At 38.4% G+C, this 144,179-nt stretch overlaps 1 protein-coding gene across 2 annotated transcripts; it reads right to left on the reverse strand.

The window, feature by feature from the left end:
• Nucleotides 1-42,345: 42,345 nt before the first annotated feature.
• Nucleotides 42,346-108,686, reverse strand: LOC136762826 (SH2 domain-containing protein 4A). 2 transcript variants are annotated; one of them, XM_066716372.1, is made up of 8 exons: nucleotides 108,317-108,686; nucleotides 107,150-107,485; nucleotides 80,957-81,095; nucleotides 77,853-77,967; nucleotides 69,274-69,321; nucleotides 66,673-66,711; nucleotides 55,991-56,138; nucleotides 42,346-44,743 (listed from the first exon to the last, which is right to left on the reverse strand). In XM_066716372.1, exons 2-8 carry the CDS (start codon nucleotides 107,334-107,336, stop codon nucleotides 44,511-44,513), a joined length of 909 nt encoding a protein of 302 aa, XP_066572469.1. In that variant the 5' UTR covers nucleotides 107,337-107,485; nucleotides 108,317-108,686; the 3' UTR covers nucleotides 42,346-44,510. The 2 variants fall into 2 exon arrangements, with proteins under 2 accessions (XP_066572469.1, XP_066572471.1); XM_066716374.1 differs by having other exon boundaries at nucleotides 108,641-108,656.
• Nucleotides 108,687-144,179: the final 35,493 nt, after the last annotated feature.

Below are 144,179 nucleotides of genomic sequence, written 5' to 3' on the forward strand. Positions count from 1 at the left end.
GGATGGTGAAAGCTAAGTGCTGTCAAGATGTAGGGTTACAGGCTAGGGCTACGGGAAAGGGAGCAAGGAGGAAAACAATCAAGAACGCGAAGAGCGTAATACGCTGAAGTGCTATCTAGCAGGGGTAGAGGACTAATATTACAAGTGCTGTCGGAAGAGATGCGTCTTGATTAAGCGCCGGAATGAGGTCAAGGACTCTGCTGTTTTGACTTCAGTGGGCAGGTCGTTCCACCACTTAGGGGCCAGGGATGAGAAGGAGCGGGCTCTGAAGGAGGGAGAGTGGAGAGGAGGCAGAGTTAGCCTTCTGGCACTGGAGGAGCGCAGTGGTCTGGAGGGGATGTATGGAGAGATGAGTGACTGAAGGTAGCTTGGTGCAGTGTGGTCAAGGCAGAGGTAGGTGAGGGTCAAAGTCTTGAACTGAATGTGTGCTGCTATCGGGAGCCAGTGGAGGGAGCAGAGCAGTGGAGTAGCGTGTGTGAATCGTGGCAGAGATACCAGACGAGCCGCAGAGTTCTGGATGAGTTGGAGTGGATGGGTAGTGGATGCGGTCGCTGAGGTAGGAGGAGAACCAGGTGAGAGCAGTCCCAGAGATTCCAAGGTCAGCGAGGCAGGAGAGGAGGATGGAGTGTTTGACAGTGTCAAATGCTGCAGAGAGGTCAAGGAGGATGAGGACTGAGGAGAGGGAGGCTGCCCGAGTGCGGCTGAGGGAGTCAGTGACAGCCAGGAGAGCCGTTTCAGTGGAGTGAGCTGTGCGGAAGCCGGATTGCAGAGGATCAAGGAGTGAGTGTTGGGACAGAAAGTCCGAGAGCTGACGATGGACAACCCGCTCGAGAGTCTTGGAGAGGAAGGGGAGTAAGGAGACGGGGCGGTAGTTCTGAGGAGAGGTGGCATCAAGGGTTGGTTTCTTGAGCAGTAGGATGACAGCAGCTTGTTTAAATGCAGAGGGGAAACAGCCAGAGAGGAGTGAGGAGTTGAGGATGGAGGAGATGAAGGGGAGAAGATCAGGAGTGGTTGCTTGGAAGAGACAAGAAGGGAGAGGGTCCAGGTCGCATGTTGTGGGTTTGTGACGTAGGAGGAGAGCAGAAACTTCAGCATCTGAGAGAGGTGAGAATGAAGAAAAGGAGGTTAGGTTGGTGGGAGGTTTCAGTGTGATGGGAGATGAGGGTGGAGTATTGAAGAGCCTGTGGATGTCTGCAATCTTGGAGGAGAAGAAGGAGGCGAAATCATCAGCAGTGAGAGATGTTTCTTGTAGTTGGCCACCAGGTTTGCACACATCTCAGGAGGGATTTTGTCCCACTCCTCTTTGCAGATCTCGATGACGGTCCTGTGTATGTGGTTCGCTCTATTCTCAGCTCCCGAAGACGCCACGGTCATATCCAGTATTTCGGGTTTCGGCCTCAGACATCCTGGATCTCAATCTCATCGCTGAGTTCCATCGGGACCATCCGACTGCACCTGCTCCTCGGCCCCATGGACGTCCTTGTTGCCAGATTCGGTAGTGCGGAGCCGCCCGTGGAGAGGGGGATACTGTAACACCTGCGTCCTGACTGTTCCCCACTGTCACCACTAGAGGCCACCCTAGCCACACTTTCCTCAAGCTCTGCATCCAGGTATTGTGGACGGTTAAATATCTGCTGCCAGACGTGGTTGTAAGCGTCCATCACCCACTGAGGAAATACTGATGTATGTGAGCTTGACTTGCAGACAGACAGGGAGATCAACTACATTATGTCGGAAGATGTGCAGTGAAGGAAGGATAATAATCGGATCGGTAGCAGCCGATTTTATTAATAATTTATGAACAACTGGACGGTGTTTCGGTCGTTTTGTGAATGGTGTGCAGGTCTGTTGTATAACAGCCCCGCAGAGACAATCAGTATGAACACGATTTAGTTATCGTGTGCCCATTTAAAAGTTAAATTAATGAATAAATAAATACAGCAGATCTGTGTTTCCCTCTAAAACATTAAGGACTGGTTTAATGCGTCCATAAATGCCATGACTGAGACGTGCACACTTTAGTTAAATTATAACCTGCTATATTGTATCTGGATGATTCATCGTGAAACGTGTTTAACTTGCCCTGGTTAAGGACATCTGCTAAGTAAATTATAAATAATACGGAAAAAAGTGTTGTTTGCAGTTACAAATCTGTAGTTAGAATAATAAGTTAAGGGAGTCCCGTTTAAAATACCTACTAGCACATATCTTGATGATTACAATAATAAATAGCAAATATTTATTTTTATTGTTGCACATAAGTTAAGTTTCTTACGGTAACTTAATGCTTGTCTAAATATAAAGTTGTCTATACACGTTTAGCTCTTCCTAATATCATAAACATAAACGTGTATTTATTACGCTGTCTTCAATTATGTAAAGCATAAAGAATAAAATAGACACAAAAGTCCTTTTTACATCAGGCTCTAACGCTCGTAGTGTTTTCTGTTTGTTATTAAAACGAAACAAACCGAACCCACAATCTCTCTACTCCACAACAGGGGACGGACTTGATACAATGGCCTGGTTTTACAAAAAGCTCTGGGACATGTCCGGCATGGCAGTGGAACCGAGGCACTAGTTTCCTTCTCCATGCAGCTATATTGAGGCTGGGGTGCCTACTGCTGCCAACCTGGGGAGAGAAAGGTGATAACGCATGGTGAGGAAGGGATATGCAAAACGTTCCAGCATGTGAATCAGAAAATAAATAATCAGCAAGTCATAACAGCATTCTCTCAGTCAAGGTTGTTTGCTTCATACGCTCCTGGTTTGCACTGGACACAGGATTCCTGGGTGTACCATCTGCCTAAGACAAGAGGTCAAGTGAAGATCTCACTTGAGGAAACACCCTCCCTTTCTCCATCAAAAAGTGACTTACCTAATTTTACAGGAGAGAGAGGGATCAGAAGTCATACAGAGAGTGTATCGTGGACTGCCAAGAATAAAAAACATCATAAGCATTATATTTGTAATGCAGAAATGTATTTTGGAAAGTTAATATGTTCTCCTCTTCACCTCTCTGCATCTCTCCTACAGGTTGATTAGTCATGCCTTTTCTCATGTGTCCAACTGCCCAGGATTCTTTCTCTATTCTGTAGACTAATCTGATTTTAAGTTATACCTTAATTGTATTCACTGTAGCGTGGATTTATTAAAAAAAACTATGGTACATGTATGGAATATGGAACATGATGCCAAATTATTTACCATAGGACACCACCTAGTATACTATGTTAAGATTTCAAATGGGTTGCCCTGGATAAGTACATTCATAAAATAAATTAATGCTATTGCCAAAATATTGTTTAAATCTTTTAATATGAATCTATACTGGATTTTCTAGCAGTATTTTAAAACCCACAACTATATGATATCTTCTAAGGCTGTTAAAAAATACTATACCAAGTAAGCACAACATGCTTGTGTCTGCTATTGGATACAGGGATCCCAAAAGATTATACATATAAATTGCAGTACATTGTGATAAACTTTGAATAGTAAAAATGCAGGCTGTAACTTACTGTTTATCTTTCTTAAAGATAAGGATTGATTAATTGTTGTAAAATATAACACCCTAGAAATGGAGCATTGCTCATTTGCTGTAATGTTCTATAGCTTACTTTTTAGTTGTTACAGTATATTTCTTTCCCTAAATTAACAATATAAACTGAAGTAGTGTGTCTAACGACTGCTTTAGGATTATCTCACAAGTTCTGGGGGCTTGAGCATGGTACAGAGTTGCTAACCCACCTTCCTTGCACATCTGAAAACTACTGTGAAATCATAATCCCCTGAGCAGGGTGAAACAGAGGCCTAGCTACCATGACCTCTCTGGTTACCATGGATACAGTGCACTATAAATAAAACAGCTTTTTTTTTAAACTAGTTTGGCACTGTTAAAGGGGTTGGTGGTGCTGGGGTTTTCTTCACATGCAGGCTTTTCTTTTACACTTACGCTCTCATTTTTTTAGAGCAAAACAAACCCCATACTTACATTAGCTGATGCTCTTAAAAAAGCAATTCTTTCATAAGTTGACCCTACACAGAGCAGCATTTTGTTATTGATTGTATTGATTATTTTTCTGTTAAAAAATGAGTATTTAAGTCAACCAAATATAAACAGACTGATGGTCTTAATGGATAGAGGAAAATAGCTAGTTGCTTCAAAGAAGCGAGCACAAATGTGTTGAGAGGAAGGAACAGTGCAGCTGTGTGTTTTTGTAATGAATCAGGGTTGTGTTGCAGATTTTGTCTGGCAAGCTGAATCTCAGGAGGCTAGAAAATAATTTGGTCACGGCAGTGGGAGGTTGCTGGAGGTGCAGGTTGTTTGGGAGGGGGGGTGGATTTCCAACGGCTTGCTGTGGTGAGAACACACTTGACACTTCATTCCTTTCCAGTTAATACAGAACGGACGGAAAAAGATTAACCCTGTATGGTCTGAATGCATTTAATTGCCATTTGCAAACTACATACAAAAATATGAATGTATGGTTTATGGGTTTATCATTATCATTATGACAAATCCAATCAACATCACTCACCTTTTGCATTTTAACTATATATATATATAACTATATATATATATATATATATATATATATATATATATATATATATATATATATATATTATTATTATTATTATTATTATTAAATTGTGCCTATGACTGTAAAATATGTGAGAAAAGTAAGGAAGTATATACAGCACCTCAACCAAAAGCAACTGTTATCTAATTAATGAACCAATAACAACTAATGAATGAAAAGCTGTACTAGAAAGGAATTATGCAAAGACATGCACATTCTAAACAGGTCAGGAAGACAGCATGCTGAGACACTTCTTGGTGTTTACAATCACATGCAACAGAGCAAAAGGACGTCTGTCCATTTATTGCATGGTGTCATTTATGGCAAGCCAGGTTATCATTTAGAGATTGCAAATATTTACAGATATCTTTAAATATTTTAAAATATTTGTAAATGTATTTAAGATATCTTTAAGTATTTAGAGATATACTGAAATGAATTAGAGATATCTCTAAATTAATTTCAGATATCTTTAAAATAAGATATCTGCAATTAATTTTGAGGTATCTTCAAATCATTTCAAAATATCTGGAATTAATTTAAAGATATCTGAAATACATTCATAGATATCTGTAAATCATGTGAATATATCTGTAAATGACTTCTTGTTCTTTTAGAGATATGTTTAAATTATATAAAGTTATCTGTAAATTACTCCCTGTTTATTTAGAGATATCTCTACATCATTTTGAGATATCTCCAAATTACTTGGTGTCCAGTTACAGATATCTGCAAATCATTTAGAGATATCTGCAAATGGCTTCCTGTTTATTTAAATATATCTGTAAATATTTTGGAGACATCTGCAAATGACAGCTATCATCCAGGATATTGCTTACTATTTCACATGTTAATGATAACTTCTATATGCACCTAGCCCAGATTGCTATTTTGCTCGGTGTTGGGACTTCCGGTTATCGTGCAAATGAAGCAGTTGTAAACAAGAACAGGTCTGGCAGAAACTATTTTCAAGCAACTAGAACATTTCTGAACAATAGTTTAACAAAGCAGTAAGAATTACCTGTGTTGGTATTCTGTAGTGATGTCTAAATCCATAAACAAGCACACAATGTTGCTGATTCGGCTCCTTTGATTTCTGCCCAGCATCCATGTGTAGAAGCTGTTTCTACTAGAAGCAAACTATGCCTTTAAGAATGTCAATGCCAATTGAGAACACTGGTACTATGCTAATTGTCTTATCTTTAAGGAAAAAATTGTCAATCCGCAGAGCAGAGGCTTTTGGGTGAACAGAAGCCTTTTTGTGAACAGAGTGTGGAGTCAATGGGTGCTACTGGATTATTTGTCTGTTTCTCTCTTATGAGTGCTTTAAAACCAGCTTCGGTTTAAACTGCAGACTTTTTCTGCTTATTGCCGGCTATACTATTGGGTAACTTTGGGAGGCCTGAACTTAAGATCTAAGTATAGATAAGTACTAGATTCAGTACAGGTTTCGGTAGTCTTACTCTCCATGCTCCGTGTTTAGGGTAATGTGAATGTTATTGGAATACTGGAACTTCTATATTTGAAGTAATTTTATAACTTTATCTTGTGAATTTATTGATATTAATCATCTGGTAGTATTGTAGCCCGACAAGTGTAAAGTACCAGGTGCTTGGTGATAGTTAATTATTTTGGGTACTTATTTTTGGATTATGTTCTGTGTGGTTATTTGAATATTTTTTTATGCAGTTATTTAACTTTCCACTTGATTGTTTTAATATATCCAATACTTGATTTGCGTTTGATTTGCTGTCACTTTTTACTCGCTGATAGTAATACTGTTATATTGAAAATGCTGATTTTAATAGTACTGCTGCTATACTGAAACTATTGTTGCTACAACATCTTGGGAATGCCATAGCAGCTCCAAACACATATATATTTTTGTATATAGTAATAGGGTGAAATACCTGTTACACATGCATTTCAGAATTTGCAAGGCTCGGTTCAGAACTGTGTGCTGAGCTTAATTCCTCCTTAACTGCAGTGTGAAATGAGGTGGCTGCATATGGCCAGAAGCTGTGAGGACATGGAGCAATCGCTCCTAGATATCGGCAACCAGATTACTGCCTTAGAGGCCTGATGTGAGTTGCTGAAGACAGAGAAGAAGTCCCTGAAAGATAAAGGCGATAATTTGGAGAAAAGAATCCAATGGCGGAATCTCAGGATTACTGCTTTTCTGGAGGAACTGGAAGGCATGCATACCACTGAGTTTGTAGGTAGCTAAACCTCCAAGGCCCATCATTGTGAGACTTCATCATTTTACACCTTTCCAGGGAGAAAGTGCAGCTATAGCTACATGACAACACAGACTTCATATACACAACCTTAGTGCTGACCTGCCAAGATGCTGGGCAACATTCAAAGATGTGAAATCCAAATTTAGGGAGTCATGGATAAAATAAATGGTGTACAGTGTACCTTCAACTCTCCTCAAGAAGCTACAGAATTCTCTCGAGACCAAGCTTTAAATGTTGCAGATGGGAAAAAGAACATTTCTAAATCACTTGAATGATACCAACTGCCTGCAAAATGTGTGTTATTTCTATCATAGCTTTACTGAAGACGAGTTACTAATATTCTACAACAAACTGTGTATACTTTGGTATTATTTAGAAACTGTCACCCTGTTTTAAATCTTGAATGTTGAGCAAAATATGCAATTTAAATTTGGTTTCTGGTACCGCATTGGCACTATTTTCTACCTCATTCATTCATTCAGTTCATAATAATATCTTATAATATGATTAATAGATAATATGATTAATCTTAACCTTGTATTATTATAGTATTATAAGCACCTCTTTTACTGTCATTACTTAATTATGTGTGTGTGTATTTGTGTGGATAAGAGTATCCTTTGGTATTATTATTATTATTATTATTATTATTATTATTATTATTATTATTATACTTACTCCAGTAAACTGAGTGAGCTTTATGAAGAGGGCACGGAAGAGATTCATTTGATGTTTTAATCCAACATTTTATTTTCCATAAATTATGAAGGTATTTTATTTTTATGGTTCCTCAATTTTATCTTGAAGAAAACCACGTCCAACAAAAATAAATGTTATTTTTGGCACATATCTGGAAATTACTTTAATTTGTATTGAATATTAACAAAGGGTAACATTGGGGGATTTATATATAGCCTATTTTGAGTTTTCTTAGCAAACTCTCTGTTCACACACACATGCACACACACACACACACACACACACACACAACTTAAAGAGTTGCATAATAAAATACAAAACAAAATGTAGTGATCACGTGTTATAATGTAATGCATTGCACTGTGGTGCAGGAGAATGGGTTTGAATCTCAAAACTAAACAGGATGTTACTAAATATATATATACACACTCACCTAAAGGATTATTAGGAACACCATACTAATACTTTGTTTGACCCCCTTTCGCCTTCAGAACTGCCTTAATTCTATGTGGCATTGATTCAACAAGGTGCTGAAAGCATTCTTTAGAAATGTTGGCCCATATTGATAGGATAGCATCTTGCTGTTGATGGAGATTTGTGGGATGCACATCCAGGGCACGAAGCTCCCATTCCACCACATCCCAAAGATGCTCTATTGGGTTGAGATCTGGTGACTGTGGGGGCCAGTTTAGTACAGTGAACTCATTGTCATGTTCAAGAAACCAATTTGAAATGATTCGACCTTTGTGACATGGTGCATTATCCTGCTGGAAGTAGCCATCAGAGAATGGGTACATGGTGGTTATAAAGGGATGGACATGGTCAGAAACAATGCTCAGGTAGGCCGTGGCATTTAAACAATGCCCAATTGGCACTAAGGGGCCTAAAGTGTGTCAAGAAAACATCATTACACCACCACCACCAGCCTGCACAGTGGTAACAAGGCATGATGGATCCATGTTCTCATTCTGTTTACGCCAAATTCTGACTCTACCATCTGAATGTCTCAACAGAAATCGAGACTCATCAGACCAGGCAACATTTTTCCAGTCTTCAACTGTCCAATTTTGGTGAGCTTGTGCAAATTGTAGCCTCTTTTTCCTATTTGTAGTGGAGATGAGTGGTACCCGGTGGGGTCTTCTGCTGTTGTAGCCCATCCGCCTCAAGGTTGTACGTGTTGTGGCTTCACAAATGCTTTGCTGCATACCTCGGTTGTAATGAGTGGTTATTTCAGTCAAAGTTGCTCTTCTATCAGCTTGAATCAGTCGGCCCATTCTCCTCTGACCTCTAGCATCAACAAGGCATTTTCGCCCACAGGACTGCCGCATACTGGATGTTTTTCCCTTTTCACACCATTCTTTGTAAACCCTAGAAATGGTTGTGCGTGAAAATCCCAGTAACTGAGCAGATTGTGAAATACTCAGACCGGCCCGTCTTGCACCAACAACCATGCCACGCTCAAAATTGCTTAAATCACCTTTCTTTCCCATTCAGACATTAAGTTTGGAGTTCAGGAGATTGTCTTGACCAGGACCACACCCCTAAATGCATTGAAGCAACTGCCATGTGATTGGTTGGTTAGATAATTGCATTAATGAGAAATTGAACAGGTGTTCCTAATAATCCTTTAGGTGAGTGTATATCAATCAGCCATAACATTATGACCACTGACAGGTGAAGTGAATAACATTGATAATCTCGTTATCATGGCACCTGTCAGTGGGTGGGATATATTAGGCAGCAAGTGAACATTTTGTCCTCAAAAGTTGATGTGTTAGAAGCAGGAAAAATGGGCAAGTGTAAGGATCTGAGCGACTTTGACAAGGGCCAAATTGTGATGGCTAGGTCAGAGCATCTCCAAAACTGCGGCTCTTGTGGGGTGTTCCCAGTCTGCAGTGGTCAGTACCTATCAAAAGTGGTCCAAGGAAGGAAAAGCAGTGAACCGGCGACAGGGTCATGGGTGGCCAAGGCTCATTGATGCACGTGGGGAGCGAAGGCTGGCCCATGTGTTCCGATCCAACAGATGAGCTACTGTAGCTCAAATTGCTGAAAAAGTTAATGCTGGTTCTGATAGAAAGGTGTTGCAGTTTGTTGCGTATGGAGCTGCGTAGCCGCAGACCAGTCAGGGTGCCCGAAAGCGCCTACAATGGGCACGTGAGCATCAGAACTGGACCACGGAGCAATGGAGGAAGGTGGCTTAGTCTGATGAATCACGAGTTCAAAGTGTTGACTCTCAATCCAATCGAGCATCTGTGGGATGTGCTGGACAAACAAGTGCTGGACAAACAAAACATGGAGGCCCCACCTCGCAATTTACAGGACTTACAGGATCTGCTGCTAACATTTTGGTGCCAGACACCACAGCACACCTTCAGAGGTCTAGTAGAGTCCAATGCCTTGATGGGTCAGGGCTGTTTTGGTGGCAAAAGGGGGACCTACACGATATTAGGCCGGTGGTCATAATGTTATGGCTGATCAGTGTATATATATATACAATTTTTATATACAATATATATATATATATACAATTTTTTGAAATGCGTTTTTCTGGATGTTTTTGTTGTTATTCTGTCTCTCACTGTTAAAATACACCTACCATTAAAATTATAGACTGATCATTTCTTTGTCAGTGGGCAAACAAACAAAATCAGCAGGGGATCAAATACTTTTTTCCCTCACTGTGTATATATATATATATATATATAATATAACTTTAAAGCATCCGTGCACTGCAGCGTCTTCACTCCCATGAGGCCCAAATAAGGCAAAAATATATAATTCAAAATTGATTTTGTAGCCACACTCTCACTTATTAGGTATTTAGACAGGACTTTTGCATTACAAAAGATTCATTTTATTGAATAAAAATGCCTTTCGACACTACTGTGTCTTCATCAGCGCTATAAGTACCTAATAAGTGAGAGTGTGGCTACAAAATAATGTTTTCATATATATAATTATAAAATGTGATGTTGTACTTATGCATGCCATCTTAAAAACTGTTGTTTTATATAAAGTGTAAACATCACCATGGACATGATTTTGGGACCTTTTCTCACATACAATTGTACTCTTTATATCATAAAGTGAATAATAAAGTTATTATGTAAAATAAAAATCACATTTAATTATGCATATTATTTATTAATACTGTATCTTTTATGGACAGCTGTCATTAAAGTAAAGCTGCTGTGATGTTCACCCACACATTGTCTTTTTAATGGATGTGTTTGTCTTTTAATGTACAATGATACAGTAATGGATATTGCTGTAGCTCATTAATTACCTTCTTGTTATCCACGCTGTTTGTTATACTGTGCATGTTTCCATGTGGGTTTACATCACTTCTGATTGGTCAGATTCTTTCCAGTCGCGCCGAAAAAATCTTGAAAGCAGACTGTTCAAATTTTAGCGATGCAAATTTTCCTTAATCCATTGTGGAGCTCCTATTGAAATACAGTAGTGTACTGTAGTATACTACTTTGAAAGCAAACCTAAATGGTCATATTGACCCCGCCTTTCTACTGTGTGAAGGCCAGTCAAAATACGTTTTATTTCCCAAATGGTAAAATGTGTGTGACTGACGTATGAATGGTGCTATGGAATTGTAGAATGAAGCATATATCATATTAATATTAATATTAATGACCTACCAGAAGTGAGTAACACTAACGGAGTCCTCTGTGGGAAATGTACAAATCTACAAATTTAAGTCACCCTGGATAAAGGTGTCTGCTAAATGACTATAATGTAAATGTAGTGGAGTAAAAAGTACATTATTTTGTTCATAAATGTAGTGGAGTAAAAGTAAAAGTAGCCACCAATAAGAAATTCTTAAGTAAAGTACAAATAATTGAAAAACGTACTTAAGTACAGGAACAAAGTATCTGTACTTTGTTACTTTACATCCCTGTTATTATTTATGTGTTATGTATATAGGGTGGCTTACAGTTTGCAAAGACATGTATTAAAGCATTACAAACATGCAGTAATACAATAAGTATACATCCTAGTACAAAGAGCTAATTGCAGACATAATACAGTTAAGTTCTAGGAGTGTGTTAAAAGGATTCTTGAATTTTATTAATATACAATATAAATATATAATATAATATAAAATAAACTGTAAAGCCAATTTACTGACATCAATGTTGGATTCATTTTAAGTTACATGCATTCTATTTTTGTCTCTATTTTTATGTTCATCCTATTTTCTTTTTGTTTCATTCGCTCATTATAACTCAACCAGTATAATTTGTTCTGTGCCTCTGTATCATTAATGGTATCACCATTAAGATTGATATTTTGTCTACTTGATCGATTTTCTGTTTTATCAAATTCTTATCTTTAGCATTTATAATTAAGGTTTTGTATGTAAATTATTCTAAGATTCGATTTTTTGCTCAATCTAAAGGTGCATACACACTGGACACAGTTGGGCAATGATGTGAGCAACGTCACAGAATGCCATTCTACACTGGATGCAACCAGATGAATAACCACACCCATGCATTTCTATTGGACATCAGCTGTTTGTCAGAGCACAGACCTGCTCTGTTTAAAAAAATATATATATTTTAGCTGTTTTTCTCTTTCATCGGAACCGTGACTGATTGATGCATGGGTGAGTTTGTGCTGCCCGCATTCTCCACCAGTGTGACAGATTGGGGCCCTGTCGCAAAAAGGGCTCATTTGTAGGCAGGGAGGCTGGCAGAGGGTACAAGACAGGTTTGCTTTTGGTTTATTGATACACTCAATGGTGGGGGCAGTGTGAATAACATACAGTACTGTGCAAAAGTATTAGGCAGATGTGAAAAAATGCTGTAAAGTAAGAATGCTTTCAAAAATATACTAATTCATAGATTATATTTATCAATTAACAAAATACGAAGTGAGTGAACAGTAGAAAAATCTACATTAAATCAATATTTGGTGTGACCACACATTGCATCAATTCTTCTAGGTGCACTTGCACACAGTTTTTGAAGGAACATATTGAATTGATGATCATTAGCACCTGTTTTGTGTAATTGTTTAATCATACACCTGACTATATGCCTACACAATCCCTGACTTTGTGCAAAATGTTTGGGCCAACCTACCTGCCAAGTTCCTTCAAAAACTGTAAGCAAGTGTACCTAGAAGAATTGATGCTGTTTTGAAGCCAAAGGGTGGTCACACCAAATATGGAATTGATTGACATTTGTCTTCTGTTCACTCACTTTGCATTTTGTTAATTGATAAATATAATCTATTAACGTCTATTTTTGAAAGCATTCTTACTTTGCAGCATTTTTTCACACCTGTCTTAAACTTTTAATGTTAAGAGGGCTTAACACTGTACTGCGCTGGATTCGCTGTGGTGTGGAGCACTTGGAGGGGCGCCAGTTTTGTGTGGTTCGAATCACGGGCGGCGAGCTCCGACCTCAGATGGCTACATTGGCAGAGCCAAACACCGGGCAGGCAAAAGTACATGGCAACAACGGCAGGTTCGTAATCAATGTCCAAAGTCCCTTGACCCCAGAAAGATCAAGGAGGATTAGGACAGAAGAGAAGGAGGCCACATGGAAGTGTTAAGCAAGTCACTAACAGATAGCAGAGCAGTTTCAGTGGAGTGAGCAGCACCAAAGCTGGATTGCAGAGGGTCAAGGAGTGAGTGGTGTGATTGAAATTAAGAGAGCTGATGCTGCCCGCTCAAGGGTTTTAGAGAGGAAGGGGAGAAGGGAGAGAGTAATTTTGAAGAATAGTTAGGAGTAGCAGAGGGGAAATAGCCAGAGAGGCATGAGGTGTTGAGGAGGGAGGAGATGAAGGGGAGTAGAGCAAGAGCAGTTGCCTGGAGGAGGCAAGTGGGGGGGGGGGTCAAGGGCTTACATGATGCATTTGTGGCATTGAAGCACAGAGGAAAGCTCATAATCAGAGAGAGGTGAGAAAGAAGAGAAAGAAGGTAGGTCAGTAGAAGACAGGGAGATGTGAAGGAGAAGGGGGTTTTGAAGAGTTTGTAGATTTCTGAGATTTTAGCACAGAAAAAGAAAAGGAGTAATGGGGAGGTATTGGCGTATTGGAGTATTCAAAAATTGATTGAAATAAATACTTATTGCCCGAAATGAGTGAGAAGGAGAATGTAGACAAAAGAAAGAGGTAGAGGTAGAGGGCTGACTAGAGTTGGGACATCTTCCATTTCTTTTCAGCAAGATGCAGATTCAACCAAAATACAGTAAGAGTGAAAATGGGATGGAAGAAACAGCACGCTGTTGAAAGGAAATCTACCAGTTTGCATAAGAGAAAATTATTTTATCAATGCATGCTACCAGTACTCAATTACGGCTGTATAACTTGATCACCAAAAGCAAAAATTTTACAGAAAATGAGAATAACACAACAAAGCACGTGAAAAACAATGCTTGGAATAACAAGAAGAGATAGATAAAGATATTAATCAATCTGAGAACAAAGTTATGTGAAATATTTGAAAGAGTGAATATGTTAACATGGGCCAGACACATTGCAAGAAGAGTAGTTCAAAGATGGACAAAGGAAGCTACTGAATGGATCTGAAGGGTTGAAAAAGACCTAGAAGAAGACCATATAAAATATAGGTGAGATAATAAAATTTGCATGCATGACATGGAAAATGAAGCTATAGATGCTAGTGGAAAACATCTTGGAGGGGCCTTCATTCAGTAGTGGATCGAGGCACAGTCACCTAAGGCTGGAGTATTCTGTTTTTCCCGCAGCCATGGACATAGTAACACTTCCTGTTGTCTATAGAAACTATAATTACTATCAAGGAATAACACTCGGGTTGACTTGATAATGATTGCCATGGGGAATTCAAATCTATTGATTCTGTAATTTGTTCCATTATCCAGTTATGACATAACACAGAACAATTTGAGAGTGCATACATGCTGGAGTTTGACACCTGCCATTATTTGGTAAGTCTTAAATTATACATTTTTAAAATGTTGCTTATATATTTAAACACTATACCAACACATAAAGATGAATAAAACCATAATTTTTTATTAGCGTCCATGTTTCACTTTAATAATACAAAAATGCTTTTATAGGTTGTTATTCAACTATTAGTATTATATAGATTTCTTATCAAGTGCTGATATGCTATTTTGATATTAATGTAATCCTGATAGTCACGTATATTGTGATCCAACACAGCATTGGAATGCATTGTCAAAGCTATCAAAGCCAAAGGAAAAACAACAGAATACTCCATACCAGAAAATGAATACATTTGAATGTGACGTATTTAAAAATGTATGTTTCTATTTTTATATACTTTTTATACTGTATATGCAATACTGGAAGTCATATGTTTCATTTTTAGTTGTGTTTTATAAAGAGAATGCATACATTTTGAGACAATGTTACATCAGGGTTAAGCAAGGATTAGAATCTAAGATGGAAGGCCAAGAGAATGCCTGTTAAAAGCTAATAAAAATAGAATTTCCCCAATAGCTTTATAGAAGGATGGAAGATATTCCCTGCAATACACCATGAAGTAAATGCTACATGCTTTTCCCATGAAGTCTGAGAAGCATTTCAGAAAGCATTCTCTGTAGTCACAGGACAGGGAGGTCTCGCTTAACATAGTAGATGTATTGCTGAAAATGACTGAGCTATCTGAAACCATGTAAAACTAAACCCATTTCTCCATAGGAATACATGTTATAAAAGAAAATGCATTCCAATGGAAGCCAGCAATGAGAAAAACAATGGTAAATGAGTGTAGGAAATGAAAACAAATATCTTATTAGCTTATATATAATGTATGTAATAAATTAATAAATAATAAATTATCAATAATGCTAAATTAGGCACTTACAAACAAGTATGCTGATCCATCCATTCATTTTCGAAACCGCTTATCCATGTGGGTCGTGGTGGACACCGGAGCCAATCCCAGCAAGCATAGGGCGCAAGGCAGGAATACACCCAGGATGGGATGCCAGTCCAGTATGCTGATATACACTCACCTAAAGGATTATTAGGAACACCTGTTCAATTTCTCATTAATGCAATTATCTAACCAACCAATCACATGGCAGTTGCTTCAATGCATTTAGGGGTGTGGTCCTGGTCAAGACAATCTCCTGAACTCCAAACTGAATGTCAGAATGGGAAAGAAAGGTGATTTAAGCAATTTTGAGCGTGGCATGGTTGTTGGTGCAAGACGGGCCGGTCTGAGTATTTCACAATCTGCTCAGTTACTGGGATTTTCACGCACAACCATTTCTAGGGTTTACAAAGAATGGTGTGAAAAGGGAAAAACATCCAGTATGCGGCAGTCCTGTGGGCGAAAATGCCTTGTTGATGCTAGAGGTCAGAGGAGAATGGGCCAACTGATTCAAGCTGATAGAAGAGCAACTTTGACTGAAATAACCACTCGTTACAACCGAGGTATGCAGCAAAGCATTTGTGAAGCCACAACACGTACAACCTTGAGGCGGATGGGCTACAACAGCAGAAGACCCCACCGGGTACCACTCATCTCCACTACAAATAGGAAAAAGAGGCTACAATTTGCACAAGCTCACCAAAATTGGACAGTTGAAGACTGGAAAAATGTTGCCTGGTCTGATGAGTCTCGATTTCTGTTGAGACATTCAGATGGTAGAGTCAGAATTTTGGCGTAAACAGAATGAGAACATGGATCCATCATGCCTTGTTACCACTGTGCAGGCTGGTGGTGGTGGTGTAATGGTGTGGGGGATGTTTTCTTGGCACACTTTAGGCCCCTTAGTGCCAATTGGGCATCGTTTAAATGCCACGGCCTACCTGAGCATTGTTTCTGACCATGTCCATCCCTTTATGACCACCATGTACCCATCCTCTGATGGCTACTTCCAGCAGGATAATGCACCATGTCACAAAGGTCGAATCATTTCAAATTGGTTTCTTGAACATGACAATGAGTTCACTGTACTAAACTGGCCCCCACAGTCACCAGATCTCAACCCAATAGAGCATCTTTGGGATGTGGTGGAACGGGAGCTTCGTGCCCTGGATGTGCATCCCACAAATCTCCATCAACTGCAAGATGCTATCCTATCAATATGGGCCAACATTTCTAAAGAATGCTTTCAGCACCTTGTTGAATCAATGCCACGTAGAATTAAGGCAGTTCTGAAGGCGAAAGGGGGTCAAACACAGTATTAGTATGGTGTTCCTAATAATCCTTTAGGTGAGTGTATAAACTTTATTTCTTAATTTGCTGAAATGCTACATAACAGTGTAAAGTAATGTGCTAGCTCTTTTTAATTTTACAAAACGTTTATCAGTTATGTCACAGTATCGAATACTGGCCCTGTAGACCCATACTCCATAGTTTTATAGATATTTTTAATCAGTTGCTAATTGCCACATTCATCTTATTACTTACGTATAAAGCCATTAACTGGTTCAAATATATAACTGGAAGCTCAGTTGCAATGAAAACCAGAGCCCTGTAGTTTTTCCAGAGACCTGAATTATAGGGTAATTGTCCTTGATAATTATTTGGTTGCTTAAATAATGACACGTAAAGGTCTTGGCTTTATTTTTAAACAACATTTAGAAGTGGTATGTCTGAATAACTGACTAACTTTAATCTCGCAAATTCTCAAAAACTAATTAAAGATGTATTTACCATACTAAACATATAAATAAATACATACATACAAGTGCTGATAGGGTTGACTTAAAAGAACAGGGATATTAAGCTGTGCTGCATATGTCTGCATACGTGCATATGTTTTCTCTCATACTCTTTCTTCTGGGAAATGACTGTACTTTATCATCCTAATATGTAGTGTAAAGTGTTATACAAGCACAAAACTGCATTAACATCTCTGAGGGGGGAAAGGTGTTATAACAAGAACATTCTTGCAGCTCCTTCATATGAAGAAAGACCATGGAAGCTAATGTTGTGTTCTTGAGGAAGGTATGATTTGCGTTTTCCAATGTATCTGAAAAGAAGATACAGACTAATTTATTTTTCCACCAAGACAATCCAAGACAAAAAGAAAAGGAATAAGAATGACCACAACCTGCTAAAAAAACAAATTATATGATGGGGGATTAGTGGCTTATTCAGTAAAAACTCACACTCAGAATTCAGGATTTGCCTTTTACTAGATAGCTGAATGGGGTCAGGAGCTCCACGGAAGTTGTATAATTGGTCAAGCACTGCTGGAGTTGGGTGAGGTAGAATCAGATGAAGGAAGTGCATATTAGTGCAACCCATTGGTTATCTGTTTATTGTGAGTCTGTACATTGTTAGTAATGGATCTTTAATTCCTCTGACAATTTTTTGTACTTCGGGCACAAATAGAAGCAGTTGGCTTGATGGTGCATGCTTTGGATACAGTACATATATGTTTATAATCATCTATCCTAGGCTGATGGAGTAAATTATGAGGTGAAATATTACTTGGCTTTTTGAAATTGGCCAATATACATAAAGAAACAAGGACAAAGATTATATAAACTTTAATTTTAATTGTGATCTTCATACTTAAATAAATAAATACATAAATAAATATATAAATGCTGCATCTTCCGGCCATGTCACTGACAGAAATGCTTCACAAGTATTGTTGAGGAACAAAAATGTTCAGTGTGGATATGACATCTACCTTTTTTTGCCTATCTTTACAAAGTGGGAAGATAACAGACATTCATGCATGACATTAATGTATGTAATAATGCAATCTTTATTTTGCCCATATTTGACATATCTGCTTTAGGATTGTAATTCTTCTTATGCAACTAGATTTTACCCAACCCTATGGTGTTATAAAAGGAGTAACCACAATGCCCTGAATGTCACAACAGATACACTGTATATTGAACCCCCTGTGCAGAGGTCATTTTTCATTCAGTAAACATCTTAGATCAACTTCATTGTCAGAAAATGAGAAACTCCTTTTTCCCTTTTAAACAACGTCAAGATAATGAAAACCAAAATGCAGTTGCCAATGGAAAAAACAAATCACATTGTTAAAAGTCTGTTTCAACTTTGCTTCAAAGTAGAGAGACTAAAACGGCTTATTTTTGCTTTTTATAAACTTTTTTGACTACTTGATCTTGTGTCACCTTTCCACTGGTTCACTGGTGCATGAAAGTGCTAGTAAATGCTTTGATGTTTCATCCCCCCTTTGTCCAGTTCTGTCTCATGCACTCCCTCAGTGTGGAAAGTGTTAATAGTCTCCTTGCCTGCCGCAGTCTTCTCGCCTGCAGCCTTGTGCCCTGAGTCAAATTAATCATGTACTGAGACACACAGCAGGCATGTACTAGCCCTAGGCATTGTGTATCACGTACTTACTGGAATCTGTCACATGGTACGCTTTATGTTCTGGGCTCAATTGATCTTTTCTTGCTTTAGTACTGTGTTTAATTGTTGGATTGTCTGGCTTCTTTGCCTCAGTCAGATTGGAGTGCTGCCCCTTGCCAGACCAGTTTTTCAGACATCCGCAAGAGCAGAAACACTAACGTCTCTCACTCACCACACAACAGGCTCTTTTTTCTTTCACATCAGTCTAGAAGAGACGCCTGTCCCTAACATTCAGAAGTGGCATACAGTGTTGCTGAGAACTGCGCAAGTGGTATTTAACTCAAAATGCTTATAATATAAATGGTACAGCAGAAGAATAAAAACTTAATGCCAAAACAAATAATCTTTGGAAAATCCAAGGTTCTATTTTTGGCCCTATCATTAGAAATATTATCTGAATCATAAGCTTTAAGTAATAGAGGTTTTTAAAATCATTATTGAAATATAAATGTATTTTTCAATCCAAAACCCCCCTCCCCAAAGAAATCAATTTCATTTAAATTATTTAGTGTGAGGTTACATTCTCAAAAACACTGTCACCATGTATACTTTGTCCTGGAATTCTTGATGTTAAGGGCAAATGTCTAATTTCTTGAAATAGGTGTGAAATTGTATAATGTTTATTCATTTGCCTCTTTCCCTCTATTTACATTGGTTACAGCTTGCTTGATTTTTTTTTAATGTGTTATGTTTTACTTTAAATGACAAGCAGAGGGCAGCCAAGAGGAATGGAAAAACATCAGTTACAATATGTTTTTCTGGCAGATATAGCTGATTTCCAAAGCATTGTATATTTAATTTGTTAACATGTATTATGTATTCTTAAATGTAATATGTAAGTTCATCATTCATATCTTACATACTTTTTAAACCTTAAAATATACATTTTAGGTTTATTGTGAAAAGAAAAGGAAACTTCTTTATAATCAAGGTAGTTACTGCTTTCTGTGTTATTATGAAGTGTCAGTCAATTTGACAGGATTATTCAAAATCTTTAATTAAATGTAGTCTTAAAAGGACAAGAAGTAAAGTCCAGATATTGTTACATTAATTGGAGATATCTAAAAAAAAATACTATAAATAAATCTAGGATATATAAACATATTTTAACCTCTTAAGCTGACAGATGGTGCTGGTACCCTTAAAAGGGCACCAAATCGTGTGTTTCTGTTTAATATCAAGTGTACTCTTCACCGTTGTGTTGTTTGATGAGTAGCTGGTATCCCATGAAAACTTAGAATCTCAGCTCTCTAATGGTGTCAATCATTCTCTAATGAAAACAAAAAAAGATTGCCCCCCCACACTCCCCCCTCTGGATAGTCTACTGATCAAAACGAAACCAAAACCGTTTCAGCAGAAGCAACACATGTCAGTACAGAGCTCAAAATGTGCCGAAGTAAACACTCTCTGTACAGTGTACTAATACACAACTATTTTATATCATTGGATCTGAACTTCTATGTGTTTGATAGAACCTAAAATATGATATACTCGATTCATATTTAGGGTGTTCTGAACAAAACAATCCCATTTGGAAAGAAATCAGATCGAATCTGAGGGATCTGTGAGCGTATGTGTGGGTCCACCCCTTCGAAATCTGTCTGTGCCATTCACCCCCCATGGTCACCATGGTGACATATGACACAAACACCCTGTCGGTGGGGACTGTGAGATTGACACGGGCGTGCAGCCAATAAACTCAGCTTTATATCGATATGCGGTTTTGGCGGATATCCAATAATATCTCTGCACAAGAGGATTGTGTAATCAAGCCATACTGTATCATTACCTGCCGGTACAGTCACAGACCACCTGGTGATGCTTTGGGAGACCAAAACTGAGCACAGCATCGTAATATAACTCGCTATTAAATCAATCATACATGAGCAAACATCAATATACCCAATGTATGTGTGTGAAAATTAAATTATTTAAGACCTCATTTCAAACATTATCTTGTTCTCCTTGGGTTTTTCCCCTCCTACTAGTACCTTGGAAACGCACCAGAAATTTTAGTCGCTCCCCTTCTTTGAGAGGCTGGGGACAGGCACTAGTACTACAATTTGACATACAAACTGCCACTCAATTTAAAGTAGACAGATTCATCAATATGGCATCTTTGGTGTTAGTAAATCCATCTTGAAAAAGGTAGAAAAAACACTTGAATTACATTTCCTGTCTTTTTTGAAAGCTAAATAAAAGGTAGATTGCTGTATGTCTCTCTATTTCATATCTGTATTGCTTTTAAGCCAATTCACATAGACATTTATGTAATATGCATAGAAATACTAGGGTCGCCTGCATATTTTCAGATTTTTGTAACATTGCGTTCAATGGCGGACGAGACCCTTAACTCTTTAAAGGTACCACCTTCTCTTTAAAGCTTTGGGACAGGCAGTATGTGTATGATTTGACTTTAAACAAGGTAATCAATACAAAGTAGACATTTTCACCTATACAGGGCTGTCGGTGTTAGTAAATCCATGCAGTGGTTTAAGAGTTACAGGCATGGGAATGAGAGACTCATCTGGATACTTTCTTCACTTTTGTTTACAATTTTTCCAGCGGGAGAGACACAGTGCGCCTCCATGCTGCAGCTGTTCAATGCTTTTCACACTGGATTATTTTGTCCCAGTTATAAACATTTTACAATTAAAAATGAGATGGTTCAGATTGCAATATTGCATAAAAATAAAAAAACTAAATGTACATTTGTAAAGTTAACCAAAATATCCATCCACATGCTTTAATGTTGCATATCGTAATTTTGTATGCAATTTATCCGAAGAGCCCAAGACTCAGCACTTTTTTTCTGCAACACCATCCCATTTTTTTGTAAACCCGCCTTGTGCTTCTTCATCTGCCAATAGTACAATGCACAGCCATCCACCATTGCAGCAGCACAATACAGACAGGTTCCTGTTCCCTGATCTGCACAAATCACAAGGCTGGAACCCATCCCCCACACAGCACGGATGCTGGCTGGGCATAAGTTTAATTAAATGCACTCTGAATTTAAACTAGTTGAGAGATTAATAAACTATGGTTTTATTTAAAGAACATACACAACTATGTTCAATACAATAATCGCAAGCAAATTAATAACAATATGAAAAAAAAAAAAAAAATCTTGGGATTTTAAGTCAAAATGTCAATTCCACCACATAAAATGTTATAATTGTACTTAAAGCATGTGTTGCATTTATAATCAAAACATACAAAGCTAAAGAAGCTGAGAAATATTTGCATATAGTTTTATTTTAATATATATATATATATATATATATATATATATATATATAGATAGATATAGATATAGATAAAGATATCACCCATTCTTGGGAATTGGGACAGATCATGTCCTACCAAAAAAACATACAATTATTATTTATCAACCCACTAATTCCATTTTTTGTTTGGTGATTCTTTTTTAAAGGATCTGTATATATTAAATAAATATGATTTATTAAATGTTTGGGTGAGATTTCATTTTTTTCAAACTTGCCCTGTGCCAGAAAACACCCAGACAATAATTCACAACTTCAAACAATAAAAAGTGTTAAAAGCCTTCAAAATCTAAAACTAACAATACCTACTGATAACATAGGTGTACAAATGCACTATTATAATCATCTTTATTTTAAAATATATTTTTTATGAAAATGTTGGCCCTTTAAAGTTGTGTCCCAGATTTTTGTCAACAGCATTAAACCAGGCATAAAATGGGTTAGCTATATCCTAAGCACCCCTGTCTCACTTCCTAGTTTCAAAAAAGGCATGAATGCTGCTCAAGCACAGGTAAGCTTTCTATTTTTTGATAAATTCATTAAATAATATTGTTATCAGGTGTGTCTCAAGCATAACGCATAAGTCAACTCCGTTGCCCTTCTAAACCAAAACTAACTCTCAGTTCTCTTTAATAACTGAATAATGTGTTTGAAATTAGTACTTTATTTTCAGTTATTTAAATACCATTACTACATTAATCAAGTGTTTTAATGGATGCATATCAATGACTAAGAAGGCTATTTACTTCAAAATGTATCAGGTACAAATGGATAAACACAAACTACAGGGCTAGAAACAGAGAGTATCAGAGAAAGAGAAGGGAGAGGATAAATAATCAGCCAGACAGAAAGGCAGAAGAACTAGAAAGGGAGAGAGAATGATGTACAAAAGGGGTTGTAGAGGGGAAAATAAAACAAGCAGGAGACATGCAAGCAAGGAGATTAAAGAGGAGGACATGGAGAAGTTCTCAGAGGAGGTCAAGAAAGCGCAAGGAAGCCATTCACACTCTGCAGATAGAAGACACACCACCAGGTAGTCCATTAGATGAGGGCCTTGATGAGCCAGGTGTTAGCAGACAGTCCCTTGCAGGAGAGCAGACCAGGAAAAGACATAAGAAAAGGTGCTTAAGAGAAATCAAGTCTTTAAAAAACAAGCTGCTGAGATTGAAGAGAGAGAGGGACATTCTTAAAAAAAGTTAAACAAGCAAAGCATGCATCCAAATGTGTAATGAACTCTCCACAAACCATGACTGAGAAAATTATTAGCGGAAGTGACTTGAGAAATCCCTCAATTAAGAGGACCCTTCTTCACCATTCTTTGGTAACTGAGCTCTCCGCAAACAAACACAAAACTCTACCCAAGAAACGAGCATTGACTTTATCGGGAAAAATTCAGAAAAAATATTGCATTCTCCACAAGATCCAACAGTTTGGAACATCTTATAAATCTCTAAACAAAAAACAAACCAAGGCAAAAAAGCAATATACCTCCAGGTTATCACCAAAGACATTCAAGACTTCTTCCACAACTCTGCCCGGATTACAACAGATAAACAAGACACCATAACAAGGAACAAAGGTAAGCGTCAGATGATGTTAATGGACACCATGATAAACTTACACAAATAATTCACCACAAGCAAGCCTATAGTAAGATGCAGTTACTCATCCTTTTGTGCTTTAAGGCCCTTTCATATTACTGCACCAAAATGATGTCAACTTCATGAGAATGCATCTTTAATGTTGGAGGTACTGAAATCATCAGGGGTTGTGGATTCAACAAAACTGGAGGATAGTTTTAAATGGATGTGTTGTACAACAGCAACTGAGTCCTGCCTCCTTTGAAAATGTACACGCTGTGTAAACAAGCAGAAATTGCTGCTCCCAGAACATGAGGCAACTAATGTCCACTGGAGGCAATGGGAAAGAGTGGGACAATCAACAGCAGATTAAATATACACCTAAAAAATAATGGTATCTCATGAAGGCAAGCTCTCAGAGCTTATACGATTATATGAGGAAAAACTCAAAAGCGAAACCACAATACATGTGTGTCTTGTCCGGAAAGAGTCACAAGAATACCGCAACCTGATTCAAGCATGCAAAGAGAATGAGGTCATCTTAAACATATATTGTTCAGAGGCATGGAAATGCAAGTAGTATGCTGAAGTTCAGGCATGCCATTACAGACAGAACTTACCTTCGTTAAATTTAAAGTCAGGATCTCTGAATCTAAATGCCAAAATGCTGCATCCATTTGGGCCTACATGGATCCCGTACTGAGAGAGATACAAAGGGCACATCCATCAGTTGACACAATACATTTCTGGTCAGATGGTCCAAGCAAGCAATACAAGAATAAAAATAAATTCTTCCTCCTCATTGACATTCCTCTGAAATTGGGGTTTAAAAGGGCAACATGGAACTTTTTTCCAACTTCACATGGAAAGGGCACTCCAGATGGAATTGCAGGGGCTGTGAAGAGGGACAGTCTAGTTTTAAGAGGACATGACATTGTCAATGCCAAGCAGTTCCATGACAAGGTTTTCAACAGCCTTAATAATGTGCTGCTCTACCTCAACGATGGACAAGAAATTGAGAGGTTAGACAAAGTCCTTCCTCCTACCCTGTAACCTTTGCCTGCAACAAGAAGGATTCACCAGATCATCCCAGATCAAAAGAGTCTCTGGTACAGAGAATTTATATGTTTCTGCACTGAACCAAAAATGTGTCACTGTTTCAGTCCAATTTTTTTTTGCTCTAGGCACTGAGCAAGGCAGCATGGATAACCAGAGATATTCTGCAGCCCCCAAAATAAATGTGTTAAGACCTTTAGCACAACATCTGATGGAAATGGAAGAAGAGGCACCATCAGGCCCCAAGGGCACATCCAGGGCAGGAAAGATGAATGCTTTTGCCCTGTTAAAGATGTTCTGGTTAAACTGGTGTGAAATGCAGCTCCTATGCGTCTCAGTCTAACAAGGGAAATATATCACATTTCTCCAGATGTAATGGACTTCATAGAAGGTGAACACATTAGCCATCTGCTTCCCAGTGACTAAACAGCAACAGTTTGATAACAAAGGTCAATGTCCAATCAAATTTAATCACTAGAATGTTGGCCCATTACAAGGTTTAATAGCCAAGACTTTGATCTTTTAAAATATATTTTCCCAGCATAATGAACAGTAAAAAATAAACAAAATAAGGTTTTGTCCCAATTCTAAAGAATGGGTGATATACACTCACCTAAAGGATTATTAGGAACACCATACTAATACTGTGTTTGACCCCCTTTCGCCTTCAGAACTGCCTTAATTCTACGTGGCATTGATTCAACAAGGTGCTGAAAGCATTCTTTAGAAATGTTGGCCCATATTGATAGGATAGCATCTTGCAGTTGATGGAGATTTGTGGGATGCACATCCAGGGCACGAAGCTCCCGTTCCACCACATCCCAAAGATGCTCTATTGGGTTGAGATCTGGTGACTGTGGGGGCCAGTTTAGTACAGTGAACTCATTGTCATGTTCAAGAAACCAATTTGAAATGATTCGACCTTTGTGACATGGTGCATTATCCTGCTGGAAGTAGCCATCAGAGGATGGGTACATGGTGGTCATAAAGGGATGGACATGGTCAGAAACAATGCTCAGGTAGGCCGTGGCATTTAAACGATGCCCAATTGGCACTAAGGGGCATAAAATGTGCCAAGAAAACATCCCCCACACCATTACACCACCACCACCAGCCTGCACAGTGGTAACAAGGCATGATGGATCCATGTTCTCATTCTGTTTACGCCAAAATTCTGACTCTACCATCTGAATGTCTCAACAGAAATCGAGACTCATCAGACCAGGCAACATTTTTCCAGTCTTCAACTGTCCAATTTTGGTGAGCTTGTGCAAATTGTAGCCTCTTTTTCCTATTTGTAGTGGAGATGAGTGGTACCCGGTGGGGTCTTCTGCTGTTGTAGCCCATCCGCCTCAAGGTTGTACGTGTTGTGGCTTCACAAATGCTTTGCTGCATACCTCGGTTGTAACGAGTGGTTATTTCAGTCAAAGTTGCTCTTCTATCAGCTTGAATCAGTCGGCCCATTCTCCTCTGACCTCTAGCATCAACAAGACATTTTCACCCACAGGACTGCCGCATACTGGATGTTTTTCCCTTTTCACACCATTCTTTGTAAACCCTAGAAATGGTTGTGCGTGAAAATCCCAGTAACTGAGCAGATTGTGAAATACTCAGACCGGCCCGTCTTGCACCAACAACCATGCCACGCTCAAAATTGCTTAAATCACCTTTCTTTCCCATTCTGACATTCAGTTTGGAGTTCAGGAGATTGTCTTGACCAGGACCACACCCCTAAATGCATTGAAGCAACTGCCATGTGATTGGTTGATTAGATAATTGCATTAATGAGAAATTGAACAGGTGTTCCTAATAATCCTTTAGGTGAGTGTATATATATATATATATATATGGGTGTGATGTGCTGGGTGTAGGAGAGTGCAGGATCGAGGATGACTCCTAGATTTTTAGCGGAAGAAGAAGGAGAGAGTGTGGTGGATTCCAAGGGGATCGAGATAGGGAGGTCAGCAGAAGGTGAGGAAGAGTGGGGGAAAAACAGGAGATCTGATTTGGAGAGGTTGAGCTTGAGGTGGTTTGAGTGCATCCAGGCAGAAATGGCAGACAAGCAGGAAGAGATGCGAGAAGGGATGAGAGGGTCGGAAGAGGGAAAAGACAGGAAGATCATCATCAGCGTAGAAGTGGTAGGAGAAACCATGGGATGTGATGAGGGGGCCCAGGAAGTGAGTGTAGAGAGAGAACAGGAGGGGGCCCAGGACAGAGCCTTGGGGAACGCCTGTGAGGAGAGGTTGGGGGGTGGATGAGGAGCCTCACCATGTCACTTGGTAGGACTGGTCACTGAGGTAGGAGAAGAACCAGGTGAGAGCAGTCCCAGAGATTCCAAGGTCAGAGAGGCAGGAGAGGAGGATGGAGTGATCAACGGTGTCAAATGCTGCGGAGAGGTCAAGGAGGATGAGGACTGAGGAAAGGGAGGTTGCCCGAGCACAGCTGAGGTAGTCAGTGACTGCCAGGAGAGCCGTCTCAGTGGAGTGAGCTGTGCGGAAGCCGGATTGCAGAGGATCAAGGAGTAAGTGTTGGACTGCCCGCTCGAGAGTCTTTGAGAGGAAGGGGAGTAAGGAGACAGGGCAGTAGTTCTGAGGAGAGGTGGCGTCCATGGTTGGTTTCTTGAGCAGTGGGATGACAGCAGCTTGTTTAAATGCAGAGGGGGAACAGCCAGAGAGGAGTGAGGAGTTGAGGAGGGAGGAGATGAAGGGGAGAAGATCAAGAGTGGTTGCTTGGAAGAGGCGAGAAGGGAAAGGATCCAGGGCACACGTTGTAGGTTTGTGACGTAGGAGGAGAGTAGAAACTTCAGAGTCTGAGAGAGGTGAGAATGAAGAAAAGGAAGCTTGATCGGAGGGAGGTTTGGGTGTGATGGGAGAGGGGGGTGGAGTATTGAAGAGCCTGTGGATGTCTGCAATCTTGGAGGAGAAGAAGGAGGCGAAATCATCAGCAGTGAGAGATGAGGGAGGAGGAGGGGGAGCGGGGGCAAGGAGGGAGGAGAAGAAGAGTTTGGGGGGGGTTGTTGACAGTGGATTCGAAGAGTGATTGGAAGTAAGACTTCTTGGCTGAGGTGAGTGAGGAGGAGAATGTAGACAGTAGAGAGCGGTAGACTTCCAGGGCAGCTGGGAGTTTGGTCCTTTTCCACTTCTGTTCGGCGGCACGCAGACTAGTTCGGGTTGAGCGGAGAACAGCAGAGAGCCAATTCTGAGGAGGGGAGGGAGAGGCAGGGTGAGACGTGAGAGGACAGAGAGAGTCAAGGGAGAAGGTGAGGGAGGAGAACAAAGAGGAGGTAGCACAGTTGACAGATAGATGGGAAAAACAGTCAATGGAAGGTAAGAGATTGAGGGCAGTGGAGGCAAGGGTGGAGGGGGAGACAGAGCGGAGATTACGGCGGAAGGTGACGGACGGAGTGGGTGGAGTGGGGAGGGAGGGGAGGGAAAGGGAGAAGGAAATTAAGTGGTGGTCCAAGATGTCCATGGGTGTCACGGAGAGTGTTGAAGGGGAGCAGCTGAGGTCAGCAAGATGAGGTCAAGCTGGTGGACTGCTCTGTGAGTGGGGGGAGACGGTTGGCCCAAGTCAAGTTCATCCAGGAAGGAGGTGAGTGGACCAGGTGGACGGTAGAGAACTAGAAGGAAGAGGTGAGAGGGAGATGTGATTTCCACTGCATGGAATTCAAAGCTGTGGGTCAAGATAGAGAAGCCCTGTTCCTCCTCCCTGCCCGGTAAGACGAGGGGAGTGAGATAGGACAAACAGAGAGGATAATGCAGCAGGGGTGGTAGAGTTGTCTGGGGAGATCCATGTCTTGGTGAGAGTGAGGAAATCCAGAGACTGGTGGGAGGCGAAGGCGGAGATGAAGTCGGCCTTGTTGGAAGCTGAGTGGCAGTTCCACAGGCCTCCAGAGAGTGGAGTGGAGGGGAGAGGCAGAGAGATGAGGTTGGAGGGATTAGGGAAACAATGGCACGCAGGTGTACGCCGAAAAGATGGAGAGAGCAGGACAGGAATCAGAGAGATCGTCATGGTTGCTGTGCAGCGTCTCCTCGCAGTCTTCTCCTCACTGGAGTCCCTGCAGCTCGAGTCCCTGTCCTTTGGAGATGGGGCCCTTCGTAAGGGGGGCACTAAAGGCTGCTGGCACTGACTGCTGGCGCAGAGGTGTGGAGGGCGGTTAAATACGACACCTGTAACTAATTAGGACAGTGCACACCTGTGTTGTGTTGAATGACACAAGGCTGGTCAGAATGGCCCTCCCTCCCACGCAGGACTGCTAATAGCACAATTAATGGCTGCTTAATATCTGAATACAGACAAAGACAGTGCCAGACACACGCAGTTACACTGAACAATAGCTCGTTAATGTTAAACAAATGCTAAATAATCACAGCCTACAGTGTAACGCTTCTGATTGCAGACAGGGCATGTCGAGTGCGCTTGCTAACTTGCTAAATTCACTAATAAAACTTACTACAAAACAGGTGCAAGATATACAATTCATAGCTAAACAACAAACCACATAAACAATCAATGTAACTTAACTAAACCAGGAAACGCGAGAGAAAAAGCGATACTTAGCTGCGGCGACTTGAGCGACTTCTCAGCTGGCTTGCCTGAGAGTCCAGTGGCAATGACAGAAACACACCGGCTAATTCTTTAGGTGATGTGAAACATGGCTTTGCATATTGAAACCATAAAAAAGTATAGAGTTATCTTGTGTTATGTCTATTGTGTTACTCCATGTTCTGAACATATATGAAGGAAATTCAGGTGATTTCCTTAAAAATTATACCATCCATATGCATGTGATGCAAATATTTACAGAGTTGAAATTGGGCCAGCCCTTTAGGAGGAAATTCCCATTTTTCACTGTCAGCGTAGGAGGTTAATCAGGAACATTTCTGGAAGTCCATTTCTGTATGTCTAGGTAACATTATTAAATAAATGCTTCTACATGATTCTTAAGACTTTACCAAGCCAAATAATTGACCAAATGCAACTTTAAAACACAATAGATGAAATGATGAAACCGAGAGACTGAGGGAACTGTACCTTTTCACCCTGGAACAGAGGAGACTACGTGGGGACTTGATTCAAGTCTTCAAAATCAAGAAAGGCATCGACCACATCAAACCAGAGGAGCTTTTCCAGATCAACAGTGATGCAAATGGAAATTGGGCTTCAAGGCGTTCAAGATGGAAAATTGGAGACACTTCTTCACACAGAGAGTCCTCACAATCTGGAACATACTACCCAGCAATGTGGTTGAATCTGAAAATTTGGGAACATTCAAAAATAGACTGGATAGGATCCTTGGATCACTTAGTTATTAATGGACACCAAACAAGCATGATGGGTCAAATGGCCTCCTCTAATTTGTAAACTTTCTTATGTTCTTATGTTCTAATACTTGATTGGGGGTTTTCATTTGGTAGAAGAAATAAATATCTGTCAAATAAAAAGCTGATATTGAATTTATTATTCAAAGGTGGATCAAAATTGTATCCAGGCCTCAGGGTTTTATCCAGTTAATTAAATAAAGAGGTACTATCTACAATTGATTTTTAGTTTGTCTCTGCTATTTACATTTATCAGTGCGCTTCTACATTTCGTAGTGTCTCTTGTATTTCTTTTTTTTTCCGATGTGACAAAACATTGAACTCTGTCAATCAGAGCTGGTGGGCGGTACCAGTGCGCTTATTGTCCTATCCAGTGCTCATAATCATCTTCATGTTCATGTTCATAATCCTCTTCATGTTCGTCTTCATAATCATCTTCATAATCATGTTAATAATCATCTTCATGTTCGTGTTCATAATAATGTTCATCTTCATGTTCATAATCATGTTAATAATCATCTTCATGTTCATCTTCATGTTCATAATCATCTTCATGTTCATAATCACGTTCATCTTAATTTTGGCACTGATCACCCTCCATATGTATTGCAGGTGGATTTACTTTTGCTTAGTAGGAGAACCCTCTTTGTGTATCGACCTTTACTATGTGACCCAGAATATAAACAGTGTTAACCCAAAATAAAGAAACAGGCAGTTGCACTGTTCATGATGAAACATCTAGTATTGATGCATGTCCATTCTTATTGAAGTGTATAAGGAAATTTCTGAAAGGAAATAAAAAGTGCAAAGAACAAGGTTGCTTTCTATAAATACTTGATGATGTAGAGATAATTCCTATACTACCACTATTAATAATAATAACAATAAAAGTCACAACAGGCACATAAAGAAAATTGTGATTATTTAAAAATGCTAACAATGCCTTTAAATACTTGAGCTGATGCCCAGATGTGGGTGTGTGCGTGTGTTTATTTCAGTTAACAAGAATCTATTTTCCAGAGAAGGAAAACCAAAATGTTTCTTTGCCATCATCTATCATTATTTAGAAGAACCTTGGACATTTATTAGTAATGCCTTGTTTCAGCCTGACACTGAGATTAAATAGAAAGTGATCTTAAACTGGCTGCTTTGAGGTACAGTTGTGTGATATGAAGCTGAATTAGTATTTTTGCCAATGGACAATTAGGACTACAGAATGAGATATTACAGCTCAGTAAGTCATGCAGAGACTAAAAAATGTAAAAAATGTAAACAATGTTTAAAAATTATTTCTAGAAATAATGTGTGAGGGGTTAAAAGTGACAGGCTAGATGGCAAACTGTCAATTTGTCAGGTGAAACATACACAATACTGGTCATGTGGAAACACAAATACAATGACTCTTTTAATGACTCAAAAAGTGTTCATGACTTTGAATATAAAACCCTTTTATTGTATTTGCAAGGACACTTCCTGTTTCAGAAAAAAAACAAAATAAAAATCCAGAGGCCTGTAATCTGAGACCTAGAAATGTACGGCCTAGTATATATACAAAATGATCAGATTGCTTTGATAATTTTTTTTTTCTGAAGGTTGTATAACTTTTTATAAACTTCCAGAGTACAATTTCAACATATTTAATTAATTTAAATTTAAATACCTGACTCTTCAGTCCACTCACAATATGGAACCATCTAGTCAACTACTTTTTAGTCTATTGGAGATTGCCTATACAAGTTACTCACACACTGAACTCAGATTACAGCTAAGACCTTTTCAGTTGAAATGTTTCAAGGTTAATGAATTGCTCTAATTTGCCAATGACGTTGAGGCTACTATGTTGAATCAGTAGTATTTTTTCTGTCGATTTGCCTTGGAAAGCAAGAAATGTATTTATTTTACTCTGCACTTTAAGCTTTAAACAGTTTTATTAGGTTCTCTTGATCTCAAACTGAGGATAATCCTCTGACTCCACAGAGACCCCTGCTGATGACAGTTGGTTTAAATAACCTAGAGTATTCCTAAACAAAGAACAGGTCCTGCTTCATGGTGGTCAGTCATTATTGATCCCTCAAAAAGCGTATGTTCCTCTGGGGAGCTGACCTCTGCCATGAGCATTAGACGCTTCAAGCAGCAGATATCCTAATAAGGAGATGGCATGAAACAAGAATAAGGGGATAATTATTCCAAACACCATTTTCATCCAATACATCCTGGAATTATATACACATTTTTTAATAATATGAATAAAGAGATAACATGGCACGGTGTCCTGCACTATACCCGGCCCACTGCATAACTGAGATATTTGGATTGATTTGGAGATATGAAATAGTATCTTTTAGATTCCTAATATTTCCTCTGCCTATCCTTGGCCTTGTAACATTTTATCCTTGAAAGACTTGCTTTTCTGAACTATTTGTTTATTGCCACCATAAAGTGAATGCTTTCTGTTTCTTCTCATAAGATGTATTGTCAACCATATTAAACATACAGTATGTGTGCTTTCTATTATGATTTGGATTTGTATCTAGATTGAACTATTGAAGAGGTGTGTGTATGTATGTATGCATGTACATACATACATACATATATATATATATATATACACAGTGTTTTGTAATTCAGAAAAAAATATATATATATGAAACATAATCTGTCCGACAACAATAAGTACACAATAAATCTAAATGGCGGTATCAGCATCAAGTAATGATGTGGAGGAAGAAAGTTTAGCTCTGTGATAATGAAGAAGTCCACACTATTGTTCTGTTTTTAATGCTATAATTGTACTTCATTTGCATTCAAGTCATAATTTGTGTTCCGGGAACATGTTTTCTATTTATTCTCTTTAGTGCCAAAGTGAGCACATGATGACATGTTAATTCCCAATAAAATAAATCAAAGTCAGCTGTGGGCAATTCAGGATTCTCCCCACTAATCCTTTATTTTGGGGTGGCAGAGTTTTGGCAAGCAGCAGACATTTAGCACAAGATGCATTTTATGTAGCCTTTAGTTGGATTATTTTCAGATTTAGTTCAATATTGTCCATAAAAACAATTGGTTAACTTTATTTCTACCTTTGTTTTAAAAGGACATAGCTACATTGGTTATACAAAATTACAGTGAAACAAGGAGTGCAAAGACATCTTATTGTATGGATATTTTCAGAAGTTTGCTTCTGTACACCATCTGGGTGTACATTTTTACTATTAAAAGAATACTGAATATGTTAACAATATTAAAACCCTTCATAATAATCAAAATAGCAAATAAGCACAAAAATATCCAAACAAGTTTGTGACAACATTCAAACAAGACAAGTGAAACAAATCACTAAGTATAAATGGTGTGCATATTAGATTTTAGTTTTTCATATTAAAATGATTATACATTAAATGTATAAATGTACACATTGTTTTACTTATTGAACTCAATATTTGTTGTTGCAAGTTTTGTTTTTCCCTGCACAAAAATAATCTAAACATTATCTGATTAAATACTAATTTGGAATATTCTATTGTCACATAATGTTACAGAATATTTTATAAACAAAGTAATATGTAAAATGTATATAGGTCTAGTATAGAATGAAAACCATAGACATAAAACTAAATATATTTATAATCAAATATATATTGTGAAACCGCCATGCAAAAACATGGCCTTCCAGATCTCTTCTTTTTATGAATAAAATATCTACTTATAATGAATTAGAGATACTTAATTTAAGTGCCACTCAACATGCAGAACTTCCAGTTATATCCCTTGGACATACAGTATGAACTAACACAAATGGATCCTACTTAGTAGCAATGTTTGGGCAACATTGGAAGAATTGAAAACCATAGACTGGAAGAATTGAATATTGAATCATTCATGAAGCCTTATCATATGTCAAAGTACTTTCAACTACAGCGGATTGCTTAACTAATCCCCCACTGACTTTTTCACATTTTGTTATGTTACAATCTAGAATTAAAATTGATTATTTCCCTTTGATTAAAACAATATACACAACACCTTGAAGGTATATATATATATATATACACTCACCTAAAGGATTATTAGGAACACCTGTTCAATTTCTCATTAATGCAATTATCTAACCAACCAATCACATGGCAGTTGCTTCAATGCATTTAGGGGTGTGGTCCTGGTCAAGACAATCTCCTGAACTCCAAACTGAATGTCTGAATGGGAAAGAAAGGTGATTTAAGCAATTTTGAGCGTGGCATGGTTGTTGGTGCCAGACGGGACGGTCTAAGTATTTCACAATCTGCTCAGTTACTGGGATTTTCACGCACAACCATTTCTAGGGTTTACAAAGAATGGTGTGAAAAGGGAAAAACATCCAGTATGCGGCAGTCCTGTGGGCGAAAATGCCTTGTTGATGCTAGAGGTCAGAGGAGAATGGGCCGACTGATTCAAGCTGATAGAAGAGCAACTTTGACTGAAATAACCACTCGTTACAACCGAGGTATGCAGCAAAGCATTTGTGAAGCCACAACACGTACAACCTTGAGGCGGATGGGCTACAACAGCAGAAGACCCCACCGGGTACCACTCATCTCCACTACAAATAGGAAAAAGAGGCTACAATTTGCACAAGCTCACCAAAATTGGACAGTTGAAGACTGGAAAAATGTTGCCTGGTCTGATGAGTCTCGATTTCTGTTGAGACATTCAGATGGTAGAGTCAGAGTTTGGCGTAAACAGAATGAGGACATGGATCCATCATGCCTTGTTACCACTGTGCAGGCTGGTGGTGGTGGTGTAATGGTGTGGGGGATGTTTTCTTGGCACACTTTAGGCCCCTTAGTGCCAATTGGGCATCGTTTAAATGCCACGGCCTACCTGAGCATTGTTTCTGACCATGTCCATCCCTTTATGGCCACCATGTACCCATCCTCTGATGGCTACTTCCAGCAGGATAATGCACCATGTCACAAAGGTCGAATCATTTCAAATTGGTTTCTTGAACATGACAATGAGTTCACTGTACTAAACTGGCCCCCACACTCACCAGATCTCAACCCAATAGAGCATCTTTGGGATGTGGTGGAACGGGAGCTTCGTGCCCTGGATGTGCATCCCACAAATCTCCATCAACTGCAAGATGCTATCCTATCAATATGGGCCAACATTTCTAAAGAATGCTTTCAGCACCTTGTTGAATCAATGCCACGTAGAATTAAGGCAGTTCTGAAGGCGAAAGGGGGTCAAACACAGTATTAGTATGATGTTCCTAATAATTCTTTAGGTGAGTGTATATATATATATATATATATTTTTTTATTGTAAAACAAAAGTTAATTTCGGGGAGATGAACAGTCTTGACTTTACACCACACATAGTGTTTTGCATTTAGGCTTAAAGGTTCAAAGAAAACCTTTTGCCACATCTTTGCTGTGTCTTCTACATGTTTCATGGCAAAAATCCAAATGGGATTTGATATGATGGATTTTCAGCAATGCTTTCTCTGTGCCATTCTTCCATATAGCCCAACTTTGTGGAGCACCTGGGTAATAGCTGAACATATGGATAGTTTATCCCATCCTGGCTGTAGAACTCTGCAGCTCCTTCAGAGTTACCATTGGCCTCTTGATGACGTCTCTGACCACTGACCTCCTTGCCCAGTCGCTCATTTTCTAAGCAGAGTCGTGGTTGTGCCATATTCTTTCTTTTTTTATATTAAGAATTTAACTGTGCTCCAGGGGATGCTCATAGTTTGGGATATTTGTATTTATTAGCCCAACCCTGACTGGTGGTTTTCCTGAATGTTTGTTTTGAAAGCTCCTTCATGGTGTGGTTGTTTGGATATGCTCGCTGACATACTCTGGGGCCTTCCAGAAACAGGTGAATTAATCTGAGATAATGTGACACTTTCATTGCACACAGGTTGACTCTATTCAGCTAATTATGTGACTTCTGAAGGCAATTGGTTGCATTACAGATTACTGTGCAATTACTGTTCAGTTTTCGATATTATGTTCAGACATCGACATTATGCAATACTTTGTGTAGATCAGTGACAAAAAAATCTCAATTATATACATTTTAGTTTCAGATTGTAACACTACCAAATGTCCAAAAGTCCTTAGGGGGTGAATACGTATGCAATCCAGTAGGTTTTAATTAATCAGATAATTTGTTTGTAATCCAACTTGAAAATCCTAGTAGACCAGTATAGTAATAGTTAGGGCCTTGAATATTTGGGACATGGTTTTGTAAAATGTAATATGGTCCTCTGTCTCCAAGGGGTCAATATAGTATCATCTTCAAGATAGCTATTGAGAAATTTAACAATTATCCATTGTGATATATTAAACATTTATATTTAACATTTATATAACCTAAACATAACACTCCACCCAGGAGTCTCTCTTTTCACCACACAGGTTTTCCAGGCACTCAACACAGACAGTTAAGCAGAAAAAAATGTCTGTTGCACTCTGTAATATGCAACATAGCAGTGTAGTGCAATACAAACAGAGTTGCACCAATACTACTAATTGTACTCATATCAGGGCAATACCACCCTTTAAGTCCTCATACTTGGTATCAGCACCATTATTAGATGTGTTTAAAATGCCTAAAGATGACGTACTAACAGCACAACAATTAACTGCTGTTAATTAGCCTACGTTCTTTAGCTAGCAGGCGTCAACTGCGGACCTGAAATCATGTCTGCTGTTTGGAAGTTTTTTAAACTTGACAATGAAGAAAGTAAAACCACTTACTGCAATCTGTAATTCTGGAAGAATGTATTGCTGTTGATGACCAGCTTCTATCAGTTGTAGAGAATATGGGGTTCCACCACCTTATGGACTGCCTAAAACCACGCTATTCGTTGCCTAGCCAGTGTTATCTTTCCGAAACAGCTCTGCTTCAACTGTACAGGATATTGGCACACATACATGAACTGCTGCAGGACGTTACTGATGTGAGTTTCACCACTGATATCTGGAGTTCGGATGTTTGCTCAATGTCAATGTTACTGTGACGGAGGTGACAAGGCTTTATAATTCATTATGATTATTTAATTATTTGTTTGAATAATAGTTCCCTTTCTTTTGTTTACACTCACCTGCTTCATTATTACCCTTTATTATTATTATTACTATTATCATCCTTGATATTATTATATCATGTGGTGTGGTTCACAAATTCTTTTACTGCTGACGTGTGTATTTTCTTTTGAGCCTAATCCAAGTAGATACAGTGAGGGAAAAAAGTATTTGATCCCCTGCTGATTCTGTACGTTTGCCCACTGACAAAGAAATGATCAGTCTATCATTTTAATGGTAGGTGTATTTTAACAGTGAGAGACAGAATAACAATAACAAAATCCAGAAAGATGCATTTCAAAAAAGTTATAAATTGATTTGCATGTTAATGAGGGAAATAAGTATTTGACCCCTTCCACTTAGTACTTGGTGGCAAAACCCTTGTTGGAAATCACAGAGGTCAGACGTTTCTTGTAGTTGGCCACCAGGTTTGCACACATCTCAGGAGGGATTTTGTCCCACTCCTCTTTGCAGATCCTCTCCAAGTCATTAAGGTTGCGAGGCTGACGTTTGGCAACTCGAACCTTCAGCTTCCTCCACAGATTTTCTATGGGATTAAGGTCTGGAGACTGGCTAGGCCACTCCAGGACCTTAATGTGCTTCTTCTTGAGCCACTCCTTTGTTGCCTTGGCTGTGTGTTTTGGGTCATTGTCATGCTGGAATACCCATCCACGACCCATTTTCAATGCCCTGGCTGAGGGAAGGAGGTTCTCACCCAAGATTTGACGGTACATGGCCCCGTCCATCGTCCCTTTGATGCGGTGCAGTTGTCCTGTCCCCTCAGCAGAAAAACACCCCCAAAGCATAATGTTTCCACCTCCATGTTTGACGGTGGGGATGGTGTTCTTGGGGTCATTCCTCCTCCTCCAAACACAGCGAGTTGAGTTGATGCCGAAGAGCTCGATTTTGGTCTCATCTGAGCACAACACTTTCACCCAGTTCTCCTCTGAATCATTCAGATGTTCATTGGCAAACTTCAGACGGGCCTGTACATGTGCTTTCTTGAGCAGGGGGCCTTGCGGGCGCTGCACGATTTCAGTCCTTCACGGCGTAGTCTGTTACCAATTGTTTTCTTGGTGACTATGGTCCCAGCTGCCTTGAGATCATTAACAAGATCCTCCCGTGTAGTTCTGGGCTGATTCCACACCGTTCTCATGATCATTGAAACTCCACGAGGTGAGATCTTGCATGGAGCCCCAGATCGAGGGAGACTGACAGTTATTTTGTGTTTCTTCCATTTGCGAATAATCGCACCAACTGTTGTCACCTTCTCACCAAGCTGCTTGGCGATGGTCTTGTAGCCCATTCCAGCCTTGTGTAGGTCTACAGTCTTGTCCCTGACATCCTTGGACAGCTCTTTGGTCTTGGCCATGGTGGAGAGTTTGGAATCTGATTGATTGATTGCTTCTGTGGACAGGTGTCTTTTATACAGGTAACGAGCTGAGATTAGGAGCACTCCCTTTAAGAGAGTCTCAGCTCGTTACCTGTATAAAAGACACCTGGGAGCCAGAAATCTTGCTGATTGATAGGGGATCAAATACTTATTTCCCTCATTAACATGCAAATCAATTTATAACTTTTTTGAAATGCGTTTTTCTGGATGTTTTTGTTGTTATTCTGTCTCTCACTGTTAAAATACACCTACCATTAAAATTACAGACTGATCATTTCTTTGTCAGTGGGCAAACGTACAAAATCAGCAGGGGATCAAATACTTTTTTCCCTCACTGTACATCTGCATCAAACAGGGTGTCACCCGCTCCACACGCTCTACCTGCCTATACACCTCTTCCCTGTTGTTCTAATCAATGGACAATCAGCACTATTAAGAGAGGGCTGAGGCAGGACAAAGGATAGCACAATGAAAGCATGAAGGACCAGAGTCTGGGTGCAGGGAGAAACCGCAGCAGAGACCTGTCTACAGAAAGTGAAAGGCTTTCAGCTAATTGTCACTGGGACTGAGCAGAGAAGTTCCTTGAAAGACCGAAGCGGCTTGATGGATGATAAGGATTCCTGGAACAGCTTGGAGTTGGGGAAAGTGGATCAGAGACCCCTTAAGTTAAGTATACTGGCTTGTTGGAAAGAATATAAAAAATTAAAATTCTGAGGCAATACATTAAATGTAAAGGAAGGTTTCTTTATTGTGAAAAGCCATTTAATGCTGAAGTCTGTTGCTGTGGTCTCCTGTGTCTTCTCCCCGGTTCAATTACCCGTCTCTCTTCCTAATAAGAGAATAGAATTAATCAAGATATAATTGCATAGAACTTGTACATACACCCACATGCTGGTGGGTCTATTTACAGCCTTCTCTTCCACGATGGCATGGTTCAGCTCCGTGGGTATGGCAAGCCCAAATTATCATTTAGAGATCTCTAAATGCATTACAATATATCTTAAAATATTTTGAGATCTTTAAATCATGTATTTATTCCTTTTCTCCCCAGTCCAAAGTCTTGAACACTTCTTCAAGAATTGCTGTGAAGTGTTTTGGAGAGATTGTGTTTCCTTGATGTACTCCTTTGCATATCTTGATCTTGTCAGTTTCTTTATAGAGTCTGACTGTTGATGTGAAATTGTTGTATACATATTAATAAGAGTTATGTTGGATTTTTCATTGTTTAGATTGTTTAGAGCCCCGATGACTGAGTTTGTAAGAATGAAAGCATATGATAATTTGAGATTCAGTATAAATATGTTGTGTCCAGATGTACAATTTGCGAAAGATTTTAAAAATCTTGAAGACCTATCCTCTCTGACACTCCACTGTAGAGATGGTATGGTCATGTGTTCTCCCAGTAGGTTCAGGTAAACAAATTTATTTGTACTACTGTAAATGCTGGCGGCTCTTTTGCGATCTACTGCAGTTGTTACTATACATGTAATATCTGTATCCTGGATTCAATAAATGTCAAGTAGCTAGGTTTTATCTATGATCAAAATCAAGTTTTACCTATACACTTGTGTTCATTGAGACCTCTTTCACTGTTGTAATCACTTTTATTCCCCCCCACTTCTGATAATTGCATTTTGTTTCTTCATTGTTGTGCAATCAACTTTTTTCATCCTACTAGAAGATATTTTGCATTTTCATTATTTTCAATGGTTTAATTATCTTAAGTAATGTTTCTTTACACTTTGTACACCAGTAATTAACTTTTGATATGGGTTCTTGACTGTATTTTATTTCTCTCTTCATAAGTTCTCTTGTTTCATGGGTGATATTTGTACTGTATCTAGCAGTGATGCATTAAATCCAAATTATCTTGCTCTTTTCTTAGTGTTATTCATTATTATATTGCACAACTGTGATGCATCTAGGTCTTCATGTTGGTCAAGAAATACACAAAAATAGTTCTTCAATTCTGATTTGTACTCTGCTAAACGATATCCGAGCTTCATGATGTTGATTGGCTAGTTCAGTTTCTTCATTCCTTTTCTTTTCACTTTGGTATTGAGATTAATTCTGCACTGAACCATTGTATGGTCACTTCCAGTATTGAATCTGTTAAGGACCTTGCAGTCTTCAATTATGTTTACTGTTTGTTAATATAATCAGTTTCACTCTTTCTTCCATTAAGACTTCTCCAGCTCCATTTTCTTGTCTTTGGCGAGAGAATTAGTGATAAAATGAATTTTCTATACAGAGAGAAAATATTAATGTATATATTTAAATTTTCTACAGTTCACTATTCTGTGCTTTTATTCCTGTTTCCCTATCCATATTTACCTACCAATGTTTTACATTTTGTTGTTTTCCCATGATTATATTAAAGTGTGCTCTTCCTTTTTCATATAGTTGTCCTATTACTTACAAATATTTCCTTGATGTAGGTGCATATGCTTGGACAATCTATAGCTGATATCTCATTGTTAGCTGCATAACTATTTTTGCAGCTCCATCAGAAGTGCTCTCAAATTGAATGATTTATTTGTGTGTGTAATATATAATATATATTATATATTATATATATATATATATATATATATATATATATATATATATATATATATATATATATAATTATAAATGTATGTATACAGTGGCTCTTAAAACTATTCACCCTCCTTGGACTTTTCCACATTTCATTGTGTTACATGAAGTCAGATTGGATTTATTCATGAGTTTTTGCCACTGATCAACACAGAAAATGTCCATAATGTCAAAGTGAATCTGCAAATTGCTCTAAATTAATTACACATTTAAAACTGAAAATAATTTAATGCATAAGTAATCACCCCCTTCAGTCAATATTTCATAGAGGCACCTTTGGCAGCAATTACAGCCATGAGTCTATGTGGATAAGTCTCTACCAGCTTTGCACATCTGGACACCACAATGTTTGCCAATTCTTTGCAAAATTGCTCAAGCTCCATTAAGTTGGATGGTGACCTTTGGTGAATGGCATTTTTCAACTCTTTCCACATATTCTTAATTGGATTCCTGCTGGAAGATGAATCCTCTCCCAAATCCCAGGTCTCTTGTAGACTTCAGCAGGTTTTCTTCCAGGATTTCTCTGTACTTTGCTGCATCCATTATGCCCTCTATCTTTACAAGGTTTCCAGGCCCTGACACAAAGAAGCATCTCCATAGCATGACGCTCCCGCCACCATGCTTCACGGGAGTGGATGTCGTCCCCTCCCAATATTGTCAACTTCCACTCCACTCAAAGTGCATGACCCAGTGATGTTATGATCAAACTGAAAATGTTACCATCAAAGACCTTTTAAATCCACGGAATAGCAGAAGTAACCTGCTGGTTTTAGGACAAAATGGACACTGTCATCAAAGCTCCAGCACCCCACCCCCACCCCATTACACATACCGTCATCACCCAAAAGTGTTTTTTTTTTTGCTTGCGTATAACCTGGATATTACAGGCTGGCTGTGTTCTAATGTTACCAAGTTAGACATGATATGTTATGCCCATATTTGTATTTATTGTATTGTCTTTAAAAAGGTTTATATTGATTATGCCATTCTGCCCCCTAACAATGGTTATGGTTGATATCAAAGGTTATATTAGAATTACAACAGACATCTTTTGATTCACACTTTTCAAAAGCATGAAACCGGGATCACAAAATAAATAACTCTTTAGTTTCCTGGAGTTTTCAATGCAGTTGTTATGAGTCTTTATTTTTGGTAAAGAATAGAGACATCAATACCTTTACACTTGGGTGAAATATCTTTTATTAAAATACCACTCCATATCCGGTCAACAATTACCATATTATGTACAGATTAGTGCAAGACATTCAGTTCTTTGTGTGGATTTTACATGCTGACCCCAAAATAATGAAAATGACTGTATTCACTTCACTTCTGTACCCCTGAAATCAATCTCCAATTACATTTTATATTGTAGTGTGTCAAAAGTGTATTCATTTTAAATGTGTTAAATATAACATTGTAATACTATCTTAATGGTTTATACTAATATTTTTGTGTTTAAGAATTAAACTTAATTCTCACACATAATGGGTACTATTTATTACACCACCATTGTTTTTAACATGTATTTATTTGATACCAAACGTGCACAATGAGTCGACTGGTTTCCTCTCGTTTGTAAACTGATTATAACCTCTAGTGTATGTATACATAAATAATCTGTAAACACTGGGGTGTGAATTACCACCAACTAGAAAATACTAATACCAAACTTCTAACTCAAGAACATTTGGATAGATAAATACCACAGAATAACAGAAGAGGAGATTAATACTTCTACCAGTGGAATAATCACAGTACCCTTAATGCAATTCCTGAGATTTATTATTTTTGGTATGTTGTTGTCAAATTTGTGATAAGAATTGCTGAAACACACAATGAATCAAAAACATTTTATGCCCAATGAGCCACAGTGTGTAAAGGATATCTTTCTTTGATGGATACTATAAAATTAAGAAATATGAACAGTTTACAACTAACAATAACCTATTGAGATTGTCCTCCAAAACTACAACATCCTATAAGTGTTCTTAGTCTTAAGTACTGAATGCTTTTAATCATTTACAAGGAAAAAAACTAATCTGAAATACAGTACATTTATTACGGTAAAAATTATTATCAAAAAGCAAAAAGGGTTGGCACACTGTTTCCATATCATTCCAGGTGCTATACTTCCCTGCACATCTGGATTTGGCAACGCACACATTTGAGATCCAAGAGTTCTTTCACTGTCATTAAATATAACGGTAAAGAGAATTCAGATTCTATGTCTTCATTTTGATATACCTTTGGATATAATAAACTTTGTGATAACGTTTTATATGCACATGTATTGTAAAGTAGAAAGATGTGACAGTCATTTAACCTAAAACATAAATTAAGCTAAAACTGCTTCTTGGGCCATACTAAATAAAGCTCATCATAGTTCACTATTCTCACACCAATATTACTAGATTTACCCAAATTTAAACTAATACTCCAGCTACATTACCTATTGTCTAACTCCATGTAAAACTGAAATGGAGTTCAAATGTTCCTAAGTTTGAGCTTTGGCCAATCTACTGTTTAGGTTATTTAAAAAGTCTGCTTCCATGCTATTTCAGTCCTTACTTTGCTTGTATGTATTGGCACTCTCATGAGTCTACTGTTCGCTTCTTGTGTATAAAAAACATAAATACTGAATTTCGGATCTGAATGCATCATGTCCCATTTTAAAGTGTTAGAAAAATCATGTATTATACAAATAAAATATAGGCATCCAGGCACAGATTAAAGTAGAGGGTCCATTTCAAAATGACACACACACATATTTGTTTTTTAAAGTGTCATTTTGAAATGGACCCTCTACTTTAATCTGTGCCTGGAGTCTGTATTGTCAAAGTGCAGAATTGAACCAAACTGCACCACGTTGTTGTTTCCCCATGCAAAATAAAATTAAACCCAATGATTAAGAATAGTATTGCACAACATAAAAAAATGACATTCAAATAATATTGTATGGGAATTGTGACACTCGTGAATATATATATATATATATATATATATATATATATATATAGAGAGAGAGAGAGAGAGAGAGAGAGAGAGATTTACATTTTTTTATGACAACTAACATAACAGCGCTCATTTTGTTTCTTTGGTTTTTTTGTTTCTTAAGGAAGAAAAACAATAATGCATTGAAAACCTTAGGAATTATGCACATTGTTTTGGAGACAGGAATAATAGTTCTATATTCTACATTCTATAATTTAAAAAACATGACTGCACATGGCAGGCCCTCAGTCACTGCTCTGCACTAGGCTTCCAGGATTGTTAGTGCTGGCTCCAGGAGACCCTTCAAGTGAGAGTTTTAACACATTGAGGCCCCTTTGTGTCATCTTGTGGAAATTACCTGAACACAGAGGAAGACATAAGCTGGAGATGAGCTGGTTTGTTGGGCACTGGAGGCTTAATACGAGACAGTGTGTTTTTTCCAGTAGGCACATGAAGCCCATTAAAGTTCTTTGTGAGCTCTGCCACTCGACCCCTGGTGAAACTGTTGTTTGAAGCTGGTTTGGATTCTTCCCTTCCATTTTCTGGGTCCGACCTTTTAGCCACAGGAACAACTTGGAATTCTTTGCCTGTCAAATTGTGGAAAGAAAACAAAATCAGACACGCCTCTATGTCCTTCTAGGAAGCCTCCAACCCTCCCAATTCAGACCACCAAGAGAATGAAAAGCAAATACCAATTCTTCTTAATCCTTCTCATTCCCCTTATATGACTTTCAGTACAAATCTTTTTATTAATGCAAACAAACAAACAAATACAACTTAACTCTTAACCTCCCACAGCTCCTATAAATCTAAAACTGAGTTAGAGGGTTGTGTTGTTTTTCTTTCCTGACAGGAAACATCTAAACAAATAAGCCATTGAAATTCAAGATTTTTCCATGCATGTAATGGGAGGGCTGCAGAAATGGTCTATATTTTTCTATCTCCTGGGTACTCATCGAAGTAACCTGAATTATTCTTGATTGAGAGTTACATCAGCATATAGGCTTGCTTATAGCAACACTCTCTGTGTGGATCAGTTGAGAAGTGATGAATTGTGTAATAGTTCAGGTGATGAACACTCCTGAAGTGATTTAGGGTAGAGCATTGATTTCTAATCCTGATCCTGGAGAGAGCCATTTCATATAGGTATAGCTATATTCAATGTAATAAAGATTTAATAAGATTTTAATCTATCCTTTGAATCACACATTCAGATTGTGTCTAAATCCTCCTTCCTCCAACTTAGAAACATTACTAAATTAAGACAATTTCTCTCATTACATGATACTGAGAAATTGATATGCACATTTGTTATATCCAGATTGGATTACTGTAATGCCATCCTGTCAGGTTGTTAAAAATCCTGCTGCAAGGAATTTAACTAAGACAAAAAAACATGAACACATCACTCCAGCATTAGCTCCTCTTCACTGGCTCTCAGTGCGCTACAGGATAGATTTCAAAGTTCGCTTATTAGCTTTTAAAGCACTAAAGGGACTGGCACCTCCCTACTTAAAAGATCTTCTTATCAAATACATTCCAGGTCGGTTATTGAGTTCGAAGGAAGCCGGTTATTTAGAGGTCCCACAGTTTCAGGGCCCTATAACTAAATGCAACTGCCACCTGCAGTTTAATTTAGTTATAGGGCCCTGAAACTGTGGAACGATCTGTCCAGCCTGTTAGAGATGCCCCCTCTGTCTTAGCCTTTAAATCACGGCTTATGACTCATCTTTTTAGTCTGTTTTTCTAGCCATTATAACTCATAGTGCCACTGGTGTGACATGGATATGCTATGCACAATTGTATTCTGTCATCTCCTGCATTTTATGATCAGCACCTGAGCATAATTATCTTTTTTGTCTTCCAACCAAAATAAAAAACATAAATACATAAATACAGAATGGTGGATATGAATGTTAAATGTCCCATTTTAAAGTGTTAGAAAAACCATGCATTATACAAAAAAAAATATAGGCAGAAAAAATATCAAACAATTGTTTCTTCTTGGGGTGTGTGTGTGTATATAGGGGACTGACGAGGCACCTTGACTCCCACCCTGAAAGCACAACAAAACACAACCCACCCATGAGGGCTAACAGTGCACCCACACTCCAAGGACTGACGAGTTATTACCACTGAGGGGTTGTTGATTTTCCACCCCCACCATGCACCGGCGAGGGTCCCCCACCAGAGGGAAGACCACAGCCAGCAGCACCATTTAAGAACTTTTTGCTGCTGTAACATAATTGCTTAGACGTTGCTTAGACAATGCCTGCCCCAGAGACCATGCACCATAGCAGACAAACAACTGTTCAATCTGATGGATGCCTCTGCTTCAATCCATGTAGTGCCTCATTGCCTGTACTGGGTAGAGCAAATACAAACAGAGCTCCTTATTGGAAAAGTAGAAGACATGGCAGAGGGAGATACAGTAACTATGGGCAGAAGGGCAAGGTCAAGATATAGACCCTGGACACAGTGAGTGTCTTCATAAAGACAAACTTCAACTCAGCTGAGTAAAGCACTTCAATGGGGGCCTTGGAATGCACATCTAGTAACACATCAAGGTGCCATACTGCAAGACCTATAAAACAGCCAAAGCCACTGCACTCCATTCAAGAGTACAGTGACCTCACAGATTGAGCCCTTGCACTCTGATTGGTAGACACAATGGCCACAGTGGACAACCGAAAGACTGACAGCCATTTATGCTCATGCTCATGCTCATGCTTATGCTCATGCTCAGGAGCCAGACCCACAGTTGAAGTATTATCTGGTCTGGATGCCATAGATTGCCGTGGGATTGTGAGAAGAGATCCTATCAGGCCATGGTAGCAAGAACACTGCACCAAGTTACAACATTGAAAAAAGAAGTGGGTGAAAACATGTACATAGAGTAACAAAGAGCATCCAGCCTAAAGCATAAATAAACACAGAGACTTTGTAGATTACAGAGAAATTTGGAGCAGAGGACGTCTATGCCAAGTGCTGATTACCACACTCCAGAGAAAAGAAGAACATCAAGAATCAGACCTAAGTCCAGCATCAGGTGATGCTGAGTGCCACATATGTTTGTGTGTAAGCTGTTTGGAGAGTCTGTGAAAACATGAGCCTGTCTCTAGAGTGCAGTGGAGCAAGCTCACATTATATTTAGGTGGAGAAAAAATACAGTAGGGGATGTAGAGTACTACCACTCTTCTGAAAGCAACCAGGAACACTAGACCCACAAGGCTCAAGGCTAAGTAAGAGAGTCCTCTGCTTGGCTAGGTTGCTAACCGATCACAGTGACGTGTGGCCTGGCGGAAAACCAAGTGCCTCCAAAATTTTCAAGTCCTTAAGGACAGTTGCAAGTGGTTTTAGCAAAAGAGTATTCAATGGAGATAACTAGCAATGCAAAGCAAAGTGGTACACACTTACAAGTGTCGTCCCTCATGGTGAGTGACAAAAGAAGCACAGTTTTTGTACTGACTAGATGAGAAGTGACAAGGGGAAGTAACAACACACGGGTCAATCAGCAGCTTTGATATGAGTTTTAGCACATCCCATTTCATGCAGCAATATCCCATACTCCATTTGGGAGATATTTTCTACTTAATCATGTATCACTATGTTTGTAATTGAAAATAGTTGGGATGAAACATACCCAAGTCAATTAAGCTCATACTTCCATTATGTGTGTTTTTTATTTATTTTCATTGTAGTTGTTTTAAAACATTTTGGCTGGGGTTTCCCTTTCCTAACATAATCCAATCATGTTAGCGCATGTGTATTTTCTCATAAGAACATCAGTTGCGGTGTGGAAATAGCAGGCAATGATCGCGCAATGTAAAATAAACTAGGGTATTGCAGTTTACCACCTACTCTGGAGGCTATGTGGCTGCTCCCATGTGACGTTAACTGCTTTACCACATTATTTAAAATAAGTATGTTGAACACTTACTTCAATATTTTAACTGCAGTGAAGAAGGAAGGGGGGAGGGGTAACAGCATATCCAAGAAAAAAGGGAAAGGAAAGTTTTGATGTATACAATTTGTTCTTGCAACACAGCCTTTGGTTACTGCCTGAGATAAGAAACTGGAGCAGGGACACAGCTGTTCATTCTTTCACAGGGGAGATGCCTTTGTCGAGACACATTCTAAAGGGGAGAGGGCTTCAGCCAAGCCTTCTACTCAGACACTATGCAGACACCAGAAGGCAGTGAACTATACTTATATTTAGCCATTCCCAAGAGGGAAGCAGATGTGGTCACACGCCCTACCACTCCTCAGTTTGCAAATGTAAGTTCTTCTGTATTACAGGCATTTACTTTAGGGGGAGGGGTGGTATGTGGTTTATTCTGCTTACCTTTCAGCTGTGGATGTGCATTTATCTCAGGTCACAGCTGAATTTTTATATTCTAAATAATGCTTTAAGTGCTGATTTTGCATGGAAATTTCAAATTCCAGTCATAAATATTTTCAGCTTCACGTGCAATGTCAACATATTTTGTCCCAGTTTCATCTTGGTTCAACAAAAATATTGCAAGACTTGGAATTACCTAATTTCAGTTTAAGTTATTTGTGGTCTAATGATAAAAAATGGTTTTATTGGTTTCAGTCTCATTTATAATCCATATTATGACCCCTTTTTTAACCAGCACACTTGTGCTCTTTCCTTCTACTAGCCATCCCTATGTTTAGAACAGACTATGTTGTTATGCAGTGTTTAAGTTCGAAAATTTGGAAGGACATCTGGACTAGTAAGTCTCTCATTTGTTTTCCACCTCTTGTGGTAATTTGCATTAAACACAACAAGGATCTTAAATCTATTATTGACCTGTACACGAATAATCACTGCCTCCTTTGAACTCATCCACAAAGAACCAATATGTATAACAACAGCTTATTTTTACAAAATGCATTTCATTTTTGCGTTGTTTTTTAAAGTATATATTTTCAAATAAGCAGAGAAGTAACAGGATTAAGGGTTTTATTTGTGTTTTTTGTGTGTGTGAATGTGTGCGTATTTGTGTGTTGTTTTTTTCCAGCCTTGTGAACTTTGACCTACAGTTCCTCTACTAATATCCTATCAGTCCAGTGAGTGGGCCATTTTAACTCCACTGATTCTGGCTCATGCTGATTGTCTTGATATTTTGAGTGGTCACCACGGAAACCTTGGAATAATTCCAGGAAGCAACGGACACACAGGATAAGCTTGGGTTTCATACTCCTCTGTGTATTCAGTGGACAAGACCTCTGCACAGTACATGAGCAGAATGTGAAATTCTCAGATGTTGAATACAAATGTTATTAAAGAGCCCATGCATTTTTATAAATCCAGTCTTTTCATAGTGTATTAATACAAACTCAAAAGGTCTAATTATGATGAGTAAGAGAGTAGAAATGTGAATGATCCCAGTACTACAATCCAGTTTATAATCACATTGTCCCCCATTAACACTAAACTGCTCCTTATATACATAGTGTGTGTGTGTGTATATATATATATATATATATATATATATATATATATATATACTGTGGCACATCGAGGGCTTGGGACAGTGTGAACACTGGGAGACACATGAGAGAAACAGTGCAAAACAAGGAGTTGTCTTATTGAACAAGCCTGAGAAGTAGCCTTTAAAAACCCTGGTGCGCAAAACTGGGCGCTGTCGTACTTCTGCTCTCAGCCCTAACTGTTGCCAGGCCACTATTTGGGTTCCTTGGCTGAGAAACTCTTGATTCTTGTTCAGTTTGCACAGGCAGTCCCTTAGGATGGGGTTCAAAAGCCAGGGTCAAGTTCCACAAACATTGTAGTCCTCCATTCCAGGGTCTTAAGCCAAATCGTGTTCTCAGTCCAGTCCAAAGTTCAAAAGCCAACACACTACATGATAGATAACACAGCGGTACTCTTTACTATATCTTCTACCACATCTTTCTCTCAAGGTACTGAACAAACAATTGCTACATGCGTGATCCTCTTACAGGGAGAACAAAGCGCATCACCTGATTGCTAGGATTCTCCCTCTCCGGCTCTCCTGGCTGGGGAATTTCCACAGGTGCTTGCCATAGCAGACATCTCCTGCAAAGGTAGCCATTTCCCCGGGATATGTCTTCACACTATCATTTGGCCCCTCACTGTATTACAATATATAAACTAAAAACATACAAATCGAAACAGAACTTTACATTTTATTCCTGAGGGTGAAAACTGACAGTTAAGTATTTGCAAGATTATATTCCAAAGAGTATCAGAACTGTTTTATTGCAAGCACAGTCCTTGGAGTCTGACAGGAATTAAGGGATAGCCAATACCTCCCAAAATACATTAATTTCCATAATGATTTGTATCCCACTGGAGGTGGAACTTTTTCTCACTTGAGAAGCTGATTTTTGAACTTCCATTCAGTGATGTATTAATCTGGCCCCAGTCTTATAGTTATACAATAAAGCTAATAATTTTTTGATTCAAGCAGGCATGAAATTGTATGTAAATCTCTGCCTTCACGAAAAAACATGATATTCTAGAAGGACTATGTGACATCAAAATAGATAAATTCATTCTCAAACCATTTCTGACCACCACATGGTTTGGTTTTGCTCTTCTCAGTATAGAATCAATTAAGTTGGGGTTTCTGTTTCTGGGTATTCTTTTTCAAGTAATGATTGGATAAAAATATGTTTTTTTCCCACAATTTACAATTTTGATGCTTCTGAATCTGTGTTATCGGATGTAATTCTAGGGTTTGAAGACCTTGTACTCGTGATTCAATTTCATGAACCCATTAATTTGCTTTACGTCTTTCGGGTATATACCAGTGCGCCGGTATATATCTTTTTGAACGTATACCTGAATTTTGATTGAGCTTTCTAGTTGAGAACTACAACCAACTGGGAAATGCTCCAAGCAAATATGCAATACATCTATTATATTGGGTTTGCTCTATTCTGAACTTAATGGTGTGTCATGTACATATTGTCTCATTAACTTATCTTTTCTGTCAAAGCTGCTCAATTTAATATGGCACTGGCTGGGCCGTGTGTATGTATAAAACTTTATATATGATATACACTAAGGTTTTTGATTAAAGAAAGTGTAAATACATTTTGTGAATGTATAATTCTATACTCATCCTAAATCCAGGCCACCTGTTACACTTTTTGAAACTCCCTTAACAAAGCAAGAATTAAAATAGTTATTTGTATAAATTAAGTGAACTGGGATGGTGTTCGAGATTAAACTATTGATTTGCATTGAGTGGTATTGACATTCCCTGCATTAACTCAGTTCAATCAACTGGAAACAGTTTACTCTAGGCTGTATTAGTGTTCAACAAACTCTGAAAATATATAAATTAATCAGCCTTACATGAATCATACTAAAAATATGCCCTGTCTCTTTATAAAATAAAATAATCAAGAGTCAAGAATTCCAGAGCTGTGCGGTTGTGAGTTCAGTCAGGGCTGCTTATAGAGGGGTCACTGGAAAGGTATGCTGTGTGGCTGGAGGCTATAGCGTGCCTGGGAAGACACTTATCAGCTCAGGAACCAGCAGCTCTGGGGCAGAGAGGGCTCAGAATTGGAATGCGTGTCCTTTCTTGTTCAAGGTGAAACATTCAAAGGGGAACTATTACTCCAAGGGTCTGTTATTACACCAGTTGGGCAAAACAAAAAAGGAAAAAGAGCTGGCAGTGTTAGTCAAGTAATGAAGAAATAAATGCAAACTACATACAAATATAGCTGATAAACCACTCAACAGAGAATTTAATTCACCATCATTTCATGATTATTTTTACCAACACTCAGTAGTACAGAAGTACAGAGCCTAGGCAAAAGTATGCATACCTTTAATTTGAAAGAATTATTTTGAAGAGTCATCCATGAACAAGAATGAAACAGCTGCTAATAAACATAAGGACTGCACCATCTCTAATCATCTTCCAGTGCCTCCTTAAACCTCACGCCCCATGCCTCTGACTGCCTGTATACACACACTATCCCCTATGCTAGACTGATGCTTTCCCTGCAAGTCTACCACATCACGCTTATCTATGGACAGTTTGCACCCCTTATTTTCCAGTATTAGTTTGTATCTTTAGATGAGCACTTGTGATGTATTGTATTATATTGTAAATATGGTATTACGTATTTGTATAAACATAATAGGATAACAGTAACCTAAAGAACTCTATATCTCTCAGTGCTTGTTTCCAACAGTGAAGGGTTCTGGTGGTTCTGTTAATGCTGTAGGGTGCATTTTCCTGACATGGTGTGGGTGCACTCATTTACTGTAGCAGAGTCTGTGGACTATTCATTATTGGAATTGGTCTCTGTTGCCCCATTTCTAGTATATGTCTGTCTTGTGTTGTTGTTACAATGTATATGGTCATTGGCAGCCCTTCAGTGTGTTAAAGTCAGTTGATGGATGGGCACCCTAATTTGTTCCATTTCTTAACCTGCCTCTAAGTGACTGTAATGATAGGGTTTAGTGCATTAGCAAACAACACCAGTCTTCCTAATTGGAATAAATAATATGTTTTAAATATATATATATATATATATATATATATATATATATATATATATATATATATATATAAAGGACAGCAGTATATTAAAATAATACTATTTTCATTATATCTCAGTTAGTCCAGTAGTAAAATTATTTGTTTTGTCCAGAAGGCAGCTGATAGCACTTTCCAAAACCAATCTAACACAACCTTATGAACAGAAATGTTTACTCAAAAATGTAATTATCATTTATTACTAATGGTCCTATTTGTTTTATTATTATAGTGCAGCTAATGAGCACAAAGAAACTCTGTGCTAGCAAACAGTCAGTGTTATACAGATGCTTTCACGTGACTTAAAAAAAGAAAAGAAAAAAGGGAAAAAAGCTTCACTGCAGAGTCTGGGGAAGAAATTATGGATGAGGCACATCAGCGCACCATTGTCCCAACGGTGGCTCTGAGCACAGCCCAACAGCACTGTGGCACTACGAGATGACGAGGATGTGCCCAGCTCGGGTGACAGCCAGGACAGCAGAGACACGGTGACAGATGCTAATGTGCTTGAGACAGAGCGTGGGGGGTTGGGGGGCTGCAGAGAGAGATGGAGGTGAAATGAAGGAGGGGGCGGGGTGGTGGGGGCTGGAGGGTGGCCATCTGGGACACAAACTGCAGAGTCCCTGACAAGATTTCACTACCTGCACTGCTGCAGAGAAGTGACAGCTGACTGGCCATCAGGACAAAGACGAAAAGGTATAACACAGGGGGGAGGGGGACAGCAACACAAACATCGCCTGTACCAAATGCTGCTCAGGAGATTTAAGGTGTAAATACTGGATAGTGAAAATTAGCCCTTATTGTTAGCATTTCTTTCTTGACCTCTATTATTGTCTTCATTTTTTAATTGCACAGAAATAAATGTGTGCACATACTACTGAAATGCAAGGGCCGCGTCTGATTCTATGCTGTTTGTTTGTTTACTATTGTAAGATAAATGGTTTCAATAAATTCCCTCTATCCAGTAACTCAGTTCTAGCCATTTTTTTTTTTAAACAATACACAGCTCATGGTGTATAGCTTTGACATTATATTGAAAATTCAGATCATGTGCATACATTTGTTTTTAAACAATTCAGATGTATAGTGCATTACACCCATATACAAGCACACAATAGTATATTTTTTCAGGTTTTATTTGTGTCATAGCAAATGCTGTAGTGGATATAATAAAACCATTTCACATTTTCCAGAGTGCATAAGTACTTGAAAGAAGCCAGGGATTACATGGTAGGGGTTTCTGAGGTTAGAAAGGTGAGTGAAAGGTGAAGCCAGGAAGATAGTGGTTGGTGGTATTACATGCTATCATTTCTAGCAAGATTACACCCCACCAAAAAAGAAAAGTCAATTTCTTGGATATTCTGTTAAGAAAGTGTTATAATTTATAGCATTAAGAACACTAGTGCAAATATAAATATGTTTTTGGGTGGAATAATTAGAATGCAAATGCTTTCCCTGTATCTTGGTTATGATTAGCCCTGCTGAGCTTCAGAACCTCATGTCATTCCAAGCAGGAAATGATGCAGACAAGCACCTGCAATCATGTAACGCCTTGAAACCCAATAGCAGCCGTCACTTCTTAGCAACCATCTCCGGAAAGGGATGGCTTTCCCACAGAGATCATTGCTAACTCAAGAAACATTAACTCCATCATATCCAACTGATCTGGTTTCTAAATTACGTGTCAACACAACTTCATTGGATTACTGAGCCAAGTGTTATAACCCTGCCTAAAATCTGAATGAAGACAAAGATCGGACAGAACTATTATTGGAGCCAAATATCTAATTAATTTACTATCATTCAAACAGCCTTGATGCATTGTGAATAAACTGAGAAAGGTGCAGAACCTCTTGGATTAATATCCAAATGCAATCATAAAACAGGACATTATTTTCCTTTCAATATATTTTTTCTTTAATAAAAACACAATATGCATCTCAAAGTCAAATTCAATCTGATTGTACTTGTTTTATATGATCTCCCAGACAGCATTAAATCATTAGGAAAATGTCAGCAGTCATTTGTGTTTTTACTCAATAGTTGTATTTCATTGTAGGACAGCAAGAGTTTCATTTGGTAATACTCAATGTTAGCAGTAAATTTTGACATGCATTTAATCAATGCAGATCTATAGTTTGTGAATTTGTGAAATGTAATAATATGTCAGCATTGCAGATGATTTAGCTATGGTTAGCTATAGTTTCCTTCTGCAGTCAGATCTGCTTTCCAACTGCATGCAGGGCTCTGGTTAGTTGCTCTCTTGCTTCACACTGACCTCTGCAGAGCAGTTTTTTTTTTGTTTTGTTTTTTCACAACAAAAACCCTCCTCAGGCTGCTGAAGCAGCAAAGTTTATGTAGTGACCACTGAGGATTTTACATTAAATTGTTTACAGCATTGAGACAGTTATTTATAAAACTAAACACAGATATAAACAGCATATGTGGTGAATTTAAACAACCTGAAAAAGTGTGTGTAGAATCTCTGCTTGAAAACAAAGTATATTTGTTTTTTATCATGAAAAGAGTAAAATCTTAAACTTTGCTGGAAAGGTTTAATAGATTTCACTGAAGTGCCTCTAGGTAACCTAGCTTCATGACCTTGCACATTTTTCTGGATAAATCCACTAGATGGTGCCATTTCTGCTTTATGTCTTTCTTAGGGATATGATTGTTATCTGAAATCCTGGTTTTTCAAGGTTATGGCTTTGCCTTTTCAGAATGTCTTCATTGTAATTATCAGAGTATCATAAGCCCTAAAGTCACATTTCACTTTCATACTGTCTTGACATCTTAGGACTAAGGCAACTTACAAATATGTTTTTTTTAGGGAAAACAAAATGTATGGTTGTTGCTGTTTCTGCTTTATTCAATCAATTGTGGGAATGTAAGTCTCTACACTTGATGTCTCTTTGGTCATTTTTGCCAAGACCAGTAATTGTAACTATGGCTTTTTTTCATATTGACTTTGACTTTGGTAAACTAGGGCCTTTGTCTTACTTACCACCTGAGCTAAGCTAAGTCACATGAATTCTCTGTGAACTCATCATTTATTTATTTACTTACTTACATCTGGAAGGCCTAGTTGTCTAAAGGTGGTAACTGATATTGTCAAGGTTTTCACACCTTGGTAGAAAAAACACCTCCCTCACAAATTAAAGTACAACAAGTATAACAGGTCGGCTTGGGAACTCAGAACTATTAATACCATAGCTGTGAGAACATCTCTCTGGTTCAATGTATTTTTCTCCCTCCTTCACAATAAACATATTTGTCAAAGGTACTTACTCTTGTCACTCCTGTCTTCCTGTGTATCAGCAGGTTTCAGCCTCATCGCTATGGACTGGGATTCGCTGTGCCTCAAATGAGGTCGATACAAAAGTCCACATTCATTCAAGTCTATTACAGAGGTTTCTGTGTCTTCCTCTTTCTGAGCCTAAAAACAAAATGTGGATATTAGTGATCATTCAACTTTGTTTCAGAATATCTTTAAAAATATATTTTTATTGTTGTTTCACATGTAATTAAACAATCACAATTTCAGGTAATTTAAGAAAATTCCTTCTGTGAGTTAAAAAGTATTGATACCACAACAACTAAGAACATTTTTGCAAACACTATTTGGAGACACTTCTAAGAGTTATCAGAAATTATATGTTGCAGTTTTCATAATTACCTACCATAACATCTGGTTGAATAATGCTGTGAGCCAATGCAATTTCAGGGGCTAGAACATATTTGTCTGAATTGATGTTTCACCACCTATTTACTTCAGTGTACACCTTTTTGTAAATAATTATATATACATATATATACAATGATGATCAACACCAGAACTCAGTGGATGTGCATTCATGTTATTCCTGTGGGATTCATACATGAATTAATTAAGAATTGGTGCCCATTATTGCAAAGTGTAAACAGAACAAATGCAAGTGCACATTTTTGTTTTTAATAATACTAACACTGCACAGAGCAACATTGTTTTACAAATAAGATCACCATTATTCACATCTTTCTCAGAACTGGGATGATGTTTTTCTCAAACATAATGCTGATTAGCATGTCTATAAAACTTTTTTTTTTTTTTATCTGACCATAAACACAGTCCGAAGCGGCACTGACATATAATTTGGCAAATTATTTTTGCTTCTTTTGTGTTGTCAGAAGAAGCTTCTTCCTTGCAACTCTGCCATTAACACCAGATTTATGCAGCTGATGTAGAATGGTACTTTATGAGACATTGTATGCTGATGATGTCAGACTCCTAGACATTTCAAACTGTCCTTGGGTTTGAGTTTGCCTTATGAACAACTTTTCTTACAGTGCGTAATACTCCCCTTTTGGCATGCAGTGACTGTTCCAGTAGCCTTGAAGTTATTGATGATGGGCGCTATAGTAGAAACTGGTAAGTGCAGCTTTTTGTATAGCCATGACCCAACTTGTGGAGGTCAATGACCTTTTGCCTGCAATTTTCAGACAGCTCTCTAACTTTGACCATGACGATCAATGCTACTAATGGATTGCTTCTGTGTGCAACCTCTTTCTATACCCTGTGGAAACAGGTGACCTTTTGAAGCTTCTATAAAAGTTACAGAAACTTCCTATTTACTTCCAGACAATAGAAAGTTGATACAAGATTATGTTTGCAGGTTTTGTTTTTTGTGTCATTAAATATGATAATTGTGTTTTATGAAAAACTATTATTTGTAAAATATATGATGTTGCTCTGTGTAGTGTTGTTACTATTAAAAGTGTACATGTGTATTTATTTGAGCAAAAAAACAATATTTCACACTTGCATTTGTTCTGTTAAACCATGTTTTAAAAACACATAATTTAAATAATTTTGGAGGTCACTTTAATATTATTGAAATATACAGGATATGGCATCATTCTGCAATAATTTTGCTTAATTTTTCTTCATAGATGCAAAACATATTTTTCTTCCTGAAATACATTAAAGAGGTAGCAGTTTCAACACATTTTAGCATGGATGCACACCAGAGGAAAATAGTGTTCCTAGCTAATACTCTGGAGACTTTGCTAGAATTTCATCCATCTGTGATTGGCCCTCAGACCGTCATAGTCAATTTAATTCCAAGCTCAAGTTTTTTCAGCCATCTGCTCAAGGGGAACAGCTACCAGCATTTACTCCCACTAGTGTTCCACTCAGTGGAGATATCAGTTTTTTGTGTTTTTGTAAGCAGAGAAGAGCGTCAGTTTCTATCCCATGTAAGATGTACTGTATTGGAAAGCTTTTCACGTTCTTTCAAAAAGCATTTTTTGGAGGCATAACATTATGTTTTCAAGATAAACTAAAACTCATCTTCATGAAACTTATAATAATAAGGTTCAGATCTGCTGAAGAATGAGCTGTCATTTTTCTTTTAAATGTCAACTGCATTTGTTGCATTTACTTAATCATGAAGCAGCAATCTGATAATTGAATTGATGTTACAGTAACAACTGACAGCATTTCACTGCTTATAGGTCTGTCCTTTGTCTTTTTGTCTTTCTAAGATGATGGTAGCATACTGGAATCACTTCACAATCTGAATTCCTACCAAAGAAAGGAGAATGACACTCAAACTACTGGCTTATTGAGGAAGTTAAATATACACTTGAAGAGGAAATAAAACAGTGTATTCATCTGATGTATATTTCATCTGTTATTCTATGGAAATTTATTTTCCTGGCTTATAGGACTGTATGGTGAGTTAAAATAGATCTATGTAAGGTGCTTAAATGTAATAATTTTACTTCCGTACACCATATCTTTGTATTCTGATGTTAAGGTGCACCACGAGCCACCAGAACAGCTTCAATGCTCTTGGCACAGATTCTACGAGTCTCTGGAACTCTACTGGAGGGATGGAACACCATTCTTCCAAAAGATACTCCCTCATTTGGTGTTTTGATGATGGTGGTGGAGAGCGCTGTCTAACATGTCAGTCCAAAATCTCCCATAGGTGTTCAATTGGGTTGCGATCTGGTGACTGCGAAGGCCATAGCATATGATCATTTTCATACTCATCAAACCATTCAGTGAGCCCTCGTGCCCTGTAGATGGGGGCATTGCTATCCTGGAAGAGACCACTCATCAGGATAGAAATGTTTCACCATAGGATAAAGGTGATCACTCAGAATAACTTTATAATGATTTGCAGTGACCCTTCCCTGTAAGGGGACAAGTATGCCCAAACCATGCAAAATCCAAAATCAAAGTCAACTGGGCCTGCTCAGCATTTTTATACATACAACAGACACCTCTTTGGAGGCATCTGCATTCGTTATGTTCCTCCAATCATTTATTCAGGTTTTTCCTTTAATTTGTCAACCGTCTACATATTTCTCTGTAAATGTATCAAATTACAATAGTGAACATTTCATGTAATTTGTCAAGGATAGAAGCACACATACAGAAAACAAGCTAAAACAATGTGAGTTTTTAAATACTTTGACATATGGTTCTTGAAATATAACAATTATGTTTGACTTTTTTTAAATATTGTTCATATGTTAAGGAATAAGGTCCGTATGACTAAACATAAGTCATTATATACAGTGAGAAATTATATATATATATACACAGTGAGGGAAGAAAGTATTTGATCCCTTGCTGATTTTGTACGTTTGCCCACTGACAAAGAAATGATCAGTCTATAATTTTAATGCTAGGTGTATTTTAACAGTGAGAGACAGAATAACAACAAAAAAATCCAGAAAAACGCATTTCAAAAAAGTTAAAAATTGATTTGCATGTTAATGAGGGAAATAAGTATTTGACCCCTTCGACTTAGTACTTGGTGGCAAAACCCTTGTTGGCAATCACAGAGGTCAGACATTTCTTGTAGTTGGTCACCAGGTTTGCACACATCTCAGGAGGGATTTTGTCCCACTCCTCTTTGCAGATCCTCTCCAAGTCATTAAGGTTTCGAGGCTGCCATTTGGCAACTCGAACCTTCAGCTCCCTCCACAGATTTTCTATGGGATTAAGGTCTGGAGACCTTAATGTGCTTCTTCTTGAGCCACTCCTTTGTTGCCTTGGTCATTGTCATGCTGGAATACTCATCCACGACCCATTGTCAATGCCCTGGCTGAGGGAAGGAGGTTCTCACCCAAGATTTGATGGTACATGACCCTGTCCATCGTCCCTTTGATGCGGTGCAGTTGTCCTGTCCCCTTAGCAGAAAAACACCCCCAAAGCATAATGTTTCCACCTCCATGTTTGACGGTGGGGATGGTGTTCTTGGGGTCATTCCTCCTCCTCCAAACACGGCGAGTTGAATTGATGCCAAAGAGCTTGATTTTTGTCTCATCTTTAACACTTTCACCCAGTTCTCCTCTGAATCATTCAGATGTTCATTGGCAAACTTCAGACGGGCCTGTACATGTGCTTTCTTCAGCAGGGGGACCTTGCAGGCGCTGCAGGATTTCAGTACTTCACGGCGTAGTGTGTTACCCATTGTTTTCTTGGTGACTATGGTCCCAGCTGCCTTGAGATCATTAACAAGATCCTCCCGTGTAGTTCTGGGCTGATTCCTCTCCGTTCTCATGATCATTGAAACTCCACAAGGTGAGATCTTGCATGGAGCCCCAGACCGAGGGAGACTGACAGTTATTTTGTGTTTCTTCCATTTGCGAATAATCGCACCAACTGTTGTCACCTTCTCACCAAGATGCTTGGCGATGGTCTTGTAGCCCATTCCAGCCTTGTGTAGGTCTACAATCTTGTCCCTGACATCCTTGGACAGCTCTTTGGTCTTGGCCATGGTGGAGAGTTTGGAATCTGATTGATTGATTGCTTCTGTGGACAGGTCTCTTTTATACAGGTAACGAGCTGAGATTAGGAGCAGTCCCTTTAAGAGAGTGCTCCTAATCTCAGCTCGTTACCTGTATAAAAGACACCTGGGAGCCAGAAATCTTGCTGATTGATAGGGGATCAAATACTTATTTCCCTCATTAACATGCAAATCAATTTATAACTTTTTTGAAATGCAAAATCAGCAGGGGATCAAATACTTTTTTCCCTCACTGTATATGTTGATTGCCTAAGTATACATATGCCTTAACTTAATATTTGGTGGAAGCTTCTTTGGCAGCAATTACAGCTGCATGTCTTTTGAGTAAGTCTCTACCAACTTTTCTCACCAGCTTGGTGCAATTTGTGCCCCTTCTTCTTGGCAGATTTAAATCCCATTCACACTGAAATAATTACTGGCAATTTGATGGCATTTTGTTGCCAGCAAAGGTCTGTGTGAATGTGTTATTGCCGGTATTTCGTTTTCCGGCAAGGGTCGTAGTTTAATGGGTCTGTGTGAATGAAGCACGTAAATGACTGCCGGCAATTGAACAATTAGAATAGGGGCGCATTTTTGCGAGCACAACACAACAAAGTTAAGCCACCTTTGAATAACTTGTGACCGTAACGAAAAGCGGAGCGTGTCGTTAGAAATGGCCGAGGTTGAAAATAATATCGCAGCAATTCTTAGTGTTATTGATGAACCAACAGGTCACAAACATGTTTGATGTTACATACCAATAAATAATGCAAAATATAATATCTCTATACAAGCCAACGTGTTACGCCCTATTCACACTGGGTTTCTTTCAAACGAAATCGGTTCGGTTTGTTGCTGTGAAACAAAGTATCAGTGTGTTGGCATTTCACACTTGTCTTGTGTACAAATGTGCTGAATTAATTTGGAAACTAACTCGGGTTCGTTTTTGTGGTTCACTTTCGTGTTTTCTCAGGACTCAGATCACTTGTGTTCATATTGCAATAATCAACTGAGCTCGGTTAGTCTTGTATTAATAAAACACTAGATATTTACATTTGACATGATTAATGCATATATAAAATGGCAAAATAACAAATAAGAAATACAAATTACGTCAATAAAGTGACTACATGCAGTAGTACAAACACATTTGACAGTCTACTTCTGATACAACCGAATAATACACGTTGTGCAGAATGTGCGCAGATCTGACCAGCAAAGCAATTCATTTTCAGAATCTGCGACGATTGTCTGTATCATGAACGCATCCAATATTGAAACACACTGTATGACGTTATTGAACACAACAATAGGCTGCTATACTTGTGAATATTATAATCAGTGTTGCACTAAATGGTGATTATTTTGCCTATATAAAAATATACAATAACACAGTAGTGTGACGTCCCCTAAATATCCATCTAGGAGCATTTTACTGCTACTGCATATACCTTTAAACATATAGTGCTGCTTTACATAATACATTCAATGAAAGTTTTTTATAGCAATTAGTTATTTTTGACACGTATTTTCTCACACAAACAAAAGTACAAATAAGCTAAAAAAAATGAAAAATGACTCGCTCACGCACATCTTTAGATACAATTCTACGCTCTGATGTATACATGTTAACTTTAATTTGCATTATATTCCATATATAGTCCATATATTCCATTTAGAAAAAAAAAAGAGAAATAACTTTGTAACACCCTTGATGAATATAGCCCAATATTCAATGTTTGTAAGATTAGCCTACTGATGTTACCATTAACAATAAGTAAATTAACAAATACATATAAATGCACGTTATCTTAAATGGTACTGTACAGTCAAAACTACACATTATTGGCTGAAATGCGGAGTTCGTTTCCTAATTAAATAACCGAGATGTCCCAGTGTCACATTCAAGTTTTCCAAGCGAACCGAGCTCTGTACTTTTGCCAAAGGGACTGAGACCACCTCTTTCAGTGGTTTCAGTTAGTTTCGGTTCGGTTCTTTGCCAATCGAAATTTGTTGTCACACTCTTCTGCAAACAAACCGAACCGCACTGAATATGAAACAAACCTCTAATGTGAATGAGCCTTTAGACTGCATTACAATTACACTGACAGTACTTTGTTTGGAGTTATTTAATTTGATATTAAGGCAATAATGTCAAACTTAAAAAAAAGAAGAAAAAGCAATCAATCAATCGCAGATCTGCAAACCCAGACTTTTGGTGTATATACAAACAATGTAATATCATGCTTTTTTCCCCTCATTTATTTTAGTTGATTTAACTTTGCTGCAGTATATGTCAAGACCCCTCTCATTACACGAGCATGAACCGAGAGTCTCATACTGGGTTCACTGGTTCAAATGATCTGTGACTGCTGGGTCCACTGACCACACCACAAAAACACACAACCATACAACCTGATGACCTGGTCATAGCACGAATACGCACCTAGATTGACATATAATTTGCTTTTCCCTCCTGACTATTTGTTCTTGTATTGGTAGTGTGTCCGAACCGAACTGGCACCCTGCTTAACCAATAACCCAGTACACACAATGGAAGGAAACTGGCAAAAAGGGGAAATTATCAAACCTTTACAAACACGTTCAGAATATCGGTCCGTGTCTCCTCTCCCAAATCCACAGGCTTCTGTAGCATCTCATTCCCAAGCGCTCTTGCCAGCAATCTCTGTTTTCTGTGTGAATGGGTACTTGCTGGCAATTTGCCGGCATTCAAAGCCAGTGTGAACGGGGTTCAACAGGAGAACAACTAGCAAACGTTGCCTGCAATTTACCGGCATTTCGGTTTGAATGGGGCTTAAGTTGCTTGGGGATCAATTATAGACGTCTGTTTTTGTCAGTAGGATTCAAGTCAGGACTTTGACTGGACCACTCAAGGACATTACCTTTCTTGTTCTTTAGCCACTCCAATGTAGCTTTCGTCTTGTGCTGTGTCCTACTGTAAGATGAATTTTCATCCCCGATGTAAATCTTTAGCAAAGCTTCTCAGTCCCTGCTTAGGTGAAGCATCCCCATAGCATGATGCTGCCACCACCATGCTTGATTATAGGGATGGTCTTGACTGAGAGGTGTGCTGTGCTTGGTCTTCACCAAACCTAACACTTGGGAATTAGACCAAAACATTTCTATTTGATCATGTCAGATCACAACACAATTTTTGTAAGATTACTCAGGTGCTTTGTTGCAAATTGTGGCATCCCTCAACATTTTCTTCTTTGTCCAGCTGCTGAGTATGGAGGGATGGCCTGATCTAGACAATGTCTGGGTGATTCAATGCACCTTCCATACCTTGATGATTTTTTTAACCCTTTTCCTGATCTGTACTTTTCAATTACTTTATCCCCAACTTTGCTTGAAATTCACTAACTGAGGTAACTAAGGAGTTTCCTATTGACATAAACTGAGTTTGAGCTCAGATTGTATTTATTAGATGTTTATTAAACATTAGTTTAATCAACCAAAACTGGCACAAACATAGCACAAACGAAAGAGAGGTGTTTGGTTAGAGTCTGTTGTTGTGGGGGGACTGAATGATGTCACTCACCAAAAATAAATAAATGTTGTTATTATTATTATTATTATTATTATTATTATTATTATTATTATTATTATTATTATTACTCAATTTCTTAGCAGACACCCTTATCCAGGGTGACTTACAATCGTTACATATCACATTATTTTTTATATTTTACCCATTTATACAGCAACAATCTAGGTAAAGTACCTTGAATGTGTGGAGTAGGTGGTGTAAATAACACACATATTATTTCCTACTTCAAAGTGTCATGAGTGCAAGCTTTAAAGCAATGTGAAAACTGTGAGAGGGTCTGAATACTTTTGCAAACCACCATAAATACAAGTCTGACAAGTTTTTTTAAACTGCATTACAAAACAAAAGTAGTATGATTAACATCTAAGTTGGCTTGGATCCTGCAGTAGTGCTGTAGGACATTTAGAAATATGTCTAATTAAATTATGAATAAATGCATGGCTGAGATAAGATCAAAACCATGGCTGCTAGCAGGGCAATGGGCATTTACTTCCACCTTCCCCCAATGGGAGTCTTTGAGTGAGGGAGTGTGAGACAAGGGGCAATGGCAGAAGTAATAAAACCTTAACAGAACTTCAAGTAAAAAGGGGAAACTTTCCCCTTACAAAATACTATGTATTTCAATAATACTATTAATGCTGTTAATTACCCATTACGAGAGTCTCACCGAAACACAGGGATAAGAATGAATTTCTAATCCATAAAAACAATACCAGATTGTACCAGAATGTATAAATGCTTTAAATGTATTCAAAACAGCATAACAAATACAACTGTAAACTACACATTGCAGGCTGCTACAAGTGCTGATGGGTCAAAATCTGGTTCTGGAAAAAAATCTTATCAGCTTCACCATCTAGTTTTTACTTAAGAGAGCTTTCTTGTTTTTGGACACACAGACTCATTCTGCACCCAAACATGGGCAAAGGTTAACAAAATGTTTGAGCACTGTGCTTTTGCTTGTTTTATTGAATTAAGGTCTGATTCTGCTTTATTTGGAGTGTTTTGTTCACAATTATATATATATATATATATACACAGATCAGCTATAACATTATGACCACTGACAGGTGAAGTGAATAACACTGATAATCTCGTTATCATGGCACCTGTCAGTGGGTGGGATATATTAGGCAGCAAGTGAACATTTTGTCCTGAAAGTTGATGTGTTAGAAGCAGGAAAAATGGGCAAGCGTAAGGATCTGAGCGACTTTGACAATGGCCAAATTGTGATGGCTAGACGACTGGGTCAGAGCATTTCCAAAACTGCAGCTCTTGTAGGGTGTTCCCGGTCTGCAGTGGTCAGTACCTATCAAAAGTGGTCCAAGGAAGGAAAAGCGGTGAACCGGCGACAGGGTCATGGGCGGCCAAGGCTCACTGATGCACGTGGGGAGCGAAGGCTAGCCCGTGAGGTCCGATTCAACAGACGAGCTACTGTAGCTCAAATTGCTGAAAAAGTTAATACTGGTTCTGATAGAAAGGTGTCAGAACACACAGTGAATCGCAGTTTGTTGCGTATGGGGCTGCGTAGCCAGATACCACAGAACACCTTCAGAGGTCGAGTGGAGTCCATGCCTCCAGGGCTGTTCTCATTTGTACACAGACTTGGGAGATCCATCTACAGCATTTACAATTAATTATTTACGAAATTAGCACAATTAAAAGTGTGCTTGGTTAACTGCATAATATCTATTTTAAAATGATATTGCAGGTATGCTGTTTGCATTACAGATTTATAAAGTACAGTTACGCTTTAACTTAAGTTGGCATTTTTTGGGTATTAGCACTGTATAATTATGCATTGTAACGTATGTAATGTGTTAATTTGTATGCTGTTGTATCATTATACACACAGATGTGTAATAAACAAACAACACAAGCAGTTGTGCATTGCTTAAGTCAGTCTTGAAATATTGCTTTGTGGAAAGGCCGCAAAAGGGCTGAATTAAAAAAGAGTCATTAATTCATTACATTAAATAACTAAATAATTAAAATGACCAGGAAGAACAAGATGCAGTCTGCTATGGCTGTATTAATACAGATCATTCAAAATATCCTTGTGACACTTACCTAAGGTATTTGGTAGTAAACATCATCTGAATAAGGATTACAATGGCTTTGTAAATTTGGGACAGTAATGCACATATCATACATCATCAATCAACACTACAAACTCACCTGGTTTTACTGAACCAGGAAGAAGTACATAAGTAATTCCAGAGGGGGTTATAAATATAACAGAGAAACCTTGTGTTGTTTACAATACAAATGACGATGAACAATCAACTCTATTAACACTTTAAGTTTTATACCTTATACTTGTTATACAATAAAACTCCCAAGGTGAGGGAGACTGTATGTCTGATTGCAACCCCTATATAAAACAAAGGAAAATAAACTAAATTGAAAGTTCATCAAAAGGCCACAACATATGTACAGCACTGTATTCTAGTCCTGGTCAACATTGTTTTTACACGTGCCTTCTAGAAGAAGAAAAGTAGTTCAGTAGTTCAGTCTAATGCAAACAATAGTATCTCCTAGACCACGTTACAATACCAATCTCTGGCATCACCTTTAGCATTGCCATTCCCTCATATTAAACAAACAAAACTCACCTGCATGGAGGGTAGTTGGTGGTCTTCCTTAGGGATCTCCTACAAAATTAAAGTTTAATATAATTATCAAAATAATTGTTAATTTAGTCAACATTGTTTTGTAATAATTTCTGAATTGCTGAAGTTTATTTTTATCATCCATATTTAATATTTGCAATCATTTGTTTTTGAGTTTATGTATGTTATTGAGATTATAAAGAACCTGTATTTTGGTTGAAATAATAAACTGAGGTTCTGAATCCCTGTAGTCATTAAAGATTCCTTGGTATAGTTAGGGAAAAAGGGTTCCATCGCGCTGCTAAACGCTCGTGGTATTAAATCTAACACGATTTGCGCCGCAGAACGATCTTCTAGCAGCTCCTTTCTTGCACAACGCGAGACAATAAAACAGCTTTCACACAGCCGCTACTACAAAACTACACAACTGTATTCAGTTACGCTTTCTAATTTTTCAAGTAAACCCCATGATGTACAGTTATGTACTTTGCTATTAGCTGCTGTTTAAAGTTGTATTTAATCCTGCCCAACAATACAGTGAAGTGGTCCCATTTGGTCCCAAGACATATATTATTATATTTGAGGTTAACTGCAAATTAAAACAAAAACTGTTTTTACACTTTCCTGTTTTAGTTTTGTCTCACAATCTGAGTAACATTTGTTAAAGAAAAGGGTTGGCATTTCCTTAAATCACTGATTGCAAATCAGTTGAGTTGTTGGGCTTTATTTCAGACAGAAAACTGAAATTTACTTTACTTTACAGTTAAGTCACTGCCTTAGACATTAAAGAGTATACAAACCCCCCGCTATGAGGGGCTGTTTAGGAAATAATTTAAACTTTTCATGCACACACATATGAAACACTCACACACACACACACATATGCTATTCAATACTCACACACACATATGAAATACTCTCACACACACATGAAACTTTTAAAGTGCATGCAATAAATTCTCATAGATGAGAGAGAGGTTTATCATATGTGTGTGTGTGCGAGCATTTCATATGTGTGTGTGAGAGACAATTTCACTACAGGAAGTCATTTCATAGGTAAATTCTGTCAATTCACCCAGCAATGACTGGTTCCCAATAATTCATCCTGTCTACATCATACGTTCACGACATGAGCATTTGTAACAATGAATGCATTTACTTATTGTACAGCCTGTATGTATATGTTTATACATGTATATGAGTATAACTCCAACAATTCAGTCATATACAACTAATCAGGACAGTTATAGGTTACTTAAAATAGGTTTCACAATAAATCTTGTGTCTTCGCTGGTGTAGTGGTTATGGAACACCACTGTGATCTGGGTGTTTTGGGTTCAATTCCTGATGTAGCGATGTTATTTATTATGTAAGTATAGATTTTTAGGTAGTATAGATAGTTAACGATATCAGAGTATAACAAACAATTATAAGGTGATTAATAAGTCTTTTACACAGCTTCGTATATTTCAGCTGTGTGTGTCTGTGTGAGAAAGCATTTCATATTATTTGTGTTTATTTATTTCTTAATTTTTTTGTAGTTATTTATTAGCAGATGGTCTTATCCATTGTGACTTACATAAGTGCATAAGAAAAATATACAGTTAATACAAAATACAAGTCCTACGTGTGCTTGCAATTCATATGCGTGTGGGAGAATTTCATATGTGTGTGTGAAACCATTTCATATGTGTGCTTGCGAGTATTCAATTTCATATGTGTGTGAAAGCATTTCATATGTGTGTGCACAAAAAGTTTGAATTATTTCCTAAACGGCCCCTCATATCCCGCAACTGGGCAGCAGTCTTTCTTTTTTAAATAAACTCAGTAATACTTCTTTACTAACAATATAAGGGTACATTTTATTTCTCTCCTAGAATCTACAGTCACTTGCTTAAAACAGTTTTGCAATACAAATGCAAATAAAAAGTGAAAAAGTAAGGAGACAAAGTTGGTAGAACAGCTAACAGCATGCTGAAGTTTGTATAACTGAAATCTAGCTTGAATATAGAAAAGCTAAAAAGAACACGTGAGTGGAGCATTAGCAAAATCACCAATTTTTAACACAGATGTATAAGCAAGTGTTCTAGTTGTTTAATATGAAGGCCATTCAGGTCAGGTCCTTAGAAATATGAACCTGGTAAAATGGTTACAATATCCTTTGTTTGTTAACAGTAATCATGAAAAGGCCTCAAATGGATTAATCAAAATGTGTTAAGTAGCATAATTACCAACAAATCACTACCTATCAATGCCCTAATAATCTCTCACAAAACATAAGCTTATGCTTTTACCCACTCAATAAAACACATTTCTTATAAAACTGCAGGGGCTTTAAAAGGTAATTCATATAATTTGACCAATAACATACAATGTCATGATACTGTTCAATGATTACAATATTGAACATTTAATTAAACTAACAATGTGTTTAATTAAGCATTATGTGTGTATAATAATTTGACAGATTTTTGAAACTCTCACATACAATATGACCAGTTCACATCCATACACAACACTATCTGAAATATTGTACTAGGACTGGCTGGAACAGACACAAAAAATGCTGATGTTTTAATACATTTCCAATTAGAGTTGCCTTACCTGTAGGGAGAAGGGTTGTGGGTCTGAGTTTGAATGATTAAGGATTCCCTGTGTAAAAATGGAAATGCAAAAGTTAAACCAGGACAATTAGAGAAAAGCTTAAAAATTATGCAAACATGTACATTGGTTTATTGTGTTTCAATGCTTTGTATATATATATATATATATATATATATATATATATATATATATATATATATATATATAATTGTACTGCATTAGATTAAAAATGCTCAATTACATTGTACACTTACATTGCTGTTTTTGGACTAGTCAATAACAGACAAGTTGAAATAATTATATCAGAAACCCAGTTCCTGGAAATAGTTTTTGTTCTATCCAACGCCTGAATTAAATAATTGGGCTAAATATTTAATTCATTAGACCCTTTTAACACACACTGTTTTATAAGTATCTTCACCTAGAATCATGAATGCCGTTTCAGATAATCAGCTGCAAGAGACCTTGAGAAATTTTAAATGTGTCCAGCTGAGCCCAAAATGTGATTAATTCAGTTAATTGAGAGTTTAATTCACATAAAAAAGGTATGCCTAAAGAGCTATAAAACTGTAGGTACACCTGGAAAGAATCGGCAGAATGTAGCTTTGAAAGGAGGATTAAGCATAAACGGCTGATTCATATGAAAAGATGTTACTACAGAAGATATGTTTTTACAGGTTAGCTCTGGCTGTGTGTCATTGGCATGTTGAAAAAAATACCCTTTACTCATGAATTGTCTTCCTGAAGGTATAGCACAGTTCTCTTCCAATCATGAGGGCCAGAGCACTTCTGGTTTTCATTCAACCTGAGCTCTTGAACTAATTATTTTCTTATCTGAACCAATTTCCCTTTCTGACCCCTTTCCTTGGTCTAATGCAAGCAGTGATTAAAAGACAGCTATCAAGACTGCTCCATAATAGCCTTGCAAGGAGCTGGCATATATATATAGTCCATCTGTGCCTGAAAAAAAAAAAAAAAAAAAAAATATATATATATATATATATATCAGTTCACATAAAGTACAACATTGTTCTAATCTGGCGAACCATACATTCATTGTTTGATTTTAGTCAAGGATTAGGTTGGGACACCCTACATGGAACATTTCGGATAAATGTATGTGTGATTTGTAAATTAAAACAATAGGTGCAGATGGAATGTGCTCTTTCTTAAAAGAATTAGAGCTTTGTATTTATTTAAAGTATAATCATGAATTATCTAACACCCTGAAATGCAGTTTCTATGTGCAAAAAATATTTCATTTAAACTAAATGCTGGGATAAATACTAAATCAATATATGATTTGGAAATCAAGAAGCTATTGATCCAGTTATGAAGTACAAATATTAAAATGATCTTTTTAACAATATGGTTCATATTCAGAAGACAAAAACAACAAGAACATTCCAAAAACTAAGCAATAATAAAAAAAAAAAAAAAACTACAATAAATTAAATAGGTACAGCACAGGAAATGCACACCCTTTTTCTTGAAATTCGTCCACAGTAAACTGAAGCAAATGTTCCAATGATTTCCTTTAGCGCTAGTTGTAGGTGACCTTCTTCAGACAGCTATTAATCAAGCTAACAGTGGTTGGTCAATGTGTAGGATGGTATCCACTGGGAAAATAATAATTTTGGCACAAAATAAATCACAGATTGACCTAATCTGGTTATGGCTTTACAATTTTCCAAAGAAAACAACATTAAGTGACTAGTTTAAACAGTTTTCTATATAGATCTTTTTACTAGTTGGTTTAATTCCTAGCCATGTGTCGTTTGTTTGGTTTGAATAGTACTGGGAACCAATTAGTAATAAATAGAGCAGACACTATATATGTCCCTTTCAGGAACACATACACAATTCAATGGAAAAATTGCACTTTATGTATAAAGCTTTAAAAATAATTTTAGTTTTAAAAATAGTTTTAGCTTTCCTCTTATCTAGTTTCTAAATTACTTACTTTTCTATTGATTCTCATTTTTTTATTTTACATTTTGGAATCTGCAATTATTTTTTCTTTCATTCATGCTCACTTTAAACCAGGCCATGATTGTTGTAAAACAGGAGGGAATTAATCTGTTAAAACACATCCTCCAAATCAGTGTGCTTTGGCCCTTTTTAATACAAATTCTATATTTATATTGAAAAGATGATTGCTTGTCCTTTCATGATCACTAGGTACAAGTATGACCTTTATTATTTATGATTATGTTTTTGGGCAGTAAAAGTCAGAATGGGAAACAAGTGGTTCTGTGCATTTAATTATCTCTTGTTACAGATTATAAGATAGTTTCCTGAAGCCAAGTCCCTGTCATACTGGATTTTAACAGGAACAAATATATTGAGTGACATTGAGTATGGTTGTACAGTTTTCTAGTAGTGGCTGAGTGAAAGTTGTAATTCATTCCCTCGCGTTGTGCAAGAAAGGAGCTGCGAGAAGTTAGTTTTGAGGTGCACATTGTGTTAGATTTAATACCGCGAAAGTTTCGCAGACATGCCGCTAATGCTTCTGTGAGAGACTCGAATTGCAAACATTTTTTATTTAATCCTCCCCTGGCTGTGTATGTAGCTTAATAATATTAATTTGTTTGTTGCGGTCCTCTTTACTTTCCCGTCATTGTTAGTTTCGCAGAAGGGTGTTTGACTTTTAGTTGGGTTAACATACCAGCTGTAGGTTTGTGGTAGTTAAATTGCACTGCACATATTTTACACTTAACAGTATTTTTATTTACTTTGTCAAAGGATTTCCATGCAGAAGTTCTCTGTGAGGAAGCCATTGGTCGCGTTCTTGTAGTCGTGCAGATCTGTGGAAATCCGCGCTACATGAACGCGAGCATTGTTAGCCAATGACAGACAAGAAATAACAAATCCCGTAAATCTTCATTACAGCTACATAGAGAGCCAATCAACAGTACAGGCTTGAAAATAAAAACAATATATACTTTTATTTATATTGAATGTTGGATTCATCTTTAACAAATAGTTGAATTTCCGACTATTCAGTCTCTTCCGTAGTTTAAAACATTAATTCCAGCATCAAGTTAGGAAAGCCATCTGTGTATCCCGACACAGATCTGTGATATGTAGCCTAAAGTAATGTTGATTACATGAGCATTACTGTGAATCCACTTTTCTATTTTCAATACCCAGGAAAATTAAGTGTCCAAATGCAGGATGCAGACTTTCCCACTGATGTGTGTGCCCCCCCCGCCGTATATTTCTGCATGGGTTTATGATTGGATTGTTTACAAAAGCACAGAATTCTTCACAGATACAGCCTATTTTCCTCTCAAAGTGCACCAGATTGATGCATTAAATGTATCCCTCCCCCCACATTTTCCAAAACTTCTGTGGGAAACAATTAAGTGGTGCCTCTTGTTGTCTCAGGTTTATTACATTCAAGATTATTATATTAGTTTTATGGTTGTGTCTATTAAATAACAATTGCCTGTGGTTGTTTTTGGTTTTATGTCACCCGTGTAAGCTGTAGTTGATGTTCTCCAGCTGTCAGTTGACTGTCAACCTAGTGGTTTTACAATACAGAATTCTTAGAGTTCTACTTAACAAACAATTTGATTTTGAGAAGAGTGAGTACTGTGCAAGACAGTGATGGATGGCCTTGAATCAAACACCATTTCCTTTGTGGAAACCATTTGGTGTTATCAGGAATGCTGTTTCAGAAATGATGTTTAGAGCAATTCATCCAGCAGCAACAAATGCTTCACTTCTGTGGAAAAATTTATTAAACTAACAATTCATTACTTGGCCAATTTTTACATTTGAGGATACGAAGACCAAATTACAAAAACTGTATTTTGAGGATAATCTCATACTGTGATAAAATCAGATTATAGAATATTATATAAATATTATAATAAATGTTTAGCTAACATTAATTATATTATTGTTTACTTATTAAATATGAACAAAAAATATAATAATGTTGTAACTGTATTTGTATTTGAAACAATTATACTATACAGATATGTTTTCAAAAGTATAGAAATATATCTTGTATCTCAGTTACTGACAAATAGCAAGTATTCACCCCCCTGGAATTTTTCATATTTTCAACAACCTGAAATTGTTATGCATTTAAATTTTGTTTTACAGAACCTACTCAACACTTTGAAGAGGCATATTCATTTTTATTGTGAAACAACAGTTTCTAAAATGTCTTGGTTACATAATTATTCACCACCCTTGAGGCAATACTTGGTAGAACCACCTTTGGCAGGTATAACAGCGGTAAGTCTCTACCAGGGACTTACAGCCATTCTTCTTGGCAAAATTGTTCAAGCTTTGTCAAGTTAGATTGGAAATTGGTGGTGGTGGACAGACATATTCAAGTCTTCCACAGGTTTTCAATTGGATTCAGGTCCAGGCTTTGACTGGGCCACTCTGTGACATTCACATTCTTGTTTTTAAGTGTTGCTTGTGGCGTGTACTTGTCCTGCTGGAAGGTGATTTCTGTCCCAGTTTTAGGTATTTTGCAGACCGAAGCAGGTTTTCATTAAGGATTTCCCATATTTAACTTTATTTCGCCCGATACCCTGACAATCTTCACAGTCCCTGCCAATGCAAATAATCCTCACATCATGAAGCTGCCACCACCATGCATGACAGTACCTGTTACCTGGGTTATGTGCTTTACTGGGTTTTCACCAGACATAACGCTTTGGCCTTATGGTGGCTTCTCTTTCCCCAGAAGAAAATAATTTACATGCATCAGGATTTCAGGTTGTAACACAAGAAGATGTGAAAAAGTTAAAGATTAATCATAACTCGCTTACTATCAACTGGTACTTAATCAACATATTTTTCTTCCCGGTTCTTGCAAATTCATAAATTGTCCATACACTTCCAATTTCTATATTATTTTACATATATTTCTTCTCCAATGTTATAATGGTGAAGCAATTTTTCATTTCACAGATTTTAATGTTCCTTCTAATCATTCAGGTTTATTGTTAACTGTAGAAATTTTTCACATTTCACATTCAGACTGAAAAAAATATAATTACAAAATTGACTTTTGGCTCAAACACATACATATTGTTTTTGTTATTATCATTATTAGTATTTTACTCAATTACACCAATGCTGTTAAAACTTGTTATTGAGTATGAACATCAGCATCTGTAGTCTGCAGCCAGTTTGTGTTTTACATGTAGATGTATTGTATTGAGATAAAAAAGCCTAAAGGGAGACACCTTGGTCATTTCCTTTCTGAAATTTTAATTTTATTTCTCTCTCTCTCTCTCGATCTCAATAGGCTCAAGTTCTGTAAAGTAAAATTATTCACCCTGTCCTTCAGTAAAAACAAAATCAAAATCTTGCAAAAAAAACTAAAAACACTGTTGTTATGGCAACACAGCAAGACCTCTTGACTGTAGTCTGGAATTGTGTGCTATTGCACTGAGAACAACTTGAAATAAACAACAGCAGGCTGGAGGTTTCACAGTGTGGGAGCCAAGGGGCTGTCAGAACAGCTGCAGCGGACTATTCCAATTCTAGTTTAAGAGTGTGGAACAATAATCAAAAAGAAAGAACATTTTATTTAAGAGTGATAACATTACTAGGGGCCGTAATGCTATTCACTTTTCATTCATTATTCACAATTGTTATTTCTAGTGCATGAACAAATACCAACACCAAGAGATTCAACACACTGTTCTAGAATGAATGATGTCCAGTACTAATACTAAGAGAGTTTAAGGGATTATACACTATGCAAATGGTCAAATGAGAATTTTGGATGTATATACATTAAGAGATTCCTAAAGGGGTATGTAACTTGTATAAAATCAACCTGTGTTTAGGAAACAAGAGAATGGAGCCAAGTTCATACATTACAAATTCAGAGCAAATATTAAGGGACAATGGAAAAAAGATAATAATAACCTTACCATTGATCAGTTATCATTAAAATAACAAAATAGATACATTTTAGTTAATTAAACCTTAAAAATACATTCTTACTGAGGTAGAAGCTATGTATAAAGCTATATTGTGTAAATACGGACAATACATTGTACAGGGTTAAATGTTTTGATTTACCTATCGATAATAGGTATCACCTGTAGTTTCCCCATTTCAGAATGGTGTTCTCTGGTAATTCCCTTTTTTCTCTCCTTAGATTGTATACAATGCTAGCAGAAGGCGCTGCAAAAAAAATAGTTTACCTAAGTTAATTACTAGGAATCTTACAATCTTAAAACTGTGAAGATAATTGGTTTTGTTACTTCTATAAAGTCTGCTTGTGAGGTCTGTTAGCTGAGGTGTGTGTATCACTCATGTACAGGACATTCTATTTCTGTGAGTGTATGTGAGTTCTTGTATGCATGAAATCTTTATTCTTCTAGGAGAATATCAGCCTGTTTACCTGTGTTGTTTGTAGTATCAGTGACTGAGTCTCATATTTTACATGAATACAGCTTTTTGACTAAAGACTAGCTTTTTGTCTGGCTTCAAATGCTACCTATGTCTTCTGGTCGTTGTTTCATTGTCCTTTGTTTTGAGTTAATCTATCCCTAATAGGATTTTAAATACTTCCTTTCCCAATCTCTTACTATGACTAATATTAATGACAAAAATCAACAACTTGCTTTTCAGCTTTGGATAAAGTCATATAAGCCTTCTTTAAAATTTCTCTCTAATGCATTTATGTCCATTTAATTTTTTATTTTTTTTAAGTGTCCTAGCTGTGGCTTGTGGATCAAAGTGACACTTTATTTCTGTGATGAATCAGCGTTTTGCTTCATCACGGTCACCATTATGTCTCCCCTCTCCCATAATATACACCGATCAGCCATAACATTATGACCACCTGCCTAATATTGTGTAGGTCCCCGTTTTGCCGCCAAAACAGTCCTAACCCGTCGAGGCATGGACTCCACTAGACCTCTGAAGGTGTGCTGTGGTATCTGGCACCAAGACATTAGCAGCAGATCATTTAAGTCCTGTAAGTTGCGAAGTGGGACTCCAATGGACTAGCAGTCTTATGCTGTTGCTTCAATTGGAAAAGATCAAGTTCACAGTTTGTGGATCCTGTGACAAGTTTTATTTGGCCTGGCAGACTTTTTATCCTACTTTGATGGGCTCAGGTTTCCCTCTCTCCCCTGACTTTTTTCTCCTTTTTATATATTTTTTATTTTGTTCTTTTTATTATTGGTAGGATTATTATTGTTCTCCCCATTGTGTTAAGATTATTGTGGGTTTTACACCAGGCATACTTTGTTATTTACTAATATTATGCCTTTGATTCTGTATTGTTTTGAAAACCTCAAAATGAATAAAAAGATCTCTGCTTGCACAATTTTATTTTTTTATCTCAAAATTGATTTGGCACAAGGGCTGACATTTTTGAACTGTATATTAACAAGTAGGTCTTTTTTTGGATATGAAGTGAGCCCCCACCAATATTGATAGCATCCCCGTCTGCTCTATATGAATGATGAATAACCTGATCCTGCTTGGCAACTACGCACAAACCACCTTGTTGTGTGCATTTTCATTGCCATGTTTTTGACACCATGTTTAGATTTATCAATGTTTCTTTAATGCATCAATTTATTGAATTACCATTTATACTCATTATAATATTTTTATTTTTTTCTAATTAAGTGCAATTTGTTGATTGCTTAATTGTAAAATAAATAACTATAACCGAGCAGGCTGCAGGTACATCTAGGGCATACTTGTTACATCAGCTCTCCACACTTCCCCAGTTCGCCTACAGAGGTCATCATCACCAGAATTCTAACCCTGTCTCTCTCATTCCACAGCACAATCAATCACCCAATTAACATTCCTCAGCACCATGTGCACATTCACCATCAACACTCAACTCCCATTGGACCAGCACCACAGATCCCTGTCCCCTGCTTCCCTCTGTTAGTTTCATCTGCTTGTCTTGTCTTGTATCTTAGAATGAAGTAATATTTCCTTTTCCTGTCCACTGCCTAGGCAACATTGTATTTTTATAGTAATTTAGGAAAAATAATGTTTTAATCATTGCTCCACTTCTCCCTGTTTGTTTTCAACGCCATTTGTCATGTGCAGATGTGGTTAGAGGCAGGCACATTAAAGGTCAAAATCTATTATAAGAATAGAAAGAAGAACACATGCAACCATTTTCTGTGCATCATGTCAACAAAAAAGTTTGCGAGATAACATTAAGAGCTAGCAAGTTTGGTAACCTCTACCGAAAAATAATGTTTAACAATTTTCAATTATGCTTCTCAGATATATTTTCTGATACACATTAATTATTTTAAAAGATGGATGGAACAAGGGTTTGTGTTCAATGGAAACTGCTAGCACTGCTGTTACAAACTTTTCTATGTAGATTTTTTTAACATTGCACAGTACATGTTCTCTAATTATAAGCAACATAAAAAAAGTCAAATGTACCTTTTAACTTTGCATTATTTAAATATTCCTCTTATATCTCATTAAGCTACTAAAAAAAACCTTCAGATATTTTTGGACAAATCCAACATTTCCTAAAAATCTAAATCTAAATCATTCTTTGTAAACCAGAGAAGAGTTTTCAAGTAATTATGATACTGAACCTTAAACTGAAGCTGTATCCCATCTTCCTGAGCTGAGGGAATGTTTTCCTTGGTCTTTGTTTCTGAAGTTGGCTTTTTATTCAGCAAGCTGCTTCTTTGGTGATCTGTTTGAATCCTGCAAATAGATACATAGTTCAATTAACAATAATATTTCAAGGCCCAGAGCTCCAGTGCACAAATTCATGTGTGTGTACACAACTTATTAAATCACAGGGCATCTGATGTTTTACTTTCTTTCAGTAATTTTTACTTCAGGAACTCTGTATTTTCTTTCCTAGTAAGAATAATAAAATAAGTGATTCAAAATATTCAGAGTAATTAAAATGTGTTATGTGTCAAATACTATAACTATACATGATAATTTAACATAAGCTCAATACAAATGCACTACACCTTTAGTATATTTTGTCCATAACAAAGTATTTACAAAATGTAATTTGGTTTGGGTAGATGGTGGAGAAAGTGACAGTTTTCAGTAATGCTTCAGTGTGTGGAATTCTGTAAAGCATGATATTTTAAATATTTATTTTTAGTCCAAATTTTGGTAATGGTAACAGTATAGCTTCACCAGGAACTGTGCAGGCTCGGTAATTCAAGTTCAAAGTTCACAATGTATCAGTACTCCCGTACCCATTTGGACCAAGGGCACAGGAAATATACCAGTATGTCCATACATTCCAAATTGATAAATAACTTTTAAAAATATATTTGAGGTTATACAATTTTTTGCATTTTAATATGGCTTCAGTAAGTTACATAATGAAAGTACACAACCCAATCTCTTTTTTTCCCAGGCTCTTCTTTAAGGATAACTTATTTATAGAATGGCTTATATTATTTAGGACACTTAAACCCCCAGTAACAAGCCAAAGAATATATAAAAGTAGAAAGTGTCAACATTAATTATATTGTTTTACATTTGTCCAACCCATTGTGGCTTTTTTGCACAAAATCAAGACGTGCAAATTTCTTAATCTGCCCCATTGAGGCAGGATGGTAGCTGCAGGTATTGAAGGCAGACTAGTTCTGAATTCCTATCATAACTAGTTTGGTAACCATATCTCCAAAATCAAATGAAAAAGCATCCAGAATGTGAATTCAGATGAGTTTGGTAAGTTAAGTCTTTATAACAAATTGGGCAAGGTATTACAAAAGTCCATAATATGGTATAAAATCATCACCGGATCAACCAGATTGCTAAAAGGTTCTTGGGTAAGCACTAGCATTAAGAGAGAAATCAGCCTGGCAGATGTACTTTTGTATTAAAACAAAAAAGTCAAGAAACAACACTCAATGCAGGTGAGAGGAAGGAGTGAGGATTGTTTGCTCTCTTCCTTGAATTTTCTTGTTCTTTTAATTGTGTCGTAACTAATGTTATCCTCACATCTGCACTCTTTGGGGTCCTCAATGGTGACACATGCTTTAATTTAAGTCTAAAAAGTAAATAGTAAATATGTAAATAATTGTATAGCGTGGTATATACATTGAAACTTATGGTACATGCCAGAGATGCAATACAAATTAGAAGCATATTATAGTATAAAGATACTATAAGAACAGTTCTTATAGTATCTCGATTACCCTAGATATTAGTATATAGAGTGTTTCCCTGTATTTATGTAATATGAATAATTTCTGTGTTGCTCAGGATTTGACATTAACCATTAAATGGATGCATATATGCGTACGATACCGAAAAAACATTTTTATTTCAAACTAGATATTTAAAGTAGCCCACAATATATCGCTGCACTTCCAAAATCAGATGTCCCCCCATCTTGCTTTAGACATGTAGAGTAAAGGCATAAAGAAGAGGTCTGCTAAAACCTTTGAGATTATATAGTGTTAATACAAAAATAGCAGGTGGACATACAGATTACAGCAATCAAAAAACTGTAGTGTGATCTGCCCTTTATCCTTCTTTATCCACAACTTGTTTGGTTACTCTAATTATTTGGATTTTAAGTTAGCTACAGCAATAATAATCCATCTTGCTTGCAATTTTATTTACATTTAAAAATGTAATATTGTAAGGGTTAGGCTCAGGTATCTAGAAAGATCAGTTCCTTAATTTCAGTACCTGTTCTTCAAATGTGCATTTAGTTCACTGTGTATTTAGGATCATATTAAAAAAAAAAATCTTCACTAGCCAGTCACCTTTCAGAGGGTATTATATGCAGTTGAAGAATGGCATTATACATCCTCTGTTTGTGTTCCAATGAAAGAACTCTCAACTCCTTACATTATAGTTTCATGGTTTTACCATAGGCACTATGCAGCATTTTGACAATCTCTCAGTTTTTATTTGTATTTTACCGACCTCTGTCAACACACACACACACACACACACACATACATAGCAATTTTTAAAAGGGGGGCAACACAGTTGGTTGCAAAACAATTTATATAAGCATATTATGTTATTTTAATAAAGTGATTTAAAATTATTTCAATAAAATGCTTTACATTTGCAGTTCCTCAAAATATAAATAAAAGTAATTCAGTTAGATAAATCTGGTTTGCAACCAAGTTCTATTCCCCCTTGAAAATCACACTAAACCCTATCCTCTGTGGGTTTAAAAATGCAGATGAAATGTAATGTGTCTATACCACTCTCATACAGTGCTTTTTAGAACAATCTTCTTGGTTCAGTGCCTATTCCATGCAATTTGGTTTTGTCCAATTCTCTTTATTGAGTTTTGGCAAACAAGTTGTGAAAAATTACTGGCAGGTAACATATTATACACAGATTAGAATAAAACAAGTGTAAAATCCTTGAAGATTACAAATGACAAAATAACTAAATATAGTATACAATAGAACAGAAAATGATTATACAAATAAAATAATATATTAAGAAAAACTTCCTCCAGAAAAAGAGACATCTGAGGTTATTTCAGTTGGAAGCTTTTAGGAGATCAAGGGTAAAAAGTATGTTTTAGCTCAACTAAGTTTTTTTTTTTTAAGATTTTAAATTTACTAAATTGAAAACAATTAATGGAGCCTCTTAATATAACATTTTCTCTATTATAACACATTTATCCTACTAGATAAATTAAGGTGCTGTATCCCAGGCATTATTGATGTTTTCCTAATAATAATACCTTTTGTTAAGAGTCCCTACTACTTTTCTTTCTCCCAGTCCTGAGAAAATATGGTCAGTGTTGTTTTGCAATTCTCCAATGATGCACACATGAACGTCTCCATCCTTTCCAAGAAGCCAGCTCACATTCTTTGTGGATGCTGTAAAGCAAACAAACATTATCAAAGGTGAGTGTTTGTGTGAGGTAAATGTACTTTAACCTTTATTAGAAAGAATAACAGTCACAAGCAAAAGTTTAAAGGTGTGTTTCCATATTTAATTAACTGGTATTGGAAACTAGATTGAAAACAAATAATTCTTGTTCAATCAAAATAGCCTTTTTGTAGATACCTGAAACTGGAATTGAGACTCAATCGGCTTATTACAATGCATTAACATAAGAAGAAGATTAAAAAGTAGTATAGTTATTCCAAGGAACAAACATGCAAAACAATAATATTTTCCAGAATTTATGTGTGAATACAATTATTTCATTTCTTAATTCTGATTGTATGAAACATTTTTTTTTTAAAGATACATTGCACTACAGAAATGTTAGGAACATTTTCCAAGAACCACTACATGGGTTTAATATAGCATATTCATTAATTAGGTAAGGTGACCTTATTATGTTATTGTTTTAAATCTATTAATTCTAGAAGTGAAGTTAATAAAACCTTGGCTGGGATTAACTCAAACTTTGACCCACCCGCTAATCGAAAACTACAGAACTGTACTCAGTTGCAGCATCATTTTCAGTAAAATGTAACCAATCATAAATGTAACCTATCATGTACAGGTTTGTAGTTTGCTATTAGCGGGTGGGTCAAAAATTTGATTTAATCCGGCCCCTTATTTACAAGGATGAAAAACAATTACATTATTATTTCTTTATTGCAGCACATTTCATATTTCGATCTCTGATTTCTGGTACACAGCACTTAAAGCTTGAAGCGTGTTCTACTGCTGCTACGAGGAACCCACATTGCAATGGCAGTAAATATTCATGCCCATTTGGAAAAAAACAAAACAAAGGTGAAGTCTCGTCTGTCACTTGTTGTATTTATACCTTACAACATGTTTTATGAAAAGGTATGTAGTGTGGCTTTACAATCGTGTTAACTGTCCCCTTGAAATCGTGAATCTCCTACACACACACAACATAGTTATTAAGAAAAACTAAAAATCAGGTCTTCCAAATGGTTACACAACAAACTGGTTATACTAGTAGTTAGAAACATCAGCAGCAGACGCCTCAAGGCAGGTCTCAAATAGTTCTATTCAAGTATCTTTTTTTAGATATCACAATCTAGAGCCTTAAAAGCTAATATAAAGTATACAAGTGAACTTGTTTCACACAAAAATGCCATGGGAGTGTTTACATTCTAGTTGTATTAAATCAGAAAAATGCTTGACAAGAAAACAATGTGCAATGTGCCTTCTAGCCCCTTTTTTAGACAACCACTAAGTTGTCTATAAAGCCTCTTGGCAAATTTATAAGAAATACAAGTGCTTATTAGGCATATCAACACACCTCTGGCTTGTTGTGTGTACAGTGAAAATATAGAATATATCTTACAATAACTGAGGTAAAGGTACACTACCTCTAACAATTAATAATTATGTTTTTGCATCAATTACATGTATTCACTTATTCTTTTACATCTGTTTTTACCTAGTTGTCTGTGTTTGTTTACTGTGACTAATTCACCTATTCCACTCATTGAACCTTTCGTTATTCCTTCATGATAGTGGTATTAAGCCTCACTTGTACTTACATACTAAATAAAATCTCCTACCAGTAATTAACTATGAATTAGTAGTAGTAGTATTAGTTTTATAAAACTGAGCACATTTATCACAAAGTAAAAGTAATAATAGTTCAGATAGATATGATCTGTTTTAAAATTATGTCATTCTCCTGGCTTCTCAAGACTGGGATATGCAGTTCAGTAGTTTGGAGAACTACCTATGTAATTTACATGATTTGTATTTTGGGTCTCACTATTTGCACTGCAATACCTGTCACGAGTTTATTCTCTGTCCTCTCATGTCTCGTAATGTCCGTCCCTCCTCTCCACAGCCCTGTATCTCCTCCATCCTTTGCTCAGCTCGATCCACTCTATGCACCAATGAACAGAAGTGGAAGAGGTCCAAACTCCCATCTGTCCACGACCTCTACCGCTCTGTACTGTCTACATTCTCCTCCTCACTCACCTCAGCCAAGTCTTACTCTGACAATAACTCCCACAAATTCTACTACACCTTCTCCTCCCATTTTTCCCTCTCCCTCTCCTCTCCTGCCTTGCTGACCTTGGGATCTCTGGAACTGCTCTCCTCCTACCTCAATGAAGTGAATTGGCAAGGTTCACTTAAACCTCTCCTCACAGGCATACTCCAAGGCTCCATCCCAGGCCCCCTCCTGTTCTCTCTCTACACATGTTCTCTGGGCCCCCTCATCACATCCCATGGTTTCTCCTACAATTTCTATGCAGATGATGGTCAGATCTTCCTGTTTTCCCTCTTCTTACCTCCTCATCTCTTCCTGTTTGTCTGCTATTTCCACCTGGATGCACTCACACAACCAAAGGTTGTGCTTAATTTGGTCTATCACTATTTTTCCCATTAGGAATAAATTGGCAACCTAAAGCATAATGTAACAACATCATGAGGAAGTGTTGCTCAAAAGGATCTCAGACATGAGACATGCCTTGTGATTTCTGAGACAATGCATAACGCCTAAAGCAAGTATTAGATGTTTAGAAGTAAAATGGGGTGCAACAAAGATTCCTTAGTGTAAAATGGGTCTGGCAGATTATGTTTAACTTGCTGCAACAGCAACTAATTGCTCCCACTTTTTTCCATAAAATAAGTTCAGAGAACAGAGCAAATCTGGTATATCTGTATACTGGAAGCAGTATTAAAATAATAACATCATCACTGGTTGTAGCATTTATGGAGTGACTTACAGTAATGTGAATTGGGCAGTGCAGAAGGCAAGGTTTGCAAATGTGCTCCACTCTCTCTTTGAACAGCAAATAACCATAGGCTGTCTGTGTTCTTGAAACAGTGAATGATCTACAGCATGATGCCAGCCAGGATAAGGTATCACACATTTGCATTTTGATCACTGTTAAACATTTTTGAGGATAGATGTAGTTACAATTTATTAGTGGCATACTGTACTGAATTACCATACTGAATGAGAAGAAAAACTATAAGAGGGATTATATAATTCTAAATTGTTTCAGATGTCTGAATGTGTAAATGAGCAGACTTCTCCTGAAAAGCTGCCAAAATGAAGTAAAACAGTAATTCAAATGCTTAAGTCTTAATTTGTGCTTAAATATAGATGCATAGAACAGTTGTGTTGCTGTGCATTCATAGTAAGACTGTAGTTTAACCAGATTGTTTAGAGTAAATTTATTTCCAGAAAAAAGGCTACATTGATTTCAAGAAGCCGAACAAGAAAAAGCCTCTGCTTAGAATGCATGTTGAGCCCTATAGTCCAGACAGCGTTGGTTCGAATATGGATGATGTCATACCCAACTGTGACCAAGACTCCCTACCATGCGTCATGCAATTAACCGAGTGCAACTGCAGCTCCTGTGGTTTACAGGATATCTTGGAGCCCATAGCCTTATCTGTGAGAGCTGCATTAGTACTCGCTACAATGCTATTGCTCTGCTGTTTGTGCTGTGGATTCGTGGTGTGAAAAGAAGTGGATGGCCTTGTAGCACACGTTTCATAGAATGTGTTAGCGGCCTGCATGTTTCCTGCATTGGTAATGTGGCAGTGAGCTGAGTTGATTGACTAATTTGTGATCCAATATTGAGAGCGTATAAAGGAAATTGTAAAAATAAAAATAAACAATAACCCAGATAAAAACATGATTAATGGCAGCAATAGCTCAGTAATTTAAATTGTTGATTAAATAATCAGTCCTTCAGCAGAGACATTAAACTGAGGTCTTGACTCCCTGTGGTCATTAAAGATGTAAGCATTCTTGGCTAAATTCCAAGATTTCTCGATCTAACTAATCTAAATCAAAATTGTATATGTGCCTAATATTTGTTAAGATGAAAAAAAAAGTAAATTGATTATAAAAATCAAGAGAACACCAACTGACTATAACAGATAGTAACTGAAGGCAGACAGACTGAATTGCAAGGGGAGTCAGGGAATCAGATATGAAAGGAGCAGGAGAAACCATACTCAAATTTCCCTTTGCATGAAATACATGGGACGCAAATCAACATTATTATACTTTTTTCAGTAAACAACAAAATTACTATGCAGTGTTCACTGTGGCAAAAAATCCCTTTTGGTATTTGTGCCATTTATATAATATTTTATCGGTGCTGTTTCTTCGTAGAAGCTATAGAAAAATTTACCACTCTAGACTCTTATTAAAAATGAAGAAAAATCTAACAACAACAACCAAAAATATTAGTTTCTTTACACCTAAATCATTAGTGTTAAAAATGTCGTAGTTTATAGGTTTGCTTCAACTTTCTATTCTATCTATTGTGCAGGAGTTCATGCTGAAATTGAATAAGTAAAATACCGGATTGAAGCCAATGTTGAAACTACTGCTTATAGAGAGAAAAAAATTGGTTTGAACTAGGGTGATGTACAAGGTTAAAAGTTAGGCTGTTGAGGTGCGTGCTGGAATTTCAAATGTCGCTATACAACATCTGTAGAAAAATGAAAACCAAGTAATTCATTGTACATATCATAAAGCTTTAGCCACTTTTCCACGATCAGTACCAACATAGTAGTGCTACTTTGTCCATTGTTGTAAGATTTTTTCCAATGTTCAAAACATATTGCAGCCAGAAGTACAAGAATTACAAGTTTTAGCATTTAGCATTTCAGAATTTTCAGTTTTTGCATTACTCTCTTTGAGTTAAATTAGATCTTGAAGCAAATGTACAATGCTTATTTTACATATTTTTAAAAATAAACCTATAAATACCAATTGGCATAAGCTGTGTTATCTTTCAAGTCAGAAGCATTGCGCAAGGGGGGGGAGTTTCTACACACTCCTATTGGAACCCGATTTTACTCTATCAAAGCTGTCATTGGCCCCTGTGTCAGTCACTCAAACAGGTCCCTTCCTACTTCCTGTTTGCATAAAAGGTGATGTGCACACAGGAACCTCCTCTTTTGCCTCTTCATTTGGACCTGAGACATAAGCTCTCTGTGTGCCTTGTCATTTGACAAAAGCATTGTGTTTTTCAGTTGGCTGGCTGCACTTATCTCGCTGTTCACCACCGTTCTCAGTACATTGCGTCTTGTGTGTGTGTCTTGTGTGTTTTGTATTAGTTATTGCTTATTGTTTCTGTGCCGTCCGTGCAGCAGTTTCGGTTTCTTACACAAGATACATTTTAAAAAAAAATGTTGTGTTAATATAATGCTTTATATTATCCGGGCTTTTTCCTTCACAGCGGGAGCTCTAGCAGTGGCAGTAAATCCAAGGCCTCGGTCTGTTGTAAGAGATCTCACCCGCGTGAGGGGTTCCGTGGTAGCGCCCGCCAGTTCTAGGCCCCACTTCGACTACTGTCCTACTACTCTTGGTCCCTTCAGACTCTGGACCACACATCACACGGTGTCCCCGGAAACCCCAGAACACACGCCTATGCGGCACTTGTATCCAATACTCCGGTGTCTGGATATACAGCGTTCTGTCCGGCAGCAAGGTTTTGGTGCGGTTTGGTGTGGAGTTACCCCCGTGTTCCCCAGTCTAGCATTGCCAAGTGGAGACGCGCTTACAGCGGCCAGTCCCACTAGGCACTCCACCTGTCACAGTGGTGTCCCAGTTACTGTGTGCCTCCCGGTACCCCCACTGACAGGCACCACCACTTCACGCATACTGGCAATGCGCCATGTAGCACTCAGCAAGAGAGAGAGACCTCACTCCTCCTCTTGCCCCCGCCACTGTGTCGCTTGCGGCCACTAGACCTTGCCCTTCTGGAGTTGGGAGGTCCTTTGCCCCATCTGCCTGGGCACCCCCGCGCAGGCAGCACATTTTTTTGATGTCTCATTTTATCACGGCCCTTGATATATGACATTTTGTTTAATGGACCCCAACACCAGTAATGAGGGGGTAGTGTATATAGTCCTTTAATCGCAAGCTCATTTGGAGGACATTTAATCTAAGATATTAAGGACCGTTAAAAAAAGCAGTTCCAACTGTGTTATCTTTCAAGTCGGAAGCACTGCCCAAGGGGGAGGGGTTTCTGCGCACTTCCACGGGAAACATCACTCTATCAAAGCTGCCATTGGCCCCTGCGCTTGTCACTTAGAACAGGTCCCTTCCCACTTCCTGTTCTGTAAAACGTGACATCAGCGCAGGTTCATCCTCTTTTACCTCTTCACTTGACTCTGTGTCTGTGTTTGTAATAAATATTCAAACTGCGTATTTCGGCTGGCTGGCTCACTTCATAGTGTTGTTCACCACAACACTACATCGCTACACATCGTCGGCGGTCAAGACCCAATTAATTGCCCCATCGGGGTTATATTGCTGATGGACCAGGGCAAGTCCCCGTCCACGCTCAAACTGTATCTGGCGGTCATCTCCACATGTCATGTTCGGATTGATGGCGAGCCTCCTGGGTCTCATTTTCTGTCTGTGCAGTTTCTAAAGGGAGCTCGACGGCTACGGCCTCCTCAAACCCTTTCACTGCCCGCATGGCGCCTTGATGTAGTGCTGGACGCACTTTCCCAAGCCCCATTTGAGCCACTAAACTCAGCTGAGCTGAAGCTGGTGTCACTTAAGACAGCGTTTTTGCTGGCAATCAACTCTGCAAAATGTGTGAGCGAGTTACACGCCCTGTCCGTACACCCATCGTGTGTCCGTTTTGCGGGAGATGGCTCCAGGGTCACGCTACGCCCTAACCCTGTGTTCCTCCCAAAAGTGCTGTCTCCATTTCATGTCAACAGGCCTATTGAGTTGATGGCTTTTCATCCTCCTCCCTTCGCTTCAGAGCAAGAGAGTCGGCTTCACCTGCTCTGCCCTGTGTGGGCCCTCAGGTGCTATTTGGAATGCACTAAGGACATTCGGCGCTCAGACCAACTGTTTGTGTCTTATGGAGCGCGGACACAGGGCCAGGCGCTTTCAAAGCAGCGCCTCTCGAATTGGATTGTGGACACCATTACCATGACCTAAGAGTCTACCGGGACCCCAGTGCCTGATCACCTGGTGGCCCACTCGACTCAAGCCGTTGCCACATCATGGGCCCTTTTTCATGGTGCCCCCTTGGCAGACATTTGTGCGGCTGCAGCTTGGGCCTCACCGCTTACATTTGCCCGGTTCTACAGGTTGGATGTGACGGGACCGGTCCCTTCCATTGGGAACCCGGTGTTGGCTGCAGTCGAGCCCCAGTAGCTTGCAGATCCTGCCTCTGGCTCCTGCCTTTCCTCTCCCAGTCTGCCCCTGTAAGTGCATCCTGAGGGAGCTGGTGAACCGTGTCTTTCCCTTCGACCAGACTATGCCTTTCAGTCGAGCACCCACGCGAGCTGCTCCTGGATGTACAGACAGCCCTGTCGATGTATTCCCGGGGCTTGTCGTGCGGCCTACAGGCATGTTGCCTTAAGAGGCCGCCCTGTATATAGTTCGTTCATTATAATTGTGTTGCGGTGGTGCATGCGTTTGGCCTGTACCCCAATCTGTGTATTGGTCAGCAGGTCTGTGGCCGCTCTGGCTGTATTACGCCATAGAGCAGGGGACCGCTGCTGTTGTCCTCCAGCAGAGGACACTTGAGTTCTCCAGTGCCCCGCTGTGTACATAGTTCATTTATTTGCATGGTAGAGCTGTAGTTGCCTGTGTTAGCTGCGCTATTTGACAGGTGTCAACTGCTCCTGTGTTCCACATGTGGCACATGAGCCAGCTCCTGCACCCTGTGTTGTATATATGTGTATATATGTATTATGTGTTAAACAGCAGGACTGTGGCTCCATTCTAAAATTGTAGAATGAAGTTTACTGCCGCTGTTCCCAGCTGACGGCGCTTGAGTTTCGCTGCCTCGCTGTGTATATAGTTCCTTTGTTAACACAGTAGAGCTAATGTTGCCCTGTGTTAGCTGGTCTAATCAGCAGGCGTCAACTGCTCCTGTGTTCCATGGGCGGCGCATTACTTCGTTCCTGCGCCCCGTGGTGTATATAGTTCATTTGTACGAAATCTAAATTGTCAGCACAGTGGAGCTTTTCCACTCTGTACTGTTTAGTCGAGTCGGATGCTCTTGTGCTGCGCACTGACAGCATGAAGGTTTTGCTGTCATGCGATATGTATGTATTGTATATTGTTCAGCTCGGCTACTCTGTTGACTAGCCAGCTATGTATTATATTGTATTTTTCTCATTGGGTCTGTGGCCCTGCTCCTATTGGATCAGGGGTGCACTGCCATGATATTGCACGGAGACCGCACAAGTGCTTGATTGCCCGTGCCAGACATTGTGCAAGTAGATTACGGCCTCGCTCCTAGCTGCACTAGTAGAGCAGCCGACCTTGCTCTTGTAAGCGGAGGGCGTAATAGTTAACCTCTGTAGCCTCGTTTTGTATATGCTGATTGCAGACAGTTCCCGGTAGAGTGTGACTACGGACCTCGCTCCTGGACTGCTCAGGTGTGGCCCTATGGGGCCCCTGAGGTTACTGTCTGAAGTTGTGTTGCCGAGGTCCCCTACCGGTGCACTTTGGGGCAGGCTCCCTTATCAGCTCGCTGCCTCCTCCCTTGCGACAGTTTTGTTATACAGTAACCCCTCCCCCTTGGGCAGTGCTTCCGACTTCCTTTTTCAGATAACCGGGGATGCATACGCAACCTATCGTTTTACTGTTTTCTGTATAGATATACATATATTCCTGAGGGGTAAGAAAACCAAGAAAACACAATGAAGAATAGGTTTGGATTTAATACTCTTAAACTAGTGGTTTTAGAAGGTTTTAGCTGTGTGCTGTATTTGTCATATATTAAGCGTATGGCTAAAATACTGTGCAGAAAGAACATTCATCGAGCAGTGGTTCTCAACAGCAAAGAAAAAGAAAATAATAAATTAAATTATTTTCCTGTGACCAACTATACAAAAACACACAGCTCTGTTGCAGTTTATAATAAATAAAATAAAAAATAAGTATTTAAATAATAATGGTGATAATGCTAAGCCTCCCAATAGAGAAATCAATAAATACATTTTAACAAGATTTGTCAGTTTGTATTTCAGTTCCAGTATGGGGTGTCTAACAGGTTCAAAATTAGAAGAGACCATCCATCTTGCTCCTTTGTTTTCTAATAGTTTACTGATGCAGGGATCTCATCCAATCACTTACTGAAGGATCCCAGGGACTGTTTGCAGCAAAGTAACAACAATCCCCTCTGTAAAGAATTGCCACTGGTTTTGTTTTAAAAGCACTTAATTTCCACATATGTTCTTGGGTTCTTGATTTACTGGTTATCCTGAAGCAGTCATCTGGTTTAATTCTGTGATATGCTTTCAGAATTCTCAATGTTTGTATTAAGTTACCTAGTAGTATTCTCTGATTCACACTAAATAAATGCAGTTCTCTGTCTGTGCATGCCTACTAAAGACTTAGAATTAACCTGCTCAGTCTTATATGGATTGATTCCAGTTCAGAAAGGTTATTTTTCTAGGTTTTGTGTTTCCAGTCACCATGTTGAAATACATTTACATTCACTACAGTACAGTGGCAATACACTTCAGTAAATGTTCCAAAATGTTAATGTATTCCTTCCATTGTATCTCTGAAAACTGTGCATTTTAAATGCCTCTTTAACAGTATTTTTCAGTTTAATTAAAAAATCATAAATCCAAGCATTCTTCTTTATATATATGACTGCACAAGCTTGATCCATAATACTGGTAGTACTGCTGTTAATGAATATGGGCATATAACAAAGCTATACTATTACTATGTCATAATGTACATATTTTCCAATTAACAAACATATCTCTTAAATTGTTAAATTGAAGCATAACATGATCCGGAGATGTAAGTGTGGCATTATTAAATAATCTTTTAGAAGAGTTAATTCAAATAAAGACATCCACCCTTTAAATCTTCTCAGATTTAACCTACTGATAGACAGGGATGGGCAGTATTTATGATACATGTATTTAAAATACGTATTTCAAATACAAAATAGGATTTTGTAATTTGTATTTGATAGGGTTGATGGAAATGGCTTCATATTTTGTATCAAAATACTTTAGTGTTTTGTATTTTGTAGTTTAGAAATACTGTAAAATACTTTGTGAGAAGTCTACATGATGACATCATAAAAATGCTGCCTCTGATTGGTGCCTACTTGCCCAGACTTGTTGAGATCAGAACAGAAAATTGATCCATACCCGAAGAAGAAGGTCAAGGTGAGAAACGTGTAGGTTGCCAGCTTTCCATCGATTTTTAGCATAAATTGCTAAAAATTTTAACAGTTCATGTTAAGTTTTGGTGTTCCTTTTTGTAGCCTAGGCTAAATCGTTTACCAATTTACGTAATGTTCTAGCTAACTATTTGACCCGAGTAGCACCCCTCACGCTTAAGGTTAGCTTGCTACTTTCAGCCTATGATAAGTTTTCGTTGGTTGTGCACGAAAAGTGGTTCACAAACTGTGGGGAGCATGATTGGATAATCTTATTTATTTTGCATCTACTTATCTCTATAAAACGACTTTATCCACGCTTACACACATTAAAAACAAACTGTACTGTCCCAAATAATAAGAGTGTAAATCAGTTCTCGGTTATTGGACTCTTCCATATCCAGTCAATGAGATTCAGCCCAATGAGAATAGTGGATTGTCAGATAGCAGCGTCTCTTAAAGACACTAATTGGTAGTTTCAGACCAAAATACACAGCATGTGAGGTGATAATTATGGTAAAATAAATACATAAGAATAACTTGCAGCTCCAAAATGTAATTGAGTCAATGAGCTTGCCAGGAATCTGCTACAATATTTTGGGATGAGACCGAATAGTTGAAAATATATATAAAATGGGTAAAATCATATAAAATGGAAAGCGGGCATTAATGTATCTTCAGGCTCACTCGTCTCATTAATTTGAGTGAACAGCGCTAGATGGAGTAAGAATAGGTTCATGCAGAGAGATTCCAATGTAAATGGCCAAATAAAATAGTGAAAAGTGAAATGTAAACAAGTATTAAAGTGTATTCATCCTTGTTAAGCATTAGGGCTTTCAAAAAAATAAATGTTAATATAAATATGACCGTGTGAGACATGGGGGCGGAGTGAGCTGTGACTCAAATGTTTTTTGGGGGGGCACCACCCAGAAAGTTTGGGAACTGCTGATCTATGCCATCATCTCAGCTGGCACATACTTGTAAAAGTACTCATATGGGTTCAGGCGAGGAGTTTTTTCAAATGATGGGATCTCAGTGTTGACTTTTGCAAATGTCGCCATTTGATTTAAGCCGTCCTGGAGCTAGAACTGAGACTCTGGAACCACTCCAGAGCCGGAGCCAGCACACCTGGAGCATTGTCTACACTACTGCACAGGACAACATAATTAGTGCTATGTTAACTGAGATGTTAACTACAAAATGGAACCTCACAACAAGTTACAAGAATCGGGGCAGGATGCGCTAGGAAGGCATAAAATTTACTCTTGTGTCTTATGGAGCGCGGACACAGGGCCAGGCCTATTTACTCTTTTATTAGAGATTTGATTTTCCATTTGGTTTTTCTATTTATTGCCCCAAACAGGCACTCCACTTCTGCTGCAGGAAGCCCCGCAGCACGGGCCCCATGCACACGTCTAGTACCTGTATCTGGGAGGTGCAGCCCACCGAATGGTGGCCATCAGGGTGTTAGGCAGTGCAGAGGTCATCACCAGGAAGCCTTGGGGATCACGATTGACAGGAGAGAAGGGGATCGAAGTGCAGGTAGTGGGAATATGTCAGAAAACTGACTGAGGGTCAGGAATCCGGTGCGTGGTACAATAGGGCTAGGCAAGAGGTGTAGTGGAGTCACAGTCGGCAGGTCAGGCGACCAAACGAACAAGACAATCAGGAGGCTGCTGTCTGCCTGCACAGTAAGGTCCAGATCTTTATCTCCTCCTCCTCTGTGAAGCCCTCCGGCTGAGCCTCCAGCTGCACAGCCTCGGGGACGGAGGAGACAGACCAGCAGATGGGCCTGGCCTTGAAGGAGAGGAGCATGAGCAGGAGGTTGCTGTCTGCCTCCACAGTGAGGTCCAGATCTTCATCTCCTCCTTCTCCGTGAAGCCCTCCGGCTGAGCCTCCAGCAGCACAGCCTCGGGGACGGAGGAGGGAGGCTAGCAGATGGACCTGGCCTTGAAGGAGAGGACCATGCCCAGTTAACGGTGTCAGTATGGGCGCATTCTGTGGCTCCATCTTCTCCTGGACTTGTACTTGAGTGGAATAGCCAGGGGAGCCACAGTCAACATTTCCACATCTACAGGAAATTTAAAATCAATCTCCATGGGTTCTTCCTCCATTTCATCGATCTCCATGGGTACTTCTATAGTCATCTGGGCCTGTTTTTTTTGGAATTGGCCAAAAAAGTCTTTAACTTTCTGTGTTACAAAAGCTCTACACATCTTGGCACTCTCTTTAGGTTCTCTGTATGGTCTGGTTAACAATGAGAAGGTGTGGCTCTCTCTGTATGGACTGGTTGACCATTAGGATACATGTGAAACATTCTAAAGTTGTTGTCATGGATAACGCATGTGTCACAATGCGCCATGTTACAGTAAGGCAGTGATGTGACTCTATTTCGCTCTGACCAATCATAATGCAGGATTTTGACCTTTCCTATCTTCATCTATATAGCATATTAAAACTAAACTGATTTTAACTGGTTGGGCAATATTCATCATTTTCAATGTTCCCTTTTTTATTGTGATTTTTTTCTTAAACATCCACATTTTCAATTGATGCAGATACGGGAATGAATCAGCTTAAGTTCCAAGTCATGTTCAATCATTAGAGAGGAGAGACTATTCACTATAACCAACTGTATTACAACAACAGGGTACTGGCCTCATTTTAGACCCAAATACCTGCCTGAACCCCAGCCCTAGCCAGTGCCAAAATGTCAAACTGAGCCCATATTAATCTACACCCAATTCAGTTAAACCAGCAGAAAGTTTAATGGGGACTCTAACCCTAAATAAATAAAAGCATTTCAGTGTTGTACAATATTACATTATAATACCACGATATGGTGTAACTTGTTAAATGCACACACATGTGTCTTATTGTCATTAACAATGTTGTGCTGTAACGCCATTAAAGAGCAGGTTGTCAACCCATCCACCACTCCTTGGCAAGCTCTGTTGCTACTTTCTGATTATGTTTCTGGCTACATTTAAAATCAAAACATATTGATAATTTAATAATTGTTGACAAAGTGCTCAAATGTTTGTTTTCAACCTCCAAATAGGTGTCCAATGATTGATAAATAAATAATTGAATGCTAAATGATTGAAGTAGCTGTTTAGTAGGATCATGAGTTTGCATACCATTGCATGAATGACTGCCTGACACATAATTTATTATCTTCATGATTAACAATCAAATGATTCATTACTTAGAAACTAGTTGCTATGAATAAAGGTGCCATCAGTTGTCTTCTTATAAATGACTTGTTTGTCATTGAGTCAGTGTTGCTGATGAAAAGTAGGCCCTTCTTTACCAAACTAAATTAGGATACAATTATGAGTCATTAGCAAACTGTTAGTTAAACATTAAACTGTTGGTTACTTTAAAACTAACCTTCATCTGGGTGATCACAGGGATATGTGAATATTTGATCTGTTAACTGGTTGTATGTGTCAGATTTATCGCACGACTCGTTAGGCAGAGGAAAGCTTTTGCTATATAACATCCTGGACAGTGGAAAAACTATGAATCACCAGATTTGTCTTCCCCAGGGCAACTAGTATTTACATTTACATACAAGTACATTTTTAGTTTCAACAACATAGGGGGCAATCTCCAGCGATCACCTACGCTGATTTGTATTAACTGGGTAATGCACAATAATGTATGTTACAGTGTGTGTATGTTTATGTGTTCACAAGGTATATATTCACATTTTTATTCCAGTTCAATCTGCAGAAAGTAATTTGATTTTTATTTTGCAGTATCAAGGTTTGCTTAAGGTAAATGCTGTCCCAACACTTCAGCCTGAGGTGACCCCTGATATTGCAAAATAAAAATCAAATTACTTTTGTGCAGATAGTACTGGAATATGAAACGTACTATTTACCTTGTGGACATACACACACACACTTTGTTTTGTTTTACTTTTTCTGCTATCCAGGATATTATGAAACACTACATCTGGAAATTAGAGAGATCTTACATGCTGAAGTTTGACATCCGCCATTATTTGGTACATTTTCTATTTTCTATTTTTTAATGTTGCTTATATGATGGACTCAATCTGGTATGTATATTACTTAAACACTATAACAACATATAAAGACGTATAAACCCGTCTTTGAATTAGTGGGGCCTTTCCTTTAAGTATCATTTTGGAGATGAATGTCAGGTTGGATTAAACCAAAGACAGAGGAAAATAAAATAAAACAGGACAAAAAACATTAAACTGAGGTATGGCATGCAGGTTACATGAGAAAGCATGGTAAATATTAAAACTATTTCGTAATTTACCATGCTACAAGACCTTTAACAAAAATATGTACAGTGTTGATACAGGAAGCAGCATCTACCCTAACCTACTTTACAGTATAACAATGGCACTGAAATAATCTTAACTCTGTTCCAAAACATCTCTATATTGTTGTATTACAGTTACTTCAACTGACTAACTAACAGTACCATTCACCATAAGTTGGTTGACCTATAGCAGGGGTGTCTAACCCTTGTCATGACGATGTCTGCTTATTTTTTAACCAAGTTTATAGTTGCATTATTGAAACAATTATTGACATATTTAAGATTAACATGACCTTGAGCTATGTATAGAAGACATCTGATGTATGGGAGCTCTCCAATGCCAAGCTTAGGAACCACAAAACCACTGTATTCTTCACTTTCCTTCATACATTGAAAAACAAAGCTTGTGGTGTCTTTGTTGTCACTACTATGTACCAAGCTAAGTTATAGAAAGTGTTCCAACTATAACCATGCTCTTACCCCTAATATGAATCTTGTCATTAAAATTAACTGTACATGTGTACAAAAATGTATTGGGCACAAGGCAGTGGTCCCTGTGCTGACAACACCATTAATGGTAATATCCAGAACTGAGGGACTTACTAATGCACTTATTATGAAATATGCAGTTAAAATGAAAGACAATTAAGTAACCTCAGAACCACATCAGGGTGATTACACCCCACCCCCTATCCCCCACCCCTTCTTTTTTTACATGATTGTAAAATAATCTACCAGCTAGGCGTTGCAAGTAAAAACACACCCTGAGCTTGAGAACTATTACAGTCTAATACTTACCTGATGTGATGAAGTGAGTAGAAATACAGTAACAGGAATGCAGTTTGATGGGTTTTGGCCTGGGTTTGTCCATTCCATTTTAAACAATCTACTCATGTTCACTTACATGAATATAATCTGTGACTGCTGGTGTGTGTGACACACTAGACACCTATGATGTAGAACAAATCATCTTAGGCAGCTGGGATGTGAACATGCCCCACCTATCTGTGAAATCTTTCATCATCATAATAATTAAATATGTCATATCACCTTTATGCAAAATAGTTACATACAAAAAGATTATTGTATTGAACAATTTTAGACTAAGCTAGTACAATGGCTTAAATGTCAGTGTTTTCAGTTATTCTGAATTATGATGTTTCAGTGTCCCATCACTTACACATTTGTTAACTATTTAAAGCAGGTAGGCTATACTTAACTAGCCATCTATTTGCATATTTCTTTCAGCTGGTTTAATATTAGAGTGGTGGACTGACCTGAGATACATTGCTAAGACATTGAGTTTGAATCATAAATCACCTGGACATTCACTGGATGTGTTTTCTATAAGAACATAAGAACATAAGAAAGTTTACAAACGAGAGGGGGCCATTCCACCCATCGTGCTCGTTTGGTGTTCATTAATATCTAAGTGATCCAAGGATCCTATCCAGACTATTTTTAAATGTTCCCAAACTTTCAGCTTCAACCACATCGCTGGGTAGTTTATTCCAGATTGTGACTACTCTCTGTGTAAAGAAGTGTCTCCTGTTTTCCATTTTGAATGCCTTGAAGCCCAATTTCCATTTGTGTCCCCGGGTGCGTGTGTCCCTGCTGATCTGGAAAAGCTCCTCTGGTTTGATGTGGTCGATGCCTTTCATGATTTTGAAGACTTGGATCAAGTCCCCATGTAGTCTCCTCTGTTCCAGGGTGAAAAGCTTCAGTTCCCTCAGTCTCTCCGAATAGGACTTTCCCTTCAGACCTGGAATAAGTCTGGTTGCTCTCCTCTGAACTGTCTCTAAAGCAGCAATATCCTTCTTGAAGTGTGGTGCCCAGAACTGTACAGTATTCCAGATGAGGTCTAACTAGCGCATTGTACAGTCTTAACATTACTTCCCTTGTTTTAAATTCTACACTTTTGACAATATACCCTAGCATTCTGTTTGCCTTTTTTATTGCTTCCCCATATTGCTTGGATGGAGAAAGTGAGGAGTCCACATAGACTCCTAGGTCTTTCTCATGCGTTACTTCATCTAGATCTGTACCTCCCATAGTGTAATTATAGTGGACATTTTTGTTACCTGCATGTATTACCTTGCACTTGTCCACATTGAATTTCATTTGCCAGGTGTCAGCCCACAACTGAATATTTTCTAAGTCCCTCTGAATAGCCTGTGCTGCCAAGATTGTATCTGCTGAGCCACCTATTTTAGTATCATCTGCAAATTTGACAAGTTTGCTAACTATCCCAGAGTCCAGATCATTAATATAGATTAGAAAAAGCAAAGGCCCTAGTACTGATCCCTGTGGAACTCCACTAACAACCTCACTCCAGTTAGAAGTGACTCCTCTAATTGACACCCTCTGTTTCCTATACATCAACCAGTTCATAATCCATCTACTTACATTACCCTGAATGCCTACAGCTTCCAATTTGAGGATCAGTCTTTGGTGTGGAACCTTATCAAAAGCTTTTTGGAAATCTAAGTATATCATATCATATGCTTTCACTTGATCTACAGCTGCAGTTGTATGTTCAAAAAATTTAGTAAGTTAGTAAGACATGATCTGCCTCGTCTAAACCCATGTTGACTATCTCCAAGAATATGGTTTTCATTGAGATGCTCCTCTATTTTCTGTCTAATCATTTCTTCCAACATTTTACAGGTGATGCAGGTGAGACTGATTGGTCTGTAATTTCCTGGCTCAGGTTTGTCCCCTTTCTTGTGGATTGGTATGACATTTGCTGTCTTCCAGTCAGTGGGCACATCCCCTGTTCTAAGTGTCATTTGGAATAATCGAGTTAGCGGCCTATAAATAATTTCCCTCATTTATTTAAGTACTGTTGGAAATATCCCATCTGGCCCAGGTGATTTGTTTGTTTTTAATTCTGCTAGTCCCTTTAGAACTCCTCCTCATTTATCCTGATCTTTCTTAGGGTTTGACTGGACTGATTGTCAACCTGTGGCATGTCATCTGTTTTTTCTTTTGTAAAAACCTCTGTGAAATACTAATTTAGAATATTTGCCACATCTTGTTTGTTTTCCAAGATACCTCCATTTTTGCCCTTTATCTGTTTCACCTCCTCCTTTATTGACCGCTTGCTGTTGTAATATTGAAAAAAGCTCTTTGCATTGGTTTTAGCTCCAAGAGCTATGTTTCTTTCTATTTCCCTCTTTGCTTTCCTGATCCCTTTCTTAAGATCTCTTTGCAGCTCAACATATTCTATGTATTTTGTTTCGTCACCTTCCCTTTTGTATGCGCTATACAACACTTTCTTCCTCTTTATATTTTTTTGCATACCTCTATTAAACCATTTTGGGCAGTTTTTTTTGTTCCTCAATTTTCTCAGTTTTGGTACAAATTGCTCCTGAGCCTCAAGTAGTATATTCTTAAAATATACCCATCCATTTTCAACTGACTCTGTATCCAGTGTGCTCCAGTCTACCTCTTCTAAGTGCCGTCTCATACCTTCAAGGTTTGCTTTTCTAAAATTGTAGACCATTGTTTTAGACTTGGACCTTGTTTTTTGAAAGAATGCCTCCAAGCTAACCATATTGTGATCACAATTTGCCATTGGTTCTCTAACTACTGTCCCCCTGACTCTATCTTGGTCATTTGAAAAGTCAATACATGCGCTCTCTCTGGTTGGTTCCCTGACAAATTGAGTTAGAAAGCAGTCATTTACCATCTCAACCATTTCTATTTCTGCTTCTGTAGTCCCCACTGGGCTTTCCCAGTCTAAGTTTGGGAAATTGAAATCCCCCATTATAACAGCCACATCCTTGCTACATGCAGTCCTGATTACACTGTACAATGCAGCATCTTTCTGAATATCTGAGTTTGGTGGCCTGCAACACACTCCTACCGCTAATCCTCCAGATCTCTTGTTCAAAAGTTTCACCCACAAAGATTCTGTTCTGTTACTGGGATCTAATACAAGTTCTTCTGCCTCAATGTCATTTTTTTCTATAAATATGATCAGATTAAACAGGGGGTTTTAGAGGCATATGTGTACAGTCTATAGCTCACAAAATGCTGGGAAAACCTGCAGTTTCAAGCTTGCTTTAGGGAAGCAACTGTTATGTAACTGTCACTAAGGCTGGCAACTTTAGTACATCTCATTTAAATAAATAAAAAATAAATGATTTCTGCAAAACAGTTCTTTAAAAAACACAAAAGTAGTTGTTCATGTTTAGTACATCATCTGAAACTTCCAACTTCCGAAATTTGCGACGTAAACCATACACAATCCTTTAGTACATCTAACACCAATTGTTCCAGCATCTATTTTGCAGTTGAATACTTTTACGGAAATAAACCTCATCAGCATATTTAAATTATTTTCATATAAAACATCTTTGTGTAAGTTATTTTCTTATAGGAACAATTAAGGAATATAGTGGAAGATACTGTGTATTTTATGTGATTCCATAAACAGTATTTCTTGTTAATTAGTTAGTAATTAGTTCTTACTAATCCACTGAGGTCCAGGTTTAAAGAGTACCAGTAATGCCAACCTGTGATAGTACATCTGCAATGATTTCACCTATTCACTGCTTTAGTACTTGTTTGCTGATTAGCCTTTGTTGTAGTTAATATACATTTATGTAAAAGTATGTGTAACAGATAAGTACAGACAAAGTACATTTAATATCTTATGTACGAATCAAAAATTTTTAAAAGTGCTCCGAGCTAGCTTCTTCAACCAGGGCAAAGGATAAGTCACAAAGAAGGTCGCATAAGACACCAACTGTAATTTACCATGGAATCCAATGAAAGCAGCATATCATAACTGCTAGGTCCATGTGGGGTGGTGCGGGAGGGGTATTAATAGCTGGTAAATTCTGAGCCTGTCATATAACATTGTGAATCCTGTTATTCCTTCTGGTCACACAGGCTATGTTTCAGTCTCAAACCCAAACAATGATACAATCAGCCTTGACAGTAGATCTCTGAATGTCCATTTCCCTATGTCTGTAAAAAGAGCACAAATAATTGCCAATTTCTATTTCTTAATCCCTTTCTTTAAATAATAGGATGAGTCCTTATACGAATATAGGCTTATTTCTCTGCCCCAGCTGTTTTTGGTCAACCCTGAGTGGTACAGTGTTTTCACACTTGACCTCTTGATTTATTATTTACCTTGAATTAGCCCTTTTTAGACTCTCACAACTCTATCAAGACAACACACTACTAATGGTACGTTTCAGTTACAGAGTAATTCCCCATTGCCAAGGAGGTGGGTGCTCCACCCTGCCACACACACACCCATGCAAAGATGTAAATTTCTGAAACAATAAAAAAGATTGCAATCCCTATGCTACACATTCTGGATGTTCCCTATATGTTTTGTATGCACTGGCAAAAACAGAAATACAGTAGTTTAAAAAACGAATATGTTAATACCCTGTACTGGCACTTGCTCCATCAGTTGAGATGTGTGGAGATTTTAAATGTGAATGAAATATTTAATATATTCGACACTGAACACCTGCCATAAACCTTTATTAGTAAAACATCTGCAAATTTTTTTTTTTATGCAGAAGATGATGAAACATGTAAATAAGAGATAGGTAAACTTTCCCTATATACTATATAATTACACAAATAATTGTGTTGTTTTAAATGCAATTAATATTTTTGTATATATATATATATATATACCAATCAGCCATAACATTATGACCACCTGTCTAATATTGTGTAGGTCCCAAAACAGCCCTGACCCATCGAGGCATGGACTCCACTAGACCTCTGAAGGTGTGCTGTGGTATCTGGCACCAAGACGTTAGCAGTAGATCCTTTAAGTCCTGTAAGTTGCGAGGTGGGGCCTCCATGGATCGGACATGTTTGTCCTGCACATCCCACAGATGCTCGATTGGATTGAGATCTGGGGAATGTGGAGGCCAAGTCAACACCCTGAACTCGTTGTTGTGTTCTTCAAACCATTCCTGAACTATTGAAATATCCTGCTGAAAGAAGCCAATGCCATCAGGGAATACCGTTTCCACGTAAGGGTGTTCATGGTCTACAACAATGCTTAGGTAGGTGGTACATGTCAAAGTAACATCCACATGAAAGGCAGGACCCAAGGTTTCCCTGCAGAACATTGCCCAATGCATCACACTGCCTCCGCCGGCTTGCCTTCTTCACATAGTGCATCCTGTTGCCATGTGTTCTACAGGTAAGCAACGCACACACATCCATGTGATGTAAAAGAAAACGTGATTCATCAGACTAGGCCACCTTCTCCCATTGCTCCGTGGTCCAGTTCTGATGCTCACATGCACATTGTAGGCACTTTCGGCAGTGGACAGGGGTCAGCATGGGCACCCTGACTGGTCTGCGGCTACGCAGCCCCATACGCAACAAACTGCGATGCACTGTGTGTTCTGACACCTTTCTATCAGAACCAGCATTCGCTTTTTCAGCAATTTGAGCTACAGTAGCTCGTCTGTTGAATCGGACCACATGGGCCAGCCTTCGCTCCCCACGTGCATCAGTGAGCCTTGACCGCCCATGACCCTGTCGCCGGTTCACCGCTTTTCCTTCCTTGGACCTCTTTTGATAGGTACTGACCACTGCAGACCAGGAACATCCCGCAAGAGCTGCAGTTTTGGAGATGCTCTGACACAGTTGTCTAGCCATCACAATTTGGCCCTTGTCAAAGTCGCTCAGATCCTTACGCTTGCCCATTTTTCCTGCTTCTAACACATCAACTTTGAGGACAAACTGTTCACTTGCTGTCTAATATATCCCACCCACTGACAGGTGCCATGATAACGAGATTATCAGTGTTATTCACTTCACCTGTCAGTGGTCATAATGTTGTATATATAGTAAAATACAGTGAGGGAAAAAAGTATTTGATCCCCTGCTGATTTTGTATGTTTGCCCACTGACAAAGAAATGATCAGTCTATAATTTTAATGGTAGGTGTATTTTAACAGTGAGAGACAGAATAACAACTAAAAAATCCAGAAAAACACATTTCAAAAAAGTTATAAATTGATTTGCATGTTAATGAGGGAAATACGTATTTGATCCCCTATCAATCAGCAAGATTTCTGGCTCCTAGGTGTCTTTTATACAGGTAACGAGCTGAGATTAGGGATAAGGGAGTGCTCCTAATCTCAGCTCGTTACCTGTATAAAAGACACCTGTCCACAGAAGCAATCAATCAATCAGATTCCAAACTCTCCACCATGGCCAAGACCAAAGAGCTGTCCAAGGATGTCAGGGACAAGATTGTAGACCTACACAAGGCTGGAATGGGCTACAAGACCATCGCCAAGCAGCTTGGTGAGAAGGTGACAACAGTTGGTGCGATTATTCGGAAATGGAAGAAACACAAAATAACTGTCAGTCTCCCTCGGTCTGGGGCTCCATGCAATATCTAACCTCGTGGAGTTTCAATGATCATGAGAACGGTGAGGAATCAGCCCAGAACTACACGGGAGGATCTTGTTAATGATCTCAAAGCAGCTGGGACCATAGTCACCAAGAAAACAATTGGTAACACACTACGCCGTGAAGGACTGAAATCCTGCAGCGCCTGCAAGGTCCCCCTGCTCAAGAAAGCACATGTACAGGCCCGTCTGAAGTTTGCCAATGAACATCTGAATGATTCAGAGGAGAACTGGGTGAAAGTGTTGTGGTCAGATGAGACCAAAATCGAGCTCTTTGGCATCAATTCAACTCGCCGTGTTTGGAGGAGGAGGAATGACCCCAAGAACACCATCCCCACCGTCAAACATGGAGGTGGAAACATTATGCTTTGGGGATATTTTTCTGCTAAGGGGACAGGACAACGGCATCGCCTCAAACGGACGATGGACGGGGCCATGTACCATCAAATCATGGGTGAGAACCTCCTTCCCTCAGCCAGGGCATTGAAAATGGGTCATGGATGGGTATTCCAGCATGACAATGACCCAAAACACACAGCCAAGGCAACAAAGGAGTGGCTCAAGAAGAAGCACATTAAGGTCCTGGAGTGGCCTAGCCAGTCTCCAGACCTTAATCCCATAGAAAATCTGTGGAGGGAGCTGAAGGTTCGAGTTGCCAAACATCAGCCTCACAACCTTAATGACTTGGAGAGGATCTGCAAAGAGGAGTGGGACAAAATCCCTCCTGAGATGTGTGCAAACCTGGTGGCCAACTACAAGAAACATCTGACCTCTGTGATTGCCAACAAGGGTTTTGCCACCAAGTACTAAGTCGAAGGGGTCAAATACTTATTTCCCTCATTAACATACAAATCAATGTATAACTTTTTTGAAATGCGTTTTTCTGTATTTTTTTGTTGTTATTCTTTCTCTCACTGTTACAATACACCTACCATTAAAATTATAGACCGATCATTTCTTTGTCAGTGGGCAAACATAGAAAATCAGCAGGGGATCAAATACTTTTTTCCCTCACTGTAGGTGTTCAAAGTCAAGCATACTACCAAGTGTAAACTTTATTTTGTGCTATATCAGCTGATTGTGGCATCACTTGGTTTTGCCTGCTTTTACACTGCTTCAGATAAAATGCTGATGTTTTCAATCAACAGAAATAGGTTTAGTGTTTCTTCATTTCAGACTTGTAAGGGATTTTCAAATAATCTAATATTTGTTGCTTTAGGGCACAATTGATTGATAAATGTTTACTTCACAAATGACAAATCATACACCCTGTTTGAGCAATACATATGCAATACAAGTCTTTGAGAATTACAACATTTTGGAGTCATGTTTTCATGTGTTAAAATGTTTCACATAATTCACACATTGTAAAAATAAATCTCTTCCACTTATATAGATGGAAAAAAAATCACAAGCCCATTAATTCACTAAACTTCAACAAACTGTGGTTTATAAGGTAATATACCTAATTCATTTTTTTAATTAAATATCATAAGTAAAATATAAATTCATGTCCAAAACAAGAGGCATTATCGTTGTCATTATTTACTAGATCAGCCTGCATTTCCATCGGTATGTGGACCACCTAGAGGACTGGTGTTGACCAATGGTGGACCACACTTTGAGAACCACTGATCTACATAAATGCATACATATTGTATATATATCAAAATGAAACCTTAGCCCCGGGTATTGGCAGTCTTTAAAAACACATAATTCATATCAGTGTATGTTTTAATAGAAGCAATGATTCAAAATACTACTTTTATACCGATTATTACATTCAATATACTAAAGCTGCAAGTTTACTTTAAATATGATTTGCATGTTCCAAGCTTTTTTCACATACATTACATCATATTATTTCAAGCTTCCTCTTTAATTCTCTGACCTATTGTTTAAAAGAAGAACACAGCATGGAACTCTACAGAAGGGAAGCACAATTTCATCAACCTTGTCACTTCTTCCTTCCACAGTCCCAGGTGCAGGTCTTAAAGAGGATTTTTTTTAATATATTTTTTTAATTTCTTGGCAGATGCCCTTATCCAGGGCGAGTTGTGCATGGAATAACATAAATGTTATGTACAAGCCTCTTAAATTACACCCACACTCCAGGCACATACCACGTACGTAACTAAGAAATAATACATCACTCCAACATGTCACCAAATGTGTTTTGATGTGGTGTGGTTTGTTCTATCACTGACTGGATAGCATAAAGTCAAGGGATTAAATATTAGGGCTCATTGTCATGAAGAGTTCCAGTTCTTTGAACCCTGATTCTTCTTGTCTCGGAGTTTAGAAATGAATGAGGGAAGTTCTGTTTTTATTTTTTAGTCTTTCATGTTTAGCATTCAGTTGCCTGCTTTATGCTTTTGTTGGCTATATTCCTTGTACATCTCATGTAAACAGTGTATGTAAAACTTTACAGATTTTGTATAGTTTTGTGTTTAAAAAATAAGTCTCCTTTCTTTTGTTTCTTTCTTTACCTACATTCAACAGTTATACTACAAAGACCTATTATGTAAACATGGTCACACTTTATAATAAGGGGCTGTGATTCCTCATTCATTAATATATGAATACCACAGGATAAACACATTAATTTATAATGCACTTCATCTGAGTTCTGATGTTAGGGTCAGATTTTAGGGTTAGGATTAGGGTTTATATGTCCAACATCAGAACTCATATGAAGTGCATGGCATATTCATGTGAATTAACACAATATATTAATTAATGAGGAATCACAGCACCTTATTATAAAGTGTTACCATAAACACTCTACCTTAATGAGCAGATGCGATCATAGATGCACAATCAGTGTTGGATGAAAAACAATCTTACAATTTAATGCTCTAAAATTATACAATAACTAAAATGTACAACCTATTTTTAATGTTGATAAGGAACTTTGATTATTTTTTTACTGTTCATTTTACTTTTTCTTAAGCTTTCTCTTGTTTTGATTGTTAGTTCATGCTTTTTTCTTTTTACTATATAGCAAAGTAATGAGTATCTTTATGTCATGTCTATCAGAATATGTGGAAACTCCAACCTAGACAATAAAGAAAGTTGGGGGGTGGGGGGTGATCTGGATAGACAAGATTCCATTCCACCAAAACGAAGTTCAGTGAAACTAGTTTAATAACTTTTTATTTTTGATGTGTATTAAAATAAATATTTCATATATGGATAGTTAATAGGTTGTTTGATTGTTTGGTATTGGTAAACATAATGTGATATATTGTAACAATTGTAAGTCACCCTGGACAAGGGTGTCTGCTAAATAATAATAATAATAAAAAAAATAATAATAATAATAATAATAATTATAATTATAATTATAATAATAATAATATTGTACTAGAAGGTAATGATTTTCTCTGTTACAATGGAGTTAGAAGTACAGGCTCTCCAAAGAAAAATATAAGAAAGCAGGCTTTTTCTCCCACACATAACTACTAAGTTCCCAGTTAAAACAAGGACATTCTTTAAATTCCTCCTTTAAGAATTCACCCCCAAACTGCTTATCATATCAACTCCCCTGCCATTTTGCATGGTGCATTGTCCTCCTAACATGACTAAATATAACAGGAGATGGTGGAGAGAAAATGGCATGCTAAAGCACAAAGGGTAAAGCTGTTTATATAATGATGGACATAGCCACATATTTTAATTTGTGCACTTCCCTGAAATCCTTGCTTTGTTTTTTTTTTTACTGGAACTGCCTTTTCCTGTTTCTTGATTCTGTCCTTCCCTTTTGACTAAAACATGTTTAGTAGCTACTGCATGCAATACAGCAGAGTTATACAGATTTATTTTAAGTTTTGGATCATTCTAATTTACTGCTTTCTATTAAAATCCTTTGTGCTGGAAACTATTTTAAGTTACTTAAATGTGGCAGTCTCCTAGTCTAGTAACTTAACATGAAATACCCATAATAGTGTAAAACGTGAAATAAAAATGTAGCCTTGTAACCCTAAATAAATATTTCCATGGCCATGTTTTAGTTTTATTCATACAGTGAAATAATTTGCTACTGACTACTCAGACTTTGAAAAAGGGTGTATAGACCGACCATCCTGAATGACTATAAACATTAACTTAGTTTGTTTTTACCTTTCTTTGGCTTTGGTTTGAAGAAAACAGAACTCGCTCCTTCCTTGTCCAACTTTTCCTCCCTTTCTTTCCAGCGCCTCACTTGCTCCTGTCTCATCTTCAGGAACAGAATCTTTTTTTGGTCTTCGTTAAGAGCCTCCAAAACATCTGGGTCGATGTACATGTCTTTTAAAATCTGCTGCAACATGTTCTTAAAAGTGCTTCTGTAGCAAAAACTTGAAAACAGTGTTTTTAACTGTGTGTTCAAGGGAGCAGAGTGATTTATTTAAACAAAATATTCCTTTATCATCCAAATACTCTGACTTTCTTTCTATTCCTTCTTCAAAAAACGGAAACCTACGGTAGACAAAATTAGAAACATAAGTTACAACATCTGGAGCAAAACCTTTTTTTTTTTTTAAATAGTTTTGGCAAGTTGAAGTCATTGCAATCAAAGCTTTCTTTATTTACTATTGGAGTTTATTGTGAAAAATATGCTGAGATAAATATAAAATTGCTCTTTAAATAGCAGAACTACAGGTAGATTAGAGCCTTAATTGGACTAATAAAAAGCAAGGTTAAAGTCAATTTTCTGAGTAACATGTATCCCACCAACACAAGTACATGCATACATACACAAACAGACTTCCTCAGTCTAAAAGTACATATAAAGGTTTAGAAACAGACACAAGGATTCCAACAAGATATTAATGAATACTGAACTGTTCACTGTTTCCTAAATATTTGCATAAGCTAATGTATTTTCCAAAATAAATATATGTTTTGATGGTTTTGGGTCAACCTAACACTTTCCTTGACCAGCATTATATGCATGGTTATAGTTATAGTTCTTATTTTCTAGAATTGTGTGTGCAGTGATTGTTTCTTCAGAGTCTTAATCCATTTTAAACAAAGGTGATTTTTAAATAATAATAATTGGAAGGAAAGATCTTCTGAATGTCAAGGAACCACAACTACAGCCACAATATTAATAAACTCAAGCTTCAACAAAAATGGAAGAAAACACAATGTCATACAAGATGCCAAGCATACAGTTATTTTGTGTAGCTCATTAATCTGTCTTCTTACAGCACTAAAAAAGCCTCTTCTGCCATAAGCACTGAGACTTTCACATTAGACTGATGAGACCCTATAAAAAAAGGCAACATGCGAGAGCTGTATGCTTACCCACAGAAACCACCAGCTATCCAGGCGACACAGTGAACACATCAGCAGAGGTTCATGAGCCACAGAGGGGAGTGCAGGCTGTGGTGTGTTTTCATGCTTTTGTAGCTGGCTTGATGCATGACGTCAGAGCATTCCATGTGCTCTCTGTAAGAGCTTTCTCATTTAAATGTAAAGCAGAACAATAAATTGTTCAGGAAACGGAGCTCGGCTCGAATAGCTGAGGGATTAACTAACGACTAGCATCCTGTTGAATAGAGAGAGACAGAGAGAAAGAGAGAGAAGGGAAAAGGAATCACAGTAAAGTACTGTTTCCTAAAAGCTTACATTTGAGAAGTCCCAGCCTGGCCTTTAACTCTCTTTTGCAGCCAAGAGTGAGGATTCCTGACTAACTGGCTGTACAAGCTCCTCCTGTTCTCCTCCTGTTGCTTCCTCCCCCCCTCCTCCCTTTCCCTCACTCTCCTATTCCCTAGAGAATACTGTTAACTCTAGTGGTAAGGATGAGGCTTTAGTTGGGAGATTATGTGATAAGCAATACCTTGCGAAGAGATTAAAGACAGCCTTACATAATGTATCTGTCTCAGCACACAGCAGATGCTTTAAAAGGGAACCAAAAAAAGCTCACAGACTTTAACCTTGTTTAGTAAAGCAGGCGTGCTGACAGGATTAATAAAATATAAGAAATGACCTTGGTGCTGTTAAAAGCAAGCATTTTAATTTAGTTATTTACTCTACCTGTGCAATTAATTTACATGAATTTGAACAGGCTCAGTTAATGTTCATGTACAGTGTGTTTTTCTCAGTTTTCTTCTTCCACAGATTGCTTGGTGTTTTAATTTTTATTTAGTTTTTTCTCTTAATGTATGTACTGTACTAGTACACTGGGTGACTGCTGGCTTGTCCTCTCTTGTATGTGCAGCCATCCCTATAGCTAGTCTGAAAATGCAAATGTATGAGCAGAAACTTTGCATCAGATTGTGCAGATTGCATTCTCCACCAGTTTTTGTGTACTTTTTTTTGGCTTGTGTTTCATATCATGGCTGGCCTTTGTTATAGATTTTAGGTAATTCTTAGTTTTTTCCAGTTTAGGTGGAAATAGAAACTGCATTCATTTTGTGTTGAACACATATCCCAAATACATATAAAAGCCTCAGACTGCAGAGGCATACGTTTTACTTTTGGGGGATACATTTCTTGTTTAATGCCCCTTTTTATGTATTTTTAATGGCACAGGGAGTTAATAGTTTCAACCACAAATGATGTATGAGTATTGATCTCAAAATAAAAAAAAGAATATAAAAACAGTAAATCAGATGGTATATTTGTATGATATGCATCCAACTGAATTACAGGAAAATACAGATTATATACTGACAGAATACATATTGTATATGTTGCTGTTTGAAATATACTTGCTAGCTTTAATCACGTCTGTATACAAATTAGGTGGAAACAAAATACCATGATGGTTTAAGAATGTAGGCAGCTACCATTGCAAAAGGATAGATAGAAATTGACACCATGGTCCTGATTAAATAAAAACATGTTTGCATTACACTAACACAAAGTTGCGGGAGAATTGCAGCTCTGGATATCGAAGCGCCACTTCTGGCTTTATTACATGTAAAATATCTCAAGCTGTGAAATGAGAGGGGACAAGCTTTGCAGGCATTGAGAAAGCCACTGTGAGCCAGCCAATCACATCAATTGTTATTCAACTTAAATAGGGTGGAAAGACTACACAGACATAAATAAAGCATAAATAAAAACAGTTACCAACCTACAAATAGTAAATTACAGACATTAACTTGATAGTGGTATATATCACTTATTATACAGTGAGGGAAAAAAGTATTTGATCCCCTGCTGATTTTGTACGTTTGCCACATGGGCCAGCCTTCGCTCCCCACGTGCATCAATGAGCCTTGGCCGCCCATGACCCTGTCGCCGGTTCACCGCTTTTCCTTCCTTGGACCTCTTTTGATAGGTACTGACCACTGCAGACCAGGAACATCCCGCAAGAGCTGCAGTTTTGGAGATGCTCTGACACAGTTGTCTAGCCATCACAATTTGGCCCTTGTCAAAGTCGCTCAGATCCTTACGCTTGCCCATTTTTCCTGCTTCTAACACATCAACTTTGAGGACAAACTGTTCACTTGCTGTCTAATATATCCCACCCACTGACAGGTGCCATGATAACGAGATTATCAGTGTTATTCACTTCACCTGTCAGTGGTCATAATGTTGTATATATAGTAAAATACAGTGAGGGAAAAAAGTATTTGATCCCCTGCTGATTTTGTATGTTTGCCCACTGACAAAGAAATGATCAGTCTATAATTTTAATGGTAGGTGTATTTTAACAGTGAGAGACAGAATAACAACTAAAAAATCCAGAAAAACACATTTCAAAAAAGTTATAAATTGATTTGCATGTTAATGAGGGAAATACGTATTTGATCCCCTATCAATCAGCAAGATTTCTGGCTCCTAGGTGTCTTTTATACAGGTAACGAGCTGAGATTAGGGGCACTCTCTTAAAGGGGGTGCTCCTAATCTCAGCTCGTTACCTGTATAAAAGACACCTGTCCACAGAAGCAATCAATCAATCAGATTCCAAACTCTCCACCATGGCCAAGACCAAAGAGCTGTCCAAGGATGTCAGGGACAAGATTGTAGACCTACACAAGGCTGGAATGGGCTACAAGACCATCGCCAAGCAGCTTGGTGAGAAGGTGACAACAGTTGGTGTGAGTATTCGCAAATGGAAGAAACACAAAATAACTGTCAGTCTCCCTCGGTCTGGGGCTCCATGCAAGATCTCACCTCGTGGAGTTTCAATGATCATGAGAACGGTGAGGAATCAGCCCAGAACTACACGGGAGGATCTTGTTAATGATCTCAAGGCAGCTGGGACCATAGTCACCAAGAAAACAATTGGTAACACACTACGCCGTGAAGAACTGAAATCCTGCAGTGCCCGCAAGGCCCCCTGCTCAAGAAAGCATATGTACAGGCCCGTCTGAAGTTTGCCAATGAACATCTGAATGATTCAGAGGAGAACTGGGTGAAAGTATTGTGGTCAGATGAGACCAAAATCAAGCTCTTTGGCATCAACTCAACTCGCCGTGTTTGGAGGAGGAGGAATGACCCCAAGAACACCATCCCCACCATCAAACATGGAGGTGGAAACATTATGCTTTGGGGGTGTTTTTCTGCTAAGGGGACAGGACAACTGCACCGCATCAAAGGGACGATGGACGGGGCCATGTACCATCAAATCATGGGTGAGAACCTCCTTCCCTCAGCCAGGGCATTGAAAATGGGTCGTGGATGGGTATTCCAGCATGACAATGACCCAAAACACACAGCCAAGGCAACAAAGGAGTGGCTCAAGAAGAAGCACATTAAGGTCCTGGAGTAGCTTAGCCAGTCTCCAGACCTTAATCCCATAGAAAATCTGTGGAGGGAGCTGAAGGTTCGAGTTGCCAAACGTCAGCCTCGAAACCTTAATGACTTGGAGAGGATCTGCAAAGAGGAGTGGGACAAAATCCCAACTACAAGAAACGTCTGACCTCTGTGATTGCCAACAAGGGTTATGCCACCAAGTACTAAGACTTATTTCCCTCATTAACATGCAAATCAAGTTTTTTGAAATGCATTTTTCTGGATTTTTTTGTTGTTATTCTATCTCTCACTGCTAAAATACACCTACCATTAAAATTATAGACTGATCATTTCTTTGTCAGTGGGCAAACGTACAAAATCAGCAGGTGATCAAATACTTTTTTCCCCCACTGTATATATACATAAGTATATAAGTATAAGTATAAGCGTGGTGCATCTAACAATATATAAAGCTGTCTGACAATCAGCAATTCAATATAATGTTTGTGTGTAGCGCAACCCCCAATTAAACAGGTTGCCCACCCAGGTTCATAACTAACACCGCTATACCATCTTGTGGTAGCAGGGTAGCATGAATGCTGCCACCACCTTTTGTGACCTAGTATGGTCTGGGAAGTAAGTGACCAGGAGGAGGCTACCAGAGAAAAACAACCAGGGTTAAAAAAAGGAATTAATCTTTATATAAAAATCGATACAACAGACATACAATTAAAAACAAGTTATCACCAATCACACTCCCTCTAGATAAAACACTAATTAAAAACAATCTCTCACCACCCATTCAGTACATTACTAATTACCCCACCCTCCCTTATTGCACATTTATTGATTAATGTAAACCATATAACTATTTAGCAGCATTTATCCCAGTGGGCCATATTCTGGCAGCATAAATAAGATCGCACAACAGGTCCCCCTATATGCAGTACCACAGAGTGTCTTCAACATATAACCCCATAAATATTTGACTTAATCCACATAATGCAAAACTCCCATATGTGACTCAAACACACATAATAGTAATAGTTAATAATAAAGATAATAAATATAGTAAGAACAACAAGATTATTCAAATAATAATAAACCACTATATAGGTTAGGTACTAATCAGGACACTGAACTGTGGGAGTATTTCTTAACCAAAGGAAGTTTGCACAGTCTAATGTAGAATATGGGGAGAGGATGGAAAGTTAAATATAAAGGAATGGGATTTTCCAGCAAGAAGGAAATAAAACTAAAACAATGTAACCCATACAAATTGTAGGCCAGCAGTGGTAAGAGGGAGGGCACTGCACAGACAGGAGGCAGTCTTACGTTTGTCATTCAGAATAGCATCTTTAGGACCCCGTTCATACTTGAGATCTAACTCATATGTGAACGGGGTCATAGATTTAGGCCGGCCCTGGGCGGGGTCATAACTAGTCCCGCTTTTCAACCCGGCCTAATGCCGGCCTAAATGTGAATGTGAACGGGCCGGGCTCTGGGCCGGGTGGAAAGCGTCAGCGTGTTATGCAACTCGAGCCCCGCCCCCAGAGACTGCGTGTCTGAGTCAGACACAGAATAAACACGGGCACTGAAACAGCTACAGCACTGCAGGACACACAGTACTGTCTCTATATTGTTTGAATGTCATATCGATCTATAGCCTTAAATGTACTGATACATTCAGCTAGCACACATCTTTATATATATTAAAAAAGTCTAGGCTAAGTAATGAGTTATAATGATGTAAACAGTTAAAACTACTCGGTCGATTAAAATAAAAGTGTGTGTAGCTGGTAAACTTGCTATTGTTTGTTCTTGTACTAGTAAGTATGAAATTTAACAGCATGCATTTTACATGTCCAAATTGCATTGTGAAATTGTGAACAGGACCATAACTTTATTAATTATCTGAATTTTGCATTAAAACGATATCAATTTAACCGAAGCAGGTTTCCATTCAAATCAGTGCATTTTAATATGAGACCAGTTATTCACTATGCAATCCGAAATGCGATTATATTGAGCTGAGCAGTACAATCACAAATGCCGGTGTTAGAGGTGACAACTGGTACGATGCAGAAATGAAAGCGCTGTTTACAATGTGGATGAAGATAAAGATGAAACAGAAACCGCAGGAAGTGCACAGCACTGCTGTCTGAGGATAAAACTATAGATGCATCACAGAGGCTGCTTTCGATGCATACGATTGGATACTAATGCATACGATTTTTTGTGATTTAATGCAGTTGTCCTAATAAATGTGCTTCGCTTTCGGGTGAATTGTATAACAGCATTTTTAGACTTGCAGAACCACAGATAGACATTTGAAAAGGGAAAAATATGAATTAGATTCCCCATTGAACCAGCACATTTTTATTATTTTAGAAAGCTTCGGCTGCAAAGGGTTAAGATTACTTTCAAATAAAATATAGAACCGAACAATAGTCAATCGGTATTAATAAGTTGTGATTATAAATACATCGCATACACCTGTAAGCAGACCTAATGTCCTGCGTCACTGGTTTGAGCAGATTTGTTTATTCCCAGCATGCACTTCGTTTAGGCCACCTTTTCGCCCCCGCATATGTGAATGCACTTAGGCCTCCTAAAACTGCAAGTGTGAATGGGGTGTCTGAAAAAAGCCGGACTAAATTTGAGGCGGCCCAGGGCAGGCCTAATAAGTGTGAACGGGGTCTAAGTCACTATTTGCTCCACAGCAGAAGCCCACGGGTTCATGTAGTTTAATCCTCCGGTTTGAACCAGTTCTCTGTGTGCTCCGCGTCTGTATACGCACTCTACCCCAGCTCTATCTTGGAGATCCGCTCCTCCTGTCTGTGCATTGTCTCCCTTTTTATCCCTGCTCGCCTTCTGACAATTACCGTTCCAATTGCATACCAATTATCACGTACATTTTCACGCAGCAATTACTTTGGACATTAAATGTGCTCACCAAGAACAATCGAAGAATCTCACTCCCAGCCTCACAGGACATTTTCATTTTCACTGACATCTGTAGATCAGACAAATCCAGCTACGTTGTTGTTGCTATAATGTTGATAGCAATTAGATAATAAAAATCATATAGTATTACAATTTCCTTTTCCCCCCTGGAAGAAAGTCAAGCTATTCCATGGTGAATACCATGACTGTGACTGTAACAGCATGTGCCAGGTCCCAGGTCCCATATATATATATATATGAGTGTGTGTGTGACAGGGAGAGAAGGATACATCAATGCATCGATTAGGCTATTGATTTGTCCTAACATGTCCAAACTTCAATTACATTTATTTATTTATTGGAATTTTTTGTGCAGCTGCAGCTGTAGATCACGTGAAAGCATATTATATGATATACTTCTTCATCCAAACAATGTGGAGAAGGAATAAAACAGGCAAACAGAATGCTAGGGTATATTGTCAAAAGTGTAGAATTTAAAACAAGGGAAGTAATGTTAAGACAATGTGCTAGTTAGACCTCATCTGGAATACTGTGTACAGTTCTGGGCACCACACTTCAAGAAGGATATCACTGCTCTAGAGGCAGTTCAGAGGAGAGCAACCACACTTATCCCAGGTCTGAAGAGAATGTCCTACTCGGAGAGGCTGAGGGAACTGAACCTTTTCACCCTGGAATAGAGGAGACTATGTGGGGACTTGATCCAGGTCTTCAAAATCATGAAAGGCATCGACCACATCAAACCAGAGGAGCTTTTCCAGATCAGCAGGGACACACGCACCCGGGGACACAAATGGAAATTGGGCTTCAAGGCATTCAAGACAGAAAACAGGAGACACTTCTTTACACAGAGAGTTGTCACAATCTGGAACAAACTCCCCAGCAATGTGGTTGAAGCTGAAAGTTTGGGAACATTTAAAAATAGACGGGATAGGATCCTTGGATCACTCAGTTATTAATGGACAACAAACGAGCACGATGGGTCGAATGGCCTCTTCTCATTTGTAAACTTTCTTATTTTCTTATGTACATATTACTATGATTTTGTTCATTAAACCACCCAAAATTTTTAAAAAATTGAAACAACAATTAATTAATCCACCTTTCTTCTCCATCGTGATCACATCTATGGTTCAAATACGGGTGCACAGAATGTTATAATAGAGAAACGTGGTTAATTGTGTTAAAAAATATGAATGCGTTAGTCATTTTATATTAATTGCATATGTTAATGTATTAATGCTGACAGATATAAAGTGGGGGAAAAAAGTATTTGATCCCCTGCTGATTTTGTACATTTGCCCACTAACAAAGAAATGATCAGTCTATAATTTTAATGGTAGGTGTATTTTAGCAGTGAGAGACAGAATAACAAACAAAAAATCCAGAAAAATGCATTTCAAAAAAGTTATACATTGATTTGCATGTTAATGAGGGAAATAAGTATTTGACCCCTTCGACTTAGTACTTGGTGGCAAAACCCTTGTTGGCAATCACATAGGTCAGACGTTTCTTGTAGTTGGCCACCAGGTTTGCACACATCTCAGGAGGGATTTTGTCCCACTCCTCTTTGCAGATCCTCTCCAAGTCATTAAAGTTTCGAGGCTGACGTTTGGCAACTCGAACCTTCAGCTCCCTCCACAGATTTTCTATGGGATTAAGGTCTGGAGACTGGCTAAGCTACTCCAGGACCTTAATGTGCTTCTTCTTGAGCCACTCCTTTGTTGCCTTGGCTGTGTGTTTTGGGTCATTGTCATGCTGGAATACCCATCCACGACCCATTTTCAATGCCCTGGCTGAGGGAAGGAGGTTCTCACCCATGATTTGACGGTACATGGCCCCGTCCATCGTCCCTTTGATGCGGTGCAGTTGTCCTGTCCCCTTAGCAGAAAAACACCCGCAAAGCATAATGTTTCCACCTCCATGTTTGACGGTGGGGATGGTGTTCTTGGGGTCATTCCTCCTCCTCCAAACACGGCGAATTGAGTTGATGCCAAAGAGCTTGATTTTGGTCTCATCTGACCACAATACTTTCACCCAGTTCTCCTCTGAATCATTCAGATGTTCATTGGCAAACTTCAGACGGGCCTGTACATGTGCTTTCTTGAGCAGGGGGACCTTGCGGGCGCTGCAGGATTTCAGTTCTTCACGGCGTAGTGTGTTACCAATTGTTTTCTTGGTGACTATGGTCCCAGCTGCCTTGAGATCATTAACAAGATCCTCCCATGTAGTTCTGGGCTGATTCCTCACCGTTCTCATGATCATTGAAACTCCATGAGGTGAGATCTTGCATGGAGCCCCAGACCGAGGGAGACTGACAGTTATTTTGTGTTTCTTCCATTTGCGAATAATCGCACCAACTGTTGTCACCTTCTCACCAAGCTGCTTGGCGATGGTCTTGTAGCCCATTCCAGCCTTGTATAGGTCTACAATCTTGTCCCTGACAACCTTGGACAGCTCTTTGGTCTTGGCCATGGTGGAGAGTTTGGAATCTGATTGATTGATTGCTTCTGTGGACAGGTGTCTTTTATACAGGTAACGAGCTGAGATTAGGAGCACTCCCTTTAAGAGAGTGCTCCTAATCTCAGCTCGTTACCTATATAAAAGACACCTAGGAGCCAGAAATCTTGCTGATTGATAGGGGATCAAATACTTATTTCCCTCATTAACATGCAAATCAATTTGCGTTTTTCTGGATTTTTTTGTTGTTATTCTGTCTCTCACTGTTAAAATACACCTACCATTAAAATTATAGACTGATCATTTCTTTGTCAGTGGGCAAACGTACAAAATCAGCAGGGGATCAAATACTTTTTTCCCTCACTGTATATATAATCAGGATTTGTGGGTGCACTGCTTGATAAAGGCTTTGCTTTTTTTTTTTACTTGTATGATTTCTTTTAATTGTATGAATTAAATAATCATATAAGACTTTGTCTATCCCAAACACCATTTTTGAACATATGGTGGTTCATTATCAGTTGTTATCTTGCTGATACTGATCTGTGGTTGTTTGATTTTCTGGATCAATAATATTGGGAAGTAACACTCCCAATGGGCAATAAGATGCAGGTTCAGGGGTTCAGCTCCATACTTAATGATTTTCACCAATGAATTGTCACACGTCTAGTTGTCTGGTTATTTCTCAATTTCTAAACACTACACCGGGGTTACTTGTGTGATAGAAATTATGACAGTGCTAAGGCATATGAAGCATGTTAGCCCATTGGCAGAAATACAAACAATTAAGCATTGCAAAATACTTCTCAGTTTTGTCACTTTCTGTTATGTATTCTTGATTTGTTACCAACAACAACAACAAAAGTAACGAAGAAACATAGTGTTTTGGTAGAGTCATCAAGTGCACTTCTTTTAAGTAAGTTTAAGTAATTTTTAAGTAAGTGTTGTAATTAAAGTAAGGAGATACAGTTTAACTATTGTAGAGTATTGTATTGTATTGTATTTGTTTACTCCATACACCATGTTAGCTCTAACAAAAATTATTTGCTGACAATTAATAATGGAAATACTCGAGGCCAAAGCAAGTTCAAGATAATGTGGTTTTGCCTATAATGTGGTCATTTTTTGCCTCCTGAGGACAGCGTTATATCGAGGTAGAGGTGTAATAGCATAAAATAATATATAACACTGCATCCATAGCCTTATTTCTCAGAACTTAAAGTACTTCAGATAAGATTTTTCATCTTCCACCAAAACACCTGATTCATGAGTAATAATGTCAAATTATTATCGGAACCTTGTGAATGCTTAGGAAACAGCTGTTCTGGCAACTGGTGAGATCCTAGCCTTGAAGGACTCCTTTGGACTTCAAGGAGGTGGATGTTCAGCAGTTGTCTGCAAGGTATCGAGTTCCACTAGAAAGTTCCCTCAATCCCCTTGCAGTTTTCAATTAAATACTTTTACTCAGTCAGTGAAGGCTTCATGCCAAAATAGTTATTAATTCCCAACTCTTAGAAGGCATACAGATAGTAATTAACAAATGGCTGGGCTTTTCTTACATTGGCCTCTGTGCCATTTATTGGATGATACACAAACACATAAAGGAATATGCACAGCTGAATTTACTAAAACTGATAAGCTACAGGGTGGCATGGTGGTGTGGTGGTAAGCACTGCTGCCTCAGCTCCAGCATCCCAGATTCAAGTCCTGGCTCTGGGTGCCTGTCTGTGTGGAGTTTGCATTGGGAATTTTCAGCCCATAAATATATTTAGCCCTTCACTGTATGCTAACCCAGGTTAGAGGTCTTTTTGAATGGGAGCCACATCACCAACCAGCTAACACCCCAGAATGGACAGCAATTTTTTCAAATAACAATGCTTTATTTTCACATAAAAGCAAAGGGGAAATGTTTAGGTGCTTGTCAAAACACGAGTGAAATGTAAAAAAGATACAAATATAAATTGGAAAGCAGCAAGGGTCCAGTGCTTAATTCTGGAGGTGACAGTTTAAAACAAAAACCAAGTAGATAGTAGGCTAAGATTGAAGTCCCCATGGTTTGAGCCAGTCAGTTCTGTACAGGCTCCAGCAATCGACCAGTTACACAACTCTTGTACTTCAGATTAGTCCAATAACTCCAGATCTTGTAAACAGCACCTTTTACTAGGCTAAAACGAAATCAAAGCAGCAATCACTGTTCTTAAAATTGTAGAATCTCTAGTTAAAAGTATTAATCTCAGGCTCAGCAGCAAGTGTAGGGAGGGTACATGGGAGTAAGGGAGTAGGGAGTAAGTATGACTTATAAAATATGCATTTAACACATGACACCAGTTCTAATAAATAATGAGTTTGCTAGTTGCATAGCAACATTAATCTACAGGTTATTATCAAGCAAACTATTCATGGGCTCTATATGTGATTTCAGAGCCCTTCCTCTAGTAGTTTTTCACCTCTCCTTGTGTATTGCCGCTTCGCCACAGTCCGTCTCGTCGGCTGCCATCTGCTGCACTCTGCTCTGGTCTCTCAAGTTCCCTGTTGTCTCTTGATTTCATCACTCGCATACCTGTCAGTCCACTCGATTGCTGTAAGCAAATCCATATACCTCCCTTGCACTGCACAGTGTCCTTTTTCTCTAAGTGGGAGAGGGCTATATAAATTGCGGTGGATATGGCATCCTATGTGGATCCGTTGGGATGGTACGTGAACTGAAGGGGGTCTAATGTGTTGGATATGTTTTTCTGGATGTGAGGCATAACCATTCTCTCAAAACACTTCATGATGATTGGAGTTAGTGCTACTGGCCTGTAGGCCTTCAGACACGTGACTATGTTTTTCTTTGGGACTTGTACGATGGTGGTTGTCTTGAAGCAGGTGGGGACTGTGGCCTGGGCAAGGGATAAATTCAAGATGTCAGCAAAGACATCAGCTAGTTCCATGGTGCATGCTGAGGGCATTTCCATGTTTTTTATGTGGGCCTACAGCCTTGCATGAGTGCACTCTGCTCAGAGCCTCCTTCTGCCTCGCTTATTTTTTTCATTCTGTCAACTCACGGTTCCCATGCACTCACCCTCTCTCTCCACCAGAGGCCACTGTTTCCTTGCCATTTCCTTCAATTCTCCCTGTCACTCAGTCAATTAACATTCCGGTCACCCTTGTGCTCTTGTTCACTCTCCCTCTGTTCCCATTCGCCCTGCACCTTCCTACCTGGTTTCCTGTTCCCATTATAATCCCCTCTCTTCCTTCAGTCGTGGCGAAGTTTTGCCAGTGTCAGTGACTGTAACTCTGAGCCTTCTCCGTGTGTCCACTCCCTGTTGCCCTGTACTCCTCGTGCCTTGGATTTCCCGTGTTCCCTTGACCTCCTGCCTTTCTTCCCGTCTACGACTCTGTCTCGCCTTTGCCTGTCTGTCTGCCTGATCCCACGACCATCGCCCGTGACCACGACCACGTCTCTGTCTAGCCTCCATTGCCCTGATCCGCCTGCTCCCGACCCGTGCCTGTCCAACCACGCACTGCACTTGGGTCCCCTGTTCCCGTGCCCCTGAGGGTAATCGTGACACATAGTTTGTGCTTCCTTTTAAAACATTGGTCCATTTCTACCTTCCTCCGTCACAAATTGAAGTTTTGTACACTAAAAAAGGTAAATAGACAATTATGATTTAACAAACAAACAAACAATTATATCACATTTAATCACACCTGTAAGTTAATAGGAAGCTTCTGGAACTTTTATAAACACTTTACATTCACCTGTTTCCACGACTTATTAAAGGAAGTTGCAAGCAGAAGCAATCCATTTATAGCATTCATCATTATGGTCAAAATGCAAAATCAATATTCCTGAATTACCATCACAATCTACAGACCTAAATCCAATAAATAAAGGGAAGGGGTAAAAAAAGTAGTTTAAACTCAAAAAAGGTATACAATTAAAACCAATATATGTGAGGAATAGGGAGACATTCTGCTAGGAGGACTGGTCACAATTCCCTCTTAAGAAGTGCCAGAACCTAATAAAACAATACTGGAAGCCTCTTTTCAGGCTCACTAAATTCATAGGAGGATGTACAAAGTACTGATTGCGGGGATGTACAATTATTTGTCAAATATATGATGTTGCTCTGTGCAGTGTATTAAAAAAAATACATATTATTTATTTGGAACCCTTGTGGCTCATTCACTGTGTTCTCCCTTTCAAGCTTCCTGTTTAACTGGCAGCTAATTGTCCAACAAACCAGCTCGCTTGTCTTCGATGTTTACATGGTTGCCTCGTATCAATCATTTCATGTTCTTCAAATTGTCTGCAGCCTTGACTGAGAGGGCAATATGTATTGCATTACAAAGGGTGATAGTATCTTGGGAGTAACATAGATACAATGCTGGTAAAACAATGCCACGCAATATTAAAAAATGGATAATAAATCACTCATCCATTTAAAGTGTTTTCTCAGTAGGATTTCAGTAAGTGTCTCAGTCTTATACATAGGATATCACATATGGATGAAAATGTCTGCTGTGAATCATCCATGAGAAAAAAAAAAAAAAAAAACATGTCACAAATAAAGCCATCTGGAGGCAAGTGCAAAGATTGTGAAGACTGTAATAGGGCATGCTTTCCACAGAGAGTATGACTGTGATGGATTGGTCTGGTCCATCAGAGTATAGCAAAACACACCTAAATCAAATACTGTAGTCGGTCCACAATAGTTCCAAATACAATACAAGTAGATTTGTGTACTTAGGAACTTGTGTTCTGCGCAATCTGTCCAGGTAATTGCTATAGCAAATTGCGCAAAAGACAGGGCCCTACTCATAATCAAACTACTGCAAAGGCATAAGATTCTCTGTTTTCAGCTGGATCATTATTGCTTTATGGCAATTATACTAAATATCTTTCATTATCATTATGATTAATTGTATTATTACTACTATCCAAAGAGGGAGCATGTAGACAAAAATATAATCCAGTAGTAAAGTACTCAATCTTGTACTACACAGCCATATTTCCAGCTAAAGAACATTCTAGCAGTATCAAATCGAGAATACCTGCTACTGCTCTTGCAGCCTCTCCAGTTTTAGACATCTGTAAAGGTGTCTAAAAGCCCCTTGCAGTTATGCCAAAATGTAAAAAGCACGTTCGGCAAAGGTGAAAGAATTGGCGGAATTCTTGGAAGAAGAAAGAACATATATTAATATACATCTGTGCTTCCTTTTTGTGTGTGGTAATACTAAAGAATTCTTAGCTTAGTCTTCACTTCAGAATTGAGTTTGGAAGAGCCTTATTTGGTGATTAACAACCTCTTCATAAGATTTTAATTAATGTAGTAATTATATTGTAGTATCTATGCCTCAAGAACATTTTCTCAGTTCACTATGATTGGTTGTTTAATTACTATGGTATTGATGATTAACGAGCTTATAAGTTGCTTCTTTGGCAAAAGATATTTGCTTCAGAGTCGTGGCTACAGATACTTTATTAACACATTAGCAATTAATAAGGGACCTGTGTATTAAGGTGTCATCTGTGACAATAAATTCCTTATTTTGTGATTGTAAATTAACAGTTAATTGATTATGCATGCATAGTAGGTAAACCCTAAAATAAAGTGTTACTGTTACTTTTTATGGAAATGTTTTTACAGAACAGAAGGCAGGTTAACCAACTGACAATGCTTACATTTAATAGGAAAATCTAATGCACAGGAGATTTTCTTTCATGAAACAGCTTACAATGTCTCACAGTGACCATGTGGTTAGTGATGTTAGGCTCGAAGCACAATGTATCGTTACAATGGTTCGAAGCCCAGCAACACCTTGCCAGAAACCACGTGAGCACTGCAAACAAAGCTTCGTTACGGCACACCAGCAGCTGACAGTGTCGAATTGGTTTGGAATATGTGTCGGTGTATCAAACCCCCATAATGCTATAAAGTTGTCTGAACCACCTCAACTCCGAGGGTTATAGAGAGGAAACAGATTTGCAGACGCTACAGAATACATTTATTGAGAGAGATACTTAGAAGTACAGATAGAGAGTTAAATAGAGATAGTTATAGAGTCATAGATTTAGCAATATATAGATATTGTGGTAGAGTCAGTCCCAGCTCTGTAGAAATATATATATATATATATATATATATATATTAATAAAAATCTTTAAATTACACCAATTGTCCAGTTGCATAATCATGTCGTTCCAATACATTTGCCTCTTCAACAGATTGTTGTTTATACAAACATGTCTCTCCCCACTTCCCAAAATATAGATTTATTTTGCCTTATGTTATATAAACCATCACTTTCCCAGTTGCACAAGTGTATCTGTCTGATACACAAAATGTAGTCTACTCTATTTCTGCATAAAATACTCCTAGATTTATATTTAGGGGACGTCACACTACTGTGTTATTATATACTTATATATAGGCAAAACAATCACCATTTGGCAGCGCAACACTGATTATTGTCATGCATTCAACCCACACTTCTCCCACTCGCCACCAGAGGTCATCATCTCCTGAATTCTGAACAGGACTCCAGACATTCCATTCCTCACCACCATGTGCAGATTGACAAGCATTCCTAGTCTTCCATCCACTCACCACTGCCTTCCTCTGATGCACCTATATATATCGTTCTGCTGCAGTGTCCTCTTGCCAGTTCTTGTTTTGCATACTCTAGCCTAAGCCATTATTATTAGTGTTTGCCTTCCTGGTTTTCGACCTTTGCCTGTTTCCTTGTTTCCTGACTTCTGGATTTCCTTTAGTACCCTGTTTGCCGTGATATTGACCTCTAGCCTGTTTCCCTTAGATAACGACTCCTGGATCTCCTGTATTGCCCTGTCTGCCGGTGTTCAACCCCAAGTCTGTTCCTGACCTGTTTCCTCTGCTCTGTTATTTCTGTTTGTCAGCCCTGACAATTATAATATTATAAGTATAGCAGCCTATTGTTGTGTTCAATAACTGCATACAGTATGTTTAAATATTGGTATAACATTTAAATGTTTTATTAATTCAGAACGAGCCGAGCTCACTTGAACACAAGTCAAGCGAGTCCTGAGAAAACACGGAAGTGAACCACAAAAACAAACCCGAATTAGTTTTCAAACTAACTGAGCACGTTTGTACACAAGACAAGTATGAACAGCCAGCACACTGATACATTGTTTCACAGCAACAAAACGATTTCGTTTGAAACAAACCCAGTGTGAGGGGGTAACACGTTTGCATGTATATAGATATTATATTTTGCATGATTTATTGGTATATAACATCTGACATATGTGCGACAATAGTTAGTTACATACGCCAACCTGTTGGTTCATCAATAACTCTCCATTTCTAACGACCAGGTCCATTTCTTGTTACAGTCACAAGTTATTGTTCAAATGTGGCTTAACCTTGTTAAAATGCTCCTCTATTCTGATTGGTTATGTCAGTTAGCTGACGCACTGCGTCGACCATGCAAGGATGTGATGCGTCATTTGCCGGCAATCATTTTCCTGCTCCATTGACACAGACACGTTGCCGGAAAATTGACGGCAATTAGACTAGGAACCTTGCTGGGAAATTGCTGGCAACGATTTGCCGGCAATGACCCGTTCACACAGACCTTGCCGGCAACAAAATGCCACCAAATTGCTGGCAATTGTTTCAGTGTGAATGGGGTTTCAGACACCTGCAATTAACACAAAGGAACCAGTAACTAGGTGAGTCAGCTAACCAGTCTGTGGCTGATTTACGATGCTTAGGCTAGCACAAGTGTGCAATTTTGGAGCCCTGCAGTATTAATTTATTAGAGCCCATCTTTTTGAAGAAAATAACAATTTTACTTTGAATAAAGCTCTCACTGTAGCGTTGCTGGCCGGGGTAGCTAAAATAGTGGAGACTAAAATTTGCCACACACCTAGCTGTACATCCAGCCATTTCCATATAGGAGACATCTGAGCCAGAAACACTTATCCAGCAAGGCGGCACTGTGGCAACAGGTCCCATGATTGCCCAGCAAATGGTCAGAAATGCAGACAAGGCTATGGTCAAGCCAAAACTGACGTGGTCAGGAACCTGAGGCTCCTGGTGCAGTATGGAGCCAAGTCCTTGCCATTGTTCCCGTTCCATGTTACGCGGACTTGGTCCTACATGCTGGGGCTTGATATTTTTGTCAGCCTGCCTGGTTTCTCATTGCATGACAACAACAGCACAGCAATTCTCCACATTGACTCACCATGGCAGCAACAGTGGTCAGCTCTCTTCAATGGCCTCGGCTGCCTCTCAGCATTCACTCAGCATACTAAACCCAGATGTATCCCCAGTGATTTAGCCACTGCGTAGAATACCCTGGGCCCTCTGTGATGATGTCACAACTGAACTACAATGCATGCAAGCAGCTGAGATCATCTTGCCCATCTATGAAACATGGGTGTCCAACATGGTGATCACCAGAAAGAAATCAGGTGACATCCACCTCTGTGTTAGACCTACAGGCAGAAAACAAAGCTGTGGTGCCAGAGAAATATCTCCTACCCACAACTTAGGAATTGACTTCCCTGTTCCATGGTGCCACAGTGTTTACAAAGCTGGATCTTTGACCCAGACGCTGTAACCTCACTGCATTTGTGACACATATTGGGGTGTTCCGGCACACTCAGATGCTTTTTGGACTGAGTTCGACTGAGTTGTGGCCACCATCCTCACTTGTTGTCCTGGCATTGTCATTTACCTGAGTGACATCATGTTACATGGAGCGGACACAGCACTAAATCAGATTTTTCAAACTTTACTATTAAGGTAGCAACTCTCTGTTAAGATATCAGAGCACTACTTTTGAAACAAAGGCAAAATTATGCAGCACCCAGCATGAGATCACACATCAGGAGGAATGCAGGTTAACCTTGAAACCACCTTCCTTAAAAAAACAGCATGTGTTTTGGAATTAAGTCTATGGCAACCCATCATTTGATGTATAGAGAAAAAGAATTTTCCTGGCGGAATTTTAATTTGTGTAGATATTTCATTGCATTAACCATGTGTGAGTTTGTGGTGAAATTTAAGCTTTTTGAGCAATGTGGTCTATTTAGTGTTACACTGCATATGATCATCATCGAATATAGTGTGTTTTAAAATTATATTAAGAACATAAGAACATAAGAAAGTTTACAAACGAGAGGAGGCCATTCAACCCAACATGCTCATTTGGTGTCCATTAATAACTAAGTGATACAAGGATCATATCCAGTCTATGTTTAAATGTTCCCAAATTTTCAGCTTCAACCACATCACTGGGGAGTTTGTTCCAGATTGTGACAACTCTCTGTGTGAAGAAATGTCTCCTGTTTTCCGTTTTGAATGTCTTGAAGCCCAATTTCCATTTGTGTCAGTTTGCTAACTATCCCAGAGTCCAGATCAGTAATATACATTAGAAACAGCAAAGGCCCTAGTACTGATCCCTGTGGAACTCCACTAACAACCTCACTCCAGTTAGAAGCAACTCCTCTAATCAACACCCTGTTTCCTCAACCAGTTCATAATCCATCTTCTTACATTACCCAGAATGCCTACAGCTTCCAATTTGAGGATCAGTCTTTGGTGTGGAACCTTATCAAAAGCTTTTTGAAAATCTAAGTATATCATATCATATGCTTTCAAATGATCTACAGCTGCAGTTGCATGTTCAAAAAACTCCAATAAATTTGTAAGACATGATCTGCCTCGTCCATTCGCCTGCCCATGTTGACTATCTCCAAGAATATGGTTTTCATTAAGATGCTCCTCTATTTTCTGTCTAATCATTTTTTCCAACATTTTACAGGTGATGCAGGTGAGACTGATTGGTCTGTAATTTCCTAGCTCAGTTTTGTCCCCTTTCTTGTGGATTGGTATGGCATTTGCTGTCTTCCAGTCAGTTGGCACATCCCCTGTTCTAAGTGTCTTTTGGAATATTTGAGTTAGCGGCCTATACATAATTTCCCTAATTTCTTTAAGTACTGTTGGAAATATCCCATCTGGCCCAGGTTATTTGTTTCTTTTTAATTCTGCTAGTCCCTTTAGTACCTCCTCCTCATTTATCCTGATCTCTCTTAGGGTTTGACTGGACTGATGGTTAACCTGTGGCATGTTCTCTGTTTTTTCTTTTGTAAAAACCTCTGTGAAATACTCGTTTAGAACATTTGCCACATCTTGTTCGTTTTCCAAGATACTTCCATTTTTGCCCTTTATCTGTTATCTGTTAGGGATGGGATTCCCAAAGCAAACACACGGATATGTTTCTTTCACTTCGGCTTGGTTGATTATGTTTTTTTGAGGTTTATTGATTGATTAAGCATTTATTCATTCTCACGTGTGTTTATTGTGTTTTCCCTCAGCAAATCCTGCGGCACACATTCTCACCTGGCCTCACCCGCATTCCACTGCAAACCATCTTCACCTGTGTTCCTACCTAAGGCAAGTGGAATAAAAACTGGTTGCGTCAGTCAGTGATCCAGTCAGCACTGAACTGGGAGATGCAGAGAAACAAGCCATTCCCTGAAAGAGGCCAAGACATTTAACCACGGCAGTCGCTGTTCGTGTGGAATACATTAGCGATTATTTACTGAAAACCTGCGGTGGAAGAAGTGACTTTAGGAATGGCAGACAGAGTAGACGAGATTGGCTCTCCTGGGCAATGACAGGAATTGCAAGAAGCAAGTTATAAAAACCTTCATGTGGTGCCAGATCCATTGTGAGACGTCACTTACTGAAGTACAAGCTCCGGCAGAGGGTAGCGTTCCATACTCCAGCCCCTGAAAGAGACAAGACAGATTAAGAAGTGCATCTTATTTATTCTTATTTTATTAAGTTCAACATCTAAGCAAATGTAAAAAAGTATAATTACCTGTTTTGCACTGATTTTGCCTGGAAAAGAAAACTGAGATTACTATTTTAAACTATTTTATTAGCATTTAGTCTTTATTTTGTATTGTCTGTGTTACCTTAGTTACAGTTAGATTAGGATTTTCGGGCCAGATATCCGTAGGGCTTGCACACTGCTCTGAGGGGTTTGCTCAGCGCAAATGGCTGTCGCACAGAACTGGGCATTTTTACCCATATTCAAAACCCTGTTTTGTGCGGCACAATCCATTCTGCGCCGTTCACGTTTTAATTATATTCAATTTAATTTTGTAAGGCACAAAATGGGGGGAGTGGCTGAAATTATGCATGATTCCTGCTATATGCATAGCTGTGCACCGTGTGAAAAACAGGTTTGCGATTTCCAAAATAACGTGTTGAAAATACATGGTGTTAACTCCACACACAGCACTTTTTCAGGGGACAGCCCCAGTCTAGCAGACAGCAACATTCCAACGCACAGTCAACAATGGGAAGTGTGGGGTTGTCTCTGTTTCTATATATGATTCTATGTGTGCTGCACCAGAACAAGTTCCTAACAAGTATTTTTTTTTTACTGAATGGCAATACGTACATACATACACACATACATACATAGGAAACATATTATGTACATATTACTGCTGCTGTGTATCCAACATTAATGTGTCCAGCCCCTACTGCAGTGCTGTGTAGCCACCATATTTACGTAAGTAAGCTATTAATAAATCTTACTTACTCAGAAAGTGAGTTTATTTTAATCTTTTGAAAATACAGTGCTTACAGTGTGCTTAATTTAACTTAAGCATTTTTATTAAATTCAGTTAATATTTGGATGCCCTATTAGTCATTTTTTGCTATTAATTTCTTAAATTTAGTTTGGCTGAATTCTATTAATAATCCACTCTAACTGGATATCAATTAGTTAATTTTCCTTATTTTGTCGCTACATTTGCTACGAGTTCACGTTCCCTGAACCTTGTTATTGAAAAGCAATTCTAATTAAGAGAAGCTTTGTAAAAGCCTTATTAATTGCCTTATAATTGTTTGTTCTACTCTGATACTGAGAATTCAGGAAAAAATATATACATTTAATTTAAAAAAGGAAAAAAAAAAAAATTACACCCCCACTTCGGGAATCAAACCCACAATGCCAGGCTCGCAGCATTATTTCTTAACCACAGTGGCAACAGAGATTAGAAGTTAAATGTGAAACCTGTTATAAGTAGCCTACAACCGCCTCAATCAACTGTCCTGATTTATTGTATATGACTCAATTACTAGAATTAGTCAGAACCACCACCGTTTCCCCAAGCTGCCCAAAAGTGGCCACACCTCAGTGCTCACCGTATCCAGGTCCCCACAGCCCCGCACCACGAGCCACCAACTAGAGGCACACCGCTGGCGCTGAGGAAGCCCAAAACCCGCGTCTGCTGGCAGTGATGACAAAGAGGCCTCCTCCGCCGTGACTCCTGCACCCCTCAGACCGTGATGGCTAATCCCGACCCTGTTGCACCCCGGATAAACGGCTAGTGTGACCTTGGTGTGATTGCTACTTGGCACTTTTGGCACTCTTGGCATACCCTGCTGTGCGCTGCTGGACACGGGCTCCACCGTCACCATTGCCCATCCTCACCTCCTACCAGAAGGCCACCGACTAAAACCAGTGCTGGCTGCCCTCACCACCGCTGGCCACAACTTATGGTCAGGCTTGTGTGCATCTGGATGTTGGAGGGCGGACAGGCAGGATTGCCAGGAGCCAGTCCCTGAGCGCTGCAAGGTCCTGAAGTACGTGTCTGGAGCAACCATGGATCAGGTGAAGCTTCCTGGACCCTCCAACTGCTGCCCCATGTCCCACACCCATCCCCCTTAACTCACCATTTGCTGCTCCTTCCTCATCTGCTGCCCCTTCTCCCTCCCAGTTGCCCTTAGCCGTTTCCCAGTGGCCCTGTCCCCTGCATCTTCCTTCTCTGTCCCTGTCCCTTTTTTTCTCAGGAGGGGGCCTGGTTCTGTCCCCTGTGGACATTCCCGTCTGCCTGTTCTCCCTGTCCAGAACCAGAGGCCACCAGGAAGCTTTGCCGAATTGTCTTTCCCTCTTTCTTTCATCTTTAAAAATACGCATGTGCAGCAGCAATTACTTAATTACCCAAAGAGAAGTAAGTTCACTAAGGGAACTTTGTATGGCCGGGAACTATTGTACACCTGGTTTGGTTTGCACATGTGCAGAATGGCTTGTTTAGACCACTCATGGGGAACTTATATTTTTATGTTGTTTAATAGTTTGTCCTATTGTGAAGTATTGCAATCTGCTTACTTGTAAGATGTTCAAAAAGCATATTTTGTATATGGCAAAATTCACATCTGTTTATTTTGTCTAATTTATGGAGTTCAATTGATGAGCTATGTTATGGTTACCCCTCCTGGGTTTTTGATATTGAATGGCTGGGTTCTTGTAAGCAAACTAAAATGTGATGTTGCTAGTTTTGAAAAAGTTCAGCTATACATAGCATTTTGGATGGGACGCCAGGCCATCACAGGGAAGCATACACACACTACAGTCACACAACTACAGCACAATTATTGTGCCAGCCTGTCTTTGGCATGTGGGAGAAAAACAGCGCACCTGGAAAAAACAGATCTGCAGAATTCCATTGATCCCATTGGTGGAACAGTGTTGAGCTGTTAAGCCAGTAAACCCCTGTTATATGTTATTGTATTTCTAAACATCTAAATATTCAACATTAATGTGAACCACCATATATTATAAAAGATTGAAGGCATAATTATTAATCGGCTTAATGTGGTTTGCTGTGAAATTAATGTAATATATGTCTGTGAAAGTTCTGTTTTTATCCACATATTTTTTATTTTGTATATTTTTTGCCAAAATCAGTTAGATAGTGCTTCATTATGAAGACAACAAAGCTGCTCTTTCTTTATTCACTGTATTTTGAGAGTAGGGAATACTCCCTCCATCCATTGAATCATTCTCTGACGGTCAATTTGAGAGAGAGAATCTGGAATTCCTTGTATGTGCAGACAGATGCATTGCGGTTTTGTTGGCGCTAGGCTTCCTGACAGAACTTGACACAGGGAGGAGTGTATTCTAGATAAACAAAGTCTGGATTGTCAAGGGCATCTGGGCTCCCCGATATACTTCTCTTACTACATGGAATTCCTCCTCAACTGTGATCAGTTTGTCTTCAGATATTTATAATTAAGCAATTTGCTTGTGTTTACAATTGGCTGGCATAAAGCAAAATACTGTTTTCATTTAATTTACCACTACAAAATATGTTAAAATAAAAGATCATAGGGACTCTTGCTATTCATAATTTGTTGTATACTAGAACATTTTCTACTTTACATTTTTTAGATATGTTGTGTTTATTTGTGACTAGCAAATAGATAAATAAATAACTGCCTTATACGATGATGAGTTTGGGGATAATGGGTTACAATAAAATGTAATATGTGCCTAATGCATAATGCTTGAAATATTGTAACCAGTAAATTACATGTTTCATCATTGCACAGTTTCTGCATTACAATGTCATATTTTTAAATTATTAAAATAATCAAATGAATTAATCAGGGTCAATATATGTTGGAGAGAATGAATGTATTGATGGATTCATCAAACAAATAATTGGTCCTTAAAGAGAATGTCTCATGCAGTACAATCAGCACACATGTATATTAAATGTATGCGACAGAGATAGAGTGGGATCCTGACTGGACTCCCAGGTAAAAACAAGATAAAAACCAACAAAGTTTCCATGATTCTTTGTCTGAATAATATGAATTTAGAGAACAAATTGATCACTATGGATCAAGAAAACACAGAAGTAGTGAAATAATAGAGAGAGTATGTTACATTTTATTCTAAATAATAAGAAGCTTCGTAAATAAATAACAATCAATAAATAAATAAATGATAAGGGCTATTTGAGACACTGCAGGGTCAATATAACACACCGCAAATCTGATATCTGAAATATTGTATGTATTGTATTTTTAATATTGTGCATAGCGCAGAATAAGACCAAGAAAGGAAATAACCAATAATTTCAGAATTATATTTAAAATTATGCAGTTAGTTATGTTTAAACAACAGATTCATGAGGATCTAAACATTTAACTGTATATAGAGTGCCTAAGGCATCAGAAATAAGAAATAATATTTTATATTATAGGAATAATGTTAAAGTAATACAAAATAAACATACACTAAATAAATAGATTAATAATATATAAATAGTCATGGTGTCCTCCAAGACTCAGAAGGACAAGGATTTGTTTGTTAAAATCATATTATGGACAAATTCTGTAAAGTCAAATTAAAGGAAACGAAAGGCTGGAATCCACATGAGCAGCACCGAGCACAGAGACTGCAGCCCTGAAATATGAGACAGACAGCCTGATGTAAAATCCAGGCAGGAGAATGCAAACAGAATAGTGACATATTATAGTTTCACTTTCAGAAAATGTTTGGTTATTGGTGCCTAGAATAAAATACCTGAAATAAAAGTTAAAATTAGACCTAGGATTTAAGATGAGTGAAGTAGGGAAAGGGTAAGAATTTTAAGGATGCTATAGAAATATAAAATTACAGACATTGAATAAGTGAGCTAAATTAATATTGAATAAGTTAAAGGAAAAATAAAAAGAATACTAGTAGAATAGGTTTTACAAACCAGAAATAAAAATACAATGTTGAAAATTTAATTAGAGCAAATTTTAGAAATAGGAATCTGAGGAACAGCAAAATTTGGTGGTTTCCTAGATATGGATAAATAGATAACCAGGTGCTCCAGGAAATTAAATATGTGGTCATTTGGTAGCTATAATATCCACAATGAACAGTTTTGAAATCCCCAGAAATATACTGAGTAGGTAAGAAATGAACTATTGATCAGTTCAATCCGGCTTTGGGAACAGTTCTTCTGAACCTGTACCAGTGTAGATTGGACTTCAATAGGAGGAAGTTGACACAATAAAGACCTATGAGCTATGCAGGCGGACACAGTCTTAGTGCCCATGCATGCTCTTCATTGGGGAAATAATTGTCTGGATGCATTTAAATATAAGTAAATATAAGTGTTCTACTACAAACAGAGTAAAAGCACTAATTAATGTCCTGGAAAATCGAGAATAGTTACATTACTAATGCTAATAATATTGATGCTGATACAGAATATTCTACAGAATAGAAAAATAACTACTATTATCTGTCTTCACAGGAGCCAGCAACACTGAATATCTCTCACATTTCTCCCACAGGTTCCCTACCCACATGCCATGACACATCAAAATGCATATTCTCCCCGTCACATTGGCCTCCACTCTTAGTGGTGCGGCCTAATTACCATCCTCATGACCACTGATACCAGTGTCTGTGTGGACAGACAGGAGGGAGGGGGATGGTGGAAACATATATATGTATGTATATATATATACTCCAATCAGCCATAACATTATGACCACCTGCCTAATATTGTGTAGGTCCCCCAAAACAGCCCTGACCCATCGAGGCATGGACTCCACTAGACCTCTGAAGGTGTGCTGTGGTATCTGGCACCAAGACGTTAGTAGCAGATCTTGTAAGTCCTGTAAGTTGCGAGGTGGGGCCTCCATGGATCGGACTGGTTTGTCCAGCACATCCCACAGATGCTCGATTGTATTAAGATCTCTGGAATTTGGAGGCCAAGACAATACCTAGAACTCAAGATTCATCAGACCAGGCCACCTTCTTCCATTGCTCCGTGGTCCAGTTCTGATGCTTATGTGCCCATTAGGCACTTTCGGCAGTGGACAGGGGTCAGCATGGGCACCCTGACTGGTCTGCGGCTACGCATCCCCATACACAACAAACTGCGATGCACTGTGTGTTCTGACACCTTTCTATCAGAACCAGCATTAACTTTTTCAGCAATTTGAGCTACAGTAGCTCATCTGTTGGATTGGACCACACGGGCCAGCTTTCGCTCCCCACGTGCATAAGCCTTGGCCGCCGATGACCCTGTTGCCGGTTCAGAGTCGCTCAGATCCTTACACTTGCCCATTTTTCCTGCCTCTAACACATCAACTTTGAGGACAAAATGTTCACTTGCTGCCTAATATATCCCACCCACTGACAGGTGCCATGATAATGAGATTATCAGTGTTATTCACTTCACCTGTCAGTGGTCATAATGTTAAGGTGTTTATATATATATATATATAGACAATGAATGTCCATTAATGAGTACAATACAAATCAAGACAATGGCAATGTTGGAAGGAAATATTAGACATACATAAAATAATAATAATAAAAATAGGAATAAAAGGAATTGTTCCTGGTTTTCTCCGGGCACACCAGTTTCCTCCCACCGTCCGAAGACATGCAGGTTAGGTTAATTGGCCATCCTAAATTGCCCTGTGTGTGTGTGTGTGTGTGTGTGTGTGTGTGTGTGTGTGTGTGTGTGTGTGTGTGTGTGTGTGTGTGTGTGTGTGTGTGTGTGTGTGTGTGTGTGTGTGTGTGTGTGTGTGTGTGTGTTGCCCAGCGATGGCCTGGTGTCCCATCCTGGGTGTATTCCTGCCTTGCACCCTATGCTTGCCGGGATCGAATCTTTCTTTCCGCGACCCTCACCAGGATAAGCGGTTTCAAAAATGGATGGATGCATGGATGGAATTCTTCCTAATGAAACTATGGAAATAATTTCAAATTATGGTTTATTGATAAAAAATGAATCGAGAAACAAAGATTAATAACTGCCATCAGTTACTTAACAACTATTAACTATTTTGTTGAAGGAGCTGCTGTAATAATTATCATAATGGTCTCAGATATTTAAGTTAGATAAAATGAAAGAGATACACATTGTTTTGAAAGTTTGACAGCTCCACACGAAACAGAGTATTTACACTAGGAAGTAAAGTTGATTCAGTAAACACAGGAGATATGATGCTGCTGATGACAGCTGAATGTACTGAAATAATTTGTGATAAACTAGAACCAAGATTATTATTGTTTTTAATTGTCCCTATACTGGAAACCTTATAAATTGTGTGAATGTCAACTACTGTACATGTGACAGAGATGCCTTTTATAAGGAGGATCTCTGATGTTGTGCTAACCACACATTGTGTCTTCAGATGACCGATTTATTCCACATGGGAGATATGCACATTATGAATCGTGTCCTGAAGGAACTGATGTTTGACCCGTAGTGGCAAAGGTGCATATGGAGAAGACGCTGGTGTTCTCCTTGAGACACAGTAGGCCGAGGGCGTGGCTTTAACGACAAAGTGATGGTTGACTTAATGGAGAAATAAGTTAAAATATTATAACTGAAGGTTTCCCAGATGGTAGGAATCTACAATACATTGTGAAACAGCTCAAATGGCGTCCGCAGTAGCATATATTCTTGTATTGATAGTTTAATTTAGAATGTACTTTTGGTGGAGATGTCAGATTATTCAAATTAATAGAATAAGAACCATGAAGTAAGAATAAGTCCATTGCCCTTCTCTTAAGAGAAATTTGTAGAATGTGCAATGTTTATAAGTTAATATGCAACAGAAGTATATGTAAACTGAATTTGAAAAATAACTGATATTGCTGAATTTTGTATTCTGTAAAAAGCAACAAAATGTATGTATTATATAGGTAATAACTAGGGATTGACTTGGGGCAGGACAAAAATATAATCTGAGATACACTGTAAAATTCCAGGAAATTGTAGATGGCCACTGCAATTTCCATAAGAGAGCTCTATATTTGGAAAGGTTTTGTTATGACATCGTTTGCCTGACCAAGCAAAGAAAAGGACATTCCTATCCCCTGATTATTTGAATACCTCGCTGTACATACATACACACCTCATAGGATGGATGGGAGCTGAAAACACTGCACCATACCACCTGCACCTCAGGAGGAAGACATTATTGTAACTGACAAACACGATTCATTCCGCTTCACTCTATTGCCAACAGAGCATGTTTTATATTAATGTTTGAAATACTAATATGTCAATAGAGCCAATTGTATTGATTGTTAAGCAAGCAAATGTTAGCAAGGCTGTTTTTATGAGTCCTGATGCTGCAGAAGTCCCTCCCAGCATTTGTTCCAAGGTGGGAGAGGTCACATCATAGTTATTGATTAACAGTTGCCCCCTCCTACCCCAGGATTTGTGGCACTGCAGAGCCTGGTCCAGAGGCCAACACCGTGGAAGGGGGACCCCGTGCGGCCAAGTCTTATATAGACCTCTATTTTCTACAACCTTGAATGTACATTGGAGGCTAAGAGTATTTGTACCATATTCCCAGGACTCTGACTTTGGAGGGGGGGCAGGACAGGCTTAGCTTTCAAGGATTTTTAGGATTAGTTTTAGTTTTTTAACATATTATTTTAGTTTTTTTCTTTTTTTGTAATGATTGCTAGTGCAATTGCCCGTTATTAAAGGCAGTTTTAGTTAGTTTTATTGTCAGTAATAGGGCCTCCAGCCCGGCAGACTTCGTGCCCCACCCGGCAGCCACTGTAATAAACAATTTGTTTTGCAACTCCAAATATTGGTGTGTACATTGGGATCTGCTAAGGCCTGCGTGGGGAGAGGGGGGAATAGTGAAACCCTGTCCTCATTTGAATCAAATTGGGGTGACATGGTCACGTGACGGTGGCAATTGTTCCCCCCTTTGGCATCATCACATTGGTCCCATGTTTCATGACCTGAAAAGATCACAGTAATTTCCCATACACACAAAAAGCTTACTTCTCTCCAATTGTGTGCACTGATTTTTTTACATTCCTGTTAGTGAGCATTTTTCATTTGCCAAGATAATCCACCAGACAGGTGAGGCATATCAAGAAGCTGATGAAACAGCATGATCATTACACAGTTGCACCTTGTGCTGGGGACAATAAAAAGGCCTCTCCAAACACAATGCCACAGATGTCTCAAGTTTTGAGGGAGTGTGCAAGTGGCAGGAATATCCACCAGAGCTGTTGCTAGAGAATTAAACGTTAATTTCTCTACCATAAGCCGCCACCAGAGAATTTAGCAGTACATCACAACCACAGACCATGTGTACCCACACCAGCTCAAGACTTGCATATCCAGCTTCTTCGTCTGAGACCAGCCACCCTGACAACTGGTGAAACTGAGTTTGCACAACCAAAGAATTTCTGCACTAACTGTCAGTAACTGTCTCAAAGAAGCTCATCTGCCGCTTGTCCTCCACACCAGGGTCTTGACCTGACTGCAGCTCTACTGGACATTCCTGCAATCCTGCCAATTGCATGCTCCCTCAAAACTTGAAACTTAAAATCTATAGATTAGGGCCTAATTAATTTATTTCAGTTAACTTATTTCCTTATATGAACTGTAACTCAGTAAAATCTTTATTTATCTCCAAATGTTTTCAGGTAGGCATAATTTAAAACTTTAAATTGGCATTTAAATACTCTTAAATTTCAGTCTATTCATTATGATTATTTAATTACCCTCTTAAAGAGCAAATTTTACATTATACTTGCCCAAACTGTTGCTGCAGATTATTAAACAACAACTTGAATTCTTCTTGCTATAGTTAACACCTTGACAACTTTGAAACCTCACTCACTATTTTGCATGACATGGACTGTGGACTGTGTTTGTAATAGGGGAGTGAGATCTGATTAGCCCTTTGCTCCGGTCCAGAATATAGTTTTTTTATAAAGACAGACATTATACAGTTTATGTATTTATGTTGTGTTTAATGTAAAAAAAGAAAAAAAACTTTGTAAACAACTTTCAGAAAAACTTCCTTTATTTTTCCTATTAGACAACACAGACAAGTGATTTCTCTTTTGGTGTATTCAGCATAATTAGAGTGCTCTGGCATGTGAGGGTAAAGGGGAACATAAGTCATTATCATTGGATTCTCCTTTACTTAGCATAGAATTACATCAATAATGTATACTAAACGTTCCCTTTATTCTTGAAATTGTTGCTGTGCAGGCAGTAGTGGAATGTCTTATCCCCTTAAGGGATCAGCAAGGCAACAAATAAGAGTGCCCAATAAAACATGGAACAATAGCCATTTACAGTGAGTAACCAGTACTTGCGCATGAAGAGGACCAGTTTGGTGAAAGAAGAAAACAGTACTGAAAGATGGTCAGTTTGGTCAACAGTGGTATCTTGAATCCAGGGGCCACAGTCAAGTAGAAAATAGAAGCCTTGTATAAGTGATGGAGGAAAACCTTAGTGTATGTTGCAGATGTGACTGATAGAAGTTAAATTGAAGGTCCAAACCATGGAGACACTCCTTGTAGAATGGCCAACAATTCCATTAGGTACTGGACATTGGCCTGTCATGGGCAAGGGTTAATTTTAAAAGCTGTCAAAATAAGCTTGCAAATGTATCACTCCCTGACCATTTTAACACAGTTACATCTAAGCATTCAATAAGACATTTACTCAAGACGTTAAAAGAAAAATGTAGAACATTGAAGTACCCAGCAGGTCATCCAGAGACCATCCCTTTGCAACCTTAGGCACTAGAGAACTGAACATTTACACTGATTAGTCATCTTGAACAGGTGCGTTAGGGTCCACCAGCTGGGAGGGCATCAGGGGTGTCGCTAGACCCTATTTAGGGGGGCTTCAGCGTCAGCCCCCCCCTGTATTGTCTCTCAGCCCCCCAAAAAATAGTTTCAAAGAATTTCCAGACACTTACCGGAGAAAACACCGTCAGCACCCCCCCACCTACCCCCACTCTTACTGGAGAAAACGCTGTCAGCACTCTCCCCTCCCCCCGCTTACCAGAGAAAACACTGTCAGCACACCCCTCCCCCTCCCCCAACTCTTACCAGAGAAAACACCATCCTGGGCCTCGGCTTCATTTCATAGCCCCCCTGAAGCCTGAAGTCTAGCGACACCCCTGGAGGGCACAAGGGTACAAAGTGAATCCATCACTCCTAGCATAACTTCAATTCGGTGTTTAGTCATATTTGTATTAATGGTGTATGTCACAGGTAGGCAGCAACATAGTGTAATATCACAACAACGCCATACCATATATTTAATGAGAATGGGTAACCACCATTCCCTGTGCAGGTTCCACAAGCTCAATTAAGGAAAACATATTTATTTTAATTCTACACACTATACAGGACAAACGTTCCAATGTCAATGCAGAGCATTTCAATACAATAACCCAGATACAAAAGCTGAAATATATCTAAACCTAAAAATCTGCTAAAATCACCTTTAATAAAACGTGTCAATTAAAACTGTATTAAACCCTAACCTAATGGAAAAATAACTAAAGTAAACAAACAAAACTACATTTAAACCTAATAAAATAAAATAAAAAGATAGTTCCCCTAATATGAGAAAACAGCAGAAATTCAGTAAACAGGCTTATAGAAAAAATAAAGTGCAATAGTGCCTATTAGTCTCTTGGTTTCTCTTTTCAAGTCGATCCAGAAGGAGTCCCAAGCTTCCACGAAAAGAGCAGGTAAGTGTCTTATTGCACTGGGCATCAAGGCTCCTCTGGGTGGCTCTCTGCAGCCGATCTCCCTTCCTTTATCCAGGACAGCTTCTCCAGCTGGAGACACGTTGCAGTTCAAGGGTGGAGAGAACTGATGGTGTCAAGAGCCAGTATGATAAGTTTCTGTGGCTCCACTAAAACAATTCTAAATTATTCATTCACTCAGTGGCGGCTCTTCCTTAATGCACTGCTCTGCTTTTCTCTCCCCACAGGTACAGGTAGGTCCATAAATATTTGGACAGTGACACAATTGTCATCATTTTGGCTCTCTATGCCACCACAATGGATTTGAAAGGAAATGAGATGTCCTTTAAGTGTAGACTTTCATCTTTAATTTGAGGGTAGTTACATCCAAATTGGGTGAACAGTGTAGGAATTACACCCATTTTTATATGTGGTCCCCCCAGTTTTAGGGGCTCAAAAGTATTTGGACAAACTAACATTATCATGAATTAAATTGTGAGTTTCAATACTTGGTTGCAAATCCTTTGCAGTCAATGAAGTCTGGAACCCATAGACATCACCAGATTCTGTCTTTCTTCCCTGGTGATGCTCTGCCAGGCCTGTACTGCAGCTGTCTTTAGTTCTTGCTTGTTCTTTGGGCATTTTGCCTTCAGTTTTGCCTTCAGCAAGTGAAATGCATGCTCAAATGGATTCAGGTCAGGTGATTGACTGGCCATTGCAGAACATTCCACTTCTTTGCCTTAAAAAAAGTCTTGGGTTGCTTTCACAGTATGCTTTGGGTCATTGTCCATCTGCTCTGTGAAGCGCTGTCTAATGAGTTGTGAAGCATTTGTCTGAATCTGAGCAGATAATATAGCCCTAAACACTTCATCCTGCTGATTTTGTCAGCAGTCACATCATCAATAAATACAAGGGAACCAGTTCCTTTGGCAGCCATACATGCCCATGCCATAACATGTTTCACAGATGAGGTGGTATGCTTTGGATCATGAGTAGTTCCTTCCCTTCTCCATACTCTTCTCTTCCCATAATTCTGGTAAAGCTGATTTTTTTTTCATCTGTCCATAGGATGTTGTTCCAGAACTGTACAGGGTTCATTAGAAGTTTTTTGGCAAACTCTAATCTGGTCTTCCTGTTTTTGGGGCTTACCAATGGTTTACATCTTGTGGTAAACCCTCTGTATTTACTCTGGTAACGTCTTCTCTTGATTGTTGACTTTGACACAGATATGCCTACCTCCTGAAGGGTGTTCTTGATCTGGCCAACTGTTGTGAAGGGTTTTTCTTTACCAGGGAAGTAATTCTTCTGTCATCCACCACAGTTGTTTTCCGTGGGCCTTTCGGGCCTTTTGGTGTTCCTGAGCTCACCAGTACGTTCTTTATTTTTAAGAATGTACCAAATAGTTGATTTGGCCACACCTAATGTTTTTGCTAGCTCTCTGATTGGTTTGTTTTGAATTCTAAGGCACAACTGAAGGCAAAATGCCCCAATAACAAGCAGGAACTAAAGACAGCTGCAGTACAGGCCTGGCAGAGCATCACCAGGGAAGGAGACCAGCATCTGGTGATGTCTATGGGTTCCAGACTTCAGGCAGACATTTACTGCAAAGTCAGAGCCCTTATGGAAGGCAGAGACAGCTTCACTTTGATAGGTGGAGGCTTTAAATCAATGTATAAAGTTTTCTTTTTACTTTAAATGGCTTGTTCTTTATTTAGTCTTTTACCAATATCTAACTCTGTTGATACAATTCCATTTAGCACCATAAAGCTGTACTTCTCTCTCTATTAAGCTGTGTCTCCATTCCTGTTTCAGTCTTGTTGTCCACCTCTGTACTTTTCTGTGCTTCTCCCTCGCTTCATCTGTTGCTTGCCCTTTCTTTGCTGCCCACAGTACTGCACTCCTCTGAACAGTTCAACTAATGCTTTATAGCAGAGATCCTTGATTCAAAATAAAGAGGAACAGGTGCATATATTTGCTGAGTGAAGCGGACACTGCCTGATCAGTGCAGGTGTGTGCAATTTGTGCAAGGGCTCAAAAAAGTGATCAGACCAAAACACGATAAATAAATAATAACATGTAGCGTTATGTTGGGTGTATTTTGATAAGAGCATTTTAGCTCTGAGCTGAAGCACTGATCTAAAGAAGACCTCTCCCCCCCAAAGTTATCAGATTTCCTTAACTCATCAGCTTGGAACTGGTTTACATCAAAATGACAGTTTTGGGGAGGATGGCACCGAGAATAGGCCAAATAGTTTGGAATCCTGCTATGAGATGTCTGGAGAAAGGGGCCTGTAGGTAATACAAAAACTCTTTGAAGTGGACGAGAGCCGAAATCCTGACATAGAGCTATGAACCCGGGCCAACCGGCATTTCTCCAATAGGACACTGGGGGCTGAAACCGAAATCCAATCTCAAAAACTCAAGAACCAATCACCTATTGATCTGACAGACTATAAAGAACAGCGCACAGTCTCTTTCTCTCTCTCTCTCACCTGAACCAGTAACTCGCTGCCACAGCTCAACCTGTAGCTCTGTTGCCCGAACCGGAACCAGAAACCAACCAAGTCTTTGCCGGCAACAGAAGAGTTAAACTGGGAGAAGGAGATTGAGCCGTACGAAGAATTCTTTTAAAGGACTTTATTAAATAAAGAACTTTACAGACTGCACTGCCCGCCTGTGCCCACCTGATCAGTGGAGTTTTACAGCTGGACAATTGACTAAGTCGACTGTATACGAAAGTGTCAGTCATTTAAATAGCTATTTGAGTCTTAAGAAACTTGACCTTGGAACAAACAGGGCCCTGCTTTCCTCAAAGACTTCGTCTTCAAGTAACTACGGTGGAACCCCTGCTTACAAAGAAGATTTTGTGCACAACCTTGGAGCCTTCAAACCAGTGGAAAATCTGTTTGGAAAAGACTCTACATTCGCGAAACCCCAACTTCCAGGTGCATCGACTGAGTGGAAGTTCTTGGACAAAGCCGAACCGGACTGCCTTTGTTCCAACCACACGAACCTCGTGCCGTGTGCTGTTATCTGAGCCCGAAGATAGAGAGGCCTCTCTGCGACAAAGTTCAGATAAGTTTAACAGTTTGGAGTTCATGATTCATGACATTTGAGAAATCAATTAGAAATGTTAATCTGTGATCCATAACTCTAGAATGTGTAATATCATTTAGTTTTCTTAAATATAAATGTGTGTTGCATTAAACTGTTTTGTTGATAATTTTAGAAATAAAATCTGTCAACGCCGAGAAATATCTTCTCATTCCTGTTTAACTGTTTAGTCTGAAATTGACACAAGTTAATAGACATTAGATTATTGGTGGCCCTGCCTATCCTTAATCATTGAATAATAATCAGTTAAGGGAAATTGTGGTAACAAGTAATGATAGGATCTTTCTCGGCACCTAAACGTAAATGAGACTGATATATATAACGAGAAGTTACCTGACATAAATACTAACCTGCGTAGTTATTTAATGTCTGACTAATAATACTAACGAGAGACTCACCTTCGTTTTACTAACCGGTATTGTAGTCAATGTGTTTATAACCTTTTTTGTTTAACGATTTGTGTGTTATCATATGCGATCCCATGGTCTTTGATTTGGTCACGGAAGTGATTTGTCTTTGATTTGTTGATCTAGAGTTGAATTTTAATTAGTTTTTCCCTTTTGTATAATTAGTGTAGTGCTACATTTAGTCTTTGTTTTTAAATAAATTAGACAATTTATATCTTTGGAATTGGTGTCTGTGTCCAATTATTACAGAAATTGAGTTCTACAAGATTCCAGGATTTGTGATAAGGTGATACTATAAATTCACTTCTTAAATTGAAATTTATAAGTGTACCTTACGCTACAAACACTTCAAACCAGGTCAAACAACCAATAAGTAAAAACCAAATGGAAATCACATGAATAAGGTCTGCACTTTCACACTCCATGTGACGTGTATGTGTCTCTTTCTGTTGTATTACTATTATTGTTGTTTATTGTGTTTGTATGTTATATAATGGTGGGACTTTGTTTTGATTATAAAATACATAGTAATATACTATTCTAGTAAGACCTTTTCTATCCAAGCAATAACAAAACACTGTATAGAGTGTAGAAAGGAAAGGCAACAGCTTAAATGTGTATGGCTACCAGAAGAAGGGTTGTTTCATAGTTTTCTCTTACCATGTCAAAATAATTGCCAGTCAGTGCTGTACTGAATGGAGGCATGACTTGAAAACATAATACATATTTTTTTCCACCAGGGAGTGCCAGAGTTCTATAGAGCTACCTTGCATCACTCAGCATGCATACATGTAGCATTTTGTTAAATATCCTACTTGATTTCTTTGGTAATTCAGCTATGCATTATCATCATCAGATTTATCCAAATTATTAAATTTTGACCCTAAAGAAAAACATACAATTAACTAGATTTTCTGGTTTTCTTTAAAACCATGGGCAAAAGCTTTGCATCATCCTTAGCAGCATTGTTATCCATGTGTGATGCTAAGTCTTTGCTTGTAGCTGTACTGTATGAAGATTTGTAATATTGCCCACTGATGTCAATTAGTGATCTCAAATATGCACAAACAAACAAAACAAACAAAAATATGAATGCAACATGCAACAATTTTAAAGATTTTACCGAGTTACAGTTCATATAAGGAAATCAGCCAATTTAAATAAATTAATTAGGCCCTGATCTATGGATTTCAAGTC

Source organism: Amia ocellicauda, chromosome 11 (genome assembly GCF_036373705.1).
Source record: "Amia ocellicauda isolate fAmiCal2 chromosome 11, fAmiCal2.hap1, whole genome shotgun sequence".
Lineage (NCBI taxonomy): Eukaryota > Metazoa > Chordata > Actinopteri > Amiiformes > Amiidae > Amia > Amia ocellicauda.

Bases quoted from the DNA above. Each gene is read 5' to 3' on its own strand.
- LOC136762826 (XM_066716372.1), bottom strand. From the start codon at position 107,336: ATGTTGCAGCAGATTTTAAAAGACATGTACATCGACCCAGATGTTTTG. The intron at 77,968-80,956 runs GTATTATTATTA...ATCTATTTGCAG, and splicing joins GTAGGGACTCTTAACAAAAG to GATTCAAACAGATCACCAAA. The intron at 44,744-55,990 runs GTAAGTACCTTT...ACAATTTGACAG, and splicing joins GGAAGACAGGAGTGACAAGA to GCAAAGAATTCCAAGTTGTT.